This window comes from Melozone crissalis, unplaced genomic scaffold (assembly GCF_028551555.1).
Source record: "Melozone crissalis strain CALT ecotype California unplaced genomic scaffold, PUWL_Pcris_2 ptg000019l_1, whole genome shotgun sequence".
NCBI classification, from domain to species: domain Eukaryota; kingdom Metazoa; phylum Chordata; class Aves; order Passeriformes; family Passerellidae; genus Melozone; species Melozone crissalis.
Window position 1 is genome coordinate 16,683,492 of NW_026535797.1, and position 144,179 is coordinate 16,827,670.

The following is a 144,179-nucleotide window of genomic DNA, read 5'->3' on the forward strand; positions in this document are numbered from 1 at the left end:
CTCATGAGTAAATTAAAGTCTTAGGTCCCAAAATGTCTGTAGGGCTTGAATTCATGGTTGAAAAAGAACAAAAAATTCCTAATTAATTTCTTTTTTCACACTGCAGTTGGAACTAGAAAATACATTTAGATGTATCATGCTCAGAGTTAGTTTAGTGAAATGCAGGAGAAGAAAGTGTAGTGGCTAACCTTTTAAAGCTGTGTTTCTTTTCAATTTAAAAAAGTACTCTGCACTTCCCAAAGTCACGATCCTTAGCAGCAGCATGATTTGCACTAACAGGAATAAATATAGCCTCAACTCCATGTGTTTGCTGTTTCTTTTTTAATTTTAAGAGCAAAACCTTTTCCAAAAGTATGAATAAATTTATCACTGGGATTCTTTTGATGGGAAAAGACAACAAGACAGCCACACAAGACAGTATTATTTTGTGTTGGTTGAGACAAGATGCTGAGGATTTGGAGCTGATCTTTTGTTTCTGCTCAAAGACAAATGGTATAAAATTTATATGCATGCTTCTGTCCTGACAGCAAAGGGCTTCAGCACGACTCTTGCTGAGAGCAAATGGCTCTTGGGGATGCTGCTCTCTGAAGTCCCTGGGCGTGAAATGGTCTCTCGCAATTCATCTCCCGTTAATAGCAAGACTACAGCGTCTCTTTTTTTTAAAGTTCTTTTATCCCTGGCTGAAGCTGCCTGTGTTGCCATTGGAGCCATTGGGTGTGGTGTGATGGTTTTCTCCCCTCAGCAGACGTCGGGGCAAGCTGGAGGCCCTGTGGCAGACGGGGCCTGATGTCATCCTACCCAGCAGGGGCCAATGAACGCCTGCAGCCCCCGGCACACACGGACACACGGACACACGGACAGCATCTCAATGCCTCGGGCTCTGCGGAGCTCTGTGGGGCCCGGCAAATGGCAGCAGGAACCAACGGGACGGCTCCTTTCAATGGGCATCTCAGGGCCGGAACACTGTGGGGCCAGGGTCATGTAGGAAAACAGCAGCGGAAAACAAAAAGTAGTTTGGTTTAAGAAAGAAGGTATTATAGACTCAAGAGAGATAAAGCTTCTGTTTTCATTTCTGTGAGACGAGGTAACCCTGGGGTGGGGGCCAGCCATGTGCAGGGGGCACCTATGGGGAAAACAGGACTGGGACACCAAGAGGAGCCAGCTGGCCCTTTCTGCCAGCATCAGGCTGGTGGGGAGAGCCCAAATCACTGGCATTGGTTGCTTTCTTCTTTTTAATGTGCCCATGTGGTAAACTTAGCTTAGTAATAAATAACATCACAAAATGGTGAATATATGCCTGATGATACCCCAATATAATCAGCCACAGCTTGGTCTGCCTTTCACATGGCTCCTCCTCACCTGCAGTGGTTGTGCAGATGTTTCATTGCCTTCACACTCTTTGCTGCCTCAGGAGATCAGACTCTGATGCTCAGGTCTGTTTCCACCTCTGCAGTTCCTCTGCCCACAACCTGATGGAGTTGGGACTCTCAGCAGTGCTAGTTCCTTTCAAATTATTCAAACTAAGGTGCCAGTGTGGAGTAGGCTTCTTGTGGGAAATTTGGAGCTAACCCCTGAATGAGGTTAATGAAAATATTTCCATCACACATCAGTTGCAGTAGAAGTCATTTACACTTGAGAGGAAGTACCAGCTAATTTTAAATCGGTGAAAGTGTGAGTAAAAAATTGGCATAGGTAACTCAGAAGATAAGCCTGGAAAAGTCATAATTTCCTGAAAAATGATAGCTCATTTGTTTTTTTATTATTACAGTCTCGGTAAGGAGTAAGTACATATAAATATTCTTTGTAAGTTTAAAACGTGGTTTGTTGGATACCCTCTCTTTTCTAGGCACCTTAGGGATCCTGTTCAGCACAGGCTTGTGCTGTTAACCCAGTTATCCCACACGGGCACCCCAAGGCTGGGGAATATTGTGAGGGGTGTGTGGCCATTGTCACTCAACACACACAGCAAACTGAAGCCATCTCCAGTCTAGTGACAAGCACAAATAATATTTTACCAACACTGGATGATCACCATTTATAAATAAATATAAAATAAAAATAATTATGAAAAAAAAGTGGTCTACAGTCTTGCGTGGGGAGGGGGTGAAGGGACAGAGATTTAAGGCTAACAGAGTTTTCAGTTATGTTCCTACTGTAAATTAACCTTTCCAAAATCTTCAATAATTGCTTGAGGCCATAGAAAGGTAGCTTCTGTCATATCTTCTCTCTTTAACTCCTAGGGACAACTTTTGTGGACTCTGATAGAAATGCATTATCATTCAGCTTCGTGCGTGTGTCTGCATGAGCTCACCACAGGGAAGAGCATCCTTCCCTGAGCAAAACAGCTTTTACAGCTGCTGCTGCTGCTCTTGAGTTGCATTAAGGTTCTAGCTGGAAGAAGTCAGACCAAGCAATATGATTTCTGTTAGGTCTGTTAAACCAACACAGCCAGGGCACTGCCAGACTGACTGGAAGAGCAGTAGGATGTAAAGGGAGAAAGCCCCCGCTGCCTCCCAGTCTATTAAAATGAGCCACAAACACAATACTGATGTGGTAAGTCAGGCAATATGCAAATGGCTGCATGTCCCAGAAACCCTAATCCTATCAAGAATGCAGAAGATATTAATTTGGCCATCTTTCACAGCTCATAAATCTATGTGTAGCAAAGCCAGGCTGGCAGATGTCATCCCCTAGCACTTCTTTGAGGCTGGCAGTCTCGGCATAGATGCCCGATCATGCCTCAGTAAAGACCAATGAAGAGCATTGTTTGTGTGGCCTGGGGGCAGCTTCTCACATTTTGCTACAATAGAGGAAAACAGTGGGAAATGCGAATGACTGATTGGCAGAACTGGTGGTCTTGGTTGTCCTGCTTTCCACATAGGGAGCTACAGATTTCACATGCATTTTTCATCAGCAGCAAGCAGATTAGTCTACCTTGTTCTCAACAGTTAGTGGTGTGTATTCCCCAATTTAAGTTTTTAAATCCTAAACTATAAATACAAGCTGGACATAGTTCCTTTTCTCTCAAGCAGATACTCCTTACTTCAAACTACTTAAAAGAGCAAACAGCTTTATTATGATGTGATCTTACTCCTAAGATTTAACATCTAGGATACAAATATTCTATTCAAATATTCAAAGCAAGCAAAGGTCTGTAAATAAAATATCTCTATAACGATATATTAATTTTATCCTTCTCAAATACAACCTTTGAAATTACCAATATAGCTTCTTTAATACCAGCCAGAATTAATCTAATTTTTACAGTGAGGGTGATAAAAGCACAGGTTGCTCAGAGGGGTGGTGGAAATATCTATTTCCATCCCTGGAAATATTCAAGTTGGACAGGGCTCTGAGCAACCTGATGACATAGTTGAAGATGTCCCTGCTCATTGCAGGGGTTTGGACTAGAGGATTTTTAAGGGTCCCTTCCTACCCTACTATTCTAGGATTCTGTAATAATTTGCTTTTAAAAGATGTATATTGAAAATACCACAGCAGAACTTTTTGTGTGAAGTTACCTGGGACCAAGGTGGATGAACTTCACTTTTATGAACTGAAATGTCTTTCAGTTTCTCAATGGTTATTGTGACTATCACAGAACTCCATGTCAAATCACTTTATTACAGCACTGGGCTGAAAAAAGAAACGAGACAAAATTATAAAGAATGCTGTAGAGAAGCAGGGATTTCCAGCAATAAAAATGGCACGTGACTGTGTGCTATTACAGGTACAGACATCCCCATGGAAACTGCTGTTCATTTAGGATGTGTGCATTCCTGTCACAAGCCACCCACATCACTTCATTTTAGATCATGAAGCTGAAGCCCCACAGAACAGATTTCTCTGCTTGTTCAGAGGGTCTAGAGAGGGGCAGGCTCTAACTGAGAAGCTGAGCTGCTTAATGCTGGCAAATCCTTGCTCTCTGCAACAAGGGAGAAGGTGCAAAAGGCAGCCACAGTTAAATAATTCAGATGGGTCTAAAGAGACAGAATGCTGCAAAGAAGAAGAAACTCAAATGAAGTCAGTTTTAAAACCTAAGGACATAATGAATTTGCTTGGGAAATCCTGTTTGCATTTTACCATTAGAATTAGATATGACCGGGGAGAATGCATTGTGTCTGATGAGATGATATCTATTCCAACTCAATAACCTTAAATCACTATTGCTAAATTATGATATAATATAGTTCTGATTAATTTTCTGGACACTAACAGAATTAAGAGGCAAATGTGTGTTCACAGGTTTGAGATAATTCATTAAAACTAAAACTAGTAGGTCAGTGAGTCCATTATTTTAAGTAGGTTAAAGATGCTGAACCACAAACTCCAGCAAATAAGTACTACAAATTCTGTCCAGTGGAGGAGACATATTAAACATTATTTTGTAGTCTGTTTCTTTTTTTAAAGGAAAACATATTATTTATTGATATTGCAGTAAAACATCTGTAATACATAACAGTGGACCCTATCACACAATAATATCTAAGCTATTAATTGTACAAAGTCACACCATTTTTCTTTCTTCTTTATAAAATACTAAACACAGCTGAAACTTGATATATGAAATATTTAACTCATACATTTTGTTCAACTGCTTTACTGAACTAGCATTTCTGAGAGAGGGAAGTCTCAGAAGACATAGAGGAGGCATACCTAAACCCAAGAGTTTATGGACTATTTTTATATGACTCCTTGGCTTTTAAAATTTGCCACAAGGTTCTCGTATCTCTTGCAAAGTATTGCCATGATTTCAGTATTTCTGCTGGACTACATCCCTACAGCTGACACATGGCACTCACGTGAATAAAACTATCCAAAACTTTAAAGCATGTCCCTGAATAAATCTATTTACACTAAGTGTCAAATTTTCCTTCTAACTGAAACATTCCACTTAACTGCTCCAGGTCTGAAACTACTATTATTTCTTTCTGCATTTTATAAATATCTGTTCTTTTTATTAGTGTTTCCAAGTTTATAATTGACTAAGAAATCTTTAAATAATAGGTGGTATTTCAGAAGTGCTTTGGAATATGGTTTAATATACAATTACATAAAAAAGCAGGTTTCCATATTTGTCCAGTCCTATCCATAATGGGTTATTTCCATTAGAATTCCCCTGGGACTTATCTGCTCTGTGCTAATATTGAGAATTGCTTGAAATGAACTAGCTCATCATTCTGCCTCTCCACCTCATTTTGAGTCTGATTATACAAATGCCAAGAGGCTTTTAAAGCTGCCCAAAATGCTTACATGGCATATATATGTAGGATGTTGGATAGAAAGTTCACTGTAAGTTTTTTTTATTTCAGAAATTCAGCAATCTGACACACTGACAAAAAAGAGCAGCGTGTTTCTCTAATTTTTCCTCCTTATCAAGACACTTGGTGCCTTTCACTCTAATTTAGTGTGGATGATTTCCTTGACCTTGTGGTGTAACACTGACCTGATTTTCTCTGTTAATGTAGTTGCCACCACTCTGAGATGCTCAGTCAATTACACCCACAACCCTGCTCCCTTCCTCTTTTTTAAACCTCATTTTTTTCTTAAGGTCTGTTCTGCACCTTCAGACATCCATCTCTCTAGTAATGTGCTAAATGGCTCTCCATTCAGAGATTTACTCCCAATAGGAGAATGTTTTCTTAAAACCTATCATTTTGCAGTTTCTAGTGCATTTTCACATTCCTAATCTTTTGAAATAAGCTTTAACATTACCTCATTTAGTTTGAAGTCAGATTTATTTCACTGTCTGATTACCTGGTTTAGAATCTTTGCATTAAAAAACACCTTTGGCACAATGTGCTTCAGGGGCCTCATGTCATTACTGGAACTATGCTGCTGTCTATACAAATTGCACTTATTTATGTGGTTTTTAATTATTTCTAAATCTTGAAGTTTTAGTACCCAACTGCTAAGTGGTTTTTTTCCCTAAATACTGAATTAGACTTTGTTCAACAGAAACAAGTGCTCCAATGAATACTTATTATTCAAAGTAAACCTCTTTAATTTCAAATCTAATTAGTTTATCTCATGTTTGCTATGCTTCAGTAAAATACTTTCAAATAGGGAACCATGATCAGTCTTCATATGCAGGTTTATTTATTTAAAGATGACACTTTTGCACTGCTTAGTAGCTAACTCTATCATTAATTGAAACAGTACTTAATGTGACTGCTGTCAGCTTCTACTTTGACTAAAAAGCTATCAGATACAATATCCGCCTCAGCTGGGTCATAAATTTATATAGACTAATTGATTAACTGTTACTCATTTTTGCAACAAAATCAGTTTTTACCTTTCATAGAATCACAGAATCAGTAAGATTGGAAAAGCCCTCGAAGATTGAGTCCAAACTATTTGCTTAATTTATTTACCTGCTTAATTTACTTACCAGCTTCTTTATCAGGCTAGTAAGAAATCCTATTTCTGTACACATCTATTGATCTATGATGCCCACAGCCCCAGAAAATTGAATAGACTTCTTGTGAAAGAAATAAATATGAATTAATAAATTTATTGTGAAATAAGCTTCCAAATGCATTGCTGGCAAAGTTACCTTTTGAAGAGGAGCTGGACAGCACAAAGCCAGACGTTTCTGGCCCTGACAAAAACTAGTTCCCAATCCACTTCACAGGCTACTTCTATCAACTATTCAATATTAACCCTTCCCTACATGTACCACTCCAGTTCTGTACACAGTATTAGCAGGTGACACAAAGCTGCTTTTCCAACTATAAAAGGCCTCCATCACACATTCTTAGGCACTGGTGTATCTTCTTTTGCTCCTTAAACAATTCACATTTGTTTTACATGTTAAGGTCTGCAAATACTTCGTGGTCTTTTGAAAACTGCAAATGGTCCTACCTTAAAAACTCTGCACAGAAGTGTTGCCCTGGCTGTGTCACTGCACATGTCAGGAGCCACCCCAATCACCTTGGGTGCCACTCAGGAAGACCCCAGCTGAAGCACACTCATAAATGAAGCAGCTTTATCAACATTGCAGATGGAGACATGGATCTCACCTCCACTTCCTTCGAATTTCCTGGCTGCATTAAAATCCCCACCTTCCCAAATACATCCTACCACTATACAGAATCCAGGGAGTTTTCAGCTTGCCTCTGATAAATCAATGCTTCAAAACCAAAGTTTTGAAGATCTGTTGCGCAGGACACTTGCCTTTGGTATTCAAACTCTATTTCTTTTCTTGCACACAGTTCACCAGGTCTAACATTAATGTTTTGAATTGGTTGCAAATTTTCCCTTTCTAAAACATGTGTTCTTCTGAAAAGGAGCCTCATAATGTCCATACATCAGTGTTTGTTTGCTTTTTTTATGTCAAATGTAAATTGGGAACCTGATATACCATGACTACTTTGGCCATTCCCAACAATTATATTTGTTATTCCTAACACACCTTTTCAGGGTGTGTAGAATTTGCCTTTTTTTGCAGGTTACTATTTCTTCTATTCTCTCCTTTCTGTCTGTCTTCTCTCAGTTGCCATCCTTGCCCTTTTTAGGGCAGAACTTGTTATCTTCAAACCAATCACCTACATGCTTTTTCTTTTGTGTCCTGCTCTGGCTGCCTGTAGCTTTTTCTGATCTAGTGAGCCACAGGGAGAGGGAAGAAAGCCCTTGATACTCTCAGAAGCAGCACTGCTTATGCTTGCTGCACTGGGGCAGGAGGAGGGACACACCTCCCCTCATGCCCTCCACGGTAACACCACCACCTCAGCTCCTTCTGCAACTTAAGCACAGCTCCAAGAACCAGAGAGGGGCAGGCCTCAGCCAGCCTCACTGCCAGGTCACTGCAGGCAAGAAAGCAACCTTCAGCTCAATACCAATCAAGTCTCTATTTTTTAAACTGGAAGGCAGAAGGAAAGCCACCCATGGGGCTGTTTCCAGTGAAAGAGAAAACCCATTTTATTATATTAAGTTCAGGAGATGGGCCAAAGAAGGGGACATGGCTCCTAGGCTGCAGCACTCTCCCTGGCAATGATGTTCTGCAAGAAAAAACACCTTCAAAACTTCTTTTAAGTTTTTCTTTCAGAAACTGAGCAAGAGTATGTGTATGCACAGATACACATACATGGCTAATGAGCAAGTTCAGGGTAGAAAGGACAGTAGTGATTCCTTTATATACTCTGTCATTTGCATTCTAAATGAGTGCCAACATATCTCTGTAACATGCACTGTAGGGGCAATCAACTTTTTCAATTATATAAGAGTGTGGCTGAATTTTTTTTTGATTTCTAAGAACTAAAGTTTAACTTCTGAGTAAGTTTTTTAATAAAAGATCCTAATATTTCCAATTTGGTTAGTTGTATAATTTCTTTTTATACTAATTATTTAATTAAAAAAAACCAAATCTAATGCAAAATGGAAAGTTAATTTTTACAACCGAGATAGGTGGAATTTTCAAAAGCAATTTTATCAGAAGTTATGTTTCCAAGACCCTTTAAAGATTTTCATTACCCTTGATCTTAGAAAACATTTGCTGTCCTGCCCTCTAGTGCTCATGTCTATTTAAGTCTTATATACAAACCTGTTTTTGGAAACCTACCACCATATAAATGGTCCTATTGAAATAAAATTACTTACTTATTGCAATACTACCAGTGATCTAAACAGTTCCTTCTGTTGTTTCTCAGGTATGTATAACATCCATGCAGTTATCTGAAAGGTAAGACTCTTCAGGTTACTTTTCATTTTACCAAACCAATGTAAGCAAGTTTTCTTTCTCAGTTCTGGACCATATAATGGAGTTTGAAGTGCACAAATTGTAGCTGACTTCTGGATTTATTACTAAAACATTTTCACTACTAGCTAAAGCTGTTAGTTAGCCACATATAAAACTACAAGTTTTCACAGTATTTACAGGTTTTCATTCACATTAAAAGCTCTTCTACTTAATGCAATTAATTTTGCCTCCAGTGATGCAGTTTGTTATAGCATTGTGCATGCTTACATTTAAAACAATGGGTTAACATACTACATCTGTAATTACTCCCAAGCTACCAGAAAACCAGTGAATTAAATTTATTTAGTGTTAAATGGATATGGAATGTCATACAGTACATGTAAAGACACTTCAAGATGAGTAAAGCAGAACTAATTGCACAAGGGATTAAAGGTTCACCTCAACAGTCAGTATTATCAAATCATTACAGCTTCCATCTTCAGAGTGCAAGGTATGTCATGCAAAAAAACAGCTCAAAAAATCCCCAAACAGACAAAACCAACATTGTGGTACCACTTAAAATGCTATCATACCACAATATTTTACAAGACATTAGGTGATCATTCATATAGAATGAAGCATTTTAGCAATAACAAAAAAGTTTTAAACATAATTAACAGATTTTGCATGAACACAAATTCCAGCATTACTATACCTAAGGAACAGGCAACATGCTGGGAGAAAGTACCTAAAAATCAAAGCCTTTTTTATTCATAGCCAATATTACCTTCTGCAAGAATTCTGCAATCTTATTCAGTTTCCTTACATAACTGGGTAAGGTTCAATACATTTTTACATAGAGCATAATCACATAACCACCACATCAGCAAGAGGATTTCATTATCTTGATCAGTTACTACATTTAAAACCATGGTAAGATAACATGCCCTGCAAACAAATTGTCTTCTGGGACAGTGTTCTGTATGTAGAAATATTAAACAACTAAAATATACTCCTACCCACTTTAACCCCAAGTAACTTATAATTTGTATTTACATATTTTTGAAATATGTAGGTAAAAACTGCAGATGGCAGGAAAGCAGAACACACACAGAGCGCTATGACAGTGCTGACAGAGCGGGTGGTGCAGCCAGGAGCCCCCAGTGACACCTGGGCAGGGGCTGCACCTTCTGCACTCTTGCTCTGCCCAAGGGGCTCAGCAGGGCTACCAAAGGCAGCAGCTGCTGTGGCAGAGCTGCTCCTCCCCTCCCAGCTGGCTGAGCTGGGAGCAGAAGGTGCAGCCCCAGCAGTTCCACGCAGCTGAAAGCAGACAAACACACCCCTACACACCTGCTTCAACCACAGCTTCAATGTTAACATGGACGAGACACAGGAGATGAGAGGATGGCTTTTAACATTTCCACCTTGCAATGCTCTTATTCTGAGGGCACCAACAGGTAGATTAATCTACCAAAAAAAGCATACAAAAAAGGCCAAGTTGTTTGCCCTCATATTGGGAATAAACTAACTTCCTGGCTTAAAAGTAAGCAAGAGAAACTCAAGAAAGAACTTCTTGAGGTTAATTTTCCATCTATATTCAAAGAAAATAATTTACTAAAACTGTAACTTGCAAGGTCTACTAGCCTTGAAGTGAGGATACAGGTTAACTATACCTATAGTTAAATAAAAAACTTCAGAAGGCATTTTACAGAAATAAAATATGCAACTCTAGGAAGTAGGTGGAAAACCACTTTAGTATTTGTCTGGAACATTCTATTTTCATAGCCCATCATTCTCAGGAATGTATATTTCATAAATAAAAATACAGAACAAAAATTTGTGTATTCAATCTAAATAATGAATATTGGATATTTCTAAGCATCTTCAGATAAAATTTGCTTTCTCCCCCACAATTAAGTGATAAAACCTGAAAAAATTGACTTTTCAAATCTATCTTGCATGAGAAAACACAGATGAACAAACCAACATCTGGAAAGAACATTTTGTACAAGATTGCAGTTCTAAAACACTTATATTACAAAGCAATGTAAATAAATACCAGGCTAGTACAAAAGCTCTTATTTACAGTTTTACAAATGAAAATGTTTTCAGTGTAAATGCAGTGTTTTAAAGAACACAATATTAGTAAAATGAGTTCCTGTATAGACCATTACAATTTCTGCTAGGTTTGAATGCAGTATTGTATAAAATCATTGTTTCAAGTTAATTTTTGTTTATAATTTAGTACAGCCAAACCCCAGTTTATGCCTGGAATGGTATCTGTTAAAGTGCTGAAAAAGAGGACATTTCTGAAATTTTAGAAAAACATACTGTACATTATTAAAGCTTTATCAAGTCAAAACTGGTGTATTTTGTTCACATTTGCTACCACACCACCTGGGAATGGGAAGTTTTTCAACAAAAAGTTGTTATTTTTGGGATGGCAGCCATTGCTATCTTCGCATCCGAAGTTTGATGGTTTCCCACAAGTAACTCGTCTTAAGCTTCAGTGGTGGCTTCAGGTTTCATTATCTGGTAAGTAATCAAGTATTCTGGATAAGCCTGGAAAAGTGACAAACACATTGTTTATTACTATTTGATTCTCTGGATGAATTAATAATGTTTGTTAAGGAGGAGAAAAAATTAACACCAAAGGAAAAAACGGCAAAACGCCAAAGGTAAAAAACCCTGGATCATTCAGGAAACATGCATCCTTTCACCTGCAACCACAGCTGGAGTTTGTTTAAAAACAAAATCAAGCCCTAGCACCCACAAACCTAGGGAAAAAGCCCCCAGTGTATGACATGCCTTGGAAAAGACAAAAGAGAGTCTATAAAACCAACCCAAAAGCTCTTTACCTGCTCTCCTCTGTAAATGACGTATTCTGCCAACGCCAATCCGTTGACACTGGGCCGCCCGGTGACTGAGTGATGTCCTGGGGGAGAATGAGCCATTTTCATGGCACTGAACTGCAGGAAGGACTTGCCCAATGTTACACGACAGAACAGCAACTGCCTGTGTTGAAAGGGAAAAAGGACCATGAATGCACAATGCTTATGACTCTGAACCCTGAAGCCACTTTAGCTTTCATAGCTCATAAATTTCTAGATTCTGTTCTGCTGAACAGAAGTTGCACTCACTTTGGAAAGTTCTAGTCCAAGGAAAAGGTTGGTAGTAATATGGAAAAATGTTTATCTTAGTTACTGGAAACAGCATGTTTAACAATGTACTCAGAGACTGCCACCACCTTTTCTTTGTCTGTTACTTATTTTAAAATTTTGGGCTTTTTAGGAAAAAGTTTTTTATCCCCTCCCCCCATTACTTTTCCTGACAACATAATTCACAAGTGTTCTAATGTCAGATTTGTATCCAACAGCCAAGTCAACATCAAGGCCAAGGCAAACTCTAGGTCAATGCAAAACACCTCAGATTAGCATTTACCAGTTTGTAATGCTGTTTTCACTGTTAAAAGACTCAACAAAGGCTCTTATTTCTGTACACATGAACCTACTGCAATGACAATGGAATCCTGGCATTGTTATAGACCAAGGTTATGTGTCACCTCACTCTGCCAGAACTTTTGCTTTTCTCACTCTTTGCAGAAGACAAACTAAAAATCCCCTCTTATTCAAAACTTTAAAAAGCATGAAGAGACTCTGACATCCTCTGTAACTCTGGAAGAAGATCCTCATTATTTGAGAGTCCCAGAAAAGAGTAAGCAACATGAAAAGGGGGAGAGACTCAAAGGAGGATCCTGGAAGGATAACTTTATCCTTGTATACCAATGTAAAAGATGATGTACACAAACACTAAATATTCTTCTGGTTGAAATGACTGCCACCACCAAAACTGACTCCATGACCTAAGAGTTTATTCTGAACTGATGGTGTTGCTAACAGACGTTCTTGTTGAAAAGTGGATTCAAGAACTCAGTTAGTGGCAGCACCCACAAATCCACATCTCTAATTCAGAATGTGAAAAAGCAGTGATGTGAGGTGAGTGCTGATGGTTACAAAGTACATCCTCCTCAGAGAAATACTGCATCTGAATATCTCTGAATTTCTCCTTCCTCTGTAACAGACAAAAAACTAAACTGTCAAATTGCCTCTTTCACATAAGCATCTAGCAGATCCTCTTCATTCTCTGGCTTCCTAAGTCTGATTTGTACACTAAGTTAAGGGCAAAGATGTGGTTAAATGCACTTAAGATGGTCACAAGTTCTTTAGGACTTTGAAATGTCAAAGTTTTCTGAAAGTTTCTATTAGGCCCAGCATCCAGCACACAGAGAGTACTGAGAAAGTCTGGTTAGCAAGCAAACCTCTCTTCAGAGAGAGACTGCTGCATTGATAATCTAGGACACAATATGCAAAAGTAAAATCTTTCAAGAGACTTACCTTTGGCAAACATAGCAAGATCTATCTTTGTGGATTGGACATCCAGTGCCACCTCCAATTCCATACACATACTGATTGCTTTTGGAAGAATTTTCAGCAAAATAAATCCCAGCTCCAAACATGCCGCCTATATAGGCATGTCTCTCATCAAAGCCTTTGTGAATGATTGCATTCACAAATGGGGAGCCTAAGAGAAGGGAAGTAAAACACTGAAAACACAGTACACACGCTTTTGTATGTGTCACAACTCAATCACTGGTGCCCAGTGTGTTGGGAACCATGTAGCCCTCCTTGTGAACATGCACTGTGAACTTTGCTCACTAGGACAAACTCTGTATTTGTGTACAGGAAAGGCTTCAACTGGCTTTACCTTGCTAATGATAAGCTATCTTTGGAATGTTTAACAAAACTAAGTTATTAACTTATAAAACCAAGAAAACAAACAAAAAAAGTCCCACCCCAAAACAATCCTTAACAGAATAAAGTTTGACCTTTAATAATTTTGGTCATACAGCTGAAAAACAGACTCAAGGAGGTACACAACTCAACCTTCATTCATAATTACTGAAATGTTTTCACTTAGATCTTTGAAGTCTCCTTTGGGGAGAGACCAGGAGATGCAAATTTCAGAAGAACAGTACAGTGCATGCTATCATCCCTTGTGAAATACACAAACACTTGTTCATAAAAAACTCATGTCAAACCTAGAACCTACTTCCACTGAGGAAATTTACTTTGTTTGAGACAGTAGACACCCTTCAATAAAGAGTGGTGCTGATGAAATAAGTTCATAAAGTACATTTCAAATTCTCACCATGAAACAGCATCCTTTCATTGGCATGGTTATGGTTCTCTTCAGAGACCTCTTTCCTTCTGTGTGTGTATCTTTCCCAGAGTTTTTTGTTGCACACTTTCTGAATCTGAAACAGTCAAAATGACACCAAAAATCTCAGTTCACTTCACTGGACAGATAATCTATAGCCACTACAGTACAGCTACACTGCCACTGCAATGAGAATATTTTTCTTGGGACTCAATGAAACACAAATTGAGTTACCCTGCACAAACTGATTGTTGTTTTATGACAAGTAAGTAATAACTTTATATTTAAGAAACAATTCATTTTACAGAGCTCTGTGTTAATAATCCTTAAATTAAATATGCTCTAATTTAAATTTAACAGGTTCAGTCACAATTTTTCTTGATGCCAAATCACTAGTAAAAAGATCAATCAATAAATTAAGAAATGCCTTCCACGAAGATTTGTGAAGCACTTCTAAAAGGAACTAAATTACATACTCCCTGCAGAGGTATGCTGGGCATTGCAAAGTCTTGTGCATGCAGATATAGCACAGCAATTCCACTGTAACTTCAGTTAAGAATTAAACTTAGTAGTACTTACTTGAAAATCAAAATATTTATGATATTAATAAAAATTACCATTACTTCAGAGGGAAAGCCACATAAATACAAACCAAAATTCCATTAGATCATTTAAACTCATCTGCTGCCTGTTTTTTTACACTTCTTTGATGTTAAATCAAGCGAAAATAAGAGTTGACAAGTTTTACTTTTTCTTCTCTTTCTTTCCTGCCATTCTCCCCCAAAACACACCCTCTTCTGTTTCTTGTAAAACCTCCTGCCTTTTCCTTCAAAAATTCTCCGGTTTTCAGTGACATCTTTCTATGTCAATTTCTTCCTGATCATTAACCCATAAATAGCTTTTCTGTATAAATTAAGTCTTTGAATTTCCCTGGAAAGTGATTTTTATCCTCTGCATATCTCAAAATGGCACATCTCGTCACTTTATGGAACTCAAGTGTAGAACATTTTACAGATATGTTACTTTAAGACAAAGCTCCAAACGTGTAAAACCACTGGCCACAAAAAACTCAGGCACCTTTAAGATGTTGTATCTATTGAAGACTCCACCAGCATGTCCTCCATCCCTGTGCTCTCGGACAGTACTCTGCATCTGAAAATGGAGAATTTAAAGAGGATGACATTCCTGCAGAAGATCTTCAACACATTTCCTTTACACAAGTCAAGTAACGAAAATAATGAATCATGTATTAACACAATTAAAAATCGTAAGAGAAATTTTTAGGTGACTCGTTGTTAAGTAATGTCAGATTTTGTGAATGCACATGAATATGTTTAATGATTTAAAAAAAAACCAAAACAGTATTTTGACTGCTCCATGGTCTAGTCTTCAAACTGGAGAAGACTGTCACTTATCTCTTTAAAATTGTATTTGTTCAGAATTTTGCCTTGTGTGATTACGGCACGTTGAAAGGAAGTGATGTAAAACTGTCTATGACAAACAGGCAATCAATTGGTAGCACAGAATTTATGTTATATTGAAGATATTTGATATATAGTACAGGTTTTAAAAATACTACAAGCAATATTAATGTAAGAAAGAAAAATGTTACAGACATCATGACCACAGATTATAAGTGGTGCAGTCAAAGTTGGGGGTCTGAAGTATCCTTATGCAGGTTTTACTTAAACTTATGATGTTTACTGCACTGTTAAACTGTCCAGCAATGCTTCCTTATCTGCTTCTTTAGCAGCAATAGCAAAAATACTGAGAGACTACAAAGAATGGCATTTACCTCTTCTTCTACAGACTGAAATTCCTTGTCTTCGGTGGAAAGGTCTATGAGAATAGTTCCACTAGCAGAAGTATTTAGAGTCAGGTATGGGTTCAGTCCTGTGAATGCAATAAAACACAGCAAAATGTATGTGAATGTAATAAAACACAGTCTCAGAAATCACATCTGTTTTCTCTCATCTGTGGACACTGATCCTTCTCTCAGCAAGAATCATAATTTCAGATGCACTAACCCATTTATCCATGCTTAGCTCAGTATACTAGTACACACAACAGGGGAAATACTTGTAAACACTTGCTTACTTCAGGTCATTTTAACTCTAGGCAGTGACAGTGAGCAACCAGTCCCCTGTACAGAGTCCACAACTACTGGTGGCAGTGGCATCATGAATGGGAAGAGCAACCTGAAGCACTAATTTAGTAGGGGTGTTTTTCCCATGGTCATGCACAGAGAACTGACAAAGAACTAAGTCTGTCAATCCAACATGCTTGAGCCTGGTATTGAAAGCCTAAAAGATACTGAATGTTTAAAAAAAAACCTTCTCTATCTTTCCAAAATGAAAAAAAAATTGGAATTTTACACAGAATCCAATGTCAATTTGCATTGGATAAACTGCAATCACAACTGGCAAGTAATGGGAGTGTAATTACCGGATACAAGAATATGAAGACTGTGTATATCAAGTGTCTTTCCTGGCCATGGCCTTTCCAGACAACTAACAGGTGACCAGAATTAAACACTGGGTCTGCCATGAGCTCTTTAAAAGGAATAATCTGGGGAAAGTGGAAATTACAGGTCCATGCACAGTCCAGAGCCTCATGTTAGCAGTGTGCAACTGGAATAGTGCTCAGGAGAAACAAAGTGGCAAGAACCAAAATAAAGCTCATCCACTACTAACCTCAAAACAATGGTTATACTTCAGGAAGAGATGCCATATGTACAAATACACATATGTTCAAAAACACATCAGGCCTACTTAAAAGGCAAAGTATACAGTTAGTGGCTATGTAAACTTCAAACTCAAACAAAACACAAGGCTGAAATCACACCTTAAAACTAACTTTTGTCCAAATTACTCATGAGTCTGTCCAGAAAGACCTGACAATTATGAGAAAATTATGCAGATTCATTTAAATACTTCATTATCAGGAAAAGAATTATCTTAGGGTTGGTTCTTACTGTTTTAAGGAGCAAAAAGTAATTTAGAGCTTGGGATAGTGACTCATTACTGTGGAGTGAAAATTTTAGAATTAGATTTCACAAATGGTGAATCAGGAAGGGAGAAAATCCTACCAATTCTAATTTATTTCATTTCTGTGAAACATAGCAATACAACAGTAAGTGATATTTCAAGGAGTCAAAGAAGAAAAACAGATTTGGAGGGTTTTATTTGCCTTCTCTGCAGCCATAGTTAAATGAAGCATACTGAATGATGATGAATTCACAACTGCTGGGACTGTGCTGGTATCAAGAGTCCTGCACAACTAAAGAGGCTTTAGCAGTAATTTCAATGCAAACTAAAGCTGTTGAAAAAAGCAATTAGGTTAATTTTGGTTCACTGAAAGCACACCCACTCTTATTTTTAAAGAAAAGTGTAAGAATTTCAGCTCTGCTCTCTGAGTGAGCAGGCAGCATTCTGTGGCAGGACCCAACAAACAGGCCATAACAGGCCTGAACTTGTCAACAGAATGTGCTCTGCCCGTCAGAGTGCTCTGATGAAGATAAATATTCCCTGTGTCAAGGAGCTTATGAGCATTTTGCACTAAGTCAACACTCTACTTAAATAAACAAAAAAGAGTAACCACAGAGAAAAAAAATAAATCAGAGAACTGAAAGGCAAGATTCATAGTAATTCACAGCATAAATAAAAGTACCCAAGTTTCCAGTCAGAAGACATTCTTACCATTTAAAGTGCCATTTTCTAGATCAGGTTTTATTACCAACTCTTTTTTAATGAGATATAATTTGGAATAACATAAGTAATTAATAAAAATTGATTATGTAAAGGCAGTATTGAGATATAATTTGGAATAACATAGGTAATTAATAAAAATTGATTATGTAAAGGCAGTATTATGTGATAATTCAAAAGAAGCATATACCTTGTTGTCCAGAAATAAGTCTTTCAACTCCTTTGATGATTTTGTGCCTATGGCCATAAGCATTAATGCCAATTTCCTTCAATTCTTTGTGTCCCATTTCGACCAATACGTCCAATGTTATCTATAATGAAAGCAATACCATGTTTTTTGTACCAGAACAAATGCCAGTGACAGTGAAAATGTACCTCACAATAGCTGTGAGAAAAAGCAAGTGTGAAAAGAACAGGAACATTAGAGGCTTCAGTGTATTGTTTTTGTATTTTACTTTTACTCAACTGCTTTCTTCTAGCTTTTTGTCTTAAGTAAACATGCTACAAACTACAAACTGTAACTTGCATTGCTTGCAAGTGTTACGTATATGCTAGTATATACACATCTATTTTAAGATACATTTTTTAATATAGCAATTAAAAATCCAGTTACAGTCCTTTCCTTCACCCCACTCATTCTGACTGTCACACATTGAAAATCTGTCTTATTACATTATACTAACCAGTTACTGTTTATTCCATTGCTTTCTAGCCCAGACTATCAGGAAATAAATATAACCACTTACCTGCTCTCTCTCAAATATGTCAATTAGATGTTCAAGGCCAAGGTTCCGCACAAACTGATTAATGCTAAAATCTACACCTGAAACTGGGCAAGAAGAAAAACACAATGTACATTCATACCTGTATTGTAAAATAAGGCATACACATCTGTCTATGGCAACAACGAGAGAGGCAGAAATTCCTGGTCTTTTGCAGATGTAGGTTAAATATTAAATATCACTAATCAGTAGCAACTAATCTGCTCTTCTACCTCCCTAAGAGCAGTCTTTGCCACAGAACGAGGCAACCAGCTACCAGAAATGCACATTACTACAGAAAATGTATTGACAAGTAAAATGTCATAGAAGTAACCTTTTTAAGATACTTTGATCTAAGAACAGCCTCTTAAAAACAACATAAAGTTTGAAGTAAAATACTGCTTGGTATGCAGCCAAATTTCATTTGACTTCTCTTTTAAAACACAATTCACCATATTGGTTCTGTTGAGGAAAAAAAAAAAAATTAACAGCTTTGTAAGGGGAAAACAGTAAAATCTTATAGTGCAAGACCTTCAGACTTCTGTTCCTCATTAATGACATCATAAGGAATCTAACTATTGTGTATGCTATAATATCTCGATGAATGTATGGGAAACTTCACACCTTCGTGTTCTTTTCACCAGTTGTTAAGAAATGCTATTCCCTCCTGAGAAAGCCTCACCTTCTTTTTTCTCCAGAACAGTAGCTCCCTCTGCACAGTTTGTACCAACAACAGAGGGAAGTTCAGAAAAACTACCAGACAAGTTGTCAAGACTACTTGCAGCAGACAGACTGGATGGACTGGATGGAACAGAAGAGAGGGAATCAGCTGCAGAGCCTGTAGTCTGAGACACACTTATAACCTGAGGTTTGTAGCAAGTCGGTAAGGCAGAAGGAGGCATTGCTGCAGTCAGTAACGCACTGACATCGTCTGCCTAAAGAGCAGAAAACAACTCATTAAAACAGAGAAACACTTCTGCACAATGTTTTTTCCTAGAATGCACTATCATTATATGAGATTTCTTAAGTACACTGCAAAATAATACTGGGAAAATATGCATTTTACAGTATACATTTACATTTTACAATATACATTTTGCAGCTTACAAACGGCCTTTTCTGCCCAAAGCATAAATAAAATTGCAAAATACCTATATGTAAAAGCTGTAAAAAGGTAAAGACTTCAGTATTTCTAAAAACAAAATTTAAGGGCAGTTAAACAGAAATTAACTTGCTATGAAAGAAGCTTCTACTGGCAACCAGAATTTATGAAACAAAACAATTTCTCTAAGTGTAGTTTTGGATTACATTATAATACTTAGAAAGAACACCCCAAGAACTTAACAGACAGATAATTTCTTACATTTATGCTGCTACAAGGTTTACTTATATTTTATTGTCACAATTTTTGTATTAGTCAAACTGTAAGCCCTGAATTCAAAGCACCACATTACAACCATTAATCCATTTTGTTAGCATTCTGAGGTTTTTTCACCCCCAGTCCATACTGAAATAAGATGCCTAAAGCAAGAAATTATTTAAGGAGAGTTTATAAAGCTCTATTGACTTCTCTTGCCAGGCACATACAAACCCCACAGAAACCACAGTATTTTTGATTTTGCAGAAGGGGTTGCATTACTGTTTTTTTTAAAGGATAGTTTTAAATCAGGTGTCACACATAAATAAATATGGATTTCCCAAGCGCAGCCCCATCACTTACAGTGACCAGGTCCAGTGGTGTTTGTCCTTCTTGGTTTTTCAGAGTAGGATCAGCCCCATGTGCCAGTAACAAGGCACAGAGCTGAGTCCTTCCTTTCTGGGCTGCTTCATGAAGTGGTGTGAAAGCCCATTTGTCTGTAGCATTCACACATGCATTATATTTTATAAGTAAAGCTGCTACATCAACATGCTGGAAAAGTGAAAAACACCTGTTAAATTCCAAGGTACCACAGTGTACTAAAATAATTCAGAACTATTACTGCTATTTCTCTGTAATCAGAATAATTCTGAATTTTCTTAGAATGTATTTAATTATGATTTTAGAAAGTATTAAAGCAAGGTGTTTTCTTCCTCACCAATGACATATCAGCAAAAAGATAAGTAAGATTTGTTCCTTTGTGAAAAAAGGATAGAGTAAAATAAAATTCCAAATCCAGAGGAATCTGAAGGAAAAAAAGCCTGATTCTGAACTTCCAGTTTGGAAAGTTCTCCAACTGTTTTGGTTAAAGAGTTGATTCAAGGACAAAGATCCAGGAAGTTCACAAAAACAACTGCTGTCTCAACAGCATTCATATAAGTGAAAGTGAGATCTTCCTGATAAAATCTGACTGGCACAGGTAAGGAAAGGCATTTTATAGAACACCTTTCAGCCTGCTGGCTTTTTAGGCATTCATGGTTAGAAAACTCCATTCATGACAAGTTTATGAGTCTTTACCTACAACATAAGCTGTGATCTAATTATTCATTCTGTGTGTTACAAATAAGATTACACTATAGCTCAACAGCAAAAGCCTTCTACAGAGGCTCAAAATGCTGTCAATGAAATGTACCATTTTAAAAAAAATAAATAAAGTCTTGGAAAGTTTGAGCTATTTACCCCATAAGATGCTGCATTATGCAGAGGAATCAAGCCTCCTTTATCCTGTGCATTCACATCTGCTCCATGCTGCAACAGGTATTCTGCAACCTCCAAATTATTGTAACCAGCTGGAATTGCAGAAGGACAGAACGAATAGAATTACAACACCACCCCCAACAGGCTGTGGAGAAGTTAATTATTAACTTAAATTACTTGAAAGTAAATTAAATTGTCAGTCCCAGTGAAGACAGTGCAATACCTATTATGAAGGACAGCATTACCTTAAGAGTATTTGGTATTAAAACCTGTCAATAAACAATAAAAGACCCTCTCTGGCTAGACAGAACAGGAAAATAACTATAGAGTTTGAAAAGCAACCCAAAATGAATAAGCATAAGAATCTAATTTTTTTAAAGAAAAGGTACAGAATCCTCCAGCTTGAGGCTACACTATAACTTGTGTAGACATAGAAAGTTCAGGCACAGTAATTAGTAACCAATCAAACTAGATAATTAGAGCACTGACCTGCTAAATGTAGTGGTGTAGAATGCCGTCCTTGTGTGTCCCGACAGTTGACATTGTCAGGTGAACAGAGCTTTTTTACTCGGGCCAAACAACCTTTCTTGGCAGCATCTAGGAGAGCTGCATCTCCTCTAAGCAGGTCTTGAATATCAGTATCACCATCTTTAACAAGGTCTAGAGGAGTATTTCCGTCCCTGTTTTTCTTTGTAGGGTCAGCTCCATGCTGTGCACACCAAAACCAGGTGGTAAGTATATTAGTAGAATAAACATGATGCATCTTAGGCATCTAATGCCTTGTTGAGCAAGTATTCTGACACATATTGGAATCCTGCAGAGAGCCTTCCATTTACTGTGGGAAAAAGGCCAACACAGGTACTAACAGTATCCCTTTTACTAAAAACATTTAACTACAATAATTTAGAAACCACAAATCAATTTCTCAAACTTAAATGGACTTTGAAAGTGAACAAGAAAGAAAAGAAATGTACCTCCCTCCAGCATATGTAATACCTGTAACAGGAGTTTGCAAATCTCGTATTTTCCTTTTGCTGCAGCTTCATGCAAGGGAGTGAATTTCCACAAGTCAGCTACGTTGACAACGGCACCATGTTTAACCAACAGCTCTGCGACTTCATAGTGACCGTATGAGCAGGCGTTATGTAAAGGGACAAGTCCTCTGGAAACAATCAGAAGAGAAAAACTCTCTTTAAAAACAGGGTATTTTTTCAATAACAATATAAACTTAAAACACAATGCATCTTTGACCATATGAAATCTTAACAAATTATTTCCCTACCCCCCCAACAGTCTAATACAGTAGGAACATCTACTGCAGTAAAAACTTAATCAGCAGGGCACTAAAGAGAAGTAAAAGCACAAAGCCAGAGAAATTCTTGATGCTCTAATATTAAGTACTGCAAAATGCTTTTGGATATTCTTAACATCTTCATTCTAACAGAAGTTTCCACAAAAATAAAAATATGTCTTAAGAAAAATGGGATGGTTATCAGCTAGCAATATTCAAAAGCTGACAGATATGACCAATTACAATTGCCAAGAAAATATATATTCAAGCATTTACCCCTTATCTTTAGCATGTACATCAGCTCCATGCTGAAGAAGATACTCCACAACAGATACTCTGTTGTATCCAGCTGCAAAATGAAGTGGTGTAGACTGACGTCCTTCAATATCTCTGCAGTTCACACTCTGGACTGTACACAGCTTCTGTAAATTTCCCCAAACAAAACATGTCACTATATTAGTGTTGACACTTCTAATTTAGTCATAGAATATTGTTATACACATCTAATTTTGCATAACTGTTTTCAATAAAGAAACAGTATTTTTACAGTCTTTACTTTTTACAGATTTCATCCTGAGGAAAAAATCCACCTGCCCCCATATCCACACCTCTGACTTTAATTAATGCTTTTTATATAAGGCATCTGGAGGTGATGAATATTGTACTCTGCAATCTGTAGTAATTGTGCAATACAAAGGATTTAGGATTGATCATAATTCTAAAGCAGTCAGTGAAGGATTGTTTGATTGCTTGCTTTGAGAAATTATACACTGGCATATAATTCTGTGCTACTTTGGCTGGGGTGCAGTTAATTTTCTTCACAGTGGCTGGTATGGGGCTGTGTTTTGGATTTGTGCTGCACACAGGGCTGATAATAGAGGTGGTGTTGTGATTGCTGAGCAGGGCTCAGAGAGAGCCAAGGCCTTTTTGTGCTGCCACGCTGGCCAGGAGGCTGGGGGGAGACACAGCCAGGACAGGTGACCCCAACTGACCAAAGGGCTGCTCCAGAGCAGATGGCATCATGCTCAGTCCATAAGTGGGGGAACAAGGAGGAAAGGAGGAGACATTTGGAGTGATGGAGTTTGTATTCTGAAGTCACTGTTATCCAAGATGGGGCCCTGCTCTCCTGGGGATGGCTGAACACCTGCCTGCCCATGGGAAGTAGTGAACTCCTTGCTCTGCTTTGCTTGTGTGCGTGGCTTTTGTTTTCTCTATTAAGCTGCCTTAATCTCAGCCCATCAGTTTTCCAGCTTTTACCCTTCTGATTCTCTCCTGATCCTGCTGGGGGGAAATTGACCAAGCATCTGCATCTGTGTGGGGCTCGGTTGCTGGCTGAGGATAAACCATGACAAATTCCCTCTTCTTTTTAAGGAGACGTTTAAGCTTACTTTTACGGTATCCACATCTCCAGCCTTTGCAGCCTCCAGCAACTGTCGATCTGCATCAGAATTACCTAATGGGATACCTTCTGCAAAATAAAGGAGATTGCATGACAGGTAAGTGTAGGCAGTTGAAGAAATGTGTTAAGACAGGAAATAACTTGAGTTTTTTTAAAGGGAAATCCTTGAAATAAAGTTAACTAATTACTGACAAGTTTTGTCTCTGTTTACTATCTACAACTACAGCTGCTAGAGCTAATGGTGTTTAACCATCAGCTAATGGGAAGTTAACTTCAGCAGCAGGCTTCCTGTATGTTTTGGAATATTGTGGAACCAACAAAGCATTCTTATTTCTGTTTCAGAATTAGACCAGATCAAGTTTCCAGATCAAGTTTATGTATGTTGTATAATGTCCAAACCTTACTCTTGAAAATCCACCTACACTGTTGCCTCCACTCACAAATGCAAATCAAGCATTTTGTGTTTTAGAAGCTCATTTTCTACTTTCAAGATTCCCCCTACCCTATGTCAGGATTTTAATAAAATTATTCCAGGTGACTATACCCCAAATCTTCATATCTGATTATTCAGACAGTAAATGATACTGTTAAGTAGGAAGTAAAACATCATCTAGTACTGTCTTTCATAGAACATTTTTTTTTGTTGACTAGTCTTCACTATTATTTGGCAGCACTTGGAACAGCAAGTAAAACAAAGCACCTCAGTGGATGCTGAATAACTCAGCATACCTTGTAGTAGCTGTTGCACACTTTCAGTCCCCATTTGTAAGGCTGTAAAGCCCTGCAGAGACACGATGGAAGGATCACATCCAGAACTCAGCAGCAACCTGCATGTCTGAAGATGACCACAATGTGCTGCTCTATGAAGAGAGGTCTGGCCAAGATTATCTAATGCATTAACCTAAAAAATAACAAAGACAAAAAATACCACCATCAAGTTGGTATTAAGATGTTTTCATTGCTGACTGGGAACATTTCACAAGTAGCATCCTTACTCTAATAAAAAGAACATTTTTAGTATATTTCCCAAGGTGATGACATTTCAAACAAGAACAGTTCATAAAGTAGCCCCCTTTTAGAGGTATGGGAATAATGCACTGCATTTTTTACCACAAACAGGAGTAATTCACTATTTTGCTCCTTGCAGTACTAACTTCAATGCTAACATGTAGAACAGCTTCTACCTTGCATTGGCTTACTGTGGTTTCTCAGACTGAGGGCTTCCTATCTGTTGGCTCAAAGTGTATTCAACAATTTAAAACTCTGCACCTAAACCCTACTTTTATTCCCTACTCTTCCTCTGGTTTTGGAAAACTTCATACAGTCAGGCTACAATCAAATTTCTATGAGAGAGATTCAACTCAAATCTTGGGGGATTCAAGCACTACAGAGTCTTTTCTTTCTGTGGAAGTTTGAACTAAATATTGTATTATGAATTAACATTTTGCTTTAATTTTACTTTTTACTGCATACAACATCACGTAAAGTCTGCCACACAGTTCAGTTTAGCTTCCTCTGTTTATACACCCCCCACTTTTTTTTCTCATGTATTCCATTATTCCTGCTGGACAATGAAACACTGAATAAGACACTTTGAAAGTTTTCCATTCCCAGAGAGAACTATGTCCTCACTTCTTAAAAACAGGACCAAACCAATGATGATTTTGTAATGTACAGGCTGTACTCATGGATTGATGGCCTGTAGCTGAAGTCTCCAAATCCAGAACCTTCCAAAACAAATTATTTTACAAAAACTTCCACTCTCATGGTGTGAAAACCTGTATAGTACATGAATGTCAACAAAAGTATGATACTCATACCTTAGCTTCATGTTTCACAACTACTTCAACAACATCATTATGAGCTTTTTCTGATGCCACATGCAGAGGAGTCAAGAAGCTTAAAAAAAAAAAAAAGAATAATTCAGAATGTATTTTGCAAAATCTTCTAAACAAACAGTTAAGAGCATTCATTTGTAACCACTCACTCTTTTGTTTTTTCATTGATATTGGCTCCTTTCCTCAGCAGCAATTCACATACTTGTTTCCTCTTAGGATATGGAGATGCAGCAGCACAGTGCTGTAAACATGAAAAAGTTTACAATTAACAACCAGCCAGCAATACCCACGTTTTGCTGATCAGCAGGCAGTTAAGAGCTGGTGGTGTACAAAGACAACAGAAAAAATCCCCAAAACCTGCAGACACTTATTAATTTGGAAGATTCCACGTGGGCTTTTGGATTTACTCTGGTATTTTCAAGAACTCCCCTTTGTAATAACTGCTGGAAACCATCAAAACAAAGCTAGCACATATAGCTTGCTGTTGCTTAAGACAAGACTATTCTACAAAACCCAGTCATTTAGACAATCTAAACAGGCCTAAATAATTTATGTTAGTCATAGCATTAACTTTAAGAACAAAATATCAGTCAGTGTTATTTGCTTAGCTAGATACTGTGTATTCCAGGTTGGTCTGAATTACAGCACTTGACACTGCAGTATTTATTGCTAAACTATTACCTAGTGTGCTTAGGTTAGCCACAATATATACAAAGCCATTAATAAATCCTGAGTTATTACCAATGCTGTCTCATGTGTCTGAGGATGCTTGAAGTTCACTGTTTCCAAAGAAAGATGTTTCTTTATACGAGCTACATCTGATTCTCTTGCAGCCTGCAGCAGTGAGTGACCTTTGAATTCATCTTCAAAAACAAAGAAATACATAGCAGAGGGTTACACTCCTTGGCTCAAGAAGGAGCAAGAGAATTGCTTCTTTCAGTTGAAAAAAAGGAAATTAATTGTATTCAGCAGACCATGGAGCACACATTTCCAAGTCTGACTCAAGCTATTACATCAATTGACAGAATTTGTTAGTTAAGTCAAAACACTACACAACTTTGGCGTTGTTTCTAAACCAAAGCCAGACAAATCCAAACTGGCTGCACAAGATCTATTTCACTCACCTCTCTGTACGTTCTACTGTTCACACAGGTATTAACTCAGGCATATAAAAATCTCTACTTCTGACGTCTTTCTGGAAAATAATTTCTAGACGCTTTCATGAAGCCTAGTGTAGTATTTACTGACATTTTTTGCAAATACCCCAGAAAGTTATTGTTTCAACCACTCAAGGACAGAATCTGAGTTCGCTCTTTTCACTCTTCAAGTTTGTTGGACAAAAATCAATGCCCTTCATCAGTTATTTTCAACTTTCAGTGATTGTGGCACACTCAAATGTATTCAGCATTCTGAACAGTTACTCTTTTCTTCAAAGAAAAAACTGGAATAAAATTTAATATTTCAACACTCTTGATGCAATGACAGGAGCAAGTATAGCATATGAAAGTGCACTGGCAAGGTCATGAGGGAAAGCATTTAATAGGGGGAAGCTACAAAACCCATCACAACCACTTGACTAAAAAACTGACAGTAAAAATATTTTAAATGCTTTCATTCAGAAAATACAGCAGTTTCAAATTATAAACAGTGAAATATACTGTGTAACACTGCACAATTACTGTTAAAGCATAAGCATGTTCCAAATCTGATTTCTGGCAGGTCGCTGCCTAGGGAATCTAATGACACATTACAAGCTGTAACTGCAGAACTGATCCCACTTGATACTCACATGCTAATCGTTCTTTTAACTGGGGCGTTGGAGCCAAATCAATGGTGCTTTTGTTGTGACAGTTCAACAGTGTTGGGTCAGCACCATAACTTAACAAAAGAGAACATACTTCCACCCTGTTCTTAGAAGCTGCTTCATGCAGAGGGGTGAATTGCCACAGATCCATTGCATTCACACATGCTCCATGCTTGAAAGGGAAAGGGGTAAAAAAAGATGCAATCAAAACCAGGACGTTAGAAAAAGACCATGTTATTAGTTTTAATAACTGTTAAAATAAAAATCAATGCTTATATGCAAACTGTTTCCAAGACACTAATTTTCAATCTAACACAACATTTCAGCACATTGTGGTTTTTAAGCACCTGGTGTCCCACAGGTACAATCAAAGAATCCAAAGGCTAGCTAGTCTTTTCAGACTTTTTTCAGAAAGGAAAGGAGCTCTGCTACAGGTCAAATCAGAGAAAGAAATATTCACATTCTCCAAATCACCTGTGAACAAGCTCTGGTTCTTTGCAGCTCTAGAAAATGTCTAGAGTGACCACTAGACATAGTGGTCTAAGATAAATACATGCTCTGTGAATAACCCCCCAGATATGAATGCCACGGTATCTCAACTGAGATGGGCACTCAATTTTAATTCAAAACATTTAAGTACAAGATTCTACAAGTAATACTCCTGGATGAGTAATGTATGTGTAATTCTTCTCCAGTAACATTTGGATTGTACTTCAAGTTCAGTCTATAAGCAAGTACATGCTCTTTGCCACTGCTTTCTTAAAGATGTATAGCTTTGCAAAAAGTAATTGAGAATTTTCTAGAGCAGAAATCCAATATAGAACACAACTCCAGCTAAATCATTAAGACACAGTAGTGTATAGCCAAAAGCTCATTTGTAGGGCTGTGTCTAGGACCACCACTGTAAAAATTCACTTTACAACTGGCCCCTGAAGTAATAAAAATCATGACTATTTACTGCCATGTAAGTTTATTTCAATAGGTTCTTTTGCAAAATTTTTTGCTAAACAAGTAGAAAGATACACAGAATTAGTGGGGGACTGAAACACACATAGCAGAACAAGAGCTATTCTCTGAGCAGTCAAATGTCTGGAGTTAGACAACAGAATACTCTCAGTTGTTATAACAATCTTGATTTGCTGTGGCAGCTGAGAATAGGCACAGCTCAAAACTCCTTTGGTGGAGTACACATATCATGCTGCAGCCCACATCTTCAAGCCACTAGTTTAACGTGTATCATACCTATCTTCAAAACGAACATAAACCAGACACGCTGCTTCAGTTCCAAGAGTTCCCTTTTGTTAGGAAAACAGACAGGTTTCTCTTTCTTTGGAGTAAAGCCTACAATTCAGGGCCAGAACTGATGCTGTAAAGTTAATTTCCTGAAAAGACTGCTCTTTAGCTTTAAAACATTTACTATCTTTACCAGTATTCTTTTTAAACATCTCTTATTGCTTTGTCTTCTAAAATATTCTTCTACTGTCAAACTCAAAAAATGACTCAGCTTGTAGGAGGTTTTTTGGTGCTTCATTTTTTTTTTTGTTGGGAGTGTAGAAAGATTGAGATAAGCAGTACTTACTTGGTGGTATGAAAATATTCAACTTTGGAGCAGAGAGAGTTAAAAACAGAAAGCACATTTATAAAGAAAAAAGCTTCCTTGCAAGCAGAAGATTCTGTAGCTCCAGCTTAATAATCATAATCATGTAGAGCAAAAGCAATTTATTATTAAGTTTTGTAAATCTACGTACAAAATAAAAAAATATGCAACTTGTATGAGTCTATTATAAACTGTTCTTATTTAATAATATGCAATTTGATCTCTTCAAAGACCAACCTTGACTAGAAGCTCTGTTACTTCATAATGACCATAGGAACAGGCATTGTGAAGTGGTACCAGGTCTCTACAAAGAAGAAAAAGGAGAAGGATGATTAGTTTAGAATACACATATATTAATTTCAAATGCATCTAATACATTGCAACTGGTACTATGCTTCATATTGAACATTTTACAAAAATAATATGATAAATGTTCAAATGAAACTATGGGGAAATAAGAAGCTGAAGAAGAAACCAGAAAATCCTATCAGCATTTATCAGAACAGTGAGCACCTAAAATAATCAGAGATGAGAAGCGAATTGCATTGTCTCAGTGCAGATGAAATGGTTCCACTCAGACTTGGAACCCTAAGCAGGAAGAACTATCTGTAGGGGATGTTCAGGAGTGACCCTAATTATATCCTTTTTCACAAGAACAATGCTACAACATCACGTAAAGTCTTCTGTGAAAACGAATCAACGTAAAGTCTTCTCCTGTGAAAATGAATCAACTTGCATTTTGGTCACAACAGAAAGTTTAAAGGTTACAGAACAGTCTAAAGTTGGAAATTCTCTGTGGTTAAAACATTATTACTGCTCTTTACTTCACCTCCATTTTTAATGGATTCTGTTTATTCTGAAGAAAGGGAAAAAGGAACCTACCCTTTATCCTTAGCGTGCACATCAGCTCCATGCTGCAGTAAGAGCTGCACTATTTTCACACGGTTATACCCAGCTGCTAAATGCAATGGAGTAGACTGAAACAAGAGAATGCAGAATGAATCAGTAACACCAAGTCAAGGTTCAGTTTCTATTCATTTTTTCACAACTTGTTAACAGTACTAAATGATGAAGTCCTTCAAGACTTACAAGCTTAAAAAAATCCCGGAGTGCTTGAATCAGACATTTGGTAACTATGTTCATTGTTCACTGACTACTCTTGAAGTCAACATAAACACAAATCCCAAATTTACTCCATCACTAATACAAAGGCCACTTTTGGGTTTTTAGCCTACCATAGCTATAAATACTCTGCTGGCACAAACGATATCCTTGTGAAAGGGGAAGTAGGAAGACCATTAGCAACAATGACTGTTAAACTATGAAGAAGTCTCTCTGCCAATCAGTGAAGTAAGTTTGAAAATTATCAAGGGTGATTGTTATCCACGTTTGTGAATGCAGTGAGTGGGGTGTGGGGGAAAATTTCATCTCCTCTAAACTCTCACCCTCCAGAGAGCAGACAGATAACTAACTGCTCTGTGATCTTTTCTAGCAAATGCATTCAAGCATCAGCAGCACAAAAGACAGAGCTACAAATTAGTGAGTAGGAATCTTATCCTCTGCATTTACAAACCCATCTACTGAACCAGATTTCTACAGTTCCTAGAGGATGAGCCTCATAACCAGACGAGAAAACAGAGATGCATCAATGTTTTGGAGATCCCAAAGCTTCACAAAGGGGAAGTAACTAAATCAAAACTTGGGTGAATGAGTACAAATACTTCATGAGAATAATGATGCCAAAAAGTGATACTCAATAACCTGAACCTTCTGTAGGCTAGGGGCTGAAATCAGAAGACTCAGGATTTTTCAGAATGGAGATTCTGAACATTTTTATGTCTTTCTTTACCATTACTTACAGCAATGAGCAGCTTGCTCCTGCATCAGGAGCAGCAACTTGCCTAAGGGTGCATGTCAAATAGAGCACCTGTGTATTTCTCCCTGACAGGGACAAAAATCTGTGCAAAGGCCTCGCTTTTTTATCACTGCAGATATGAAGGTCAAGCAGAAGCTTCAACTGAGGAGTTTGTTTATTGATCCTATATAGAAATACTTGCTTAGTCCTTTTAAGATTAAAAAACAAAACAAAAAAACCCCACCAAAAACAAAAAACCCAAAAAATCAACCCCTCAGCTGGCTGCTAGAGAGGTGGAATCTCATTTTCCCATATACAGTGAAGAAAGTAGATTTTATGTTTAACATTTTTAAAATCTGATCAAACAGTAACTGGATCGTGTAAGAGATAACTACTTTTAAATCAGTTTTAAACAAAAATACCTTTCTGCCATCACTTGCATGACAGTTAACATTTAATGGTGTAAGAAGAGACATCATCTTCTCCTCATTTCCACTCCTGAAAAACAAGATGTGAAATGAGCAGAAATATTCTTATCCCAATTTTTAGTAGCTTATTCTGGTTTTAGATTTTTTACTGTGGTAACATTCAACAGATCTGACACAACACATTCTCCTCTGCATTGTCAGCATTAAAGAGAAAACAAAAATGCATTTACGCAACTACTTTTGTAGCTTCATTCACAGAAAACAGGCAAAACTTAGCATCTAGATGGAATGCAAGCTCCAAAGACTACATATCTATATATAAATTACACAAAATTCTGCAAATACAACTAATTCCAGTTATTTTCCAAACATACATACCTGGCACTTTCTAAGAGTTCATCTTTCTTGTATTCACCTAGAAGACAAAAGGGCTTTCTTTAGCTATCGAACAAATATCTGCATGTGAAATTTACTATTTATCCTCCTCTTCAAAAATTTTAGCGAACATAAGTGCTAGAGTACTAACAAATATTTTTTTCAGTTGTTAAAAAGAGCTTTTAAAGAAGAGGAAGGGTGAGTTTTTACACACGTGGGTATTGATAACACAAAGGGAAATGTGCTCAAACTGGAAGAGGAGAGATTTAGATTAAATGTTAGGAGGAAATTCTTTACCCAGAGAGTAGTGAGGCACTGGAATAGGATGCCCAGAGAAGCTGTAGATTCCCTGCCCCTGGATGCGCTTAAGGCCATGTTGGATGGGGTCTGGGCAGCCTGGTCTAGTCAATGTTCCTGCCCATGACAGGGGGTTGGAATTATGTGATCTTTAGGGTCCCTTCCAACCTAAGCCATTCTATGACTCTAAAAATTTGACAGTTCATTATTGAACTAGCATGATAAACTATCCAGAACACATGCCATGACTGAGATGATGAAAGCCTTATGGGAATTCTATTTAGAATTATAAACCAGAGACTAGTTAAAGTAGTATCAAAAAGACAAGCTCCAAACTACTGTGTTACATCACTTCAACTGTTACTAGTCATAAAGGAATCTAAAGATTATCACTTACCAGTCAGCACTGCTTTTGCAGACGGGTCTGCTAGATCCAAAGCTGTTCTTCCATCTGTGTTCCGGATGGTTGGTTCAGCACCGTGCTGCAACAGTACTGCAAAAATGCCAAAGTTTTCCATGAGAAAACAATTGTATAAGACAAGGTTTATGAGACATAACATTACTGTAATCTGCAAACAACAGAAGAAACATTCTAACTTCCTTTTTCAAATTTTTAATGTCAGCATTCTGCAATCTCATCTGTGACCAGTGTCTCTGATGAAACATGTCTAGACACATTTTAAGAGAAAAAAGCAGATCAGAAAGGGAACACAGACAGAACCACAGACTGACCAGAGACAATCTCTCTTGAAAGCTTGTGACTGACCCACCACAAAACTCAGCTATTTTCCATCAACTCCAGAGCATGCTGCCCCAAATCCTGTGCTAACCTGCAGACAGCAGTGACAGGCTGTGCATGCTGCACTCAGGCCAAACAGGCAATGTAATCTGTACAGCTCTCTTAAAGTAAATGGCAGCAAACCACACAATCAAGAAATGTGTCTCGACTATGTGTCTAACTTTCTATCACCTCCTTAAAGAGTTCCTCTTAAGAACTGTGTAGGTAAAACAGGTAGTCAATATAATTGAAGTTTTCCCATCCTTAACTAATTTAACACAGCTGCTACACATAAGACAGAATGAATCCATTATTAAGATCACTTTTGCTCTTCCCACTGCACTGGGATCCGAAGCAGAAGGCAGCATAAGAGTCTAGGCTGAAATAGAAGAGAATTTAGCTCCATCATGTCACTTTAAAGCACTTTCCCCATGATAAACCTTAATAGGTAGACAATTATAAAAAAAGATCCAAAAACCTGTATCTTATAACAGTGACATATGAATTGAAGTTTATGAAAGATGTTTACTTTTAACCCTTGTATCAGCCATAGCTCCATAGAGTTAAAGTGGTCTTAAAAGGGTTCTAGATTGTTCACAGTGAAAACAATTGAGTCAGTCACAGGAAGAGTGGGAGAAAATTACCAATGCAGACATCTGTCTTCCCCTTAATGGCAGCTTCATGAAGGGGAGTGTAATTCCAATTATCTCGAGCATTGGGATCTGCCCCGTGCCGCAGGAGCAGATTGACAACCTCAGCGTGGCCGAAGGAGCAGGCGTTGTGCAGAGGGATAAGGCCGCCATCGTCCCGCGCGTGCACATTGGCACCGCTCTGGAGTAAATACTCAACCACATCCTTCCGACCAAAACCTGCAAGAGGAAAGGGGAGAAAAGGCTTCAGGGTTGGGGAAGAGAAATTCCTGCCCCAGATGTGCAGATTAAACCAACAAACTTCAGTAACCACTCCTAAAAACAATCACAACTGGCATGGTTTGCTAAAGAAGCATTTACATATTAAGGATGTTTCTGAAATTCTTAAAAATTAAGATTGAATTCAGTAGAAAAGTAATATTAAAGATTACAGAAACAATTAATGCCTTGATAGGGTTCCCTCACGTTTCAGCTGTACCTGGCATACTTATACAATGGCAAATGAACTAGGACATCAAACTGTATCTATATTTGCTTTACTATCTCCATATGAGGCCAGAACCACAGACCCTACAGCAAATTCACTTTTGAGTCTCACCATGGCACTTACCCACCCTGCCTGTCCTAACAGAGAACAGAAGCTCAGAATACTTGGGATGAGAACTGGATCAGACACATGGTCCATGCAAAACCAATTTATCTGCACAGGCACAGTAACTCATATTCACTGCACACACAAGCATATGGTTCTGCTGCCAAAAAAAATCTTAGTGGCTATACCCATGCAGTCTTATTGTCTATATTCCATTATATGCATAATGTTTCTCATTTTTCAATATGTTCAGCTATTCTAAGTACCATAAATACTGTTATTTTTCTTAAATGTATCCTCACATTTTTCTTTTTTCCTCAAGCTTTCAAAAAATTCTGTTTATAGTTTGAATATATACTCAAAATGGACTAAATTATTTTGAGGAACTACTCAGAAGAGACCTTCACATGTGCAGGAGTCCTGCAAACACATAATCAAAACTGTTATTTGAGTACAAACTGCTTGGTATTTTCTTCTGAATACCAAAAAATGTTCACCAGGACTGCTGCAATTATGCTACAAAAGACTCTGATCAAATTCTTTACTACCTATCTGGCAGCTAAACCACTCATTCTTGTACAGAAGAATTCCCACCCCTCAAGGTGTTGATGTAAAGTCACATTTTTACAAAATTCCTCACCAGGAATCAACATCATAATTGATAATCAGCTGTAGTAAACCTTATTATAGGCATAGAGAATTCCCTCAGATCCCTCCATTTAATACAGAGGCTCAATCAGATACAATTCATGAGCAATCCACAGCTTCCCTCCCAGCAAAGCCTGCATCTATTCACGAAGTACCTTCAGTACAGCACCACCCCTGTAGCTAATTTAATGTCCATGAAATGACCTCATTTGTATCACACCAATTTTTGTAACTTCTGTCCAGCCCCCAGTGCACAGCAGGGATTCCTTACTTCCTTGGGGAAGCATCTGTACACCAGGGCACCATATATGGAAGGGGAATTATTTTCCCATTGCTTTCTAAAGGATGCATGAGTACAGAGGAAGTGGCCAAACTGCACAATGGTCTCTGCCTCTGCTCTTTCCTGAGCGTGGAAAGCAGGGCAGCCTTTGCTATCAGGGAAGGCAGTCACTGCCTACTCCAACAGCTCCTCTTCACCCTCAGCTGGCTGCAGGAAAAACTATTTCAACACTTTGAAAAACCCCAACACTGTAATTTTTAAGAGGTAGGTGTTTTCTTTAGCTCTTGGGCTTTTATCAAGAGACCACCTAGATGGGATCACACCTTTCAACTGTGCAAGGTAATGGTCTTATCATCATGAACTCTTTGTTTTAATTGCCAACAAGAAAGGCTGGCTACTCAGGACCCCGAGCTGATCATCTTCTATCACCTGTGACAGCTGAGCAGCTCACTGCACTTGTTCCCTGGAAAGTTACAAATTTTTAGCTGACAATTCACAATTATTAATCATAGATGAAATGTACAACTGCACATAATTAAAAAAAGGTATTTATTTACAATCACAGTGGGTTATAATTGACATTCAGCTACTTCTGATGGGATAAAAAGCTAACAGAAAGAACTCAGCTCAAATTCTTCTCCCCTGCCTTGGGTGTTCATATATTTTATGAAATTTAGATTGCAGGAAGGGCATTTTAGTACCTGCCAAGTCCTTAAATCCCTGTGATACTTTGACACACACTGTGATGAAAAAGACTGACTTGAGGAAGTAGATGCAGTTTATGATGGGAGAGGATGGAGCCTCTTTTATTATGAAGGCTGGTGGGCTCTGGACTAAACCTTCAGGATAACTTAACCATCACACACACAGTTGTGCACTACAAAACCCAAAGAGCAACCTCCAGCAAAACTCCAATATGTATTACTTCTGATAATGACACATTTCTAGGGAGAGCCTGAAGCTTTTTTTCTTTTACATATTTTACTTCAAAATCTGCCTTTACAAACTGACACATGAAAAAAGAGGAATTGGGTTTAATTTTTTTTTAAAAATTGTTAAGTAAGATCTGGGAAAAGACTTAAAAAATAGAACCCAAATTCAGACCCAGAATGCTACTAAAAAAGGAAAAAAGGGCAATACAAAACATGGTGACATTATGTATTCCAGCTCTAACTCCTCCATAAAAGAAATCTTGAAACTGAATGAAACTAGTCAGAGAAGTTCTGTAATGTATTTTCTAAGAACACCCAGACAACTAGGATAAACAAAGCCAGAATAAAACAGATTTTTGCTTTTACTTCCTGGAATGTGACTCTTTCAGAGGCAAAGACAAAAGAAGTGAGTATTATTCCAACTGTGAATAACAGGGGAAAGGCAAAACCAAACAAAACCAGTCAGGCCCAAGACGAAGAGCTACTTATGTCCACCTTTCACACAGAGCCTACTGCAGGTGGGCTGACAACAGCAGAGCTCAACCTGAGGGGTAAAGAGAGAAATCACACAATTCCTTTCTGTCCCATTGAACCAGAAACTCCCAGCATCTCCTACAGGCCGCTGAGAGGAGCAGTTCATTTCTCTGTAGCAAGCTGGAAGAAGATTCGGGATGACAACAGTGTCTCCCATTTACACACCAACATGTTCAACCTTAGAAATCTAACAATTACACGAACCTATGGCTACACATTTCAAAAGAAAAATCTTTCTACAGATCAGGAGTTATTTAAAGTCAAGACAGATCACCCCTGTTCAGAGAGATAAACCAGATCATTATAGTGAATGAGAAACATTTAGGCAAAAAACCCCCAAACTAACCAAAAGCACATAAATAAATAAAACCTACCCCTCACCTCTCCCAAATGCTCTAAAACATACACAGTTGTTTAGAAGTTCAGAGTTTATAAGTGGACAGGAAGGATTGCTGCATATAAAAAATTAGCTACAAAAATTTATTTTCCTCTGACAGGATATTTTAAGTTGTCTCCTGAGCTCTCTTGCCAATTAAGCTTCTTGAATTTATTACATACTGCTGTCCTGAGGAGACTTTCAAGAACCTAGACCTAAGTCTGAGTCAAGCTCTCTTAACATGAGGAAAGGACACCTGAAACCTTTACCAAAACAATCTAATAAAGAAATAAACATCTTTGTTACTATCCATATTGATTAGCTGAAAAGCAGCTGGTGTTTTCTGCAGCCTGTCAGCCCTGGAGTCCTACATCTAAGGCTGTAATTAAACCAAAACAACAAACATGAAAACAAGTCACAGTCAGGTCTTTGTCTCAAAAGGTGGGATACAATCTTCTGGCCAGCTGCCAGTGAAAGCAATGACGCCAGGCGTTTGCTTACTTACGTCCTGAATTAACAAAGTCCATTTGTCAAAGATAAGAACGCAAAAAGCTTAGAAACGGTGTTGTCTGACAAACACCTTCACGCGTTCACTTCTAAAAACGCACAGGCCCGCTGGAATCCATGAGAACTGTACGTGGGACGTGTCCCTGTCAGAGCTCACGTGTCACAATACGAACGGCAGAAACCCCACTCCAGATGCGTCCTCAAAGCCAGATGAGGTTTGTTTTTAAAAAAAAAGGAAAAATAAGAAAAATTAAATAAGCGAGCAGACACGGCTGTACCGCTCGCTGACCCCTCCGCGCGGGTGACGCCGGTTCGGCCCCAGGGCCGGGCAGGGCAGCGGGGCGGGGGCGATGCTCGGGGCCGGCGGAGCGCTCGGACCCCGGCGCTGCGCCCGGCCCGAGCGGCGAGGCCTGAGCGGCCCGGTGCTCCCGGCGCTGCCCCGCGGCCCAGCCCGGCGTCCCGTGGAGGCGGCGCTGCCGCCCGGCTCCCCCTGCCCCGGTACCTGCGGCGAAGTGCAGCGGGCTGGACTTCCTGCCCGCCGTGTCCCGGCTGTTCACGTTCTCGGGCCGCACCAGCCGCTTGACCCGCTCCACGTCCCCGTTCCTGCAGGCCTCGAACAGCTCCCGGGCCGGCTCGGCCGCCGCCGCGCCGCAGCCCGGCGCCTCGGCCAGGGCGGCCGCGCCTCCCGCGCACCTTCGCCCCGCCATGGCCGGGCCGGGCCCCGCGCAGCCCCCGCCCGCCGCCCCTCACGGCCCGGGGGCCTCCGCACGCGCTCCCGGGCGGGCGCTGCGCCCGGCGGAGGGATCCGGGCACCGCCGGCCTCGTGCGCAAGCGCGCGCGGCGGGAGCCTCCCAGCGCCGGGCCGCGGTGCTGCGGCCCAGGCCGGGAGCGGAGCCCAGCGCGGCCTCTCACGGGCTGCCCTCAGTGCCCCCTGCTCCCTCGGGAGGGATGGTGAGGGGCAGAAAATGAAAATAAATACAGCGCCAGCCATTCGTCCCAGATGAACAAATGTGCCTTAGGTGCTCTCAGTAATTAAATGTAGGGATTTTTCTGTTCAGGTATTTTTCCCCCCTGCAAGTGTGTAAGACTGCATTTTGGTGCCAATGGCTTCATGATCCTTGCACGGTTGCTTATATAGGAAAATACCGTGACTCCGAGGAAGTTCAGAACTTGCATAATAACTATGAAATGGAAATTATACAACTTAAATTACACAGTTCTCTTTATTAATCTCGAAACACAGATATTAAAAAACCTGTTAGTTGACTTTGCCAATTCAAAGTTTTGGAAGAGAATAGGAAGAGTTCTGTCCCTCCCTGCCCCTGCAGTTAGCTCATCGGCTTGATGGGGAAGCCTGAGCCCAGATGGGATTGACTGGAATAGAATTCAGTTGATCACTCTGAAACGTGGGGTTTTTTTATTCACACCATATTAAAACACTTTGGAAAAAAGTAGTTGAATAGGGTCAGTACCTTCCTGTTGCAAATGCAGAGATGAGTACCTCCAAAGTCAATTCACCTTGCAGACTTCTGTCACATTAGGAAATTAAATGACTTAAGTATGAGGAAAAAGATCAAGCACATTTGTACAGTCTAGTCACTTCCATTCTGTCAAACATCCCTGTCCCTGAAACAAGGAAGTTACATCCAAATTTTCTTTCCCTGGTCCATACTAATGCCTAAACTGCACTCAGGAATTTTTGGGGGGAGACTACAAGCTGTACCAGGCTGTCACCATGCTAGTGACAGAGCAAGGTCTGATGCTTGTATCAGTGTGTGTTCAGTTTGGTAATTTACACACAGCCACAGCAGCAGAGTGACAGAAGAATGCAGCCAGCGCAGGGCAGGAACCACATGCTTTGACAAACGTGATGCCTTGGTCATGTGTGTTTTCTGTAATCCCACTGGTTTATCTCTGTGTCTGCATTGAAATTTCAAGCTGTGCTCAGCAGGCAGGGAATGGCCAGAGTCCCACACGTACATAATTCATCCACTGCTTTGCATGGGGCCATGATGTTCCCAAATAAGCTGTCATCAGCTGTGGCTCATAGGCCCTCTCAGACCTTCCAACTTCTCCAAAGTGTGCATGATGAGAGCTTCCCTTCCTGCCTGCAGGCACCACAGACTGAAAACAAGACCTGCAATGCTGCCATTTGTATCTTTTATTATCACCATTAGCATAGCTTGGAAAATGATACAAGCTTTTGAGTTATCATAAACCCTTCTCTGCAGAAGCAGAGAAGCAGCAGATTGCACTAACAGCAGAAACAGCAAATGCATTAACTTGACTGCTTTCATTTCAAAATTAAAGAGGGGACTTTGTATCTAGAAATCTGTGGAAGTGCAAATACCCATGTAAACACAAACACACCCTGCTCCTCAGTCTTCTGAGTAATTTAAAATCCAGAACAATATTTTACTGTTCTGCTGGAGCATGATTATAAAGAGCATAGCCTGATATAAATTCTACATTCTCTCCACATCACTATACCCAAAAGGTACTACTATTCTAAATTATCTACAGCCTGATTTCCTTTCCCAGCATGTCTTTGTGATAGCTTGACTGTGAAACTACCGCAGGTTTTATGAATGGAAACAATTAAAAAATTACTCTGTAAGAGCAGGATTCAATTTGCCTTGAATTCAGGAGGCAAAGACTCTCAGCATATTTTGGTACTGGTGTGTTAATAGCATTCTCAGTGACTTTTGAGATTCACCATACACACCCCCCTTTTATATGTTATTTATATGTTTATTTATTTTATGAGAAAATAATCTGTAAAATTCAATATTTTTCTTCCTTCTTCTGTACAACAGCATGGTTAGGAAATCACAGCTGAAATATATGCCAAATCCCACTCAATACAGGTGGCAGGGACTTTTCTAGATGTAGCAGGGGGTTTGTAACCCACCTGTTACTAACCCAGCCTGAGAGGCTCAGCCATGAACAGCTCAGAAACATTTCACTGTTATTCCTTTTAGTGTAATTTGGGATATAACAATGGCCTCTGCCTTTGAAGTATATTTATTCTGGTGGCATAACCTCACAAAACAGAAACATGAAGTATTTTGGAAGTGTGCTCAGTTTGTTTAGGAACATGCTTGGTTGGTCACTAGAGGGCAGGAAAGGAAAGGAGATAAAAAGGAAGGAAAAAATAGAAAAAATGACGGGGAAAAAAGAAAAAGAAAAATAAATAGAGAAATATATAGAAAAAGAAAGGGAAAGAGGGATTGTTGGGCATGGAAAGACTAGAGCAGCCTTGCAGCCTTAAGAAGAAATTATTTTCCTTTCTGCTTAGGAGATTAAGGTTTACTTATGGGGAGAGACACTGTTCATGCCAATCTACAAGGCAGTCCATCAGGTTTAGGATTTTCAGCTGTCAGCCCTTCATGTTATGAGGATTTTCCAGCTTTTTCTAATTGGTCCCCGCAGTTCTTTGCCTTGCTCTTGGAAGCAAAGTAAAATGCTGGAATAAATAGAACATTTAAAGAGTTCAGAAATTTAGCTTATTCCAAAAGCAGAATGATTTAAAATTTATTCCATTTGAAGTATTTCCAGATGAGACTTGGGAAAAAAGCCCAAACCAGGGATAATTAATGTGTACATCAGGAAATAATAAAACATTCCTATAAAGAAAAGAGTTTATTTTGGAGAGAAACAGAAGTGATCTGTTGTTTATTACTACATTCTTATAAGTATAAATAGAAACTTTCTCAGTGCAAGCTTCTTTTTCTAATTTAAAAGATCAGTTTATGAATTATAGGCTCACTGCAAAATCAAAGCAGTACAGGCTGTACATCAGTGAGTATGTGTAATACTGGATCTTTACAGAAACTTTCTCCCTTCCCCTTCTTATCTCATCCATCAAGTACTTTGGGCATGTCTCTTAAACAAGCAGGAACTGGTTCTTTTTTTCTGCCAGTTACCCATGTGTAGTTAGTGGTGTTTTATATGCAACACCTATATTTAACCAGCAGTTGGGGGTAAAGTATAATAATCATAAAATGTTGTTCTGGAATAACAAAGGGATTTAAAAGAAAAAAAAAAAAGAGGAGACATGGAGATGGTGAAATGTTGAGAGACTGAGCTTTTCAGAGAGGAGCAAGCACAAAGCCAAGTGGTCCCTCTAGGAGATGGGGATATACTGTCAGTTGCTAACCAGCTGTAATGGGAGGCCATTTAGTTATCAAAATACTCTATTTGTGTATGCAGCAACCCAGATAATTGTTCAGCAGCTGCATGACCAGCTGTGGGGACAGCAGTTAGAGAAGATCCTTTTTAGTGCTAGGGAGAAGTTTGTGTTCTATAAGAGTTCATGGAAACTAGATTGCACAGAAAAAAGAAACCTTTGGTCCAGGATGCCCATGATTTGTTTAAAATTGTTGCAGTTTTCTGTCAAAAACTGCTAGACAGAAACATGTCTAGAGGGCTTAAATGGAGCTCTTGTTTGTTTTTCTGTAGTGCCTGGAACATTCTGGGGTGACAGAGAGCTTTTTTAAAAGCGTAGGCTCCTTACGTGCAAAGCAGAACTACACAGGGTGCCAGCATGAGAACATGGCAGAGGCCTGGGAAGTTGTGATTTTTTATTGGGAAGAAACCACAAGCAGCAGAGGAGCAGTAGGGCTAAAGATCAACATTGACTGGGGATGCCAGCAAAACAGATTCATCTGTACCTCAAGTGTTCATAATAATATGAACATGCTGAAAGCAATTGAAGGCAAACCCGAATATCTGTCCAGCCATGAAATTCATTTTTTCTGGAGCCAGTCAAAAGAAAAAAAAATAGTGGGCTAATTAGGTTAAAATCTGTCTAAATCTCAGAACTGACTGAGATAGTAATAGGGAAAGAGCAATTCTCTTGAAAAATCATCCTAAGGGGGAATATTTAGAAGGAGCAACCAACAAGTAACAAGAGACTCTCCATACATTTAAATGGCAATTCAAGTGACATTTTATTAACAAATTTTGGTACTTGTTTTCTGTCCCAATTAAAAGCAAAAAAAATATAAAAGGCTCTGTGGAGGTTCAGACATCTTCACAATCTGCCCTGGGCCTTTAACAGAAGTGCCCAGGTCCTCCAATAAATTAACAAAGCAGGCAGGTTTCTCAGTGTTTTACTCCTAATTGCCCTCTGAAGCATTGTTCCTCTTTCCACTGATGGCATAAGAAGCCTATACTTTTAATTTGGAGACCTGAATTGGTTGCCTATAGTATGTAAATACCATCCAGAGCAGGCAGTGTGAAGGAAGGCAAAGAAGAAACTAAATGTAATGTTTTTTTAAGGAAGTAGTAGTGTACCACTCCAAATAGTTGCACATAGATTGTCAAGTTGTTATTTCAGGCCAGATCTTTGAGAGGCAATTTCTCAACAATTCAAATGATGGCTTCTTGGAACAGCTAGTTCCACAGTCCAGGGAAAAAATAGGAGAATGAACAAGCTATTCTTGACTTCAGCCTAAGAAAAAGTTACTTAGTTTAAGAAGTTTTTACAGTTTCACCATGAAGTAATAATTGTCCAATCCAGTGAACAGTATTTATAATGGAAGGCTCCCGCTGAAAAGTAGTCCATGGCAGTGATTCAGAAGAGGAATTGTGGTGAAAAGAAGGAATGTCATTACAGTGATATTGAAATCAGACATTAAACCATTAAAATCCTAAGACTTACTGTGAACAATACATGCAGATTTTTAACTTAGTGACAGAAAGTAGGAAACGTTCAAATGGTTGTTGGTGTCACACTCTAATGGTCAGTAATCTTCAGTAAAAGCCTATAAAAATGAATACAATTTTTTATTTTTAAAAGGAGGATTATGGGAAGTGAACACAGTTATGTATATGTCCTACTAAGCATAAATTATCACAGAGCTAAACCAGCAGTACAGCTAGAAATTTCTCCTTTGGGAGGATTTTTCCCACACCTTAAAATTCATCATAACCAGTAATGTCTCAGAAAGGGTAGAGTATATTTTGTGAGGGATATTCTTTGAGGGAAAAAGTGCTCCATTAAGACAATTCTTATGTTCCTGCAAGCAAGGTTTAAAATCTTCATCCAAAGATATTTTTGTCTTTAACAGAAAAATTTCATAATACTCAGATATTTACCAGATAAAGATATTTGCTTTCCTACCTGAATGCAGACTAGACAGCCACTCTACAAATCAGGGGCTAATCCTCACTTAAGGGATGTATATTTCATTTATTTGTTCCCTGAGTCAGTTGAAGACAGAATCCCTTTATCAGATCTCTGAGATCAAAAAAAGCAGCAGAACTGCTGGTTACACCTTAAATTTATTGAAGGCTTGAGTCTAACAAAAGTTAGAAAAAATTGAGTAATCAGAAAGTTCTAAAATAACTATATACTTGAACAGTGTTGAAAGCAAATTAAATTGCAAAAATAAGTTAAAAGCCTTTAGCAAGAGAGAGAAAGTTTTAAGCACTTTATTCAGGCAGTTTATTCTATGATTATTTCTGTAATCTACTTTTTTAAATCTCTAATTATTATAAGCAACTGAGATTTCTTCTATATAGTTTATATGAAGCCTTATAGCAGTAATTTATGTCTTTGTTTGTCCATGGAAGATAATTTTTCCATTAAGTTTAGAAAATTACTGATTTTCTTCTTTTATCAAACATGCCTTGATTGTTGAAATGTTGCCTTATAGTGACTCTCAAGATCATGGGTACACAGTGATGTAATCTGACTGCCTCAAAATAATAAATGGTGCTAAATTTCACCCGGGAATGTGATTATTTAGCACAGCACTGTGTACTTGGCCAATACAGCCAATGCCTAATACCTGATAAATTCCTCTTTAAATGGCAATCATTTCAGTGTATAGGGAAATGATATGTAATGAAGATTTTAGCTATCTGGGGAGTATATTTTAAAATTTTCCTTTTTATATTTTAGAGTTACTGAATACATTTCTTTATAATTAAAAAGTAGGTCATTTTTACTTTGCATGATTACACAAATGCTAACTATTGCTGCTAAGGTGAAGTTACACAATATTTCATTTCAACAGCAAGGTCACTAAATATATCTTATGTTCTATCTCTCTGGAACGGTTCCAGGAACATGAATGGTCATCCTTCTCCCTTTCCTTTTCAATTCTTTGCCTCATCTGGTCAGGCCCTTTGGTCTTCAAGATGAGAAATACTTCACTGAGTCTCCTACCTCACTTCCCCAGAAAATACCCAATGGAAGCCTATTTTACTTCCAGATCTGTCTCATAACTTGAACAACTTCAAGACTGGAAACAGAACAGCTGAATGGAAGGTTAGACTGGTGTGGAGATCTTAAAACCTTAAGGACATTGGAAGTGTTATCTCTGCACACAATGTGTGTGCACACAAATCAAGGTCCCACAGGCATCTAACAGTGAAATAGCATTTTTCACATTGGGTTACCAACTGGTTTTCTTCAGAAAGAATTTTGCTGATGATCCTTTCTCTGCTGTCTGGACAGTTCATGGAGCAGAGCTACTGCTATATTCCTCAATACTGTCCTTGCGTGGAAACTATTCAGTGTGGGCCAGAATAGCCCTTGTAACCTAGATGACAGGACCCAGATGTTCTTGTGGCCTTCTTAGCTTGTAAACAGAAGTCCTCTGTGACAGATAAACATTGGATACAAGTTGGCCTAATTTGTATTTGATCCAAGATAAATGATATTCCAGGAAAAAATATATGGAATGCATGCTAGTTACTAGGGATCCTAAATGGTAGGCAAACAAATCATCATTTGAGCCAGTTTGACACAACCAGCAAAGTCTGCTGTGCATTCCAAGGGGCGCAGAGCACTGTAGAACTGATAAGAGCACATGCACAAATGGCTCAGGGGTTTTCTTCTCCATTCAGGCACCTTACACTGTAACAGTGTTTGATAATGCTATTAAGAATATCAGTTTCCCTTTTTATGGCTACATGGAGAGATCCAAAAGCAGTCTGTGCTGTAGCAAAAATGTGAGAAGCCACAGTGCAGATTTACCACAACTACTGATACATGCCTGTGTTAATTTTATTCAAGACAGAAAAACCACAGTAAGGAAACATCAGGAGGTATTGGGAATCCTCCAATTTAGCCAAAAGAGCTTTTAGCAAAACAAAAATGGAATAAAATAAAATTGTACTTTTCTGAGCAATTCTCACTTGGCATCTACTCAGGTAACAGAGAGAGAGGGAAGTTCTGAGAAGTTGGATTTACCTTATAGGGAGTGTGAAGTAGAAACTGTCTTTTGCATCTAACAACACAGTAACATCATCTTCTGGGGGAGAACTGGTCTGCTTTTAGCAGAGGTCTCACAGAGTCCTGTAGGTGTAGCCCACCTTGGCTAAGAGCTGAATTAGTTTTTTTTTTTTCCCCACATGGCCTAGTTCTGTCTAGCAAAATATTGGAATATTTGGAGTAGTCATATTGACTTACATAGAGAGCTTTGATAATTAAGCTGGTCAACTGCCAGTCCCTTTGGGATAGGAAAAGAATCTGAAAGCTTTGCCTCTGCACTAGCAGAAGAGTGGGAGAGAAAGAAATAAATCTACCATAGATTCCCTTAGCTAACATTCCCCAGCACCGTGTTATTTATTTCTGGACAGATTTATAATGTACTTTGATGCTGAGCTCATAACATTCTTAAAAGGAATATTTAATAAATCCCTGAAGAGAAGAACCAGAAATCAGAACATTATGCTTCAGTATAATAAGAAATGAAACAAGTATTCATGCTACTTACATTGTTCAAAAAAGCTATGGGAAACCGTAGTGGTTATATCTAAATTATGCATTAATGGCCGCCCTGAGACCACTCTCTACAACAACATCCTTGTCCAGCAGCTGCTGACTTGGAAGCTTGGGTTAAGACATGCTGTGAGCTGGCCCTTCCACTGCACAGGGCCACGAAGGCTGCAGGCTGCAAGGGGCTTGAGAGGCAGCAGGATGGATGGAGGATGGGCAGGGAGTGCAACACTGCTGTGTGGAGTGCGCACCACTTTGCCCTTCTTGCAAAGCAGCATTTGTACAGCTACCTTGTCTTTTTTATTGAGGTAATCACCCAGTTGGCATGGTAGAAGAGTTCACTGTAGGTGTGATAAGAGTTAATTCAAAAATGAAAAAGGGGTGAAGTAAAAGCAGATGTTCTGCAAAGTGATACTAAACCACCTAAATAGTTCTGTTGGCAGAATGAAGTAGTCATAGCCTTGCTATTATTATTAGTCTGATCAGGAGGGATGAAATTCAAGCTATGTTCCCACACAGGCCAAGCTCACAGAGTTGCTCAAGATTGATATCTGTATGTATGGATAGAAGTCAGCTTGGCACAGCACTGAAGCTCCTCCTTTAGGAAAGCAGCCTAAGGAATCAGATTTAACCTTTAGTTACTGACTTACTTTGGAAATATACTTTTTCTTGACAAGGAAACAAGGAATCCAAGATTGCGTGTTTGTATTTTGAAATTGCCTGGTTACTGATTCTTTTTAATTTCTAAGTTACACTTTGTCCAAATACTTTGGACAGAAGATTTATTGGCAGTTTGTTTTTTTTTTTTTTTACAGGCACACTGCCAGTGTCCTAGTTTAAACCCCTGCTTCTGCTCTAGCTGTTCCCAGCAAAAATGTGAAGGCTTAGGTGACATTATACTCTTTGGACAGGGGTTCCAAATTCAAACTGTGACAAGACTTAATATAGCCCCTCTGTGGGGCTATAATATATTGGGAGGAATTGTATAAAGCAGCTGGGCATGTGGTTACTGTGAGTAACGGCAAAGTCTGATGGTCTTTTTAATTCTGATGCCAAGCACCCTGATAAATCTTAGAACATGGTGCCATTTGGAAACCCTGCCTTCTGTCCATTGTTTAGGGAAAAAGAAGTTAAATGAAGAGAAACCACCATAAACATAATGTGAATTATGTGTCAAAAAGTTTCAAACCAGAAATTTAAAATCAGTAAAAGACCTTGATTTTTTAGGCCAAAATGGTATTTCTGTTATGCTAAAAACTGAATTAGAAACATGGCTAACAAATTAAATTGTGATTCTGCACACAGGATATTTTGTACCCACTTCTTTTGCAAAACACCACAGCACTTAAAATTACTAAATGGAACTATTTACATAAATGTTAACCAAGAACCCCAAACAATAAAAAAAAAATCTATATTAAAAAGTCTAAGATTTTTTTTACTTTTGGGAGGTGAGAGGGAAATATTTTCACGAATGATTGACAATTATCTGCTCTTTCTGGCTACTTAATAGGAAAAAATTTATTCCTTCTCTTGTAGGAAAAAATATGTTTACAAAAAAAGCCCCAAATAGCAACAGGCTTTCCAGGGACAGGTCCCAGAGAAGATCTTCCATAGTTCCTTGGTACCTTGACTGGTGTTCACTTCACATTCTGTCTTTCAACTCAGGGATCTCTAAACAACTTCTTAACTAGCAAATTTTCTGTCAGCTATTGGAAGGTTTTAAGTTATCAAGTGTTTAAGAAGGAAAAATATGAAAGAGATAGTGGAATTTGTTTTTCCGTTTGAAGCTCAGCTTGGACCAGTTTTGTTGTGCTGTGTACAAAAACAACTTCACATGGGCATGGACCCTCCAGGCTAAATTTGGAAGGAACTCAAAGCAGGCCACAGTGACCTGCAGGGATTTATTTGAATGTTCTTTTCCTTTGCTGTGTACCTTTTATTAACTTATGTCAGTCCTCCAAGTTTATCTATGTGAAACTAACACTCTCCTGTTTTTAAATTGCTTCTGCATAAGGTGCAGAGCCTTTCCTTTAAGATAAATGTGAATAGTTGTGCATTTGTGCTACCAAATTGGCACGTGTTGGCAGCAGACCCACTGACACACTAACCTTGTTTTTGCACCTGCTGTGTTAGCATATGGTTAGACTAATTCACTGGTTCTGTGAGGGATCACTTGGAGCTCACAGGCTGTGCACCTTGGAAGGTGCCTCAGCTGCAACTGAGAACAAGACTGCTCTTACCCATTTTTCAGGACAAAGGAGTTCATCTCAAGCCCTGCTCTGTCTTCAGCAAACACCAGACATGACCCTAAATTTCTTAGAAAGATTCATTTAATCAATTATTGACTGTCAATTGACTGACAATCAATTATTTTCTGTCAGCTACAAGTGGGAGGAGGCAAGGATGAATCTGATCCCTTCCCCTTGAGTCCTCTGGGCAAGAATGACACACTGAGTCCCTGTTACATTCCCTCCAGTAACTTGCTTTGCCCCAGTCCAGGGATGAATTTTCCACTGTGGAGAGTTTGTTGTGCAGATATGTGAGCCCAGCCCCAGGACTGGCACACAGAGCTGATAGACACTCATGACTAGCACAGCTCCTCTAACTGCAGGGATGAAAAAAAAGAGGTAGGAGGAGAAACTGGGTGTCAGGAAAACGTGCTTCTTAAAAGGTCACGTGTCATTTTAGCTGTCACCTTTTCTTAATTTTGTACTGCATCAATTGAGGCACAAGGTGAAGGAAACAGAGCAAAGGGAGGGCAGTGGTCAGCATCTCCTCTGAATTGGAGACCTTGTGCTTAGCACTGCTCAAAGACACTAAAAGATTTTGTTTTGTTTTGTTTTTTTTTAAGTAACATGCAAGACTGAATTTCTGTCAGAGTAATGATGTTCAGATAAACTCAAATGTGCCTACAAAACACTTACCTGCAGTGAAAATACAGAATTTATGAAGGCTTAACATTTCCCTTCATATTTAGACAATGTATCTAAATTATTTTTGCTTGGGTCTTTCTTAGCACATATTGCATTTAAATGATGACATTTGTGATAGAAGAAAAGGACTGTCATGAACTGGCAGCACTCCCTTCTGTGTCCTCTTTGAAGATAATGCATGACCCCATAAAAATAGGCCTCTGTCATAGCATCTACTTAGAGACACAAGAAAGCCTCTAGATACAGAGCCTCTAGGCCAATTTTTTTCCTGACACTCATTTTTTTTCCATCATGACTTCCTGCTGCTCTCTGCCGCCTACTCCAAGTTAAACCAAATTTAGCAGGCAATTCCAGATATTCCTATTCAAAAGTGTCCCCTGGCAGGAAATCAGTGCCCTGTTTTTCAGATTAAAAAAGAGCAAGCAAGCTAAGCATTTTCTCAGGATGTATGCTTTTATCTCTCTCACCCACTCTAAATCCATGCACATGCTTTTTGCATCAGCCATCCTATCATCAGCCCTCTGAGCCTGGCTACCAACAGCAAATTTAAGGTGGTTGAGTAGTCAATTATCTGCAGGAGTGAAGTCTCAGTGGGTAATTGAACTCATCTACTCAAAAGACTTAGAAAGGAAGAACAGTGGAATTAGATTTGGAAGGAATTAGATTTGATACTATATGTCAACAGTGGAGCCACAATACATGTTGGTAGTAGTTAAAATATCGTGTGACATAGGAGTACCTCAGAGATCTATGCTACTTTGGTTACAGGCTGTTGGAGTGTCTGGTTTGTCTGTAAGTCATGTTTCCTTCCTGCTATAAATTTTTGCTCTAATTCAAATCTTTGACTATCTAACTCTTTTGATAAGGCATGGAAACATCATCGTTCCAGTGTTAAACTTACACCAGTATGAATCTGCAGGGAAAGAAGGTGTGCTCATCTGGTCTGCTGAACCACTCCTTCTCCCATAAACAGACAATATAGACAGATGAAATAAATGTTAGGCAACACTTCATAAAACTGTAAGCTTTTCATGGCATTTCTTTTCAGCATTGCAGCAGATTTGAGTTGGTTTTTGCCATTTGATCTGTTTATAGCATACTGAAGTATAGAAACCCACAGATTCAAAGGAACCCCATGCTCTGTTAAATTTCTGCAAACTACTGTGGCTGTGGGAACGATGCACAGTGAAAGTGTAATTGTCCCTGAGCTTGGAACACACCCCACTGAATGTGTTTCTAAGCACCATCTTGCCCCATCAAGAAAAGCCTGGCAGGAGTTTCAGGTGGGGGTTCCCACCCTTGTTATTAGCTGCATTGTAAGGGTTACACACTGTGTGTGGTAACATTGCTCAGGGAAAGATCTTCAGGAGTATAATTACTCTTTCAAATTCATATGGATAAAGAATAGAAAAGATCCTGAGAACAGAGGACCTCAAAGACCCAGAAAAGCAAGAGACTGTATCTCTGTTGACTTGGCTGAGAAGGTATCATTAGCCAGAGAATCAGGGCAGGGACTTTTTATATTTACATGGTAGATGTTATTCATACTTCACACCAGTCTGATGTGCTTACACTGGAGTTGGTCTCATGCAGTTTCTTTAGGAACAGCTGTTTTTCATCAGCTTTGCATCCAGCTCTCATAGTTTATACAGTTTAAATGAAATAGAGATGAATGTCTTCTTTTGATAAAAATGGTAGAAAGAACATTTTGCTAGCTTCAGCAAACTGAAGTAAAAGTAAAAACCATAAATGTCAGAGTCCAGGAAGCTCCCTGTCTTGGACAGAATTACTTTTTCCTGCAAGAAGGATTAAGTTGCCTTTATTTTTGTATATGGTTATCATATAAAACAGAGCACAAACATAAGCCTGGAATAAAAAGCTGTAGTATACTATCAACTATATTATGTGTTTTTAAAGTTCCATATGCTGTTTGAAAACACAGAGGACAAAACAAGTACTATACAAGTACTGTATCACTTGCAAAACTTATAACAAGGGATAGTAGAAGTAGGATATACCAGAAGAGACATTAAATGCTACTGACTCTAAGGCTGATTGAAACCTTTTGATTTAGAACAAGATCAGTGACAGAAAGCATAGCCCATCTCCTTTGCACAGCATCTAGAAAGGTGATTTGACAATAGTCAAGAATACGTTTAGACTTGTGAAGCTTTAGGATGTAGTATGTGAATCAGCATTCTTGGTTTTTGGATGAACAGATAATGAATCATCACTTCTCTTCCTCTATCTGTACTTACACTGTGTTACATAAAAGGGCCACGTATACTATTTTATTTTCTGGTATTATACCTGCAGGGCATGCCTAACCTGATTTTGAAACTAGCAGCCCTGATAATAGGGTGTAATTTCTAAAACAGAGACATTCCATTGACCAACACCCCATCCTGCTTTCAACATTGTTGTGCTATGACTAGCAGAGAAGTTTCTCCTTAAATACCTTCTTTGTGGGATATTCAAACACAGAGTGTATAAATTATGAATATGGCTATTTTCTTGAGAAGCCAAATGTGTAATATATGACAGCAGTAACAAAATCAACGCATAATTTCTGTGCTACCTGTTTATACAGAACTACAGTTTATTTTCTTTCATGCTCACTGTCTTTATTATTGCCCTGAGAAAAAAAGCTACCAAGGGAGCAACTTCTTTTTCTTTTGGGGTAGAGAGAAATGAAAAAAGTTAGTAATTTAAATGGGATGGAAAAAGAGTTATTGTGTAAATATTTTACTTCCCTCCATTCCCCCACTTGCTCCCAAAGGACAGAAGCACAACTTCCTCTCCCATAATAGCCAGTTGATATGGCCAGGCCCTGGCTTGGTGACAGCCAGCTCCTGTCCTATGAATAGGCTGAAAACTGCTTTGGCTGGACTCCATCTCTCTGAGTCTCTCCTGTCAGAGCTTTGCATCTTTGCAAGCATAAATATACTGCAGACAAATATATGGGTGTATAAAAAAGGATCAAGTACTTCAGGATAGGGTGTCTTAACCTAGGAGAAGGACATGAATGCCATGCCACCAATGCCATGTGTTATTTTGTGTCCCATCTCATTCTCCACGGAGGGATCCTTGATAGAAATCTTTGCCAAAGGCAAAGAGAAAGGTCGGCTTTGTTGAGCTTTGTTTTTTAAATGTTATGTTTCCAAGAAGCACTCTGGATATTTATTTGGATATTTATTTCTTTAAACATCAGAACTTCATTAAAAAGAAAAATTTCTAACTACCTCTGGGTTAAGACAAGCTTTTTGTTTTCACCTAGTCTGGGAATAAAACCAGAATTCCTTTTCCCCCAAGGCACTCAGTGATTTCTCTTCAGATGGAAGCCCTCAATCCTCATACCCTTAAAGGGTACATTATGGCTAGGAAGTGCATGTCAGTGCCACCAAGAGGAGATCCATGCCTTTGCAGCAGTGTGAAGGGTAGATGAAGTTAGGGCATGAGCTGTGTTTTGCTCAATGAACCAAGTCCATCCCAGTGCACACGTGGATAAAAGAGCTAGCCAGGAAGGATGTGGGGGGTTAGGTCTGCCTTTGAGCATTAGGCTTGCACTAAGAGCAGTGGAAGGTCACCAGCATGGTTAGTGGCCTGGAATGTGCTGCAGAAGGTGAGACTGAGGGAGCTGACTTTGCTTAACTTGCAAAAGAAAAGCTAAGTTAGAGTGGGTCAGACTGCAGCCTCCCAGTACTGAGAGGAAATCAAGAGAAGATGGAGCCAGACTTTCCCTTGAGAAGCACAGCAAAAGGAGAAGAGGGAGTAGTCACATGTTGCAGAAAAGGAATTCCAGACAGATAAACAGAAAAAAATAATTGAGTTGTTAGCACCAGCACAGGTTGTCTAGAGAGGCTGCATCCTTGAAGTCATTAAAAGCTCAGCTGGAGGAGCAATCTGAGCAGCCAGATCTAACTTTGAAGCTATTCCTGCTTTGAGGAGGAGACTGGATTATGTGACCTCAAAAGGCCTCTTGCAACCTCCACTATTCTTGTGACTGCAATTCTCCAGAGAAGCATGCAAGATTATTCTCACTGATTAAAGCCATTTTAAATCTTGCAAAACTTACTGTAAGCATTATTGCATATATGGAGCAGCACATTTTGACAGTAAACCATCTGTGTTCTGGGAAGCAGCATCTAAGAATAACCCAAAGAAACCAATTTATTGCCAATATGTTATTTAGGCCACAATCTTTCTACGCTCAGGACCATAACTAGTTCCCCTTCCACTGCAGGATGAAAGAGGACTGATGATGTTACAGCACTTGGATTGAAGAGCTTCATTCTTTCCAGCAAATCTAAAAATGAAGTGAATGTCTGCATGAAATTTGACCTCCATGAAACTGGGGAAATATACATTCATATACATATGTATGCTGCGCCCTAAGAGGCATAACTAGGTCAGATCCTGGGAAACTCAAATTTTTAGTCTGAAGTGGTTAGAAATGAAACTAAATCTAGAAGAGAAAAGATTCATTCATTCATCTCTTATTATGCCATAGGGGAGTTTTTTCCCCGTGCAGAAAATCCAAGATAAACTTGGCACAGAATTTCACTGTACTGATTTCCAAGCCCCATTCTTCCCTTGTGATACACAAGACAAGAAGGACCTTGTAAGAAAACTGTAAGAAAACCTAAAATAGAGAAATGGATCATGTCTCTTGAGTGGCAGAATGAGAGAAGGAGTGTTACTCAGACCCTTCAAGGGCTTCTAAACACTCTGTGTGAACATCTTGCAGCTCTCAGTTGGGCTGCTGTCAGATATAGCAATGCTTATTCAGGATGAAGGTTTTAGTCAACATAAATTTTATGGGAATGGTAATCATATTAAATAATCACATGGCTCCTGCAAGTCTGCAGGGAATTGTACACATGTGCATAAAAAAATCACATTTTTCCTTGAGAGATTGCAAAGAACAAGAACACTGCCCACATAGCTGATGGATGCGTCTGCTGAACCAACATTTGCTTCTTCACACAACATTAAGCATAAACCAAATTGCACAAAGCAGCATTTCACTTACTGTTTTCTTTGGAAAAGAATATTCATCAGCAGAGGTAATTCCTTATCTGGGCCTAGGAGAAAAAAAGAGAGAATAGACATTGATTATCTATACACAGCAACATGATTTATATTTATAAAATGTTTGGCCACAGGTTATCAAGGTTCAACCATCTTAGGTGTGTGGTTAAAAATAAAACCCATAAAAAATGGAGAAAAAGAATGTTGTAGTATTGAAATCCTTCATTTATTTTAGACATCTAGGACAGCTTTTGCATTCTCAAAAGTGAATCTGGTCTGCACTTATAAGCCAGATTTATACTCATGTATAAAATATACATACATGTTTTGTTTTCTGCACTCTTGTAAGACACTTCATGGAAAGTTCAGGTTATTCCACGAATGAATACCTACATTTATGCTCCTCCTTCTTTTGGTTTTCTTTCCTTTTTCACTCTACATCACAGCAATTAATAAATAATGTGGCATTGGCTTTATTTCATCTTATGACATACTAGCAAAGACTTCAAAAAGACTGCATTTTGCATAAAATCAGTTTAAGGAATTTTGCTGAAAATATCCTGAATTTGATATAATCACATGACATTAAACATTTGAGCAACCTTAGACATGTTTTCTTGTTTTTCATATGTCACTTTTTTCAGAAAGCAACGCACATCTCTGCCACTATCCATTTTCAAAGTGATGACTCATCTACAATTGATTAATTTATCACTAATCAGCTTTAACAAGATTAGACATTTAAAATCAATTTCTAGTTTTTAATTCAGTCCAAAGTTTTCAGTTACAAGGAATTTAAATGTCTTTGAATTTAACCTTAGAGATTTCCAGGAGTGGCAAGAACTTGCACTATTGACTGAAATAGCATGAGACCTAGAACCCCTGTGAATGCCCAAAGAATTAGACCCATGTCCTGTTGCTGTAAGAAAACATAAACCCCATTTTTGCATGTGCATTTGGCTGCACGTTGCTTACCCTGCTCTCTAGGGGATGTGGCAGTATTGCAGTGAGGCAGTGCAATATTTTTTCCCAGACTTTCTCTGATTTGCCTATTAGCAAGTGATTACAAGGTAATTACTTACACTTTCTTACTTAAATTACAATTTACAGGTATTTCAGTGAGTGCTTCCCAACAGCTGTAGCATGTTGGATCTGGTTGACCCCAGGCCCTCCCACCAACCATGAGAAATGGGCTAATAAAAAATCTAAAAATATCAAATAAATATTTGTTTCTTCCTTGTATGGACTGTACCAACGCTGAAGAAATTCCTACAACAATAACAGTTTCTCAGGACTACTTTCCTTGGTATATATTTGCAACCATTAGTAATTTTCAAAGTTCATCAAAGGGCTCTGAGAAGCAAATAAAGAATATAGCCTTCTACTAAGACTTAATAAAACTTCTGCCTACTGTATTTCATCAGATAAACCATTCAAAGTAATTTTAAATTTTCAAAGTCTTACAGGCTTAAGTAACTTGCTATATGTCTGAAAAATCACTATTTGCCTTACAGTCACATTCATAGAAAACTGAAACCCAACTTCATAGATAATACACTTTACAAAGATTGGTCTTAGTAGCAGAGAACAAATATTGAACAGAAGAGCCCAAAACAAGGGAAAAAAAATGCTGCTGTAAACCTTGTGTGACAGAATTGTCCCTGTCTATTACCACAGGTGTTCTTTAAAGTCATTAAAGCTGTGTCTTTCACAGGTGTTGTGTGATGCTGCAGGAACGTGCCAGCCAATAAGGTGGACATACTCTGTTTTCTAATGACACCAGTATAGTTCCACTGGCCTAGCAATTTGTTTTAGCTTCAAGCCCAAAACCAAATCAAAAGCTCCCCTGCTCAATTGCATACTGTAACTGCATTAAGCTAGCATTGCTCTCCCTTGCAAACAACAAGGATTTCTCAAGAGATACTATGCAAGTGAAATGGACATATGTTTTTCTCTCTGGACTTTTTTACCTATAAATGCCGTCATGACTTTACTTTGCTCTGAGGAAATATTTGCCTATCTTTGTTTCAAAAGGCTTTAATTAAATGCTAATAGCTCCTCTACTCTTTCTATATCCTCCACTGCAATGTATTTCCTCTCTTCCCTCCCGAAGTTGTGGGGGAGGATAGCAAAGAAGCAGAGCAACCTGAAAGTAATAAAATCAGAGTAAACACAAAATCCTTGCTTAATTACTCAGTCTCAGAACAGAGGCTGAAAAAAAGCAATTCTTTCATTCTCATAAAATGACAAGAGCCAGCAAAGAGATTACCAGAGCAGCCCATTGCGGTGTGATAGCTGACAGGAAGGCACAATCACTCATTATCTGTTCCTAGAACTGCTGATTGAAAGGTCGTGGGTAGTTCAGGTGAGGTGCAGAATGGCAAGACCCGGAGGACTATCTGCATATAAAAGCATTCACTGTGGAGCTAATACCATAATTTGTCTTTGAACAGAACAGCGTGAATCCAATTGCCAGTTTGTCACTGAGCAACCTCAATGAACTCCTTGAAAGCGAGCCTGTGCCTTCCATTGCATCTGGACCATCTAGGCTGCAAAGCGTTTTTAAAAACATACATTTAATGTTTAGTGAAACTGTGGTAGCTATGATAAAATTGTGTTTTCAACAGCTAATATGTTGCAATTAACTTATTAGATCTAATGTGCCACTTTTTCAGGAAAAGACAGAGAACTAGTTTGGGTGATCGATTTGGGTTTCCTTCTTACAGAAGTGGTTGAAGGTACAACCCCCTATGAAGGGGCTTGACTTGATAATCAGCTGTGCTTTTTCCAGTTACATATTTCTGCCATTGTGCTGCTACAAATGTCAGAAAAGCTGATATGCCACAGAGTGCTGTCAAATGCACAGTAAGACAGTAGGTTTTTTTTCCTCTGCTGCTCCCATTTTAGCAGCACTATTTGAAAGGTAAGACAGACAGACAGATCTACATTTTAAAATGCCAAACCAAAGTATCTGGAAACCTGAGTCCTCTATAAAAAGCACAGCTAGGGAACCATCACTGACAGGACAAACTGGTGTGCTAACTCAGATAACCCTGTCAGTTTGCCTCAATGCAGGGACGCCTCACTGGGTGAGGAAAGAGTTACCCTGGCTCTGCACAATGCTCTCTGCTTGTATTGGCAACCAGGAACTGGGACACAAGTCCACGGCCATGAATGTGCTCCAGATTACCAATTAGGCACAAAGTTACCGTATCCAGTCTGTATTTACTGACTTGGGCAATGATCTGCCTGTGAAAGGCTCTGGATCTCACTACTGGCTTTTTGCTAAACATTATCACTTTAAACAATCTTTCAAGATGTTTTCCAAGTTGGGCAAAACAGGTATTTTACCCAGGAAGAGCAAAATATTTTATAGCACCAACAGGGCAATGAGCTACTACATAGCAACAGAAATATGTGTGGGAAAGCCTTGAGGCAACTCCTTTTTTACAGGAATCAAGTAGCTCTTATTTAGTGTCTGCAGATAGTGGGATAGAGCAGCCCAAGCTGCTGCACGTGATCCCTGATAACACAGCAGCCCAGCTAAGCTGTGTGTGGGGGAAGATCCATGGACAAAGATTCAAGTAGCACAGGCAAACAAACTTCAGGGTTATTTACTCATTTTTTATAATGAGTAAATAGAAGAGATTTGGTAAGTGCCAGCCATGTGTCCAGTCCTCCCTTATACCCTTATGGGTATGCTTGGCCTGGCTGACTGCAGGTGGAGGGCTGGGGCTGAAAGTCTTTGTAGCTCCTCCAAAAGAAAAATACATTTGCTACTAGTAAGGCTACTAGCAAGGCTTCCAAAACACAGATGCTGTTTTCTATCACTTTCTGTAGACAAACAACGAGAAAATATCATCTGCCTTTGATAGGGAGCCAGCAGTCACCAAAAGATAAAAGAAGGGAAAGGAGAGGAAGAGCAATGTGAGCAGCAGAGATGCAAGCTGAGAAGTGGAGGACCAGGGAAGGTTGTCCTGAGTAAGTGGCTCCAGGGAACGGAGCAGGACCTTCCAAAGCCTTGTCTGCATTGCCAGTTACTGTTTCAGACTTCGTCTGGGTGACACTTAATGTCACGTACTGTCACGAAAGGCAGGAACTTCAGTCACCAAGGGGCAGAACTAAGAAACTGAAGTGTTACTGTCTTATGAATACTCTCATTATTTGTGTAGAGGCAGATACTGATCCATGTGCTATGCATCTGTCAGCAGAAGCCTCCAGCCTTTCCTGTTTGCTCCCTCTGCTTATATGTAGCTTGAATCCAAGGTGAAAGTGTCCTTGTCATCATCTGGTATGCTCACACCCTATCTTCTAATGACTCCTCACACATAAGTAGTAGAGCTTTTAATTTCTTTTGCTCACAAATCAAGAACAGAAAAAGCCTTTACTGTTTGTTCATCACTGTAAGCCCCATTTGCTTCATTAGAACATAGGACTTCCTGCTGCTCATACAGATGTATGTGGTCTCATCTGCTGGTAAAAGCTGTGAACTCAGAAAAATCTCAGTTCACAGACTCCCTATCATATCTTGTAGGTTGATTGCAAGTCATCTATCACCCTTGGGAAAGAACAGCTGGGCAGCAAAAAGGCGGCAGTAGAACTGTTGATCCACAGAAGACTCAGGGAGAAACCAGCAACCAGGACATGGTCTTTGAAGAGCAGTAACTCAGTGATGAACCTTCTCTAGTAGGATTACTCAGCCTGCAGAAGGTTGGCTGTCCACAGCCTCTGCATGAGCTTGTCTGCCACGGAGCCTCTGGAAGACAGGACACCAGCAGTGCCACAGTGTTGCTATGGCTAATGCTGTGGGGCCTGCCTTCCACTAGATTTTGTCCCTTTCCTGTGGAAAAAGGCAGTACATAAAATGCGGAACCTGTCGCAAGGCCTGTCATCCTCAGATAGCATACAGATCACCAGGTGTGGGCTGTGAAAAGCTATCGGTGCCATTCACGCTAAAAGTTCAAAAGTGCTTTTTCACTGACGACAAAGGCAGTTAAGATTCCAGGATGATGGATTTCTGGCCCTGGGAACATCACCTTACACCTCAGAGTCTCAGCTCCTTTCCAACGGAGCAGAGAAGTCTATAATTTAACACGGGTTTAGTTCTACAGGGCAAGGTCGTTGAGCAGCGTCCCGAGCAGCCCCGCCGGGCACGGGTTCGCCCCGCCGCAGGGTACGGAGGGTCCCGCCCGCTCCCTGCACAGCCGCGTGCCGCACCAGCCCTGCCCGCCCTGCGTGCCCGCAGCTGCTGCCGCCCTTCCCGGAGCACGAGGGAGCGGGGGCAGCTCCGGGCACGGGCAGGGCGCCGGGGGCGCGTCGGGCCGGCAGTCCCCGGGCACGCGGCAGCCCCGGCCGGCAGCGGCGGCCGCGCCCCCCTCACGGCCCGGCCGGGGCCGCCCCTTGGCCGCGGGCCGCGCCCGGCCCCATAAAGGCGGCGGAGCGGCGGGCGCGGCCCCGAGCGGCGGTGGCGGCCCCAGCACTCAGCGCACCAGGTAAGCGCCGCCCGGGCCGCTGCCCGCCCGGCTGTGCCGGCGGTGCCCGGGTCCCGCTGCGCTCCGCGGCTCCCGCCGGGCGCTGCCCCCGCTGCTGCCCCTCCAGCACCCGGCAGCTGCTCCGGCCGTGGCGTGGGGTTTGCATGCTTGGCGCTTGTTTGCTATTTCCGTGTTGCGTGGGCTTTTTTCCTTTTCTGTTTCCCCTTTTTTTTTTTCCTTTTCCCTGACGCTGCAAAAGCTCGGGTCACCAAAGTTGCAGAGAGATTATTTCTGAAGCCTTAGTTCTATTCCTAATAAAGCAAAGCAAAAGTTGATTAATTTGATTCGAGTACTTTCCTCCTGCTGCTTGTTATGGTAAATACTCCACAATTAAAAAAGGCAAGAACAGACCAGTGCAGCTTCTGCTTTAGTTTTGGCAGGGCTCTGAAATACCAGTGAGAACCCTGGGAAGTAGAAAGCCATTTATTTAAGTGACAAAGCAAATGCCTTTCTGTGACTCAACAAAACTCTGCATTTCCTGCAAGGACTGCATCCATCTCAGCAGGGATGTTCTATGGTTGAAGCCCCTTTTTAGAAATATTAAAGCTATCTGGTATTGTATGGGCCATGGCCTTGCACAGTAATTTTGCTATCCATCATCCGTAACTCTTTACAAAAAAACCTGTAGTATTCTTTTTGAATCCTTGCAGTAGAGTTTCAGCATAGCCTTTATGGATTATCAAAAGTTGTTTTAAAGTCAATTCTTGAAGCCTAAGGAGGTGAAAAAATAGTATGTCCTTCTCTTTTCCCACTTTTTCCCCCTGCTTCACTCAGCAGTTGACATTAACAGTGCAAAGAGCCCTGTTACTTAGACCTGGGTTCACAGCTCAAAAATATTTCTAAAGGTGCTTTAGTATTTTTAACAAGTTCCTAAAAAGATCAACTGACAGTTGTTCAGAGCCACAGAATGATGGTTCTGCGTAAAGATATGTAGAATCCCATCTGATGCTCTGATGGGATAGGCAACTTGCTTAATATAGTGCTGTCTGTGCTCAGAGATGAAGCAGCTGATCCAGCTTGTTGGAATTTTAAGACCTCACTCGGGGCCTCTAAGAGGGAAGTTCAAATGGATGAGCACTTCTACTCTAACTGGATCTGTTTTACTCGCTACTAGAATGTTCTTTTCTGTATTTTCAAGAAAATATGTTCAATTGGTTTTCACTAACATCTGTTTTCCAGAGGTTTGGATAAAGAAAGGACAGTAGATTTGAATTGAAGAAGTTTAGGATTGGCAAGAAATTACTGACTAGTTTCACCCTGATTCTGTAGGTACGACTGTCAATTTTCATTTAGGCTGCATTGTTTAAAACTGTGCAGAGATGAGGCCATGAATAATTAAGAGAATGATGAAGTAAACACCATTCTTGAGAAGCTTCTTATCTGATGTAATAAATGGTGACATCGTGTGTTTCTTCTCCATTCAGAATGATACAGATCTTGGACCCGAGACCCTTGCCCAGCTCCAGCATGCCTGTGGATATGGCTGTGCGAATTTGCATAGCCCATTCTCCACCACTGAAGAGCTTTCTCAGCCCCCTTGAGGACTGCCAAAGAAACAGCTTTGTGAACAGAATCAAACCTCTCAGGCCGTGCCTTCATGTGAAGTGTGACTCAGAAGCTCAGAAGAGCGACTGGAGCCCCTCGGCAGCCCGAGCCAAGAAGCGCGTTGTGTTTGCCGACTCCAAGGGGCTGTCCCTGACAGTGATCCACACCTTCTCCGAGTTCCAGGAGCCCCCCGTGTGGGATCTGCCGTTTGACCTCTTAGGCATTGAGGACATAACATCTGACCTAAAACTCCATGAGGAGAAAAACTTGATTCTGGGTTTCCCTCAGCCCTCAGCTGACTACCTGGACTTCAGGAACCGTCTGCAGACGAACCTGGTCTGCCTGGAGACCTGCACCCTGCAAGAGAAGGTCCTGTCAGGCACTGTGAAAGTAAAAAATGTCAGCTTTGAAAAAAAGGTTCAGGTTCGTATTACTTTCGACACGTGGAAGACCTACAAAGATGTTGAGTGTGTGTACATGAACAATGTTTACAGTGATTCTGAAAATGATACCTTCTCATTTGCCATTGATTTTCCTCCTGCCATTTCCCCTGAAGAGAAGATAGAGTTTTGCATTTCTTACCAAAGTGGAGAACATACCTTCTGGGACAATAACGAGGGGCAGAACTACAAAATTGTACACGCAGAGTGGAAGCCTAATGGTGTTCAGATACCATCTGCCAAAGAAGGCTATGTAGATCTTCAGACTTCAAGGAGAGGACAAGAGAGAGAAGCTGATCAGCTGGGCAGTCCAAGGTTGTCCAGTGGCCTGTTTCCCCAGTGGCAGAGCTCGGGTCAGATTGAAAATTCATCACCATATTGGTGATCCAGACTGCTGGGGAAGAATCCTTCCATTTGGCAACAGAACAGTGCTAGATTTCTGGTTCACATGCTGCATCGTGAAGCCACCTGGCAGGTTTTGTTTGCTGCCTGAAAAAATCCAAGTTCATTAGACTGTGGGACTTGTTAAACCATATTATGCTCCTGAAGTTCTTAGCCAAACTTTATCCTTGGAAGAAAAGAAAACCAAGGTGCAACTCATGTGTATGTTACATACTATAGGAGTAGCTTGCCTGTATCTCAAATATATGCTGCTTTCTTCCTGCTGTCAGCTCTCCTGGGTCACTAGGGGAGAGACTTGCAAAGTGTATGGAAGGCAAGGGTGTCTCAGCAAGCTGTGGTAACTGTGTGAGTGTATGTGTGTGCACAGGGGTGCAAACAGAATGTCACAACTCCTTCTGCACCTATCAGGAGTGCAGTAGATGCTGTCAGGAGGCTTGCTGTGACCCTCTGTGTGCTTGCAGCAAAGGCAGGTAGGGGTGCATGGCAAAGATTTGTGGCTTCAATACATGTTAAGAAACTTGGAGAGGATAATGGACAAGTGGGAAAAGGGGAAGAGGTAGTATGTGCTACATAACTTGGAGATGTGCAATGTTCTGATTACTTCTTTCCAAAGCTGTTTTTCTAAATCTCAGAGAAAGATCTATGGGATAGAAAGAAGACTAAAGAAAATGATGCAAAGTGAATAGTAGAAGTGACCACTGCTTTAAGAAGTCTTCTCTGTCCTTACTGTCTTTGTGAAGCCTTGCATTTGATAACAAATGTAACCTTGACTTCACCATCTTACTTATTTAGCAGGCAAATGGTTGCCTTTCAATGTTAAAAGAAAAATGTGCCTTTGAAAAAATTTTAAAGCCACCCTAATATGATAAAAATAGGGTTAGGCAACAAAAGAAAGTGATTTTTGAATTTCCTACTCTGTAGTATCATTAGGTGATTCCACTCATCACCAGATCTAATCTTACAGCATCTGATGGTTGAGTATCTTGCTCCTAATTGCAATGTTAGCCATGACTTTTCACAAGTAACATAGGCAAGGTCCTTCATATTGAAGACAGTGAATTAGCTGCACTTTATGAGAGCTAATGTCTTTAAAAGAGCAGGGTTGTTACTAGTTTTTTCTAGACTGAATATAGGCTTGCACATAGAAAACTGTTCTGGTTTACCTCATTTTTATAAGCTTGATTTTAGAGTTTAGTAAACTAATATATATTTTGTATCTGTATGCTTATAATTTAGCTTTCTGAGCTGTCAAACTTTAAATGTTATCTGGGTTTCATGCAAGACTTGTGTGAGAAATTGTCCAGTACATGCTCAGCAGGTGTGAATGCTGGCACACTTTTTAACTATACTGAAATGGTGTTAACATCAAAAAATAAGTCACATTTTTGTCCACGGCTAAGAAGTACAATAGCCTGTGTGTGAAGCTACTTGCAGTGCAGCGAGATGTTAAGTACTAAGGTGAAATAAGCCTCCTCCACTAATTGCACTTTTCCTTATGTAACCTTTGCTGTTATGTGTAAACTAGCCATTTTAAGAATAAATTTTATTTTGATACATCTGGTTCTCACTGTGTCAGCTCAATCTGTCTATTTTCTCAGTTTCTGTAAAACAAACTTAGCTGTGATACAAAGTACAACCAGTTTGTTCTGTGCCATGGGATCTGCTAAAGCTGGCTGTGGTATGGCATCTCAGATCAGAAACTGGCACTACCCTGAAAATGAAACCCAACCCCTTCACTACATGAGAGTATTCACCTTGCAAGTTGTATCATTTTAAGAAACACTGTATCTCACTAAATTTACCTGGAATATTTTGGTTTGACAGATTTAGTCAAGGATTTTGCTATGCTGTGGGCAAGTCTGGCAGGAGCGTGTCTTAATCTGAGGGCCAGACTTACCTGCTGAGCTAGAGCATATGTGACGTGTGGATGGGTGAATCTACACAGCAGCACTTAATGTTTTCTGGCTTGGTTTCACCTGAACTCGGCTGGTTGTGCTGCCTCCTGCAGCTGTGCTGCTGTCCGGGGCAGTGGGGGGTTATACCCAGGAATCCAGGGAGCTGCCATCAGTCCCAAAGGACTTGCTGTGAAATAAAGGGTCTGCTGTGAAATAAAGAGAGTCTGCTGTGGGCCAGCCATGCACTGCTGAGGCTGCAGCCTGGCCTCACGGGCACTGAGAATGCAGAGAAAGGTGGGGGTGGTTTCCAAGGCTCCTCATCCTCTGGGCTGTGGGCAGAGGGCACCCCTACTCCCCTCCATGGCCAGCTGCACAGAGGATTTCTTAGTACATCAGCTCACTGACAAGATGCAGTTTAGTTCTGTCTGCTGCACACAAAGTCAAGGGTTTCCAGCAGGAAATCTAGCTTTAATTGTGAAAAAGCAATTCCCAAAAGGCAGAAGACATGAAGCTAACAGCAAGTTGCTGACCTGAGGAATTAATTTAGTGCTTCCCCATGGCTGGACACAGAGCCCACCTACCAATCCCAAACTCAATTACTAAGTACACTGGGTCTTAGTGGGCAGGAGCTCTTATACACTGGACCACCAGGTCCCTACTCTAGGAAAAAAAGTGAACTAAAGAAATAAGTGGCTTGAAGGCTGCTCTGCCTCAATGTGCAATTTGGCTTCAATTACCACAAAGCTACTGGGTAAAGCAGAAGCCCTCTAGCATGAGGAAAAGAAGCATTTCTTATCCTCCAGCCAGACTTTGAGACCAGCCAGCCCAACTGCCCTGCTCCTGACCGAGACATAAATCACTTAAAAATACCAGAAGACAGATTCCTTTGACCAAGCCTTGGCTTTAAGCCAGCTGCTTTGCAAAGATGCCTTGCAAGGCCCTAACTGCTCAGCAGAGAGTCAATGTGGTGCTGCAGTGTTGCTCAGCAGCTTCAAAGCCCTCCCTCAGCTGAAAGGGCAAAGGATTTCTCCTTTCTCCACTCCCTACCAAAGCAACACAGTTTCACTCTTTCCTCTTTTAAAACAGCTCATGTTCAACACTAAAGCTCACATCCATCAGAAAGGTAACAGGCTCCTAGAGAAAAGTGTTAGCAACACTCAGGTATATTAACTTAGAAAAATACTAGTCTTACAAATCTTTTTATCAAACACTCAAAAAAAATTACCATTGGAAAATTGTCTTAGCATCTTAGATGCTGCCCTTTCAGACATATCTGTTCCAAAACCTGAAGGTATAAAGCAGATGTGGTCCTTGGGGAAAAAAAGCTTGTAACCTGTGGCATTGTCTCATTCTCTTAGGAAGTCACTTTTTCAGCTGCACTGTAGGTCTGTATTTCCACCACTAATGTGACAGCAGTGAGTAACTGGATTCACTCCTATACCTTTGCAGTGTCTGACTTTCAGTTATAGTCTATGGATGGCACAGTGCTTACAGACTTTATTTTTCAAATATGACTGTTCCAAGTTGGGTTCCTAATAGCTGTGCTCACTTTTGAGAAGCTAGATCTAATTTTGCCATGCAAAATTAAATTAAAATTTGCTGGTGTTTTATATTAACAAAGATCTATCACCCTGGAAGATCAGTGTCTGAACATTTCCTGAGAACATAATTAGAATTTTCATGGGCAATTAGGGAATGTCTTTTTCTGTAGTTAAATATAGCTAAGCAAATCACCACAATTTATATGGTAAATCTGGTGTATTAATGGTAATGTGGTAGATTTTACAGTGTTAAATATGCATAAAGCAACAACTCCCATCTCTCTCAGACACTTCTGAGATTTAAAATGAAATGTAATTAAGAATAAAATATTTCCATGAGGCTAAAATAAAGGAAAGCAAGAATGTGCTAAATCCTCTTGAGAGGTCTCAGCTCCTGTTTCAAGAACCACCTGTACTTCAGCCTGTTCCGGCTGGCATTCCCTTCACCTATTCTTACAGCCCTTCAGCGGTTGTGGCTTCCAATTATTCTTTCCTCATTTTAAGAGTCTCTTCAGGTCCTAGCCTGATTAAAATGAAGCTCTTATCTTCTTGTTTCATTCTGCCTAGGCAAGAAGAAACATCTATTTCTTTTTACAATAGCCTGCAATGGCTTGAGAGCAAAGAACAGCTCTCTCCCCTCTCACCACATCTCTTCTCTAGGCTATGTAAAACTTCATTTCATTAAAATCAACATATAGACTTCCTATCCTTGTTTGGGAAGAACCTCTTGCAGCTCTGAATTTTCCTTAAAGCAGAAATATCACTCTTGACCAGTCTGGCAAAAGCCTCATGGTGTGGTCCTCAATACCACCAGTAGAAACTTAGCACAGCTCAGCTCAGCACCCATTTTTCATTGCTCAACTGGCTTCATGCATCTCATTCAGAAAGGCCTGGGGAATGTACAGCACATTTCAGTGCTCCAGAGCTGTCTGTGAAGATCATGACAGCTGGGCAGATTGAGTCACTGATGCACCTCACTGACCATTCATCCTAACAATGGCATTTCCTCCGTTAAAACCATTAGTCTTCTTCCTGGTCCTCCTTCCTATATGGCAAGGGTGCCAGACAAAGAAATTGGTCTACAATTTACTATACTATAAAAAGAAATAAATGGGGAAAAATCAAATAAAATTATTTGCCTCAAATATGTTATTGGGTAAAAACATCTGCTATCTCTTCATATTTCAGGTCATTGTGATATTTTATATGCTTCAATCCTTACTTTCAGGAACAACATTAAAGTGGCTATTGATACAGACTTGGTGGCAATTAGAGTGTAAGGGCAATTCCCCTTGCTTGCAAAAATGGGAAAACAAAACAAAAACCTTCACACAGCAAAACTCCTGCCCTAAACAGTCCCCTCATCCCTGAATCACACACAACAGTAGTTAACCATGAAGTCAAATCTGTGAAATTGTTATACCAAAAGCAACGATCTCAATATATTTTTCAAAAAATGTTCCTTACTGATAGCCCTTTGAGACAACAACATTTTAACAGATGAATTCAGAATATGCAGCAAGCATCATTACCTGAAATCAGCAGAAGGTCAGGGTGAGGGTTTTTTTTTTGTTTGTGTTCTTTTAGTTTTGTTTGTTTGCATTTTTAAGTGCTTTTCTTCACAAAGCTTTGTGGTTTTCTCCTGCCTTCCCACTCACAATTCCCCTCCACTTTTCCTTGCCTGGAGCTAAATCAATATTGAACCAGGAGACACATGAATTCTCAAAATATCCAGCCTTACTCTGGCCTAAAAGTGAATGGAATTTATAGAGATATACAACAGAACTTCTAGAGATATAAGAACCCTCAAATACAAACCCATACCAACAAAGCAAAACCTCAAATCCCCAGTTCTTGTTCTTAGTTTAAAGCTAATTACACACTACAGGTCTATCAGCTGAGGCACCAAGAATTATATGGTACAGCACACACATCTTTGACTTGGCTCGAAGCACCACAGCAAATTTACTGACCCAGGAAAACAGACCTGTCCATAAACTCAGAGCTCAGCCACAACCATTAGCAGCCACCTCTCTTCTACCCATCAGAAACCCAGGTCACACACTGATACAGCACAGAAACCCTCAGGGCCTGCAGACTTAAAGGCAATTTTTGTGTTCAGGTGACACAGTCATACGTCAAATATTGATATCCTCCCAACTCTTCACCTAACAAATGCAAGTAATGGAAGACCTCCTAATATTTTCTGCTCCACTTTTTTGTTTTCTTGGAACAGTCACATTCTTCCATAGCCCAAACCAGCCCACGGTCTCTGTGTCTGTAACTATCAGCTCAGCAGCTGCATCACCAAAAGCATTTCCCCTTGCTCTGCATTGGGAAATCAGGAAAAGTTAACTTCCAAACCACACTCCCCAGCCCTAGAGTTTCTTTACCTTGTTATCAGGCTGTAAAATCCTCCTTTTCTTACTGCTGTAATCTTCTGAAAGACCATGGTTGTCTGAATTTCTGGAAAATACCACTTTCAGAGGTCTGTCATCATCTTTGTTCAAGAGGGCCACCAGGCAGGATTTAATCCCAGTGCAAAGGAACTGTCTGCTGGTGCAAAGGCAACCCCAGCAACTGAGATAGGTCGAGTTAGAATCAGTCATAGCTCCAAAGGACAGGAACTGAACCACTTCCAGGGGCAGGAGCTGGAACTGATGCTTTAGGGATAGCTGCTATTGCTGAAGCCAATTTCCTGCAAGCTTGATGTCATCCTGGGCGTGGTGGGTGAGTGATGCATTGGCAGCACCTGGGAAAATGGGCATAACAGGTGCTGCTTGTATGGCACACATGGTGGTTATTTTCTAAACAACAGAATTACATTCCTCCCCCTCCAAATCAAACCTTTCTAATGCTCAAGAAAACAAAAAAGGCCCCTGTCTCTGTCTCTCTCCTAAGTGTACTGGGACCAGCTGCCCAACTTTGTGCATTGAATCATGGTGAAGTCAAGTCACCAACAAACACTGAATGCAGTGCAGACCCTGCTGCAGTAACAGCTGTGGTACAGAGCATCTCTACTCAGCTGCAAGAGAGCAACCAGGCACTACATTATATGATAAGACTCTGCTTCTCTATGGCAAAATCCATGAGCAACTGAATACTGAAGAACTCAACTCTGATATTTATTTTAGCTAGTAATTAGAAAAATATAGTATTTTTTATTTTGGTGAACGGCAAATGTCAGTTATTGTATTATTATTCTCAAGATCAGTTACATAAATAACACTGCATTTTATTCTATACAGTGAAAAATATACTACCTCAAATATAAAATGTCATACAAATGCTACAGGTGTACATCCTGGGCGTGTGCAAATTAAGGTGCCATGTAGCTACTCATGCATTGTACTATGTACTCTTTATTTTGTTTTGACCCAGGTAAAGCAAATGCTACAGCCTCAAGCAGCTGATTGGCAGAGAAGGTTGTGCTGTATTTCTCCCATCACACTTCAGTCATTATTCAGAAAAGGGGAAAAAAAAGAGGGATGAAAAGTGTTTCTGAGATCACATCCTGCCAGCTGTTTATTAGAACTCCCATCTTTACTCCTACCTACATCCAGGAGAATGCCCAGGGCAGGGTCATGGTGGCTGTGAAGTCATTCACCCTGCAGTCTTTCTTCTCTCTTGTGATAGTGTGGGAAGAGTTACTTTCTGTCCGCATGGCACTGAGGAAGGATCACAGAATCAAAGAGAGGTGATTCTGTCACCGAATCAGAAAGAGAAGTCTGTGAAGTCATTTTATATAGTCACTCACCTTTCCTGGACTAAAAGCTCCTTAGAGAAAGAAAATTTTACCCCTTAGGACCTACGGTTCAGGGGTGTGTACTAACGCCTTCTTCAGTCACTGGTGAACATATTGCTATGCCTTTACAAGGAATAATTAGGCAGAGACATATATTTAGAGTTAATTATCTTGTTAGGGCAGCAAGAGCAGAGTGAATTCCAAAATGCAAAATAAATGGCCCCCCTTCCTTTCCATATGGAATATATTAGCCCCTCTGGTGTTTGCTTATTCCTCTTGGGAGCCTTTTCAAAGTCTTCTCAGCTCTGAGATTTAATACCTGGCATTGCTGATGTGCAGAATTAAAAATGTAAAGTGCAATTGCTGCCTTCTGTTTTCAGATTAGCAATAGAGAAAATGGAACCTGACCTGCACATAAAGCCAGAAGGGCCCAAGGGACACAGCTGCAGTGTGAGCGGAGTGAGGAGAACAAAACCCATTGCAGGCAGCCTGGAGGGACAGAAGTCCCTCTGGAGCTACAGGAGGTACAGGAGAGGGAAGTTGTGGAGAAAAGCCCTATCAAATGTTCATTGCTGACATGGAGATCTGTTGAAGTGTTATTTCAGGAGACAAGAGAAGAGTGGTTTTGGCCAGGGAAAGGACTGCATCGCAGCTTTACTCATATCTGCAGTTAGTGATCAAGTGGTTTGAGGAAAGAGTAAAACCCCATGATTTTCACTGGATGTACAAAACTAAAAATCTTTAATTAAAAAAATAAAGAGAATAATAAAAGTGTTTTTTCCACTTTCAGTGGAACATTATTAACAGCTCTAGTGTTTGCTTTTTGAAGTGGCCTACAGATAGTTTCCAGACATCATTCTACCTATTTTCCCATTTGTCTTGTTTACGGAATATTTTTTAAACCCTGAAGGCATAACTATTAAATCAGTACTTACAAAATGTTTCTCACGACATTTTTGAAGGATTTTCTCAGAAAACAGGGTTACCACACCACCCTTACATGACTAGAAACTAGAATAAATTCCTAGTATTTTAACTCTATTTTTATACTGTTCTTTTGGTAAATAGAGCAGTGTCATTCACAGGTACATAACCTGAGACTTAGGTGCCACAGGCTTATTTGCCACAGGTTTAAACTAATCTTGGGACAGTGGTGGGTTTTTTTCATCTATGGTTTCAATTTTTGTCAGAGCAATTTTCTGCCTTTCCTGGTCTGAGTCACAAGTTTGTGAGAACAGAAAGCAGCTCCTGAAGTAAATTTACATAAGGGTTTATTTGTGCGCCTTTCTAGAGACAAATCTGCACAGTGCTTTGGGATGTATTCTTTCCCAGCTGAAGTTCTGGCCCCCTGCAAATAACCTTTCATGTTACTATGAATTTGCTGGGTTTGTGACTACCCTGGTGAGGGAGAAGTGTCAGTAGGGCAGTTCCTCTGAAACTCATGCCAGTCCTGCTGGAAGTGACTTTGGCTCCTTATGTTCAAGCACCTTTTGTTCTCCAAAGGGCATTCCTTTTCAACACCATGAGCCCACATGATTTCTTGGACAGTTTGGATTTTCCTTCACATAATGGTGCAAATTAAGTGCCTCTGGCCTTCAGTAGAATTGGGATATGTGTGACTGCCTCTCAAAGAGGCAAGAAGCACAAAAGTGAAGAAGGACAGCTCGTGGACTGAAGTCCCTGGATGTTTTCCACCATCCGGCCATAGCTCCTCACTTCCCACGCCGGCTGCCAAGCTGAGCCCCAGACACAGGGGGAAGGGGAAGGCTCAGCAGCTGAGGGCTGGGTTGCAGCTCAGTGCTTCTAGAGGAAATATTCCTCTGCTCTAAGAAGATGCTGAAATAGTTGTACTGCCAGCATCTGCTTCCTCTTAGACACCTATTCTACTCCTACATTTGACAGATGGACCAGTGAAGGGGAGATGAGTGCTGAGAGCCTCCTGCTAATTTCACTGATTTGGAAACAAAACTGAGAAATACATGTATTTTTATCTCTCACTTCTTTCAAAGGCCTTCTACTCCTTCATTCAGCAAGGCTAGAGCTACAAATCAAACGTGGATTTTGTTTAACAAGGAGTGGAGTAGAAGATGGAGGTGTGGGTGATCTAAACCATTTTACCTGTTTTTGTGTTTCTGAAGGCCTGAATATTTAAAACACAATTAAAAAATATATTCTTGGTGCTAAGACTCCTTCTTAAGTAGAAGGAGCTATTTTTCAATATCCAGCTGAATTTCCAACTCTATTCTGAACATGCAGTAAACAGTTAAGATTTTTCTTGGATAGCTCTCAGTTCTGTAGGTCAGGTGACACAATAATTCTATTGTGCTTGCCCCTGTTCTTGGGCTTCCTGCAGTTTTTCCTGTCATACACCCTCTATTCCCAAACTTGCTGTGGATCTATTCTTACCTCCTGCCCTGCCTGAAATTCACTGTATGTGCTAGAGTGAGTCAGCAGTAATTACGCTTCATCTGTAGGAAAGACAGTGGAAAAGGAGTTGGAGGTGATTCAGCAGAACACTTTATTGGCAATATCACTCTGGAAATCACTACACCTGAGTCCTCAGGTTGAGGGCTTCACAGTCATAGATCATTGTGTTACAGACAGCCATCCTAAAGGCTTTCTGCAGCAGTCTGAAATTTGCTATCCCATTATACTTAGGCTGCCAATCGAAGCACCATGGCAGGGCAGGGACAGTGCCTAAGTGCTGTGAGCAATTTCCCATTTGTTCTCTGTGTCAAACATTCTCTCAAGTCTCACAAAACACAGCCCTGGAGCTGGAAGTCATTTGAGTCTGATGAGTCAGAGCTCACAGCATTATTCTGGCACAATGGAGGCACTAGCAATTAAACTTTATTCTCCAGTTGTTCTGCCCTTTTAATCACTGCCAGTTTCTGGCTTATTGGTTGCTTTGAAGGAGATGGAGGCAGACAGCTGATCAGGTATCATAGAGATGTGCCATACTGATGTCAGTCTAACTGCAGAGTTAAAATCTACTGTCTGATCAAAAATGATTGGATTTATATAATGAACCCACCATGGGATTATGTTACCACATTCATTAAAACAAAAGCAAAACAGCACTGCATACCAATATTATAAAAGGAACCAGCAGTTAATTCTGTGATTGGCTTAGTTAATTTTTGTTATAAATACAGTAACTAGCTGTGTAAACCAAAGTAATTTCTTCCAAAATGTAACTATTTCTATTTTTTTTTAACACTTTATGGCTGGGAAAAGCTCGTTATGAGGCTGAGGGTGAACCCTCACTGGACTGGGCTGCACAGAGCAGGCTGTGGGACGTGTAAGTTTGCATGTTCCACGCCAGCCCTGCCAGCACTCTAACCCTGGGTGTGGTTCTTCCTTTCTGGTCTCCCCTTCCAACCAGAGCCTAGGAATTACATGATAATTTGTACAAGACAAATCAATAAAGAGTCAACACAAGAACAAGAAACTCCTAGTTTGCAGCTTAAGAAATGCAGTGCTTAGCATATTTTTCCTATAAGTATTTTGCAGCAATGACATGCTGTCCTTGCAGTGCTTTATAAGGCCAAGGCAAGATTATCTTTCCTTATCTCCTAAATATGTGTAATACCCTGAACAGCATTTGCAGATGCTAATAAAGACAGTGTATTTTATGGATGTTCTAATTTTACAAAACCACGTTTCATTATTTGCTTATTTAATATATTCTCCAAATATTCTCCTTAAGACTGGCAGTATTTTGAACACATGTCAGAAGTGAAGCACTGGGTGTTTAATGTCAACAAAAGAGACTGTGTGAAGGCCAAGTAGGGAAAGATGTGAGTGGAATGAGAGCACTGTGGCCATGCGGGGGGGGTCACATTCAAGAGCAGATGTGAAAGCTGCTAAGCCTATTACTGAATCTTAAACATGCAACAATTTTTCCTTAAATTCAGAACTGAGACTTCTCTTCCTAAGGGGAATAAAGGCATTTCAGGAATAATTCTGTAAAAGCCACAAAGTTATGGAAACTATTTAAGTTAGCCAATATGAAAGTCTTGCTCTTCTCAATAACTTACTTCACATTTTACTAAATTGTACTTCAAATATTTTCTCAATTCACTGTTGCCAAATGCTTTGATGCTTTTGGTTTTCCTCTTTTTCCTAAAAGCCTGAATTAAAACCTACCCATCTCCTTTCAAGATTCCCATTTCTGTCAAATAAAAGAAACAGAAAGATAGCAGAGAGAGACTAAGATTAATAAATAATCTTAGGGATGGGATATCTCCATCATGATAGCTCTATCATTTCCTCCCTCTTTACAGGCACTGAACCACAAACGAGTCCTTCTGCAAGCACGAGGCTACTGAGCTTCTGCTCAGCACTTTTCCTTCCTGCAGGACTCTGACAGCTCTGCAGGCACCCAGTGCTGTAAGGAGCATCCACAGGCACAGAGCCAGTCAACGCCCTCATCCCAGCTCAGTGCTGGCCCTTCACTGAGATCACACGGAATTCAGATGGCAATAATAATTCAGATGGCAAACCTGCCTCGTGGAGCACAGGCTCAGGGAGCTCCTGCAGCAACTGGTGTCCAACACCCTCATTTTTAGACTGTCATCAGCTACCTCAACACCAGCACACAACATCCAGTTTGATTCCATTTCAAATCTGAGAAAACTAATAAATATTTTCTAGAAGCATCTCCTGCTCACAAGTTAATGTTCCCTTTGGATCTAAGTGAAAATACTTGCAAACAGCATTTTCAGGATATTGGAATATGTGTTACAGTAAAAAACCTTCCTTGCATGCAATAAAAAAAAGAATATATCCTAACTAACTTATTTTAGTCTACTGTTTAAAGTATTAGCCTGGCTTACCCTGCCCTCTGAATACTTAAGTATTTTTAAATCGCCATTGGATAAAATGCACAAGCAATTCCTGAAGCTGTCCAGGGGAAATGTATTCCTTCCCTTATCCACAACAGGAGAAAAATGGTAGAATTCCTTTCTCAAATTCATACAGTATTTGCCTTTTCCAGAAAAAAAACAGACCAAATTTCTTTATATGGTTTTGTAGAGTTCATATACTGTTCTTAGCTGTGAAAAGTTACATTTTTTCCAAGTATGTATAGATTGAGCATTTAACAATGGCTAGAAACAGTCAACACTGAAGAATGTGTCTGAACTCTTGATAAATACCTTGTTTAAATGTAGTCAAGATATAAAATATTTTCCCTAATAGGAAATAAAACATAGTCATCAGTTCTAATTTCAGTGATGCTGATGTAGCAAAACATGTATTCATCAATTCACCTTATCAGAGTACCATAAGGACATGACTACCACATTTCCAAGGAGATCCCACAACAGATCACATTTAAACAATGTTTCAGCTTCATTTTCAATGAACAGGATTTTCTTTTTAACTTAAAAATGAGACATGATCTGAAATGTACATACCCTTACTCAAAGCTGTGGATTATTGAGGCCCTGTCAATAATAGCTGATGCCCCTGTTATGGACCTCATAAGAGAAAGTGTTTTATGCTCACCTCAAGCACAGCTTTGCCTACTTGTGGTTAAAGCTCTTCTTTTTAGAGAGCTGATGGCAAAGGTGAGCACACTCAGTATGTTCTTATAGCTTCATTTACATATTTTTTATATCACGATTCTCTATCTAGGTTATCCCACCTCACCCTTTTTCTGAATAATTGAGCAGTGAGTATACAGCAGAATTGGGTAACGAACAAGAAATATCTCAGGAAGAGACTGTACCCCCAGCAGCTTCCCAGGGACCTCCAGGGAGGCTGCAGGGAGCTCCAAGTGCACTAAGGCAGCTTTGCACCTTCTGCTTCTGGCCACAGGGTAAGAAGAGCTCAGCTCAGTGAGGAGCTGCTCTCACTCATCCTGGCTTTGAGCAGCAGGGTGGAATGCCCTAAGTTACAAGCTCTTGGTCCACAGAGCACTTTGGCCTGGTTACATTCCTGACTCTCCATCTTGTCCTCCAGACCTTTCCTGAGGTCAGTCTGACTCAGGGACTTACATGTGGCACTACAGGGGTGATGCAGACCGACAGACTCTTGGGCACCACAGCCACAAAAGTCTTCACAAACAGAGGAGGAAAAGGAGGTGTGCATCTTCTGCCAGGCCATTTTATTGCACAAAGACTACTAAATCCCAAAATTATGCAGGGTCAGGTTGTAGGTTTAAAAGCATAGATATGAAGAGTATGAGAAGGAGCCACAATTTTAACTTACTGCATAGTCAGAAGACAGATGTATTTATAGCCTTAAATCTCTGAAAAATGAGGCCTCATGTCTGCTCTCTGGACTCCATGTGCTTTTGGGATCTAACAGTCATAAAATACCTCTAAGAACCTGGAACTAAGTGAACCTTAAAAAAATACAAGAGCAATTTAAGAGGTGAGGAGAAATGCCACAAGTGTCAGTGGAAGGCATCCTATCCTACCCCCAGCCCACCAGCCATGCTCAGTGGGAGGTTTTCCTCGTTGGAGCTGCCTTAAAAACACTTTGTCCTGGATGTGATTTCTGTGAGAAGTATTCCACATGTCCATGCCAGAGCTTGGCCCCAAGCTGACATTCCTACTGTCAGAAGTACTCTTATGCTCAACACAACTTGATTTCAACCTGCAAACCACAGACAGTTTTAAACTAAAACAGGGTAGATTTAGGCTAAATATAAGGAAGAAGTTTTTATGATGAGAGGGGTGAAACACTGGATCAGGTTCCATAGAGGGGGTGGTTGTCACTGTCCCCAGAGGTATTAAAGTGTAGAGATGTTGTTAAGGGACATGGTTTAGTGGATGACTAGACAGTGTCATTGTTATGGTTGGACTCAATGACCTTAATGGCAATTTCCAACCTAAATTATTCTATGATTACTCCTGAAATCCATTGTGGACAGTGAGTCCTGATTGCTCCTTATGCTTCCCTCCCCTTCTAAAAAATTCCCCTGCATATAACCTCAGCTCAGTGCACACAAGTCCAAACTCTTCCTCCACTCCTCTGGATGCTACAAAACAAAGAAACAAAACCAGTATTTCTTTTAATAAGTGAGAGAGTTCATGTGAAGGCAATATGCTATGCTGTAGGAACTGATTTTCTCTACAGAAAATGAAGAAAGGACCAGTGAGACAGCAGCATTCAATAAGTGCTTTTTTACAACCCTCTGCTAGCCTCATTGCTTCCTGAGAAACATCTTTCTGGGTAGTTCTCTGAAGAATTCATTATTCCACCCAGTGACTTCAATTTATTCCATATAAAGCAGTTATATTTGGAAAAGTTGCAGTCAAAACCATATGATGCCATCACTGATTTATGTGCACAGCAGCAACAATGAGTAATAAAGTTAAAAAGCAATAAAAGAGGTCTAGCAGATGGGCAAAACATAAAAATAAACGTTCTGTTAAAAATGCAGATTCAGCAAACCACCAAACCCAGCAGATTCTTGGGAGTTTGGTTTTATTTGGGTTAACTAAGTAAATTTGCTCAGAATGTTGTTACACTATCATAATATTAAGGCACAGAGCATAGCCAAGGACAATGGAACATAATCTGGATATCAGAGGCTGAGGATATCAGAGAGAAAAGGCAGAACATACTGCAGCTCAGTTGCACTTTGCTCCCATCACATAAACTTATAAATCCTTCTAGAAGAGCTGCCCTTTCCCACAATCCATGCTACTAAAACTAGATGGAACAGTGGTATTTGTGTACACAAAGCCCTCAGCTACTGTTCCCCACATCCAGCCTTCCCATTTTGTATGAAATTGCTTTTATTTCAGGAAACTAGGCTCAAATTCAGGGAAATGCAAGTGTATAAAATACGGAACCTTCTTAATGGGACAGGTACATTTGGCAAATAAATTCTCACTAACAAGATTTTGGGTCAATTGGGTCCTGTTTCCTGCACCAGGATAGGAAATATTCGTTTAATAATATTTTTGTATTGGGGAATGTGGCTTCATTATCACTGGGGAATCCAGTGCCATTGCCAGTAGTGGCTTGGGAGAAGATTCTGAAACTCAGCAACTCCCTTATTTCCCATATGCAAGAGCTTTGAACCTGCTCACAGATGGGTGACCCCTCCTTTTGATCAGAAAATGACAGTCACAGGCTTTACTCTGTGATAATGAAAGATGATTTTTAAGTGGTCAGCCCTGCTGCACAATCAATTGCAATCGGGAAATGAACTGGAAAGATTATGAGCAGCATGGTTTTCTTGTATACACAGCTTCTGTACAGAACTAACATTTAATTATAACCTTTTATGCTAAAAAGATCTGAAAGTAGTTTCCAACTGCAATTATAACCTGTGGATGGCAGAACATATTTCCAGAGATAATCATCTGTTCTGGGCAGATAATGAGATTTACATGGCCTGAGACCAAGATAGAAGTGTAGAAACACTTAAGAGAAATAATTTCTAGCACGATGATTTCTCAACAACTCTAAATCAATCCAGCTGTAAAGTGCATTTGCCCTGCCATCCTCCACTGCCTTTATGTTTCCTGCCTTCTGCTGGGCCTGTGGAATCAGACAGTGACAGGAGCAGGACACTGTGAAACACAGCTGCAAACCAGGCTCTTTCTCAGCTGCATTCAGCAGCCCAACAGTTCTGGTTACAGCAGTGCTTTTGAGCCATGTACAATCCCAGCAGTTCTTTGCATGCTGTAAATGAATTACCTGGTTTGTGCTGCAGCAGCAGCAGCTCAGGAGGGTGGGAGCTGCAGTGTGCTCACCCCAGCCTCGAGTGGTCCCTGGTGCCCAGAGCTTGCAGCCTGGAGCCCTGCACCCACCAAGGGACCCCCAGCCTCGGGCAGAAACCCTCTGCAGGACTGGGAGCAGGGCTGGAGGACCTGCCTGCTTGCTGCCAGCTATAAGCTCTGGGCCTGAGCAAACCTTCTAACCTGAAAACTCATAATGAATAGAGCGTTATAAAAAAACATGGCATGAAACTCATTCAAGTAGGTTTAACCAGAAACAAAGGCTGAATACTGTCTGAGGAAATTTTGGTCACAGGAGACTGTAGAGCACTTTTCTCAAATATGCATTTGTTGGCTATGGCTGTCTCAGTCTATCAGTTCAACATTTTCTAAATTAGGAGGGATTTATATAAACAGAGCATGGTCTCTAAGGTGCTGTTTATGGTCTGTCTGGTATAAATATTTATGATCATTCTAAAATTAGTGATTTTTCTGAAGTGTGCTTTTGTTTAATACAGCTCCTGACAGTCCCTCTGGTAAATACGCAGTTTCTTTCTTATGAGAAAAACAGAGACAACAGAGAAACCCACTGAAAATATTGCTGCAAAGATAGCTGATCAATGGGGGGTCGTTCTCAGCTGTGAACTGCAGACTCTCTGCTGTCTGAGAAGAATTCCCTCCTACACACTTTTCCCCAGGGCATGCAATCCTTTTCCCACGTGCCATGCAAACCTACCCATGCCCCGCAGGAATATATATAGGAACAGGGGGCTGGGAGGAAGTGCTGGAGCTGCTGCCTCCTGCAATAGAACACGTGTGATCATACGGAGTGCATCTGCTTACTCAGATCTGGTGTCAGAATGATAATTCATGTCCTCTCTGCAGAAATAAAAATAAACTGGGTTCAGGCTGAGTTCAACAATCTAAGGTTGCATATTAGCAGTTACCAATCTTCCTGGGAGGTGAGGCATTTTTCAAGTTCCCACTAAGAGGAAAGAAACCAGATAAAAGCCTGGTGCATGATGAGAGGCATGGTGCTCGCAGTGACGTGACTCATACTCATTGGTCGTGACTTCAGTGGGCTTTTGTGAGCCATGACTACAGCATCTTTTAGCAGGATTTCCTTGAGTCACTGGCCTGTCTATTACAGATCTATAGATCTGTGGAACCTGAGCAAGCTTATAGAATAGACTGTTCCTGTTCGTGTACTGCATTATGAATTGTAAAGTGCAACTGTGGGTAGGCTATCAATTCATTTCTATCTTAATCTCTCTTTTGAATAACAAAGCTGCATTAAAAAATTGTAACTATCTCATTGCCAGATCTTGCAAGTCTGCTCTTAGTATAGAATCACCAAATAAGAATAATAAATGACTGAAAATTATTGTGAACTTCCAAGCCCCTCACCAAATTCAGTCATCCAAACTTCTTCTTCTGCCTCTTTCCATTCTCACTATTCTCCCTTGTTACACAGCTAGGAACATGGATTTCAGAACAAGAGTTAAGCAAGTTTGCTATGGTCCTCCACTTGAGCCACTTCAGCAAATCTCAAATACAGAAAAAATTTGAATTAATTTATGACAATTTACCAGGAAGATGGAAAACTGGCAAACTGTAAAGAGGACAATCCACTGCTTTAATTCAATCTGCACAAGCTGACAAGATTTAATTGATGTACGTTTGCAATGGCAATGAATTTGTCCAAACTCGGAGAAGCCAGGCAGTAGTCATTGAAAGGGAAAGAAATGGGTTTAAAAAAGAATTTGAGGTCACAGGGAATAATTAACTGAACAGTGTATTATTTTTGATAAATACCTGATAGCTGTGGTGAGAAGGAAAGAAGAATGAGTCAGACTCTTCTCTGCACCAACAGGATTGTGACAGGACCAGAGGCAATGAACAAAACCTGAAACATAGAAGAGAACACTTAAACATAAGAGAACACTTTTTCTCTGAGGTTTAGTGAAACACTGAAACAGGTTACCCAGAGAGATTATGGAGTATTCACCCTGGAAGATATTCTGGCTGAGCCCTGAGCACCAGCCCTGGCTGGAGCTGCTCTGAGCAGAGGACTTGGACTTGACAGCTTCCAGAGGTCCCTGCCAACATCCACCTCTTGTGATTCCTCAGTACTTACACAGAGATCAGAAATATCAGAATAGAAAGACCAGAAACTTATCCATGGGACAAGATTCAAGAAATAGAAGCTGATATAAATGCCTGAAGTTAATTGCATAGCTTTGACCATTTGACTTGCTGGAGCAATTTGCTAAGGACTATTGTGGACATTCCAACAATTCCAACTTTAAAATCAAATTAGATTTTATTCTAAATATAGTGATGGGACAAGGGGGAATGGCTTTAAACAGGAAGAGGGTCTTTTAGTTAATGGTTTATTCTATATAAAGTATATTCTTATACTTCATAAAACACATTCCTTAATGGGACCTATGTTCCAGTGAAATTAATTACCTTGGTGCATCTTTCAGGTCATGATTTTCATTACATTCTTTTGGCCTCAGAAAATGGAAAAAATGCAGAATATATTCTTTTGCATAGCATTGTCACCAGGTAGAAAAAAACCTCCAGTGAGAAGACCAGTGGATATGCTTTTTGAACACCATAAATATACTTTTAAGGAAATAAAAACATACTTGAAAAAGAAAATATAGCAAAAGAAAGACCTATACAAGCAGTATTTCTTCCTGGGTTGCCCTGCAGGATTGGTCTTTGCAAGGAGAAAGTATTGGTGTATCTCTTAGGCTGAGGTTTTAAAAAGTTTTTAAGAAAAAATCTCCCAAAGTACAGCTGTAACCGTGATGCCCAACTTTGGTAATACTTGTAAATTTGTGGAAGATATGCCTACTTCCTTCTGACTACAGAGGATGGTCAGGATGATGGGCACAGAACTGGAGCTCTTTGTATTCCAAGCTAGCTCAGAACATGGGAGCACGTGCACCTGAGCAGCACAATTTCTAGCTCGCTGTGTCACTGGGACAGCTGCCAGTGCATGCAGTGTGTGGCACATGAACAGAGTGCCTGAAGAGCCTGCCTCAGTTCATTTATCTTTAGATAGCTCCCTGACTGGGTCTGTGCAGCTTCTTTGTCCAGCCATAGAGTGCTGGAAATGTTCAGGTTACAGCACCCATTTTGCCGCATGTTCAGCTTCTGTGAAAAGCAGAGAATCCTTCCCATCCTTCCCTTTGACTGTGGCAATTTTCAGAAGTGAAGGTGGTGCAGCTTGGCAGTATCTTCTGTGGGATGGCTGGGTGGTGACAGCCTGGGCTCCACACTGGCCTGAGGCAGACCAAGAGAGAGCTGGGGGCTGCTTTTCACAGCCTTCTGTCAGGCAGCCAGACCAAATCCCTTTCGACACAAAGAGGGCATTTTTAGAATAACTAATGTTCAGACAGTGACAAGCTAGACAAAGTGAAGTGTTTCAGAAAATTGATGCTCAGGAAGGAAGATTGGAGATGCCAGGGAAGGAGGATTCTCAGCTTTACATAGCCATATTAAATATGTGCTAAATCTTTTCAAAGCTAAGAGAAGTAAAAGTAAGTTGGCTAAAACCACCAAGTATGTTTGACCTTTCTTTCCTATAAGCAAAATCTCAGAGTTGAGCTGAGGCCTCCCTCATATGAAAAGAAGAGATCTTGCTCCCTCTAGTATGTAACTCCTTTCTAGAAATGGGGAAGATGCCATTTGTAATCTATGTGATTCCAGCCTTTCACCCTAATCAAGAGACCTGTCCATGCTATGGGACTGCATGGCAGATCCACCTCCCCACAGAAAGCAAAGCTGTGGATTGCCAATGCCTTGGAGCACTGTGGGACAGACCTCTGAATCTGCAATAACCAGGGCTCAGAAATGCCCAAGGCATCTCACCAGCCTTCCCCTCTACCCTTCAAATCAATTTTGTTTAAAAGAAAACCCAAGATGTCACAGCCACACAAAGACAAGTATGAAGAATGTTTCTCACAGTTACAATTGCAGGGAGTCCCAGATCCTTCCCTCCCCAGCCCAGACTCCCCAGCCCCCAAGCAGAAGTGCCTGGAGAGGCTGCAGCAGCCCTGCAGCAAGAGTGCAGAAAGGGCACAGCTCGTTCTCTCATGTGAGCAAATATCTAAATACCCACTGTGAGTAAATTAAATACCAACATTATTTGCTGGGACTGGTGCTTTGTTTAAGTGATTCATCCACAGAGTTCATTTTGTAAAAGAAGTGCAGATAAGCACTGTCATTTCTTTTTTAATCTGAATCTGATGACGGGCAGAGTCTGTACCAGTTTCCTGGGCTGCTGAACAGTGGGTCGCCTGCCCAGCAGAGAGTTAAAAGAGCACCTCGCAACTTGTACAAAATGATTTTTGTTGGTGTTCTTTTAAAATTTTTCATTCCTTCAACCAGAGGAGAGAAGTGGAGATGAAAAATAATTGCTAACTTATAAGGTTTGCTCTTTTTTTTCAAAATGCACCAGCATCTTACAATTCAGTAAAGATGAAACCATTCAAATTTTGTACTAAAAAAGTTGCATTTAAGTCCTAGGGGAGATGAAATTTTTTGATCAGTCTTCATGTGTTTACTAATGTGCAGATGTCTAAAAATATGTATTTACCAATCAGAGGTTATCCAAGTTTAATAGATCAGACAGAAACTGTAATGTCTGTTAAAATTTAACAGTCTTCTTCTAGCTTGTGTGTGGCTGCAGACTCTGAAGCCATGGCCAGAATCAAGTAGGAGTTCTCTGGGACTCACCTGATTTGAGCACAGTTAGAGAGTAACCTTTGAAGGACTGCCAATACAAATGATCCTTCCTGATAACATCTGCCTTGAGCATGATGAAATGGCTCTTGGATCCAATTTGCTAAAAAATTCTGTCCTCTGAGCACATTTCAAGTTAAAAAAAAACCCCACAAAAATGATCAACAAAAATCCCATGGAATTTCAATGAAAAGTTTACTCTAATGATAGGTCTAGATTAGACCTAAAATGCGATTGCCAAAGCACTTTTCATGCTTTACTAAATAAAGATATTTACAATGATTCTAATAAATAAATGTCTGATGGGCTGATTTGGAGACTTCATGATGGGACAGAACAATCAACAGCAGTCTCTTCTCGTTTAGTTTGCAGGTGCTGCTGAAATCAGACCTCTGCCTCAGCTCTCCTAGGATGAATTTAGAGCAAAGAAGGTTTGTTTGCAAAAACAATTAGTTTTGCATGCTGGAGCTTGGATGTAAAGGCACTCATTCTCATTCCCTTTTCTCCCTCCTTTCCCCAATACAGTAGTACCATTTCTTAGAATGCAGCTTATGCTCAAAGTGCCACAGAGCCCAGATGTGGACAACCACAGCTATGCAATAGAGAATTTTAGTCCACACAGCTTCCAAAGTCTCTTTTCGGTAGTACTTTGACAAATGAGAGCCTGAATGTGCCCTGTACATACCTTGCTTTGCATCTGGAAAGGTGAAGGGAAACACTGGGTACATTTTTTTGGTCCGTTATTCTTATTCTTTCTTCCAATATGCAGATTTAAGAAGGTTTCATCTGGAAGCTCAGTAAAGCCATTTATGTTCAATTGTGGCAGGATTCCCTAGACTTCTGAAGGCTGATCCTCCTGCTTCAGAAAAAGGAGCAAGGTCAGGCACTTGGCAGTTCTCCTGTGTGCCCTGCATGCTTCCTCCCCATCCCCATCCTGACCTACTTTGGATAACCCTGAGGCACGTCACCATTGCCTTGGCCTTGTTTTTTCAAAAACATCACCTCAGACTGTCCTTCAAAAAATGACCCCCCTGACAGTTTCTCTTTAATGCCAGTATTTTAAGAGGTTACTTTTTGCACTGTGAATGTCAGTATTCACCCCATCTATACTTTGACACAGATCTATCCTGCTATCCTATTAGAAAAGTATTATCACATTTAAATCCAATTATCATTAATTCAAAAGACAGTCAGCAGTGAAAGCTCTTCTATGGTTTCAGAGGCTGCAAATAAGTGTCACTGGTTCAACTTTATGTTTATTTTTTTTATAATTAGGTGCTGACTCTATTCCCAGGACTGAGAGCATGAACTTCTCTAGCTCAGGCACAGGGTCCCTAGGCATCACCAAAATGTTACAGGGATCTCTGAAGCCCTGCAGCAAATTTCAGACTCTGTTAGAGATGCCATGGAGCAAACTTCCAGCAGAATGAAGAACCTCTGCCTCCAGTAAAATTAACAGCTACCATCAAATTGTGTTAGCACACACATAGTGCTTCAATTCCCCCTGCCTGGTTCAAAAGCACGTGTAAACTTGGATTTTAGCATATGACACTCAAAAAGCTGGTGTAGGCATGTAAGTAGGTGGTAATAAAGTTATAAGCCTTTGTTGTGACCTCTGCAACAGAAAGCAGAGACGACTTGTCTGGTTATGAGAGAAATAAAACTCCTGACAAAATCCTGTGCCATGTATGAACTGCATTAAATAGTTCTGAAATGTGAAAACCTTCTTTTTCTTAATGCATTTTAGAACACATTCTCCCACTAATATCTTCCATAAACACACAGGACAACTCTGCTGCAGCACAATAAATCATTTCTTGGCTCTGTGCTTTTTGTATTTCAATGCCCTTTCCTGGATTCTGCTCTCAGCTAAAAGAGATGGGTTTTTTCTGCATTTAGCAAACAAAAATGCAAGTACTCTGAAGTTTAATAAACTAAATTCATGCCATGAACTAGAGATCTTCTCTTCCTCTCCTGCCTCCCCAAGCAAGCTTTTCAACTGGCCTCTAAGCAAGTGTTTAAATTTCTTTAAAAGCAATACAGTGAAAAATTTTAATCAAAGTGGCTTTCACTCTCTCTTCATCCCTACTAGCTATTACATATGGAAATACCCTGGGACTAACTTTCTGACAGGCAGTCCTATTGTCATTTCAGTCCCTTAAGAAAATTTTAAGGTTTTTTTCAGTCTAAGAACAGTAAAGAAAACCCCAGAAACAGATTTTGTTTAGGAAAAATATTTGTATGTTGCTTAAAACATTCATAGCAAGTGTAGGAAAATAAACAATCCTCCCAGCTGATATATTAAAATTATTTTGCTATGAGCCAGGAGGTAAGGTGCTAGAGTTTTCCAGAGACCTGGTATGTGGAGCAGTAGATTCACTTTCTGGATAGAGAAAACACAAACTGCCCTGCAAACAGCTGGAGTGCTGCCTGGTGCTCGCTCACATGATGCAGCCCCACAGCTCTCCTCCACTGACACTGGAACCAAAACCAACGCCGGGTAGTTACACTAAATAAAACCACACTAAATAAAACTTTTCCATTATGTTCAAGCATTGACCATTTATATCCCAGAGCTACACAGCTGTGATATGAACTCAGACACAGAGAGGATCCACACCCCCACAAACATACACACTTAGAGTGATACTGCTCTAGTTCTGGCACTACTAAACCCTCCTTAGGGAATTCTGTGACTACAAAGAGAGAATTTCATGGTGTCAGTGTTCCTAGGAGCTGCGCTGGGGTCACAGCAAGTGGTGTGCCAAAAAGTGCAGACCTGACCACACCTCACCAGGTGAAGGGCTGCTGTGGTAAGGAAGTGGTGGCAGGCAAAAGGCAACTTGGTAAAAAGGAACAAGAACAGCACTCTATCACCCTGGCACTTTGCTTGCAACAGAAGTTGAGGCTGGCTGCAAGTTTGTGGTATTATTATGCTGTCTCTCACAGACTCAGGACCCTATTTGCCCTCTGCATGAAGAAACAAAACAGTCCTGAGATTATGTTGGTTGTAGCAAAAACAACTATCATATATAGAGACATGAGCTGCAGTTTCTTACTCTGCCAATGCAATGCTAATAGTCCTGGAGACTATTGTCCTGGGGAAAATTCTCTTTGGAAATATGAACACCCTTCTGCTTAAATATGGCGAAGATTTTGGTAAATAATGATTCCATGCATAAATGGAGTCTGATGTTTTAAAAATACTTTTAAAGAAGATGAATATGGATCAGTCTTGGGGGAAGGTGATCAAGAACATATTTCTTGTGAGGGAAAGTGGGCTGCTCTAATACTTATCAGCATAATTCTTAATTGATGCTATCAGCCTTCAACAACTGACTAGAAGTCGTGGGTTTAGCACCCCTCAAGCATGAAAGCATCAGTGCCACACTCTTTCAAGAAATTGCAAAGGATGCCCAGAAACACAAAGTTTGTTTCTTAGGCTGTGATGACGTTATTGGGAGTAGGCTGAACTAGATGCAGAGAAACATGAAACAACCATATAAAGGCAAGGAAAGTCTGTTGTAATCACTGGCTGAGTTAAATCTGTATTTGTAAGAAGCATGTCAACTCAGCCAACAGAAGCTGGCAGCTATGTGTGTGCAGCTAGTTTTTCCAAAGGAAGGCCAAAGCAAAACTAGAGTGTTTGTTCTGGCACCAAGACAGTCTCACCCCAGCTGAAATCTCAGCTATGTTTGTTCTAAGTTAAGCATTATCTTAATTCTACTCTATTCCTTTCAGATACACAGACATTCTTGAAAAAAATAATAATCTCCATCCAGAAGTAACATTTTTGGGGAAGGTAAGTTCTGGTGAGGTCACCTGACCAGTCAGCAAGCAAAAAGGCAGCCACAGTCTGCTGTCCTTCAGTATCAGGAGCTTTTATAAGACCTTGCACTGCTCTCACTTTTTTATATGGAAAAACTGAAGCATAGGGAGATCATCTGGTGTACTCTAGGGTAAATAACTACCAATATTGTTGCATCCTTATTTGAGAAAATTGACAGCATACCATAATTCCCACGTAAAGGCTATTGGTTTTCAAACCAGAGCAGTAACAAAGCACGCCAATGTTTGCAAATAATCATGTCACACACAAACTATGCAGCTCAGGGAATTAGTTGGCTGTACTAAATCCAAAAAGCAAAATAATCACATTCACCTTATCAGAGAGAGGTCTGTGGCTTCCTCCAGTTATGCAGGCATTGTCTGGAGGAGTTGTCTGGGACCTGCAATGAGAAGGGAAGAGCATCACTGGAGCCTTGGAGAGAGCTGTGGAGAGTGAGTGGAACATTGCTCTGGTTGGGCTGAGCTCCTGGGAAAGGGACAGAGCTAAAGGGACCCCCGAGCTCCACTGAAGCTGGGTGGGTGCTGCTGTGTGCAGGCTGCAGGTGGTGGTGGAGGTGACACCTGTGACACCTGCCCCAGGAGCTGTGGCTGTGCTCACCAGGCAAACAGCGGCTGGGCAGGCCTGTGGGACGCTGGTGCCTCTGCCTAAACCTGGGTGAGCATCAGCTGGGGTCACACCAGGAACAGCCCCAGGCCTGACCAGGACTGCTCCTGCAGGGACAGTGTGGAGCCAGCAAGCTCTGCCCAGAGCCAGGCTCCATGGCCAATGTGCCTTGTCTGCTCCCCATGCCCAGCTGCACCTGGGTGCCAGCTTCTGCCTGCCCTGGATCACACAAAAGCTCTGGTACAGAGCCAGGTGCCCTGCACAGAAGCACTTTCTAGATCTCTGGAGCTTCAGGCCGGTTCCTTCATCACAAAATCCCCTTCATTTTCCATCAAATCACTTGCACTTACTCTCCAAGGTGTATGACTGTCTGTGAGAAGAAAAAAAGAATAGGAAAAATATCAAAAGAAACCTAAAAATTGTAATTACATCATGGAAAAATCTCACAGAATACAAAAATGAAGCCTGAATTTTATAGAAAGAGTCCCACAGAAATTATAATGGGAAGTCTAAAGAATTTTATCAAGAATTATTACTTGTTCTTTTCATCTAAACCTGTATTCAGACTAGAGATTTCTGCAGCAAGCCTTAAAAGTCCACTTATAAAGCAATACATTATAATTTGGACCTTACATAACGATTTCCAGAGGAATCATTCCTTCTGCAAATCAGCAACTTCATATTTGAATGAGAGTTCACCTTGAACATTGATTATTGTTGCTCTAACTGAACAGTTTTACAAAACATTCTTTTGGTACCTTGCAAATGCACTTCAGTGAAGTGCAAGATAGGAAAGACAATTACCTTTGGATCTTTATATGGCTGCCCATTAAAGACACCTGCAATGGGAATGAACATTGTCATCTAAGTTCCCACAAACATATTTATGCCTCATAGCAGGAAATGAGTTACATTCAGAGCAAGATTTGTATCTTTATTCATAAAATGCCAGCTGTGATGAAAGTATTAGGGACATTAGTAACCAACTGCCAGTCCCAATATACCAGTGGATGTAACAGCCTACTATTCCTGGGTGGGAATTTAATGGCCTGCTAGGTTGACATAACCATGTAGAGTGTCTAGCTGCTGGAAAGAAGGACTTTGGTATCTCAGTGGTTCACAAGAGACTCATCTCCCAGAGGAGGCAGACACCCAAAATGTATCAGAGCCTGAATTTAAAATATAATTTTGTAAATTGTATTGTCCCGTTTTATCATGCATGTATCAGCTTTGAATTTAATCTCGCCATTAGCTGACTATTCCCCAAAGATACACCTTGCCAAGAAGATGTACTTTCATTACCTTCCTATTTGATTTTTATAATACTAATCCTGAGGCAAGCTTGAAAAAGCAGAACAGTGATTAAATCCCCATCTGGTTTTGCAGAAAATTTGTGGAGGTTGGAAAAGGGCTTAGGAAAGGATAATTTACAACAGATACATAGCTTTCAGATCAGATTTAGCAACATGACCAGCCTTAGGGAAACTGGACAGGCTTTGCTACTGAAATCCTTGCAGATTTATTGCTGTATTCATGACCTTACAACTGGCATGAGATACTGCCTCTTGCCATCAGCCGCTCAAGATGCTGATGCTCTGCCTCAGCAGCAAACAGGCACCAGAGGGGTGAGCAGGCTCCTATGACATGCTGTGGCTCATGTGGCAGATGAACCATTCCCCCCTGGTAGTTTTGGTGGGGCTTTTTGTTTGTTTGTTTTTTGTTTGCTTTTCATTTTCTTTTGTTTGTTTGTTTGTTTGGCTTTGTTTTGTTTCCTGGCACCAGATAGGTGAGTTGGCTTTTGAAATCTTCTGCATCCTGTGATCACTCGCTGTCTTACTGATCTGGTAACAACACAGGACTTGGGAATGCATGGGGGTAGAAAGGGGTACTTTACCTTGCCTGCCATTTCCCTTTTCATCTGCCTGCTCATGTTCGGAAGTCTGACTAGAGCAGAAGGAAGCGTGTGAGGAGTGGGCTCAGCCAAATACGCTTTGCTCATGGAGGCTCAGAGGCAGCTGCTGTCATAGACAAGGCCTAGTGCAAACCTAAATTCACAAAATCAGGGATTTTAGGTAAAAAGTACAAACTCTAGTTTCTTTTGCTTCATTCCCCATCTCTTTGCAAGCTGCTTGTGCTCACCTTTAAGAGAAGTGTCTGCAATGAGACATGACAGTGAGAGTATTGGACAGATGCTCAAGAATAGTTTGAAATAGTGGTTTTGCTTGCCTGAAGCATGCCTGTGATTGCCAAGTCATGCTAACACACTACTACTAACAAGAGCCTTGTTACTGAGAGGACAGGCTGATAGCCTTGGCACAAGAAGCTGTTCCCTCAGCTGCAAATCCAGTCCAGCTCACAAACAGGCTTTGGCTTCATCCTGGAGAAGCAATGTTGGGCTCCTCCCCTGTGGACTGTTACCAGAAGACTTGAAAGAGCATAAACAAGGGAAATTATCTCCTCAAAATCAGCAATTTCACCCTTGAAAAAGAGATAGCTCACCTTTAACAAAGCTAAATTAAATAAAGGTAAATTAAACTATAGTTCCATTTGAACAGTTTTGTGACACTGTAGGACTAGGACTGAAGGCAGAGCCCTTTGCCAGGAGAAAGCTCCTGCTGATGAACCAGACCACTGGTGGGGCCAGAGCCCACAAACCCAGCTTTAGAGAGCAAGTGCCAGACACCAGGTTACTCTGAGTAGTCTGATGTCCACAATGCACAAATCCCATGCACAAATCCCAGCATTAAGTGAAAGCTCTACTATGCTTTAAGAATGCATTATTGTATTTAAAAGGTAGAGGTAATTAGGTGGTGAATTGGAATTAGATAAAGAAAACATTTAACAATGGTTAAAAAATTTATAACACATGTCATATGTCCCTGCAAAGGAAATACTTTCAGGGTTTTAAAGAACAGGGTTTTTTTTTTAAATTTTTTTTTTTTACATCCTAAAGTCAAAAGTGTCAGCACTCTTTTGGGCAAACACTCCATCACACCGAAGTGAGGATTTATGTGGAGCTAAAGCCTTAGGGGCAGATTCCTGCCTAGTGTGAACTTGCACCTTTAGGATGGAGGATGGCTCTGCTTGTTTGAATAGATGTCATTCTGCAAATACTCTGAATCACAGCTTTTGGTGCTGACAATATACATGACTCCAGCAAGCTCTCCACATGAACTCTGTGCCAACCTATCAACAGCATTTCTTGCCTTGGAGTGACTCAAAGTTCTTCAACAGCTTTAGAGGACAACTGGCAAACACCTCATCTCTTATTGAAACAGAGGGAAAAACAGCAACAGATCAAGTGAGTAGGGGACAAACACCCAATTATTTCAGATAAATTAAAAAAAACAGTTAGACTGGAAGAGTATTCTTTTTTTGTTGTTGTCTTAGAAGTATTTCCAAAATGTGATTGCGATGAAGTTTAAGGTGATGAGTTATACAAACCCATGTTGAGACACCAACACAAACACCTACCTGCAGAAACTGCAAAGGTTAAACATTCTGGACAATGATTTACTTTATTCATTCACCCTCACCATTCCAAACTAAACATTCAAAAATGGTCAACAGTTTTGCAAGAGAGTGTTTGTAAGGAAGGCACTGCCTGCAGATCAGTGCCAGGTCTGTACCCCCTGCAGCAGCCACATCCTCAGGGCAACTGCACCCAGTGATGCAGAGTCCTGGAAGGGAATGGATGGTCAAATTCATCTCAGGCACAATTTCATCTAGACCAGGGGAGCTATACTGGAATGTGAGTAGGCACAGATGAGCCCAAACACAGAATCTGAGCAGCTAATTTATGGTACTATTAATTCTCAAATGAACAGGATGCATGTAAAAATGTTTAAATGTATGCTGCATAAATACCCATGGGAAACAGACACAAAAGTGCTCATGCTGTTTTTCTTTTTTCTTCATAGTCTATTCAGAACCACAGTGTTCCTGCAGCTGATTATGGTTTCTCCCACAGATTGGAGAATTATAAGCTCATTTCAATCTACTTTCCTCGTCTTGACAAAAATCAGTTCACTAAAGAATGAGAGGTTCCTTGAGAAATAGGCATAATATTCGGTGCAACAGTACTTCAAGGCAGAGGGGAAAACCTACAGGAATGCTATTTACCTGAAAACAAACACCACCTCCTCAATTAAAACTGAAAGTATTTGTGTTTCAAGGATTTATAAGAGGTAACTTAATAATAAGGCAATTTAGGAATATACAGAGGGGATAACAGCTTTCTGTGGTTTTGGTGTGCTCTGTGCTTTATATAAACATTTGCAAAATATCCAAGTTTGATAAAGGGGAGAAGTATTAGAAAATAAAGATTGAAATATGCCTTTTCATTGTGCAGATTGCAATTCTATGCACAAAGTTATGATTTCCATAAATAAGGAAAGAATCATGAAGTTGTTAAGTTTGGGGAACATATTTTGTAAACCACGGAGTATATAAATAGTTGTATTAAAGTCTTTGCAAATCAAGTTGTCAAACTGAAATTCCTACAGTCAAAACTTGAGTTCTGTAATGACAGCATTTTTACAAGTTGGCAAGTATGGGATTCATCCAAAGCTTTCTGAAATCAGTGAACATTTTCATGGGCTTGAATAAGTACTTTAACAGGATATGCTCCATAATGCAAATGACACAGCATTCTCAACACCTATCTCTGCAGAACTGCTCAAAGCTTTATAATAAAAATGGATTATTTTCAGCTTAGAATGTTTCAGCATATTAAAAATTCAAAGTCTTTTGAGGCTCCAAATGCATATTTTTCAAGATAGTATTTTTCAAAGCTTTCTGTATTTCAATTTACCCAGATGAAAAAGGCCCCAGTTAATGAGTGGAACAGAGAACCAAAAGTCATTAAATCCAGGTTGGGTTCAAATCTAAACATGATTTTGTGCAAAACAGTCAAAACAGCTCAGTGATGGAGTTACACAGTGCCATAGGCATGCTCTTCTCCAGAACTTGAAATTCAAAGATTTTCCTACTAACAAAATCTGCAAAAAACAATTAAACTTGTTTTTTCAATTATCTGCAACTCAATGGAGAGTTTTGCAGAAGAAATGGCCTAGAAAGCAGTAATACATTTTCACTGACTGGTATGGCTCTTGCAAATACCCACTAAAAAATCATACATAAAAATCCCCCCCACATGTTATAGAAGTGGAAATTTTAGGATGCCTTAAATATTGCTTGTTCACACAGAATTACTATGCAGCGTGGGATGTGGACTTGCATATTAAAAAGTAACAGTAAGAACTGGTGATAAGGCCTCTTTCTCTCACACAAGAAAGCAAATTGGCATGAGGAAATAAATCCCACACCTGATGTGAAGGGTGAATGAGTGTGGGATGCAGAGGTTCCCTGCCTGCTCCACTTAGTGGCTATTGAGCTCCCAGCCTGACCCAACACCGGAGCTCCCCAGAGAGAAGGCAGTTACTCCAGAGAAAAGAATCCTTTCAGTGCTTCAGAATCCAGCTTGGTCAGAGGTTTATGAAGGCTTGAAGGCTAAATCCAGCCCAGAGACTGTAGTGCTCATATAAGGATAAAAACACGCAATTTTCAGAGTTTGATAATAAAAAAAGAAGTTAGTTCTATGTAATAACTGGATAATTTTCCAGCATGGCTTTCACAGTATTCTCTGTATTTTCAGCCAATAAAGTATTCCTGGCTTGTTATTTTTGCACATTGCTCAGGAAAATTGCACACTGAGATACAAAGAAGAATGGTAATTCAGTTTTTAGACTAACCAGACTTCTCAGAATATTTACCCATTCTCAGCCCCTTTTGTCCAGGTTCACATCTGGCTTTTGAGTAGGAGCGAGGGTTTCAGGCATGACTGCTGAGCATGATAATATTTGGTTCAGCTAACAAATCATAAGATTTACAGGAAACAAAGATTATTATCAAATCATGCAATCATAGAATGGCTTTCGTTGAAAAGGACCTTAAAAATCATCTTGTTCCAAACTCCTTGACATGGGCAGGGACACCTTCCACTACACCAGGTTACTCATAGCCCCATTTAGCCCAGTCTTGGACACTTCCAGGGATGATGAGCCCACAACTTCTCTGGGCATCATATTCCAGTGTCTCACCACCTTCACAGTGAAGAATTTCTCCCCAATATGTAATCTAACCTCCCCTCCCACAGCTTAAGGCCAATTCCTCTTGTCCTACCACCTCAAACCTTTGTCAAAGGTCCCTCTCCAGCTGTCCTGTAGCCCCTCAGCTTGTCTTCATAGGAAAGGTGCTCCAGACTTGAGATCAACTCAGTGGCCCTTCTCTGGACTCACTCCAACAAGTCAAAGTCCTTCTTGTGTTGGGACCCTCACACCTGGACAAAGTACAGGTGGGGTCCCAAGACAAATCAAAACAAAAATGAAGTGGGGGCTATTTTATTTTCCTGAAGCGAGCAAGTAGAAGGCCACGATTCCCACTGAAGTAGAAATGAAGCTTTTATTCCACTTGGAGATGTTTCACAAGAGCAACTGCAGAAGTTAAAAGCTCATGCAGCACTCAACTCATGATGGTGGGAGAACCCTGTTCTCCCTGTGAGTGACTCAGTATGCTCACCTGGAGGAGGAGAGGACCAGCCTCCTTCTGCTGATTCAAACCACAGATTTAGGAACTCAAGGGTTACCAACAACAAAAATTCAACTCCTGCCTTCAGAATGCCAATTCCTCCACTCACTGGTAAATGCTCTGACCACCTGAGTGTTGAATGAGACAGATGGAAAAGCATGACACTTTCCTCACTTTGTAAATCAAAGATTTCTCCCCACAAAGCTCATCAGTCAAAACTAGCCATTAAATTTTATCAGCAATTGTGGATCAAATGAAAACCTCCAGTAGGGTCTGAATGCACAAGAGATAATTACAACAGGTTTGAATAGCTGCAAGTATGAATAAGCCTGTAGCTGTACTTTATGGATGCTCTATTTATAAAATGTAATTTCTGATGTACACTGTGTATATATCTGTATTTATCTTACTGCAAAATTCAGACATCTTTGCTAGAAAACTAAGTCATTGCTGAAAAAAGCACTTACACTACTGGCTAGATGCAATTGGGAAGGTCAGGAGCAGTTAGAAAGTAGAACATTGCCCTAGAGTTACCTCGGTGTTTTATTTCCTTCAGCCAAAGCCAGCCTGTGCCCTGCTTATGGGCAGTCTGGGAACCCCACCAATAAATCCACTGAAACAAAATCCAAAAAGCTCCCCTTACATACCTAAAAATGAACAAATCTTTTTCGTTATATCTAAGTTGCCAACATGTGGTTTGATATTTTCTGTGGTTCTGTCTTCACATTCTGCCTATGCTTAAATAATGAGGGAGATGGGAAAGGCTGTTACCCAGTTTTACAAGTTATAATGGACATATAATACCCAGCATGTTAAGAGAATATGAGGGTACTTTATTTAACTGCTTTGGTAATATTCAATAATTGTGACAAAACTCTGATCTTAACAATAAATTTCTCCCATCTTTTTATATCACTGCTTTTAGGTTTGATAAGCTATGTGAAAATTTCTTTGCTATTACCACTAAAAAGCTCCAAGATAGTGATTGGTGCAGATTTTTTGCCTTTTAATCTGGAATAACTGAGACAAATGAAGCAATGATATCAATGTTGCACATTTTCAAAATTGTCTTGATTTAAAAAAGTCAAGAAAAGTCACCAACCAATTGGTTGATAACTTGATAGTAGTACCTGATCCATCCAAAACACAAGCATCTCCTGCTTCCCGGTTTTCTCTAACCCTCGACTTGAAAAGAAACTGGGGTTCAAATTGAGTGAAGTAATAACAGTGATACCTGTATGCACCTAATTAGGGAAGAATGCCAATGGCAGAAATTTAGCACTCCAGGGTTTTGCATTTAGGGTATTTTACAGGACAGCTCTGTGGTCACATACTACAAAGCACAAGCAAATGAAACCTAAAAAAGGCAGATAGATGGTGGGTTTTTTTAATAATTATTTTCTTCAAAATAAATGGCTAGTATTTGATCTACTAATCCTATCAATTTAGTAACAAGCCTACATTTCAAATTTATTTGCTCACCTCCACTTATCAATTTCTAGCAAAAACTGTTTGTAAAAGATTGAGAAATCATCAATGGAATACAGAGCCAAGATAGCCAGTGAGCTTCAGCTATGATCTAGCCTTCCTTGACTGAGTGACACGAACAAGTGGCAATGACTTCAAAGTGAAAAACTGGGAAGCATTCAGAGCTGAAGGGAAGGGCTGAAGCTGGCTTGCTGCACTGCCAAACCCTGCTGCAGCCTCTCTGCTGGCTCAGCAAACAAGGTCTCCCACCAGCATTGATCAGGCTGGCTTAAAAATGGGTCCCTCTAGACAGACTTGAGGCAGATACTGGTAAACTCTTCAGCTTTCTACCTATTGTTGAAAAGGCTGGGATGTCATATGGTCCAAGACAAGCCTTGGCTTCTTTCTGACCTCCTAAGTGGGGCTCATTTGCTCAATTCTGACATTCAAAGCAGGAGAAACCCACTACTAATAGAAATTAGGTAAGCATGGGCTATGACAAGGTCAGTAGAGAAAAGAGCAAACATCCCCAAGGTAATTCAAATAATAAGCTAGTGGCAACAAAAATGAAGAGCAGATTGAGTTATAATGACTGATCTGAAGCTTGTAGAATTATCCCTCAGGGATTTTTGTTCCACAATATCTTCACTATGTAGTGTCGGTCTAGCTCCTCAAAAATGAGAGAACAGCACAGCAATTCTCTCCACTTCCCTCTGCCACCACCTTGAACCCACTATTTTTAATCTGCCTTTCTTTTTCTTTTTAAGAGGCAGAGACACATTTACAAGTTGCACCCTAGAGACAAAAGTCATTATCCTTTTGCAGCAGCTTTATCTATGTGTTCTTCCTCAATATTAGAATCTCTTTGATTTATGAAGATGTGCTGCAAAGAGAGATTGACATCACATCTAGCTAGGATAAGGACAGACAAGCCGAATAACTCATGAGTGCAAGTGACAATTCTGCTCTAAAATGCCTGTTAAATTCCCCTAAGTTACCCAGTGTTTTGAGAAAATACAAAATAAAATCCAATACCTAGTGAAGAAAAAACCAAAACCCTAGAAAAAATGTTCACAAATAGCCAGTGGGATGATTTTCTAATCTAGGAAAATTCAAAGTGAAAGCCTCTATTTCTTTATCATTCTACAATTACATATCTACCGCATTATGAATGACAGCAGATCTTGAACATGGTGAAAGGCAGCAGAACTATACAAAGAATGCAGATTGTTGCTATAAGCAATGACAGGAGAAATTAATCAAGGATTGGTTGTGCCGCATGAAAGTAGCAATTTCATCTTCCCAATACACCTACAAGTATGAAAATTCTAACTGAATGTATGATTAAGCATAGCAGCTGTGCTTATGTCACATAGAATTAATAAGCCCTACTAATAAAGCCAGCAACAAAAAAATTGAGAAGAAATTCAAGGGGAAAAGATGAAGTGAGACTACCTTTGCATCATAAAATAGAAAAGCCTTGATGTGTCAAGGTGCCCCGAAGAGGGAAGAGAAACACAGAAAGGTCAATTTTTCTTTTGAACAATGATGTGAAAAATGATGCAAGCAATTACACTTTCAGATCCCCAGCTGCAGTGTACCCACTGCCAACAGTTACAGGTGAAAGCCACCTGTAACAGCTACCACATGAGAATGCAAGCAAAGAGATAAAAAAATTCCAGTTCTATCACTTTCATGTAAAAACTTGAATTCCCCAGAAGACAACCAAAACCAAGATCCACATCTCCCATGTTTTTGTTACATGCCTACAGCAGTTGACACAAAAAACAACCAGGGAATGAGGAACAGAAGACACACCTGTTGATGTTGCCTCAACACCTTTGATTATAAGATGGTGTTTGATGTTTAAAATCTGGTATAGGAAAATAAAACAATTTCTAAACTAATTTCGTTGAGATTTTAGTTCTGAACCTGAGAGTTTTTGGCCAACATTATAGACTGCTGAAGAAACTGACTTCCCTTTTTGAAATGAAGAATGAATGGGTATTTAATTGTCAGTATAAGAAATACATTAAAGCACCCATTCAAACACCCTGGTTTGAAACCCATCACCAGCAGAAACTGGGCCAGCATGCTCTGGGAGACGATCAATAGAAGAAAGCAAACATCCCCGTGGTAATTCAAACACAGCTTGGTTGTAACACCCCAGGAGATTTCAACCCCTATCTGGCAAATAACAAAGCAATTAACTTTTAACAAAAACCAATTATTAACTTGGAATCCTTTTCACATATTTGCCGTAACTTCCAGTAGCATGAGCTACTGGAAAGAGAGTTTTCACCTTCCAGAATGTGCCATTTGATGTAACAGCTTAATGCATTTCAACCAATGTGCAGAAATATGATAATGAATAGATTCTGGATCCTAAAGCAAAACCACCCAAACCAAAATGCAATGAGCTTGTTTATATGCAACAGGAACAAATGTCTGTTTTCACTTCAAAACTTTCAGTTTGAATGAATACTGACTGCCTTCAATGTTTGGGAAAGCTTTTCTTTCACAAAAAAAATTGCCAGAAATGTTGGAATTTCAAAAGAAAAATGATGAACACTTCATTAATATCAGTACAATCAGACAATGCAATAAGCAATACAGAGAGGTACATGTAGGAAAATGTGTACTTTATCCAAATTTTAGCTTTATCTAACACAGTTATTGAATTAAAGAAAATATTTTCAGCTCTTAAGCACTCTAAGATATTCTACCCGAGAAAAATTTAGCCTCATCAGCTAAGGAAATAAAATTAGATTTCTCCAACTAAAAAGCAATTCCATCAAAATGCTAAGGAAGTAAATTTCTTCTATTCTGCTACTGTGCTCATCTCTATTTTACACAGGCCACATTTATCTGCTATGGTTAAATAAATTTTCTATTAATAAAGGAAAAAGAATTAATATGCATTTAATATACAAAAAATGTCTTGTCATAGTGTTCAAGTATCTGAGCAAGATACTTTCCATCTTGGAATCCAGAAAGAGCTGGGAAAAGATTCCTCTTTAGAGCAGTTGAGCAAGATGACAAAATTAAGTGCCTTCTCTGCTCAGTCTGGCACATTACCACTAATCGAGGCCAACTATTAAAAGCCCCAGGCAGTATAAAGTCTTTGGAAACCAAGAATGTGAGGTTCATAAATTCACCAGAAGACAACCAAAACCAAGATCTACATGTTTGAGTTTAAACCCCATGGCTTTCAAAAATGACTGCGCTCTACCTACTTTATATCCAGCTGGATTGATTTTTCCAGAGGACAAAACACAGTTCTTGACTTTCACAGTATTGCTACTGACACAAAACAACTAGCAAAAGAAATTCATGTTCTAGCTCTCTGCTAGAGCAGAGATTGAATGTACACTGAGTAAACTCAGCCCTTGACAAGATGTTTGAATTACATAATGTAGCTACAAATAGTTCTGTTCTGGCAATGCCAGTGGAGGCTGGATTGTTATTATCCATAGTATGGCAACAGCCAGAGATCCTGGTGAGAAGATAACTAACAACTCTCTGAGAACAGATTCATCTCTCCTGGTTAATAGAAATCATGCTAGAGAGTTAAAGCAGCAAATAAACAAGAAGTTCTTAAATTAAACCTGAACATCATGTATCTACAGAATCGAGAATGACTATCATGGGAAGAAAATACTGCATCAAAAAGTAAAAGTCTCACTCACTACAAGTACCAAATCATTAAATTGATGCCAAAAAGAAAAATAGTAAATGAAGCCTTGCTGTAGTAGAACACAAAACACACAAGACATTCATTGATATATCCTTTCATTATGCATATAGGTATTACTTAACTCTATTATTAACTCTAGTACTGCAGAAGAGTCCAGAACTGAACTTACTTTGCTCAACTTATCTGAACCTCTCCCACCTTTCCAGAGTTTAATGAGCAACTGCTTCACCAGATCATCAGAAAAAAAATCTCTCCATCTTCCTTGATCTGTTGTGTTTTACATAAAGGCATTGGGGTTCAAAGAATTCAGTAAAAATTTAATTAACAATTTGAAAGGTGCAGATCACTGGGGGCCATTTTTGCTCATTAATTTAACAACAAAACCTATTTCACTATTAATTAGAACATTTCTAACACAAGAGAAACAGCTGTGGCAGTCCAGGCCACCTCATTATTTTCTTATACACATGAATTTTTAAAAGTACAAGGAACTCCAACTACACATTGCCCAGTACAGACCCTCAAAAAACCCCAACCAATCAACCAAAAAAACCCCAACAAAACCCAAAAAACCAAACCAACCAAACAACAACAACAAAACCAACAACCCCCCCCAAAAAACAACGACAAAAAGCAAACCAAAAATCCCCAAAACCCCCAAAACCCAAACCAAAACTGCAAAAAAATTCTCCCAAAAAAGACTCAAAAATTACTTGACCCAAACAAATTCATTGGAAGAAAACCAGGGGCTCTAGAAGAAAAAAAAAAAATTATTATCTGACAGTCAGGAAATGAAACCAGAGGCTTTGAGGGACCTTTCAGATATTTTTGTTTTTTCAAGAAGGAGTTCTGAAGCTATGAAGATCAACAATGGGTAGGACATTTGCTTCTGGAGCAAGTCAACCAGTACCAACACCAACTGCTACTAGAGAGAAGGAATCTCACCACTTTTGGCCAAAAAATTGAAAGGAAATACAGCATTTCAATTTTAAGCCACAGCGCCAGCCTTCTGATCCCTAGCTGAAACAAGATAAGGCAAGCCAGGTGTTCTAACCTCTTTCCAAATATCAGTCTTGAGGCTATTGGCTGGTCAGAGATCAGGTATAACCAATCTCCTGTCTGAGGTTTTGGCAGAGTCTTTTATTGGTCCCAAACCACATTAGGAACTCCTAATGAAAAGAGAGGACACTTTGAAAACTCAGCACTAGACAAAAGAAGCTGCTTCTCCTTTCTCCATATTTGTTTGCCATAAGTCAATTTATATTTGTTGACTTTGCAAATTTGCTATTAATTGTGACATAAATTTTTAAGACACTATGTTTTTCTTCATTATGTGCATTTATAATATCTATTGTTAGCTAAGAGGAAAGTCTGACCTCTAATTAAATTGTTTCAATCTTCATCTTTGCTGCCATCTGTAGGTAACTTGAGTGGTACAAAGGTAACAGTTCTGTGACCAGGACCTGTGTCTGTGAGAAAGCACCACGTTCTTGTTACCTGTCCATCCTGACTTGTGTTCAAATTAGGCAGAAAAACATACAACAGCTTGTGGCTTTGCACCTCCAAGTCATCTTGCAACTGAGGTAGTTAAAAAGAAAAGGAAAATTAAGTTAGAATCACAGAATTATAGAATGCTTTGGGTAGGAAGGGGCCTTAGAGATGACATAGTTCCAACCCTCCCAGCCATCCACCAGATCAGGTTCCTCAGGGCTCCATTCAGCCTGGCCTTGGATACTTCCAGAGATGGGGCATCTACAACTTCCCTGGACAACCTGTTCCAGTGCCTCACCATCCTCTGAATAAAGAACTTCTTTCTAACATCTCACCTAAACCTGCCCTCTTTCAGTTTAAAACCATTTCTCCTTGTCCTGCTGCTATCTCCCCATATAAAAAGTCCCTCTCCCTCCTTTTTGTGAGCCCTCTTCAGGTACTGGAAGGCTGCAACTGCACGTCCCCAAAGCCTTCCCTTCTCCTCTTGGAACAACCCCAGCTGGATCCATGCTGAAGATCCATCCTATTTTACAGCATTATTACTGGGAGGCCCCAGAACACCTGTAATTTTGACTGTAAATACGAAATTTAAGTTTTGATGTATGTCTGGTTGTTGGAACTTAGTTTCTTCTCAGTGAGCTATGCAATGTTTTAGCAGAACTGTTACGGTAAAAAAAACTTCTCAAAAGAAAAATAAACCAAAACCAGAGAGGTTGATCATAATTTTATACCCATTATGACCAATTTTGGAAATCTGAAATTACACAAGTGAGGTCAGCATTTGAAATACTTGATTTAATGACTGGACAATTTTGATACATAAAAATAGATACTTAGTAGTGAACAAGTTTATACAAACAAGATTTCTTTTGTACAGTACAAAACAATGATGGAGATAAAAAAGATTTGCTGGGTTACAGGGCAAGACACAAGAACAACAAAACACCATTGAATAATTTTTTTTAAATTATCAGAGGCTTCTTTCATAAATACAGTGTAATGCTTTCATTTAACAAATACAAAATTTACTATTTAATTTATCAACATCAGGAAATATATAAAATTTCTTTGAATGACAATCTGATTTAAAAACTGATGCAAATACAATAGCATTTTTAGAATTCTGAGGTAATATTACACATTATCTCAAAAAAAGCTTCAATAAATAAAACTGAACAGAAGGCAAAGTGCAATTCAGTGAAAAGGAGAAAAGATAAAGCTCTTATTTTAACAATAGTAGATAAACAGTTATTAAAAGCAGGTTTAAGCCTTAAAAAAATATTTTGGCTAACTTGCCATGTTTTCAGATAAACTGTATAGCTATTTATTCATAAGCCAACCTTTGATGAATCCAATTCTACAAAGAGAGGAAAGGCTGTAGCTCCTTGTTTCCAGGCTTCCTACTTACATCCACATTCAGGTGTTAGAAATTTAACATTGCTTGCAGCTATCTAGTTCATTCAGTGCAACAGTGAAAGTTTAATTTATTTCTCAACATCTGAAATCCTTCAAGTTAAAATTAATTTTAAATTCTCCATTTGGGAGATACAATGAAAAAATGCAGAATTTTTCAGTGCTGCTTTTAGCACGCTTCATGCTAACCTAGCACAGTTCCAGGTTAAAGCCAATGGAAATTTTATTACTGGTTTCAATGACAGCACTACGAATACAGTGTCAAATATTCTAAAATATCCTAATATTTATCTCTGCCTTAATAAAACAGTAAAATCATCAGTAACTTTTTTAGGAGAAATAAAAAAATAAAATTTACACTTAGCTATTGAAGAATATCCAGAACAGCTTTGAAAGCATGAATTAGACAGATTAAATTGTTAATCCTTCATAAATCTGTTGATTGTATGTAAATAATACAGAGAAAGAAAGAAGACTAATATAGTATTTGAATACAGACACTACAAGATAGATATGCATCCATGCCCCAGCAGAAGTGAATGGGGAAAGCTGACAAATTAGATGCCAAAGTGTCTCAAATGATCTGGGCCTTATTCAGCTGAAAGAAAAATCTACAGAACACACAGTAGCTGTTCAAATTTAAAACTATACTGCATGCTGACAAAGTCTTTCCATTTAATGAATAAAACCCAGACTTACAATTATTTCAGTATTTTAGAACCATTTCTTCCCTAGCTGAGCTGCTAATTTACTAATTCAGAGCAGACATACCAAGAATTCTTTTCACAAAGTTTGTGCAGTGAAAAACACAAAACATTTTTAAATGCTGGTCTCAAAGTTAATGAAAGTTTCGACATTCTTCAGAAATGTTATTGTGTTCACTTTTGTCACAGCTTATTTAAGACTTTCAACAAAGTTGCTGCAAAAAAATGATACCATAGTACACTATATCAGTTTTCCACCAGTTGTGGATATAATTCTCTTCCTAAAGCATTTCACCAGAAATTTTTTTATTTATTTCAAATATTTAGTTTTGTTTACTATAATGCTACAGTAGATCTGGCTAGTTTGCTGTTAAGAATGGACATACAAATTCCTTAATACTTGTAACTTGAACTTGAATCCCCTCAAGCTGAAAAAATACCTTTTAACACTCTTGTACAGTCAAGTGTAAAAGCTGAATATACAACATCTAAAACCTCTTATTCATAAAAATAATTTTTAGCAGTAAATGGCACTATCAAAACCCTATTTCTTCACAGGCAGTTATTTACATACTTCTTAGACAGCTGGTTTCACAAAGCAGGAAAACCAGAATAATAAAACAACATACATTTTATAAAGACTAAAATTCCTATTTGCCTTTGTGAAAAAAAAAAAAAAAAGGCTACATGCTGATGTTATGTTTTTTTCTGCCACTGGGATTAACCAATAGAGAAATATTCTGTATATTTTCTCCCAGTGGGATACCTTGATGTAAAGGAATTATGATTAAAAATAAAGTGCTATTAAGAAAAACCTAACACTTGGGAATTGTCTTAGTTGGGTTTTGTTTATCAAACAGATGAGCTTTTTGTACAAAGAAAGCTACTTCCGTGACAAAGCAAGCAGCAAATGTATTGCCATTCAGGGAAAAAACATACACTTCATATTTAATTTAAAAAAATTATCTAAATGCGATAAAACTGGCACAGTATCAAGAGACATAACAATGAAAAGCTTAAAGGCACAATCAGAAGAGAGTGAATGCTACATAAAAATGCTGTTCTTGGAGTATTTTATCTTATTCCAGACCAAACCCCTCTGCATTTGAAATTCCAATTATTAACTTTTGCCTCAGTTCCTTCTTGTTCTTGTAAGGAGGGAGACAAAGCTGGTTGAAGCAGGTATGTGCCACAGGTAACCTAAAATAATTTAAAAAACACCCAGCAAAACACATTTAAGAATAATGCCATAGAACCAGAACACTGCCAATTGCCTACACATTTTCAGTTAAACATTTCTTAAATAAGAAATCCTATAAAAGGAACATTTATCCCAATGTTGGTTCAAGTTCTGTTGAACGCAAGTAACACCACTGCTGGTCAAAAGTACTTCAGATGAGTTTGTTTGCCTGCAATTCCCTCCTCCCTCTATTTTTTTTTTCAAGTTGGAAACATCTCCTTCCAGATTCTGGAAACTCCAGGTACCACACAACTTCTCTAAACACAGAATCTGGGTATAGTAAGAATCCACACCACGGAAAAGGAAGGTGGGCCCTGCAGTAGGTACAGCAGCACAGTTCTGTGTCTGTAAGGATACAGAACTCAGGGTTCAGCCTGGTAAAACAGGTCCTTACAGACCTCAGTGGGGAGCTCTGAGGAACTGACTGAAATGCTGGAAAAACAACAGTTCACAGATTCTGGTCTCAGCTATACCAACACTTCCAAGTTTCTTCTGAGAGAGAGCTTGAATAAATGTACTGCAGATATGGCTAAGGAATGCCTGACTGAAACACTGGAAACTTTGTTTCTCACTAGAACGGATTAACTTGATGAGCCACAGGTAATAAAAAGCTACAGGAACTTCTTGCCACTTAAATTGTCAAGTGACATGAAGGACACCTGAGGATATATACTTGTCCTACAGCTGATAACTTGGAGGGGAGACAGGAGAGAAAGGCAATGAGCTGCAGCTCAACTCGCCATTTGGAAAACACACTAAAAATGTATTACAGTTGGACACACATATTTTGTGACTCAAAAGCCCTCTAGGTATCTCTTAATTTCATCCCTCAGTCTTTTGAATGGCACCAACTTGGCCTTGGATCATTGGCAAACATGCTCAAAAGGGGATGGAACCCCCAGATCTGGAAATCCAAGTTACCTTTCCCCTCCCTGCCCTTTAAATGATCAGTGAAGATCTGTTAATTGGACTGGAGTCATCGCTTCAGAATTTGGAAAGTTGAGAAGCTTTTATTAAAATTGCCATTTTTTATTACTGTTACATTCTTTGATCCCATGGTGTGAGCAATGTGATGATGGTGTCTACATTTATCCCTGTGCAGGCAGTCAGACAGTAACAATTATCTTGCAAAACATGGACCTACAGCAGTTTAAATTCCACACTTATTCGAAACTCATTTTCTCATTTTTAAGAAAGAGAAAAATTTAAAGAAGGTACATAAAGAGTGATTCAATGTTGACTGATTTATCTTCATTTCTCATCTGATCTTCATGTTCCTTTAAATGTTACTGGAACCAGTTATTACCTCATTGAGAAAAGCATTAGAAATATCACAGTAATGAGATAAATTAAATTTAAAACAACCTCAAAATTTATTATGTTTATGTCTTTAGATCAGCTCTTCACAGAAAACCCAGCAAAATTCAGACTTTGAAAAATATAGTTCCATTTAAATATTTTGACTACTCTAAGTGTTTGAGAAATCTAGGTAAGGCCAGTAATTATTGCTTCACAGAGAGCTTCAGAGCAGCAAGTTTTTCTATTAGGCTTTCAAATTATTTAAACTGGCTTTCCCCAGTCTTAAAAATTAAAAAAATACTAACTGGCTTGCTATAAATAATGCCATCTAACTCAAAAAAATCAGAAAAATTCATGGTAGTTCAAGGTGTATTTTCATTAGATCAGCTGTCATGTTAGGAATGATAGAAATAAATAACTTATTTGAATTGAAAACATGTAAATAATCCCTATAAATAATTACCAGTCTCAAATGTAAACACTGACTGGAAAAACAATTTCCTTCTTTTTAAAATTCATGCAATCAATTAATGGGTATAACATTCTGAAGACAAATTAAAGGAGTTCTTGCAGTTTCTTCCTTGCACAATCATTTGCTCTTCTGTAAAAAGACATTCAAGAGCAATAAGGGCTCTTGCGAAAAAAAATAATGAAAAAAGTTTTAAAAATCCAAAACATTACTTACCAATTAGTGGATGTTTCACTCCTCGAAATCTTGAAATTCAGATCAGCCATTCCTCCCACAGGTACTCTATCACTTCCTGTAGCAAAATGTAGCAGCTTCTTTTGAAGATCCAGAGAAAATCCAAGTACTACATCCCAGAAGTATCTATGCTCAGGGCAGAGGGAGAAAAAAAAGATGCAATATCATAAAAAAGTAGTATGAAGACGATAATAAAACTACAAGTACTACATGGTGAATATCACTTACTGAGAGTTTAATTAATATAATCTATAGGATATCAGCAGTACTCCAGTATACAAGGGTAAATTCACAAGGAATTGACAAGTACAATATTCTATTAATTTCTGAATGATCTCTTGCCACATGATGCCCCAACCCACTTATCTATACAAATAAAAATGCCTTCTACTCACTAATATAAATGTCCTTAGTATCAAAGAGAATTGAGTAAAAAAAGTATTTTTGGAAGACTGGATAATGAAAATACGGACATTTCACATGCAGGATTTGGGGCTTTTCTTTTCAAACTATTCCACTTCAATGTGGTCATAATCTTTCAAGGACATTCAGTAAACACATACTATTAAGGTGCTAATTCTTCCTACTTATGACAATTTAGTAGTGTCTTTATCTTATTTAGAAATAGGTTTCTAAAACTTCAGTCATTCTCAGGTTATCCTTGAAGAGATTACTGCTGGAAGACTGACATTCCATGATATTTTAAACTCAGTAATTAGAATAAAACCCCAGGCCTACCGTATAGTCAGATCAGTTTTTTGGTAGCCCTCATATTGGGTACTCCTCTGTAAAGCAGACATGTCCAGTTCAGGACTGCCACAGACGAGAATTTCAACCTCCTCTGGACGAAGTAGCTGCCAAAAATCAAGGACAAAATATTTTTTAAAGATGAGAAATTATGCTATTAGATTTATTTTTTATTTTGTCATTACAGAAAAATTAACAGAATATCGTTCAACATAAGTCTCTAACTTTGATACATACTGATTATAGAAAAATTAATTGCTCAGCACTTTGAAGAATCTCTTACTGACATACATAGCAGAAAGGTAATTACAGGATAACACAATATTTCAGCATATTATGTTCTTCATTTCTTCATCATTCTTACATTTATTACACTGACTTGCCTATGATGTGATCACACTACAAATGAGTCAGGAAGTTTGTACATATGGAAATCTGAGAGAGGGTATTGATGTCAATTCTGATTTCAACTTCCATTTCATTTGCACTGCCAGTCCCAGCATGGGTAGCTGAGCAGCAGAGGCTGACAGAACTTGACTCTCACTTGTACACACTGCTGTGCAAAGCAAGTACTTTAACAATAAGCCATGTTTCATATCCACTAAACTTACACCTGCAGAACCCACTTATTCATTTACTCCAACATCATCACATTGTGTGGAAGTATGCCATGGCATTTCAATGGATTCTCATTGTCCTTCCAGAACCTTCCCTGTGGTTGGGCACACCTCACTTTGCTGCAAGGTGTCACAGCTCACCAATTTCACTGGAATTTAGAAAATCCCCGACAAATTGAAACTTTCTCTTCTTTCTCAGCGCAGAAGGGACATTGTAAATTTAAAAAAGCCATTCCAACAGCCAAACAGGACTGAAAATAGAAGAATGTTTAATCTCAACCTCACTGAGTGCTCTTCCTGCAAAAAGCAATATATGTTTTCAGAGGAGTCCATCAGGAGCACTCAGACACAGTTGTTCTGCAGTTCCTAAATCTGGGGAATACATAGAAACCTTGTAAATGTTCACTGGAGAGCCTGTGATGTGTCTGTGAATACATAGTGATAAACCTGTCTTCTGGAGCTTTATTTATGGCTTTTCAATGAAACACTACAGAAAACAGTTGATTAATTTCTGATTAATTTCTTCTACTTATGTTGGATTAATCAAGTCTATCGATCAATCAAGATTCTTTACAAATCTTAAAATCATCCACTGCAATTTAATTTAGATAACTCATTGTCAAATACTTGAAATAGAAGTGAAGAGTTATCTTTCACTTATTCTTACCAGTAATGCATATGAAGCACAGACACTATGAAATCCATAATAGAAAGCTGCAAATTGTTTGTAGATCGATCTATTGAGAAGAAAATCAACATAGAGCTGCACATATTCTAAAAAAAAAAAATTATTTTGTTACATTATAATAATTTTAATCAGTAACTTGTTCTGCCCTCTAAAATTGTAGTGAATATGAAAACCAAAAGCATTTAGTTTTAGATACCATTAAATTGGTAGGCATACCAGAAAGAACTACAGCCATTTCATTTTCACACTCTGTTTACGAAAGCATAGGTTTATAGAAAGGAGAAAAAGGACAAACTTAAATCTGCAAAGTATGTGTGGTTAATACATGTCAAATTACCTTTCCTATTCCTATTTGTGACTGGAATTTTATCTCCATTTGGCTTTAAGTTGTAAGATTTTATGACACCAAATTCTTCCTGAAAAACCTACAGAAAAAGAGGAGTCAAGGTGAGCACTGGAAAATAAATTAATATACTTACAGATGCAAAGATTATGTCATGTATTCCCTTCCTTTCTTCAGCACATGCTGTAATTCTGAGGGTTGTGAGGTTTTTACAAGTAAAATACTACAATTTTCAACAAATTGCTCAGAAAATTAGTATTCCAAGAACAAAAATTGACCCTGTTACATAGTGGCATGTCAAACTGACCTGCAGGCTCTGAAGCCATAGAGCTTTTCATACAAAAGAATAGCTCGGGAGCAGCAAATGCAATTAAGAAGGTATTTGCTCTGCTGTAGCTCACCTAGGAACTAAGTACCACCAATATGAAATTTCATTAACTTGTATGAGTGTTCTGAAACAATGAGTAACTGAAAAAGACTTTCCTGACTGAAATAGCAGTTACAACACACAGGTCAGGCAAAACTAAAAACCTGAACAGGCTATTGCTAAAGTGAGATTTCTTGGACAAAGTGAATACAAAAACCAAGTAAACCTTGACTATCTTCTGGGTTAGACAGAAAAGCAAAGAGCTGGAAATGCACCAGCAGCTGGCCAAGCGACCCTGGTGGGGAGCAGTGGGATCACCTGCCACTTAGAACTGTGCATTTAATGACCTGAAAGGTTGAGTAGAAATCCTCTTCAACATTGCCTTCATAGGATAGAAGTTCACTTAGTCCATGCGCCAATTCCTACAATATGAGTAAAAAACTTTTCAGTAAATCTACAAAATTAAGTGATGTACTTTGCGAGGATATGCCAGAAGCATTGTTTTACACAGAAAGCATCTTGGAAAAAGCTGTATTTTTAAAATGCATGCTATGCGAGAAAACACAGAGATTTTCTGTTTCCATCAGAGGACAACGTTATCAGCCTGTGCTGAAAAAAAGCTGTTTTCAAACAGTTCATAACTCTAGCATTAAATATGAATAAATCAGGTTTTATATCAGTAATTTTGCCTCTTAGAAAATGTAATACTTACAGGCATAATCTGAAACAGGTCATCTAATGTGACGCCACAGATGCCTACAAGTGCATTATGATCACAGGGAACAATGGGAGGACTCAACAATTTCTTGTAACAGCAAGGTGGGAAACGAATATCCAAGGTGATACTGTTATATACAGCAAGTCCCATAAGCTATATATGTCAAAAGTTAAGGGCAAATCTGACACATCCATATTATAGTATTTTTGCAGCTTGGAAAAAATATTTTAAGATTCATGCTCAACAAACAGAGGGAATGTGAATTATTTCATTGTTTCTGGGCTGACAATTTTAAATACAGTTTTTCATTACAATTAAGCAGTGGTTAGCATGGTCAAATGATGCACATTGACAGAATGCTTGAGAATCGTGCATATAGAAATGCTTCTATACAAGCATTTCTACAATAAATTTTCCAAAGCATTGTTAGGAAAAATAGAAAGATAAATATGTATTTTCTAGTGAGAGATCAATAAAGCAATGTTTCTTTTAAATTTAAAATGCTTTTAGATTTAAAGCATTAAGACATACCTGCACTGGTACTACAGCTCATCCATTAGCATATTTTAGTCCCATGAAACCAATTTGAAACGGTCCCAATTCAGTTTCTCACAAGAATAGAATAGATCTGTTAGAAAAGACCTACAACCACCATCTGATCCAACTGCAATCAGTTAATGGACACTATTAGATAATTTCAGTGGAGTTATGAGCATATACTCTCTTAAATTGTTTGACTGAGGTCTTCATTTATAAGCACAACAGAAAACCTAGAAAATAAACTAGTGCTCAAAATAGCATGTGGCTTCCATTTTGTAATAAAAAAGGCAAAAAGCCACATACTGCTCAATGGGGACTTGCATGAACTATTAATGGACACAGACACATTGATGTTTACTGAAAGAAACTCCAAGGCTTAAAATTACAACTTATAAACAAAAAAGTTGCATGTTTAATATTGACTTAGCATTTTCTGACTGTAAAATGTACCATGCACCCACACATCACCATTTTCTTCCTATTTCTAGTTGACTTGCTTGAATAATATTGAAAAAAATACATTTAAAATGGAACATAGATGTACACACAACCTTTGAAGGAGCTTGATCCAGTGCCTTATTTCACCCCCACACCATTCCCAGAATGTCGTTCGGAACATTCTAGCAGACATAAAAGGATACAGCTCCAACCAGCCGGAATTCTGAGTAATTGTCACACTTAAAGCTGCTGAACCAATGGCACTGCGAGTCCTTGTGGTAGGTGAACATGCCTGCAGAATGGCAACATGACCCTTAAAAAGGCACTGAGCTTTGTAAGAACTCGTACAAAGCCTCCTCTTTCTTACCCAGGCACCCCTGGAATGCTCCTGGGGCGCCCATGTCCCACGCTTGCTCTCAGGACCCTGTTCCCACCCACGGCAGGAGCCTGCAGGCTGGTGCTTGGGAAGGAGCACCAAGGGCAGTGCCAAGCCTCAAGCAGGCTCAAGCCCACCAGCCCTGCTTGGTACTGGTGCAACAGGTCCTCCAGGGCCTCCAGCTGTGGATATTTTACATTTTCCCTATGCAATCTGTTTCTTCATTGCACTCCAGCATCGGTACTGCCATAAATATTAACTGTCTAACTAAAAATTTTCTTCCTGCAATGTAAACTCACTTCCTCCTCTCTTTCTAGGTCAATAGCAGATGACAATCCAAAAAATGCTGGCATGAATCCCATGATACAAATACCATAAGTTTACCTTCTTAGAATAGAAAACTGTAAATGGTTTATGTTATACACACACTACCAGCAAAGGGATATGTTTCATATTTTCTGTCAAAAAATTATACCAGAAAAGTTAAAAAAGCCCCAAACCACACGTACCCTAAAAAAGCCACTCATGGGTCTAAATGACAAGCTAGATCCTGCTGAAATCATGAGTATAGATGAATTTGACTGCTATTTGCATCAGATACAGAACATTCTGTTTTAAAGAGTGACAGAAAGTAAAAACCTACATAATGAAAGCAGATTGTTATCTGTTAGCTCTAAAATGCCTAGGAAGTATTGCTCAGAGAAGTAAGACATACTCCACATAAGGGTGCTCTAATGCAGAAGTAAACTGGATAAAATGTGATGGTCTTTTTGAATTTGTTAGAATTGAATGGGCCAAGCTTATTATTGTTGCCAAGGTCTGTACAAACCAAAGCACTGACTAGTTCTAAGCACATCTTGTATGCAATAGCTCACTGTATCTCTGTTTGAAAACAAATTTGGTGAAAAATAATACTTAATTAAAAAAAACCAAACCAAACCAAACCAAAGTCCTTTTCATTAAAAAAAAGGAATGAAAATCCAACTTTTCTCAGGGACATCTAGTTCTTATGATAAATTACAGGCAAAAAGCTGCCTTCACATTTTTCCCCCCACTCTCCTGAACAATTTATCTTTTGAAGTCCTTTCTGAACTTATCACAAAACGTGACAGGCCCTGCCATTAGACATTGCCAGAAGCAACAGAACAGCTGCATGTAAGGCAGAGCAAAGCTCACATGCTAAAAGATGATAAGGAGGTTGGAACAAAATAGGTTTCAAATCGCATTTGTTAATTCTTCACACCAAGATAAAGAAAGCATTGCAAAACACACAGCTGAGTTAATTAAGAGTTTCTAAATTCCAGGAGTTAAACCTGAAGAATCAGTTAACCCTGGAAAGGGTAATAACAGTGATATTTTCCCTTCCAAGCTTCTGACATGTTATTTGCATCTTAAACATTACAGACAGTAGAGGATACAGTCCCTTTCCAAGGGACAAGAATATTTCTGAACTCCTCCCACACTTGGTTGATAGTCTTAACAATGAAAGAATTTGCACTTTAAAGTAAGGAAGTCTGCCAGAAATAGTGAAAAAATAAATTACTCTGACTGTTTCCAAACTCATCAGTTACCAAGCTCTGCTGACAGCTTTTTTACTAACGAAACTGTCAAACTTACAGAATGCTTTCTGCAGGATAAATTGTTTCCTATTAAGGTTGCTATCACCAATGTCATGTCTTCACAAAGACCTCATTTTAGTGGAAAAAGGGCTACAGGTAAATTATCTCAGCAGATATGACGACATATTTATGACTTAAAATTCTGTACCTTTAGAAGTAGTCCTAATAACAATAAAGGACCATGATTTTAAGGGACATGAACACTTCCAGGCAAAGACAGGCAAGCTCAATGACAATCAGGTGCTATGCTCAAGTCCCTGGAAATCAATTTAAAAGCCACCCTGGCAACACTTTGCACTATTGATGCACTAAGTCATCAGTAATGTATCCATGCACAGAGGAAAACTCATTAGAGTGGTGAATAAAACACACCGGGATCCAGCTACATCACTAAAAAATAAGAGGATAGAACTGCTTGCTTATGACTGCTCACTCACATCTTACAATCTCCTGTTTAATCAAAAAGCCTTACTTTTTTTTTCCCCTTGGGCATGAAATGCCCTTACAGGCTCACAAGTCCTGGTAACAGCAGAGCCAGGCTTTTTCATTCAGGCTCACACCTGCTATACTGTCTCTGCTCCTGACTGAAGGACCTTTCTTTTCTGAGATTACCCCAGACCCCTTTAAGAATACTGACTACACAGATATCACAAACAGAACGTATGACAACAAAGATTCAAGTAAAAACTAACCTCTACCTATCCTAGTCACAGAAACAGTACTACAATGTGCAAGGACTCTCAGTGCAACTACTAGCACCAAAAAAAATCTCCATTGACACATGGGAGACCAAGGCTGGCAGTTTGCCAGAACTGAGCATAGTAACAGCACCCAACTACAGTTGCTGACAAAACCCAGAAAAGCTCCCTCCCTAAACTAGCAATATGAAGACAACTGAGGGCAGAAAGAGAAAATGCAGCATGTGAAGAAATAGGGAAGGATGGTAAATGATAAACCAATACATTTGGCCTTATCTCCACTTGAGTATTTGCTAAACCACTGAGCTGTTTTAGGCTGAGATAATTTCCTTCATAACTAATAGCTAAGCTATTAGAAAGTTTATGCTTTGGATTTGTGCTAAAAAAAAGTGTTTATAATACAAAGACTTTTCTGTTATTGCTGAGTAGTGCTTACACAGAATCTGAACAAATTCTCACAATCTACTTAAAAATTATGAGGACTCACCATAATCTGGGTGAAAAATCTGCCGAATCAAAAGCAGAAACCATTCCTTTGTCAGGCCACCCATATCAAGACCAGCTTCTCCTACAAATGTGACTTTCAACTTCTTTTTCAGATCTGCCTTCTTCCTTGCTAGCTATTGTGAAATAGGTAAGGCAGAAGGAAAAGGACATTTAACATTATCACTACCACTAGCCATAGAGAACACATCTCAGCCTCTGCTCTACTGCTCTCGCTTCGATGAAACCATTAATTTGCATAATTTTCTACTAATAGGTCAAAACTATATTAAAACAATGACTGAACTGCAGAAGCAAGACAATTATGACTACTTGACATCATCAACTAGTTTGCACATGGTGTCACTCTCTGGGCTTGAAAAGAAATTAGGTGGTGTACAAAAAAGCTTAAAAGGTAATTAGATAAAATGAATTGAGTTTGTTTGGAATATTTCAGACCTACATAATTTTTTACCTTTTACTGTGCTACCAGAAGGAAATGACAAATTATAAAAGTACTTAGACATAATTTGGAAATATTTAGAAACAGGGAAGTAAGCTAACACTTTCAATATCTGGACACCATTTGGTTCTGTGTAAGATGCCTGCCAGCAAGTATCAGCTGCTTTTTAGAACTGTTTTTTTACACAATGGTAACAAGCACTTTTCATTGCTTTGCTCTAAGAGATAGCATTTCATGCAGGTACAAAAAAATCTGCAAAGAATTAGATGACAGCCTTTTACAATTAACAGTGATCTTTCAGACTGAGTCTCTATACAAGCTTCCTTTAAACCATTAATTACTGTCCAGCTCCAGAGAAAGCGTTTAAACCAGCCAAGAATATGCATGTGCTAAAATAATCTCCATGTTGTTAGTTGCTCAAGTAAATTCATATTACATAGATTTTATAACTATAAGTATTTGTGTTATTTGAAACAAGTTATTTATTAGCTGAAGTGATTTTCCTTTGCAAATTTTTTAAACTTGAAATACAAGTAAGATATCATCACTCTCCACCTGCCGTTCCACATAAATTTGAAAATATGAACATAATACATTTATACTCATCTCTGAGATGGGTAGAAGAAAACACTGGAAACAAACAGGAGAATATTTCAACTGTAAAAACTTTTGAATTTGCTCTTGGTTATTTTGGTGTGGTTAATCAAATGACAGTGCCTGAGAGAAAGCAATATTACCAATTATATTTCTTTTGTCTTAGGAGAAAAGGCCAAAAATAGACAAGTTTTAAGATAGAAAAATAAAATTTAAACTTACATTTTATGACATGATTAATCAGAATTTGTTTGATGCTGTTTTCACTACCTGGACTTATTTTTCAGTATCATCAGGCTCAATGTTGAGAAATCTCAATGTTGAGAAAGAGAGGGAACTAAATTTCACTAAATAATGTTAATTAGCAAGGTTCAGTGGATACTGAAGAATGGTCTACTTTAATGGACACATCTGTTTCATTTCTAAAAAAGGAAAACTTACATTGAAGAATGTGAGGAATTAGTTAAAAGAATTTAAGACTAGAAAGCCCAAAATTATTCTTATAGGATAGAGAAGGAAAATAATAAAAATATTCAAAGAATTAGAACAGAACAACTTCATTAGTGATTAGTCACATACTATTCATGCTGCTATCATGGAATCAAGTCCTACAGAAATTGATAATTCTGCACTCTATTTTTAACAGAAAAATTACAAATACAAATACAGACCATGTGCAAGCATGTATGTTTGTTATGGGTTTAGCTACAGAGCACTATGAGCACAGGAAATGAATTTCAAAATGTCTCACCCAATCTGTTCTGCAGCACTACAATTTTGACAGTAATTAAATTATCTTTATTTAGTATTATGTAGTTATATTCCCAATCTCTTAGTGCAAAAGATTTAAATATGACTTATCAAATTGAAATCTAACAATAGCTACTCTACAGCAACACACAATTTAATTTTATGTTTTTGTTACCTCATCAAGTGAATCACTAACAAGGTGTGTCCTCCTCACTTTGACATTTAGGAATAACATATTCATGTCAGGCTTCTGTCTGCGAGAGACTTTATCCACAAGGCTTTGCTATTTGAATGAAAAAGAAACATCACACATGCAGTATCTTCATTTCAAAAAAAGGTGTCACACTTGTTAACTGTAAAATGGTCTCAGTATGGTGTATTGAAGACATTGCCCTGACACGGTAACTGCTTCAGTCTCTTCCAGGAGATGAAGAGAAATTTCTTTCCTACTGCAGATACCTTCTATACTACATTTGAATTAATGTCTTGGGAGGTTTAACAAGAAGGTGGCACTTCCCAAATTGTTAGAAATAAACCCATAAGATTCTGGACACTGCTTATGCTTTAATTAGTTATTCACAAGGTATATCCTGCAAGACAGGAGTGGATAGGTGGTGGTGCTGCCACACAGGACACTCAGGAGAAGAGTATCACTTATCATCTGTCGAAAACTACAATTAGGGAGGCAGACAATGCCTCTTTCCACCCAGAAGAGGCTGCTCAGAAGCTGTACCTCTTCCACGACCTAAAAGGATACAGCTGAATCTTGGTCTTCCATGACAACACACCTCCATAGAATAAAAAACAAACCAGTTCAAGATTCTCATAGAATTTTTGTTCCTTAATCATCATGTTAATTTAACATGCTAGCATGTTATGCTGGTTTCTCAAAAGAGGAAGAAAAGTAAGTCAATACTAGAAGCTATTCTCTAAAACACTGCCCTCTATAAGGATCCTGACACTAAGTACACAAAAAGAAAAAAATACTCAGAGAACCCAGCATGGACATCTGTAGACTATTCACAGTAAAATGGTTAAAGTTCTTTTTCAGGGTAGTCAAAAATACTAGAAGTTGTAACAACAGGTGTAATATCAATCTAACAATTACTCATAAAGTACCAATGGATGAGACATAAACATTTACCATTGAGGGACTTACCCGTGCAATATTTATCATTTGTTGCTCTGAGTCCCTTTGAATAATAACTTTTTTTGCTGCTATAGAAATAATAAATGGGTATTGACAGAAAGAAAACCTAACAAGAGAAAAGAAGATTAAATATTTTCTTTCTAGAATACCATTTTCATTTTAAGAATATAGGAGTGAAATATCATTCAGTAAGTAATTTCTCCACAATAATTTGCAAATAGCTGCTGTTTTTTTCACTTTGTATATAGTGATACTTGACTCACTAGAACAAATTGTTATTTGAAAATACTGCTAGAAACTGAAATTAGTAATACTTATCTTTTCCTTTTCTCATTTGGGTTTTTTTGTGGTTTGTTTTGTTTAGTTGGTTTTTTCCCTTCTCCAGTAGAATATCAGGTATCAGACAGAAGAGCAGCCTGAAATACCTGATTTAGTGGAGCAAATTATGGTCTCCAAGTTTTCCCCAATTACTGCTGAAGGCAAGGAAAATGCCTATGAATGTACTGGAGGCTAAAATATGCCTGTAGTAAGACACAGTCAGAAGTCTATGCCAATAATTAATAAAATTACTTTATTATCATCCATATTTTACACATTTTCTCTAGTTTGCAAAGCAGAATGAGATTTATTTCAGACAATCTTTAACATGCAGTAGCAAATTAAGTAGTACCTATAATATGTTTTTACAATAAAATAATATTGTAATAATAAAATTAACAGTATTTAACGTGGATGTATACAGACATAAATGGCGTGCATATCATATACAGACACTATACATCCACTACATTTAATATACATAGCATAGACACAATGCTTTGAAGTACTACTCAACAAGAAACAACCAGTAATTCCTCTTACCTGTGAGAATTCCCATAGCATTGCCAGTTATGATATTCTTCCATAAGATCAATATGATCAAGTGTGGAATTATAGAAATCCGTATATGAAATAATGGGAGGGCTAATCAGACTATTTGCAGCATCTGCAAAGAAAACATAAAAGCCTTTTAATATAATGCCTAGGTTCAGCACATCTCGTTTCTTGGCATCATGAGCACCAGTGATCTCAAAAACTTTAAGCCAAGTCTAAAATAATACAAAAAAATTATAACTTTGTTAGAGAACTTAGCTCAGTCTTAGCTACAGAACTATAACTACAACATAACACTATACAACATCACATTAATTGCTGTAGAAAGCAGTAAATCCCTAGTCTAGCCCATTTATGATAAGGGAATCTCAGTTTTTGACTCTGGTTTCCTTACTGACACACACTAAATTAAGGTTTTATGGATGAACGGTACTATGTTCTGCTGAAATTGATGAAAAAGCAGTTTGATAAATGAAAGTGTTTAAGAAATCCATATAATTTCAAGCAGCTATGGCTAGAAAATTACTTTTTTTTCCAGTATACCATCTAGACCTGCACAAAAATTAAGTACTTGACAAAAGGAAGAAAGCTTAAATGTGAATTCTAACTCATTATATAATGGCATTCATAAAGTGTCAAAGTTAATAAGTTTTCTCCATTTACAATTCAGCATAATATAATTTTGGACAGTCAGACACAAAGTAGTGTATTTTGATTGACTAAATAGCTCTTTTCCCAGAATTAAAGAACAAGCAACTCTTTCATAGATGACTATAAACACATCTTCGGTTAGATACAGGTGCCTAACTCTGGACAGGCAGGACTGTGCATAAGACTTTTAAGTAGAAGTTTTAGGTTGACAGTGAAAACATCTTAATTCCAATTTTAATTTTTATTTGGTGGTTTACTCTTCTCCTAAAATGGAGAAAGTAAATACTCTACTCACCACTTGGCAGCAGTTAAGAAGGTTCACATTTGCAGTAGTCAAATTTGCTGTGCTCTATGTTGAACTGAGCAGGAATTCATTTTTTAAGCTGTAATTTTGGATGTAAGAGGCACATGCATTGCCTAACTTCCTTTAGATGCTAAATATTCTGTGGGGGTAGGTGAGTTACAGAAGAAATTCTGGCAGCTACAAGTTTAAGACAGTTTATTTTATAAATCTAAGGGAAACCTTAACCATGGGTTACTTCTGTGGATTTCTATTTGAACAATCTTCAGTTGCTGTCACGGGAAAACTCTGCATAACAATTATCCTCTACTGGAAAACAAGTAGGATGACTTACCAACAGAGGACTCTTGCTTACTACATTTTAGCATTTTATTGTAGTTTGTACTGTGCCACCATCATTATCAGTCTTCCCCAGAAGAGGAGCAGTAAAAACTATCCTCGCCCAATATGTGTGTGCATGTGTATAAAACAAATCCTATATACACACAAATATACATATAAAAACATATACATGCCCACACAGTTCAAGAAAAATACCTACTAAATAAAGACAGGACTTTTGTTGCTGATGGAATCCACCAGGTACATTTCACCATAGGTGGAAACTCTTCAGGTTTTGCAGGAAACAGCCGTAAAGAAATAAATTGCAGTAATCTGTCCACCACCTGCTTGAACCTCTTCTGTGAAATCCTAAAACAAACATGCTGCACTTACTCTCATGTGATCACTGTCTATACTAGAGTTTGTTATCAAATTTCAATGCTTTTAAAGAAACTCCCTCATTAAAATTTTTAAATTCAACTTGAATTGTTTAAATTATTTTTTTAAAATACTTTTGTCCTGTACATAAAAACAAAATTCTACATGTAAAGTTTGAAAAAGAATGCTTTTAAATATTGACACATGGTAATTCTCTTCAGTGCATCCCTAACTATGCTCTTTAAGTCTATGGAAAAACAAAACCAAGAGTAATAGAATAATTATCTGGTCTTGACTTTTAGTGAACAAAACAAAAATTCTTATCAATTTCACTCCACACTCTGAATTCTGAGGAATTCTGAATAATTTTAAGATACATGGTCCTTTCAAATAAAAAGTGGTATATGCTTCATATGCTAGTGCCATGTGCATATTTTAAATTATGCACTGCACCACTTCAATAATAGCACAACAATACAAATACATGTGTAGACATGTTAAAATAGCCTTTTCTAAACAAGAGCTCTCCTATTTTAATGGTTTCCATTTCTAACACATGCTTTAAGACCAAAAACATTGATATGTCTATTGCACCCTTAACTAAAAGTGGAAATCTCATTTGTAAATGCAGTTCCAATGAAGTAATATTTTACCACAATTTTAAGCAAATCTGGACATAAGGAGGGGAGGGAAATTGAATTACCATCCTTGCAGAGAAGAAAATCCTTAATTAAGATTTCCTAGAAGAACTGGAAATTGCAAATGTGGCCAAACTTTGTTTTTACCTCAAACAGAATTTTTGCTCAGTCAGTACATGGAAGGCAATCTGCACACAAACTTAGGAGCTGCTCTTTGGGCTGTTACCCCCATATGAATTCTTTTGTGAGGTGCCCTTAGAGTTCTTTCAATTAATTACAAATCTAATGCCCTAACCACACTCTCTCACCACCTCTATTGCACCAGGAAGCCAGGCCACTAGTTTGGTTGTGGTTTCTGTATATTACAGCAACATTACAGTATCTTTTGCAATTTACATGAGATTAAACTTTATTTAAACAAAGATCATAAAGATGTTTGTTTTAATAATACCATGTAAATATATAAATAAAATTTACACACAAGTTATTTTGCATATGTTATCAAAAAATAACTCTGATAAGTAATTTTGCGATGAAGGCTCTTCTGCAGAAGCATAATAATTTTTATACATTATGTACATTTTGCATCTATAAAACAGTATCACTTAGTGGACTATGTCCACATGTATTTGAAAGTAACAAAACCAATCTCTTTAGTCAATTAAATTAATTTTCATATAATTTATAAAACAGTCAACATCAATGGAAAGACAGAACAATTGTAATCCTAGAAATGGAATTTGTAATGTGGGGTTTTGGTTTTTTGTTTTACTTTTTAGACCAGTGCACTAGGAAATGATGGTCAGCTTCTGTTAAGGCTGCTATCTGTCTTAGCAAGTGAGCATAGATGACATAAGTAGAAGTGTTACTAAATTGAGGATTCTGAAAAAGATTAAAAAAAGTGTTAGGTTAATAAACTGCATAAAGGGAAAAAAGTCATTAGGATTTTTTTTCTTATGTTTGTTGTTGCCAGTACAATTACACAAGAAAGTAGTTCACCAAACAGCTGTGACAGAGGTAAAACTATGGGAAAAAACAACTCACAACTTCTGTATTGTAAAAATATGATTTTTTTTTCCCCCAAAAGAAAGCCCACAGGTAGCCCAAAAGCAGTAGTCAAAATTCTGGATCATTCTTGACATTGTAACACAAACTACACTCCTCTAAGTGATGTGGGTTTTGTATCAGTAATACAAATTCTTATAGCTCCTGTCTATACCATATCAATCCAAACTAATTTTCCCTCTATTCCATTTGTTCACATATTCCCTTATTTTAGCAGGAGACATTATTTTTAATACACAGCTTGCATATACCACCCCAGAGAAGAAAACAACTGTCTCAATGAATTAAATTGCCATTTGATATTCTCAAATAGCAGCAGAAACTGCTCTTTGTGTGCAGAGGTGTTAGGTACACTAGCAATATATAAAGGGGAAATCTGCTACAAATGCAAGCCAACTATAGCAGCAAAGGCAAGAGGTGACCACAGACAGAAATCAGACACTATAACCAGTCAGATAGACTGGAAAAATTCAGCCAGACAGAATGGATAAAATGCAACACTGGAAAAAGTCACAGCGATATCAGAAAGTGCATAAACTGAAACTTTCAGAGTTACAGCATCCTAATACAGCAAATCTGGGAATAAGGACAACATAAGAACAAATAAATAGGTAAAATATTTATTCTTCCAACCCAGAAAATAAAAGCAAACAATTACTTGTCTATCAGTGCATTTTTTTAGTCTATGCAACCTTTCCCTATCAACTGTCTTCCATTAAGATCCCATTCCCATCATGCATGACACTTTTTTACATACTTTAACACATTCTTACAACAGGAAATTGGATGTGAACTATCTCAGCTATATAAACTATCTTGTTTGCACAGTATACTGGTTTATAGATTGTAAGTTGACACATACTTACATAAAAATACTGTATTTTCCTTACCTGTAAAAGTATACAATATGCTCTAAGATCATCCTTTGTTCGTGGCCTATGAAGGAATGAAATTACAAACAGAACCATATGGATCCATAATTTACAGACATTAAGAGTCATGAAATCATGAATGATTTTATTTTGCTTTGCTAGTATGTATAAAATACCATATTAAAGAATCTTCACTGCACTCAAAAACTGAAAAGGTAATTTACAGATTCTGACAATTCTCTGAAAGTAGCAGGCCATTTATCATCCGTCTTTTTAAAACATGACGGAAGGCAAAAAGGGTCAGAATTGAAGAGTCAGAGGCGTACTAAAGAGGGAATTCAGCGTTATTGTCTATCTCAAGTGACACCATAAAGGAGTTTATTTGCTCCTCTTTGATATTTCCTGCAAGAATTCTCCGTACACTTCTACCACTGCAGCCTCTGTACTCCTTCATGTTTATCAAGGCTTTTATGTAACCACAAATACATGCAGCACCAGCACAAGAAGCAGTGTAAGTTGGAGAAAGGGGTTGCCAAGACCTGGGTCACACCGTCTCTTGCTATACCTTTTTATAAATTACACTATGCATTCTCACTTCTATTACTTCATGCTAAGATGCTGTCATTCTCCGAGAACCCTTCTGCTTTTTGGCCATCCCCTTCTGCAGCCTGTAATGCTCTTTCTGTGGTGCTGCCTCACACAAACAGCATTGTGAAGCAAACTGTGGATCAGGGAATTGTCCTGGTTGCTGTTGGGGGATAGACAATGAGAATAAGTTTTAACCTAGTTGACTTCTTAAATTCATCTCACAATTAAGAAGTCCAAAGAAATGCCCTGGCAGCAAGCAGCTGAGATTTGGTGACGGGATGCATGGCTGCATATGGATCTGTCTCTCAGAAGTTCAAGGCCAGCTTACAGAGCTCAAGATGTATTTCAGCAGATTTGCAAAAAGAATTACGTTCTTATGTATCAAATAAGTTGCATCACATTTTCTTTTTTTGCCTAAAACAATAAATATAAAACATATAGCAGATTTAAGTGCTGGTGCAGCACTGATGCAAACATTTATTATAATTACCCTGTCCATTCTTGCAGTAGACCATTAATTATTCCTTTTAGGACTGACTTCTGAACATCTTGAGGCTATGAAGAAAGGAGAGGAAAAATAATATCTGAAGTAATTACACATATTCAATACAAGGCATTGTACAAACAAGCAACTTTGCTATGCTTGTATTTCAAGACAGCTAAGAAATCTTTTGTGTTATGATGCTGATCTCCTAAATACCTTCTTCACAGATGTACTGAGCGAGTGTGGGGTTGTGCCAATGGTGCCTTTCAACACTTATATCCTATAAATATAATTTCTAAACTACTCCCGTCCTTTGTATACTAGGCCTATATTTTACTGTTCCCATCCTTACATTTTTTAAATTTCTCACCATGCAGTCCCATGACAGCCATGTAATATTTCTAAGATATGCAGTCTTTAAGAACTACCACAATACAAACTATGCTTTACTAGAAGGAAAATTTTCCTCCTCTTTTACTAGAGCAGCTGTCAGGATTCTATGACAATTCTCATGGGATCATCTGAAGTATGTTTTGAGAGATTCTTCAGAAATCATGCCTATCTGGGAAAAACTTTGGTATAAAATGGTATAAAGCATGAATTCTTTTTCTCTACTTACAGTATTTAATAAGGCATCATAGACAACATTCACAAAGTTTGCATCGATTCCAGAGTCCTCAATGGTATTAAATGGAGAATTGGTATCTTTCTGTAAGTTAGATAATACATGAAGCATTTTGAATATTTTATAGCTATCTTTAATATGTAAGTTTAACAGCAAGCTTAGGAAAACATGTTCATATATATTTCCTTAATCAAGACAAAAGTATAAGTTTCCTTAATTAGTATGCTAAAGACAGAGCAAAACAATAGTAATCCTACACATATTCATGTTGGGATTCTATTTTCAAAATGTAAAAGGGTTTCAAATAATGAATTACATTGAACTTTCATCTTTGTTGTTGATCCATTATCAGACAAAGGCAAGAAAATTTTAAGCATTCAATATTTATTAAATAACTAAAGGTCACAGGTTATTTCATCCAGACTCAGATCAATTTTAAATATCATAAGCACATTTTGCTCTATAATAGGGAGGAAATAATAATTTAGCATGAATTCAGAAAGACAAATATAACAGCTCCCAGGAAAACCAAGTATGCCATCATAATACATGAACAGCTACAAGAGAGCTGATATCACATAATTTTTTTAGGGATAGGGAATTTCTGTTTCCAGATTTGCCTGGGCCTCTGCATTAGCATGGATGTTTTAAAACTGTAATTTGTGTAGAAAGTACCTACACAGCCACACTGTCACAAACAAACTACATACTGGAATTTTAAAGGTCCACAAACTTGAAATAAAATTGCTTAACTGGAATCAATAAATCAATGCAGTAACAGATTGTCTACAAAAGGCAGGTGAGATCATGACAAAATTATCTGAGTGGCCCTGAATACCTGGCTGAAAGCCTTTAACAGATATTTTTGGAAACATTTTGAAGATACAAAGCACTGTAATTACTAAATAGTATTAGGAATTATCTTCTACCTTAAATGCAGCATTTATCTCCAAGAAAGAATCAAAAGTTGTAGAATAAAAATTATGTACAGCTTTCCAATCTCCCGATGCCTTCGACTTTTCCATATCATCCCTAGAGAAAATACATTCAAATACTGGTAATGGTTTGATCTTGCCAGCCACTTAGACCTTAAAATGCACTGTAACTTTAAGCTTTTCTCACTAAGCACACTTACAAGACAGACGAGTATAATATCTCTATCTTTCTAACCTCTTCCTTGTCATTTAAAGATCATGGTATTATAAGAGAACAAAAGCATAGTTTGTGTTTGATACACCTGAGTCTTTTATTCAAAATGTTAATTCACAATGTCACAGTTCAGTGTGTTAGGACAAATAATTAGCAGAACAGAATTAAGCTGCAGCTAGACTGACATGATAAAGTTTCTCAGAGTTAAGTATGATGGCTCTTAAACTACTCAAATTCACTAGAATTTCTCAAAGTTTTCTTTCTTCTAAATTTTTTCAAATAGAACTTAATCTTAGGCATCGGTGGTCAATCTAAGGTGGTTAATCTTAGACAAGGTGATCAATGGTGACAGTCAACGTGGTTTCACTAAGGGCAACTTGTGCCTGACAAATTTGGTGGCCTTCTACAGTAGGGTTACAGTGCTGGTGGATGATGGAAGAATGATGTCATCTACCTGGACCTGCGCAAGGCCTTCCTCTGGAAGCTGCTTCCTCTGACTGTGCTGCAGGCTGTGCAAGAAATCCTCAGCATAAGGAAATCCAAACCCAGCTCAGTGCTGGGAGCAGCTGCCAGATCCAACTGAGAAGGACCTAGCCCTGCCTGGAGGATGGCAACTATGGGAGAAGGCAAATGGAGAGGTGGTGGGGGCCGACAGCTGGGAATTCAAATGGACAGGACAAGGGCTAATGGCTTTAACCTACAGGAGGGCTGATTTAGATCAGATGTAAGGAAGAAGTTTTTTACAAACACTGCCACAGGTTGTCTAGAGGCAAATAGTCAATAGATACAAAAATCTGAATGTGGAAAAAAATTCAGCTCTTTGGATCACCTGAATACCAGGAAAAAAATCACCTCTTTGCAAATTTTCCTTTATAGCTCTTTTTCTTTCCAACCAAATACACACTGAATAATCAAAAATGGTCCCTTTTCCTCCCTGGAAGCACAAAATTTCAAACATGGAAGAGAGAAATAATTGCCAGTATAACCAAAACACCTAAGACTGCACAGGCTTTGCCAGCCTACAATAAACCATACATATTCTTTTCCAAAACTAAATGCTCCCTGCATTTCTAATTCTGAAGTGTATGTTTTGCCATTTTCTATGTGGTACAACACTTCAACCTAGAAAAAATATTTTGATGGTTTTCACAGCAACACAGTTATCAATCCCACCACCACAACCAGACTAATTCCTTGCCAGTCTTACTGAACCTGTTTCCTCATCTGAGATTAACAAAATCAAATGTTTGAATTAGGTCAAAATGAAAAGAATTCCAAAGAAAGGAAGAAAGCACATTTCTAGGAACACCAGTGTAACTTACTGAAAATCTTTCACAGTTTTGGTTCGAATTGGAAGGGAAGGTTCAGGAGGAATTGGTGCTTTCAGTTCCTGGGGTAATGTATCCATCGACATGCGCTTCTTTTGCCGTACATCCAGGCAAAGAGCTGGTAGGTCCCTCCCTTAAAAGAAAGGTAAAGAAGAGCAAATACAATGCATCTAACACAAATAAACTGGTACTAGGAAAAAAAATAAAACTTCAAGTGTTTGATTCTAACACTTTAAAAAAGTATTTTTCTTACCATGTGCACATGCAGATACGATGGAAAATTTGGCTAACTAACAAAAACAGCAGTGATGCCAATTATTGTATTTCCAATATAGATTGTAAATTTTCAATATACAAACTGCAACACTGGTGCTCCTTACAGCTAAGAAAAATCTCATGCACGACCACACCAAAGTCCAACTATCATATAAGGACAAGACATCAGTCCCTTTTTCTACACTGTGATATAGAATTTTAGCTACAGACGACGGTGAAACATCTACAGCTTCCATAGAGAATCTCTCCAGAAAACTAAATGGAAAAGGCAAATTTTTTTGTCTTACACAGAATTAGTGGTGAAAGAGAAGCATCTTTGAACACTTCTTTTTAATACATTTGGCTACCTATTCTAGTACAATTGGCAGTGCTTTGCCAAGGCCTTTCCATTCTACTCCTTCCTTTCTATTTGATCTGAGAATAGTTGATCAGATTAGCACAGCAAGACTTGGCAACAGCTACAGTGAGAGGAGAGACAAGGCTGCCTCTGTGTCCAACACAGCCACAAAACACACCCACCACAGGCCAAAGCTGAGCCCAGCAGTGACAATGGCATAGGACCCCTGTGACAATATATTTAGGAAAGGGTAAAAAAAAAAAAACTGCACAGCAGCTGACAGAGAGGAAGGATTTAAAAAAAAAGGAAGAAAAAAAAGAAAGAAACTACCCTACAGACACCCACATGAGTGGAAAAGAAGGAGAAGGAGGAGGTGAGTCAGGGTCTAGAGCAGAGGATCCTCTGCAGCCAGTGGAGAGCCAATGCCTGATCAGGCTGCTGGAAGAATTGGAGAGAATTTGAGAACAAGGGAAGGTGTGGTAAGCAGGGAAGGGGAAGGTTTTTGAGTTTTGTTTCTATTTAGTTTACCTGGCAATAAATTAATACCCTCAAGTCTGTTCCGCCTATGATGAAAATGGGAAAGTGTACTCCCAGCCTTTATCTCAATCCATGAGCTTTTTCATCTTATTTTCTCCCCATGTCCTGTTGAGGAGGGGAAGCCACAGAGCAGCTTGGTGGGTGTCTGGCAGTCAGCCAAGGTAAGCCCACCCAAAACATGAAAACATATTTCCACTGCATTTCCAACACTCATTTTGACAGTGTCTTCACAAACATCCTCAAACACTCTTACAGTCTGATTTATGCTGCTCATTTTTAAAAGCATTTACATGAATTGTGACATGTGTTTGGGATAAAAGACACAATATAAAATAAAAGTGTCCTCAAAAGTCATACATATTTAATGAAAATCCTCTATGAATTGTATAAGACCCCTCTAAGCCTTTTTAAAGATTTGGTTTTTTTTAATTAACTGAACATCAAAGTAGTACCACTACACTGCTGCCTACTCCATTTATCACAGCAAGGAAACAGATGCTATAAAAGTCCCATGAATCCAAAAGCAGATTTTTTTCTCTCATGCTCATGACAGAGTCATTGTCTGTGTGACTTAACTCAGCCACCATTCATGAGATAACAGATCAGAGGTGCCCTCAATCACCTGAGGATGCATCAGTTACTGATATGGAACCTTGTCCATTCTCACAGATGGAATTTTAACCATTTTAAGAAAAGAGCAGTAATTGAAAAAAACAGAGCAGACATATAGATAATAAATTAATCCAAGCCAAGGTGCCAAACCATTCCAACCATGCATATGTTCTGCTATTGAACACCATTCTTTGAAAGCAGGATGGACTGATTTTAAAGAATCTAAGAATTTGTCTTATTTTTATACTCTGAGAAAAACAAGGTTTTTTTTAACTTTCATTCTGTCTTCTCAATTTTAAATGGATTAAACATTGAGTTATAATCAGCTGAACACACTGAATGAGGAAAGCATTCCTTCTACATCTGTAGAAGAGACATCTGCTGGCAGACACTGCTTCTCAATTCAGTAAATTGAAGCTGCAGGTGCTAAGCTGGTAATTTGCACCCTGTCAGCAATGTCATCTTCTTTGAAATACATGCAGTTTAATTTACATATACTAAAATTGATTTTTAATAGTATCTTTAACACATATGGTCAACTTCAGTATGTTTTGTCATCATTCAAGTTTATTTGTACATAGATTTATTTGCTCTTCTGCCAGTAAAGAATACTAATTAAGATCCATCACTGGAGTTTCATTGAGCAGAAATGGGAAATTTTATGTATTGAGTTGATAAACAGCAATAACACAATATTACAAGACAAGAAAAAACAGTAATTTCTGGCTTCTTGCCCAGTTACATCAAGTAAAGATTCAGCTGTGCACGACTGCTTAAGAAATGATCAAAAACTTTGGTGAAGAAAATCTCCTTGATACAAAGCAGAAAGTTTTGCAGTACAGCTAATAAAATATTATTTTACTAAGAATCTAGTGCTGCAAGTTATAAACCACCTTTTTCTGTACAACTTTGAAACTGACAATACTTGTCAACAGTTTTGTTTCAAAGTTGCACTACTGAGATCTCTCAGTGCAGTCTCTTTCTTGCCTCAATTTCACTGAGTGCTGTAAAGACTTAGTGAACCACAGCACAATAAGCCTGAAGGGGACTTGCTCAGAGACACGATCAATACAAACCTGACAAATGCTTGTACAGTCTTTTATGAAAAGTCCCAAACTACTGAATTCCTAGCCCAAAAGTCAAATAAAAATTCCAGGTCTAACCACAACATCATCCCATCTAGGCTTCATTATTCTAGCCTACTATACCTAATACAGAGCTACACTTTCTATCTTTTCATCAAGTATTGTTACCTCATCACAGCACAACAACATTCCTTCTCACTTATAAAGCTATTCAGAACTCACTGTTTCCTGTGCATCTTACTTTTTGCCATCACTGGCCTTCATCTTCACTGAAAAACACCATCTCCCAGCAACTGCCTCCCTTATAAAAGTCCTATGCTTGCCTCATTCCCACCATCCTTCAGATGGCAATAAAATAATTATCTCCAAAGTTCTGAAAATTTCTAGAGACACTGCCTGATTGCAGCTAGACAAATATCTGCAGATAAACTGCTGAATCAGTACCTTTTCTTAAAATTTTAGATAGTTATTCCATCCTCCAGATCTATTTGTTTTCTCTTATCCAACTTGTGTCTATGACATAACCTCCGCTGAGGACAGGCTATCATATATCTCACTGCCTCTACATTGTACAACACAGCATAATTTAATGAAATCTAGATTTCCAGATTTTCTGGCACTACCAAAATACAAATACTGGCAGAAAACTGAGCACCTTCTAAACTTGGTAACTAAGTAACAGGTCTTTTTTCTCTTACCGTTTTTGATGTCGGGTATAACAAGTTGCGTAGGCGAATTTCTGTTTCCGATGCCTTCTTTCTTTTGGTTGATAGTTGTGATGAAATTGCTGAAAGTGGAAAACTGATTTTTGGCTCCTTCCTCCAACCCCTGTAATTAAGATGACAGTATGCTCTAAAGGGTTAATACATTACTGCTGTAGTAATCTTCCTAGTGAGGTTTTTACACAGAATTCTTTTAAATCAGACTGGTAATAACTGAATAAAACATAAATAGTGATTCTGCAAGTTTGTTTCAAATTGATTCAGGAGAGGTACCATAAAATTCCTTTCAATTACATTAAAAAACTCAAGTATTTACTTGCAAGATATGAAGATATCCCTGGATTTCTGTGAGGAACCTACTTTTATACTTCTCACTACATGCAGCTCAGTTTAAAGAGAAGAAAGTGTCACATATTCCTTTTTCCAAATAGCCCTAATATATTCAAGTAGTTTAGACAAATTTCCCTAGACTTAAAATGTAAGGCCAAAAAATTCTAACCTCTAAAAAAAGTTCAATACTGACTACCTGGCTAAAACTCCCTAATGATTCAAAATGGTCAGCATCTGCTGCCACTGAAGAAAGGCTTACCAACAAAACTCGGTTAACAAAGTGCTAAAAGACTTGAGCACCTGTACATGCTGTCACCAAGGAGCCTGCACAAGTCTCTGCTGGGAAGTGTTGAGCACTAATGTGTTTTAACAGCAAACAGAAGTGAAATCACACATCAGACTTCCAAAGGATTGTGCCAATTAGTCTGCTGGCTAATCAGCACGGGGTGCTATTAGATATAGTTATTCACTACAGAATTGCAAAGCATAGGTGGGGTTAAGAGGCTTGCCCAAGATGACAGAAATCTCATGATGAATATTTTAATTTTCTTCTCAATTCCAAGTCATCAATTGATATCAGGAGAAGGTAGATCAACTAAAAAAAAATATACATACACTTCCTGCACATCATGATTTTCAACCTCACAGTAACCTAAAGACTCATTTTCCTGATATCTGGCATCTGTGGTCTCAGTTAGAAAAATGTTTCCACACAAACCAAAACTTTAATTCTGCAAATGAGAATATAAGTTCTCATATAATATCCTACCAAAATTTTTGAACCAGTACATTTCCCTTTTCTCCTAACAGAAATACATTTAGACTAAGACATGCTGTCAGAGTTCTAAGAAAAGCATTTCACTTCCACCACAACATCCTGAAAAAACACCAAGGGTAATAATACAGCCCATAAACCTACCACACCAGAGTGTACGCAAGCTGGTACACTGCCAGAAATTTTAAATAACTGTGCCACATACAGCTATTTTTCCATGGCTCATAACTCACTAAATTGTAAATCTGAGCAATCATCAGGACTTCTGGCTTTAAAAATATAAAATTTCAATTTCTAAAATTTCTATTTTTACCAACTTTCAATTTCTAGTTTTAAATTCATTATATGCAACAAACATTCCAAAATAAAATGTAATTACCAGTGTAATTTTCAGATTAACATTTCTTTTTAGTCTATAACTTTTGAAATATCATTAAGATGATTCTTCAAAATCATCTGGAACATGACTAGAGTAAAACAGACCCTGGACAAACATTAGTGACTGAAAAAGAACTTTTAAACAACTCCAGATCTGAGGTTAATCCGCTTGATCACAAAACGTGTGCTCCACACAAAAAAGCTCTGAAGCACAGACTAGTCTAATTATGATTAATAAGGAATAGATGGCAGAGATAATGGAAAAAAGGAATTTTTGTTAAATAAATTATTGTGACAGCCTTTTTGACTGACTTAGCTTTCTAGGTTTTACTCTAGACACATCACTGAAATACTACAGGTGAACAGTTTCTTAAAAACTTTCTCCTTACTGCCACCTCCTTCAGCAGTGATCATAAAGAACAAAATCTGCATCCCCTCTTTAACTCCATCATCCTGTTTCAAGTACAATTCCAAGAATATTAGACAAACATATGGACTAAGGTTTTATTGGGAAGCCCTGGAAGGAAACCTCACACTGATTAATGAAAAACTCTGACAACCCTTGAGGGAGTAATCTAGGGCAAGTGCACATCACCATGTCACACTTAAAAATTTTGTAGGAGGTCACCGAGCTTTTAGAGCCTAAGACTCTACAAGCACACTGAACACCCACCATTCCCCTCCCACCCACCAAAAGGAATGAATAGGCTAGGAGGGAGTAAGAGGACCAAAGTAATCTTTAGTTTTGTTTTAAGACCATATCAATAACCCACAACTCTGCTGGCTTCTTAGTGGAAGTTTTCCAAAGCACTAAGCCCTTTATAAGACTGGAGAGTTACTAACATCATACTTTATAAAACTGTATTTTTCATTGTTGAAGTTAAATGAAATGTTGAAAACAAGTCAAAATGTTCCAAAGAGCACATACAGACTGATTTCTCAGAAGAGACAAAAGATCATCTAGAGGAGCTTCTGGAAAATCCTGTGTTAGCCCTAACATTCCTTACTCAAGACCCTTATGTATACGGCAAGCAAAGACCAGTGAGGACAAAAAGATTTTCTTCCCAGTGCAAGAAGATGTGGAGGACACTCAGATTTCCCAAAGGCATCTGAGAGTGCAACAGGCTGCACTAGAAGCAGGATTGTCCCTTCCATTCACAGCTTGAAAGGTGCAACTTCGGACTGTTTTTCCTTTACAGAAGTCTCTAATTGTTCCTTTTATTAAGGAGCAAATTACTTAGCTTTCCACAAGTTTCTTTCCAGAATGTGAATGCTGACACCCAAACTATCACCTCTTTGGTGACAGTCTATGACATCTCTCCACAAAACTCTCTCTCTATCCCCTCTGTAACACGCTACTGCGCCCCAAGTAAGGCTCTCGGTAAATTCAAACCCTGCCCTGCACCTGACACACAACCACACCCAGCCAGGTCAGAACTCCTCTGCAGGTCCCACTCAGACAGCTTCTGCCTGCGGCCAACACTCCAGAGGTACCTGACGGATGTCCAGCTACAAAGTTCTCCTGGTTCTTTAAAGGAGCTGGAATTCTACATGGCTACCCAGGGGCACACATTTTTCATTAGCTGAGCTAAGCCTGACACATTTTAGGCCAGCACTTCTATCTTTATTCTTTAGGCCAGCACTTCTATCTTTATTCTAATGAACTGGCTTTTACCATTCAAGGTCTAAGGCGGAGATATTGAAATGCAGGAAAAATTCCTGGGCACTCATCCATTAGAGACTTCTCCCACCAAATCGGTATTTGAATCACAAGAATAAACATATTCTTGCACATCCTGACAGATTTACAAAGCTGAAAGTCTTTCAGAAGATTGGAACATTTAGGCAAAACACAAAATTGGCAGAATTGCTCCAAGGAGTTTGCAGTTTGCATACAATTACTCAGTTTAACATCACGATTATTTCCTGACAGTCATAAATATTATATGTGCAATCTTTTAAATTCAAATTATGAATTTAAATAAATGATAATTTAAATGATAATAAGTCCAATGCCTATCAGAACTGCTGAACTAAAATCTCCTAAGTGTATTACTACAGGATTAGTAACATTTTTGTTCTGTTGTTGGACTGAAGTAACTTACCACAAGTTCCAGCTCATGTTGGGAATGGGAATTTTTGGGAAAATTTTATGTTCTGTAATATTGTATAGACAGCAGAAAGAAAAGCCCAACTCTGGTATAATTAAAAACCTGAAAAAAGGTTTCTGAAAGGAAGTTATTCTTGCAAATATCCTTCCACCATTTCTTTCTCTGCATTAATTCACTCATCATTTCATCAAAATGTTCTGTGATCTTTGCTTCAATGCAAAAAAAATTTGAAAGATTTTTAAAGAAAAAGTTAAAAATACAGAAGTATTCCCCAGCTACCTCTTTCTCCATCAAGTGTATTAGAGCTGAAACCCTCCACCCCCGAGAACCCTTAATGAACATTCACAATGCTGCAAACCCTCAGTCATGACTAACCCGACAGAGCAGACCGTTGTAAAATGTTAACTATAAGTGGATGGAGAATTTATAGCTTCATTATGTCATTGCTTACAGATGCACTTGTTATTTTTAAGAAACTTGAATGAAAGCCTCTCGACGGAAAGGAACATGAAAGAAAACGAAGACGATGATTCCCCCCTTCCCTTTCTCCTCCCAAATGAAGCGGCAAACACAGCCAACAAACACGGAGCGGCACAGGCGGGCCCGCGGGCGGCTGCCCGGGCGCCGACGGGACTTACCCCGGCAGCCGCGGTGGACGCCGACGGGATGGGCGGCAATTTCTCTCCCTCCTTTTCCTTTTCTTTTTCCTTTTCCTTCTCCCCTTCTCCTTCTTCTTCCTCCTCCTCGCCACCCTCCTCGGCTGACGGGGCCGCGGCGCTGCCCTGGCTCAGCTCCGCTCCCGGCGGATGCCCCTCGCCGGGGCCGGGGGGCAGCTCGGCGGCAGCCGGCGGGCTCTGCAGCGACATGGTCCCGCTCCCGGTCGCCTCTCGGTGCCGTTGGCACCCGCGACCCCGCGCCCTCCTCTTCTCCTCCCTCCGAGGAGCCCCCGCGGGCACCCTCAGCTCCGCCGCTCCGCTCGGCCGCCGCGGCACTGCAGCAGCCGTGCTGCTCCCGGGCGCCCAGACACCCCCGCACGGCGGGGCGGAGCGCAGCGCAGCGCAGCCCGGCCGCCCCCGCCGCGGCCCCGGCGAGCAGGGGGAGCGCGGGACGCGGCGCAGCGGAGGCGCCGCCGGAGCCGCTGCCCGGGAGCGCCCTCGGCCGCCGCGCCACCTACAGACCGCGGGCAGCAGGAGGGGCCGCCGCCGCCGCCATGCTGCTCGTGGGCGGCTCGTGGAAACGCGCCTGGCGGCCGGGGCGCGGCGCGGGGGGAGCGGAGGACACGGCGGCGGAAACTCCGCGGCGCAGGAACCGGCGCGGGGCTGCGGCTGGCCCGGCGCAGCCGCTCTGGCAAGGGGTGCCGGGCCGGGTGTGGGGCACTGACGGGACCCGGGAGTGGCGACGAGGAAATAGACGAGTAATAAACAAATATAAACATAAATATAAAAATATATAAATATACAGCTGGGTAAAGGGCCTTCGGGGCGGATACCGCTAGGCACGGCCGCGAGTCCGTCACGCCGGGTGATACCCGGTGCTGCTCTGCCGGCACAGGCCGTGCCAGTCGTGCCACCTCTCACAACCCCCCGAGGCCGTGCCAGTCGTGCCACCTCTCACAACCCCCCTGAGGCCGTGCTGGCAGTGCCTTCTCTCACACCGCGCTGGGCCGTGCTGGCAGTGGCACCTCTCACACCGCGCTGGGCCGTGCTGGCAGTAGCACCTCTCACACCCCCCTGAGGCCGTGCTGGCAGTGCCTTCTCTCACACCGTGCTGGGGCCGTGCTGGCAGTGCCACCTCTCACACTGTCCTGGGGCCGTGCTGGCAGTGGCACCTCTCACACCGCGCTGTCGCCCCACGGCACGTTCCTCGCCGCTTCGGGTCACTCTTCAGCGAGAAAATACAGAAATAGTCCAATCATTAAAGTTGAAAAAGCCCTTCGAGATTATCAAATCCAACCTTCGACCAAATAACACCGTGCCCACCATGCCGTATCGAGGAGTCGAAGCCTTATTGCGAAGGACTGCACCGCATCATGGGGAACGAACGTGTAACCGATCCTATCCCTGCTGGCAAAGCCAGAGCGGCGCCAGGGCTGTGCAGTGCTGGGTCCTGGGCAGGACCCGGGCAGCTGGAGGCGGTACGGCTGTCAGAGCCCCAGGGCAGCTCCCTGGCTGTGCTGGAGCCTTGCTGTAAGTGTGTGAAGAAATAGCATCTTCAGAAGAGGTGCTGTGTTGAACTGGTTGCAAGACAGCATCTAGACCAGATGTCACACGCACTGGCTTGGTACTGACCTGCCACTTGGCTTGGTATGTGAAGCTGCAGGAGCCCTGCTGCGTGAGAGGGGGACAATGTTTTGTACACCAACCTACATCCAGTTTAAGCTCTTCGAACCACTAGCTGCCGGACGAAACAAGTTTCCTTCAGACCACTCTAATTTTGTGTCTGAAGAAGAGTTTTTCTCCCAGCTTCAGGAACAGTGTGAATAGCATTACAGACCACATGAGACAAATCTTCAAAATTGTTTTTCAGGTGGAGGAAAACCATGTGATGGTTTTTCTGAGCATTGGCACTACATAAGTAGCTCCTGCAGGAGCTGTGGGAAATATTTCTGTAAGACTCATAAAAGCAATGGCACAATAGGTACTGCAGTGTTAATTTAACACATTGAAAAAGGCTTTTCCTTTCTGAAGGAACTGGCAGACCTGGAGGTTTTTTTAGGTTTCATTAAGAAATGGCTTTGTCTCCTTACCAAGTTAAATATGAGATCTAGTTTTCCTAGAAGTTCGCTCTCCTCACTGTGTTTACTTCCCAGTGGCTTTCAGCAGTTTGCATGAATAAGTGGCTCTTGTACTTAAAACAAAGCCCCCCAAACACTCACTCATCATTTTCCTTTCCATGCCAAGAAACAACATAATGATAGTAATTTCAACAGCTTCAGAACAAGCAGCTTTGCACCCAGTGGCAGTCCCCAGCTAGAAATAAATGGCACAACTGTTTTGTGGAGCTATGCCAGCTTGAAAAAATGGAAGGATTTGCTCCACTGAGCCTACAAAGAGAGTGAAATAAAGAAAAAAAATATATGTAGAAAGGCAAGTATAGAAACAAATTAATATTTCTTTAAGTTCCATTGAGCTATAAAGGCCTGATTTTTGTCAGTATCAAAACCACTGAAATAGTTTTCTACCAAGATTATTTCACAAAAAAGCTAATGCAACATCAAAGACATCAACTTCTGTTGCCCATGCTCTCCTGTGCTATTTGAAGCTCAAGTGCTCTTTTGCACTAAACTAATTCAGATGAATATTTTGACTCATGACAATTATGAAAATTGGCACAAAAATTTTTCCTATTTTTGTAAGAAAGCGAAATGACCATATACTGAACTAGCAAACACATTTTCTTACTTTTAACGAATGTAGCATACATCTGGTGCCCAGAGTTTGAAACTAAAAGTATTTCGATATCATTCATAGATCTACAAGGGAGTCAAAGATATAACCACAGCTGGGAAAGACATATCTAAGTAGGCTTTCAGTTTTCTAGCTTGGATGGATGCTAGCTGGGAGCAGCAGTGCTGCATGTAATGAGGTGATGCATGTAGACCCTGCAGTAATTTGTTGGCAAAGTGATGAACTGGGGTAGTGGGCAATAGATCAGTAAGAAAACATGATAAAGACATTCTAGCAGTAAGATTTGTGGGATATACCACATACACAATTTCCAAAACTAAACAGAAGTATGCAACTGCCATTCTACAGACTCCATGAATTTGTTGTCCAGGTGGCCTGGGAGCCTTGACAAAGGGCCAAACACACTCAATGCCTATATTTCAAAGGACACTTTCCTTGATTTTTTACATCGCTTGTAAGCTGCTTAAAAATCTTAAATCACATGGTGCCGGCTACTTCCCTGGATTTTTGGTGAAAGGGGCCAAGGTAAAGTTCAACTGAAAACTATTGCTCATGCCCAAGTACATGTTGGCTGTGTCTACAGTTCTTTCTGTTCCCGGAGCAGTTTGCAGCCTCACTCGACCCCATGCTGGCACACCATGCTGCTGGCTCAGATAAACATATGCACACTGCAGTATCACCCTGTGGGGGGACACAGGCAGCACGTGACCCTGAACAGATTTTCTTGTACTTAGGGAAGAACAGTCCTGCCGTAGCAGGATGTTGACCTTTTAAACTGGAATAAGACCTTCTTGACAACTTACTTTAAAATACTTCACAAATATATCTCTTCTATCCAATGAGTTAGAGTTGTCAGGAGGGGGGAAAAGCCACTGGCACATCTCTGTGCAATGACGTGGCCAGGCAGACCGCCACTAGGAATGACAGATGGAACCAGACCAAATGCTAACATTTGTTCACAAATGATTACTAAATGCTTACAAGTAATAGATACACTCACAGAGACTGGCATTTGGGAGAGAGACACAAATATAAAAAACAAAGAGTGCTAAATTCCCTAAATTGCCTAGTATCGTCATGACAAATACTGATGGGATCTCTCATTTTTCTCTGCAGTCAGAGGTCAAATTCACCTATAGCCAAAATAGCCCCTGGGTTAATTCAGGAACACTAGGGGATAGGTTTGGGCTGTTACAGGATTTTTCCTGTTTCTCAAGTGGTTTACAAGTGTTTGCCATCAAATGGTGTCAAACATCTCTGTGCAAACTGGTATTTCAGGAATTGAAATTACATGTGTCCTTCAGAAAAGGCTGGATTTTCCTATTCAGTTGCTGATGTACTCCCATCACACATCTGTACTGTGTCTCTCTTCTGGAGTAGTACTGTTTCCTTCTCTTTATACCTTTTGAAGATCTCATGCACTTCCCAGTACAAAATTTTTGGGCTAATTAAGAGATGTGTCCTTTGTGAGATGGACCTGAGTGGGCACAAGGGGAAGCACAGGGTGGCTGAAACATCAAAAGAGGAAGCAAAGGCTGGAGACAGCGCATTTCCTCTCCATGGGAGTAGGAGAGTAGGACATGGCTGGGAGTTTTCCAACACAACAGGTTTTCAGCAAAACATTCTGTTTCAACAGAAAGATCTGATTCATTGAAATGGAAATGTTTTACACAGAAGCATCTTTCTCGGTGACCTGTTGGCAGAACTCAGGCAAGATGCCACTGAAATTCCACCTGTTACTCTGCCAACTACAGTTAGAGAGCTCACCACACTTGCCATGTGAATCACAAAAATTAGAGACACTGTAGCTTCTTGACTCCCTGGCCTGCTAACTCCCAGGCTGTGGTACCCTCCTGTGCCACATGTCCATATCATCCTTCAGGGGAGATGGAAGCGCACGTCTGCTCAACAGTCATGACTGTTCTGAGACTGCACAGCCTCAGAGCTTGTAAGGGATGGCCCCAGTCTTGTCCAGCCTCCCCTTTTTGCAGCCACCTGTTTCTCCTGAAGTTGGACTTCTAGAGAAATTTGAAGAATTTTTCCCAAAACAGTCCAAATGATTGTGAATCTACCTGTCATTGCTAACAAGCTAGTCCATTTATATTTGTTATTCTTGCTGTAAATTTGAAAATATGTCAACCTTGAGCTTGGCTTACTGTTTTAGTCCCTGTATCACATGTCTTCATTTGCAAGAGAGAAAAGCTCCTTTTATTCCAGAAGCACATATGCAAGGTGCACTCAAACCCTCCTAAGCTAAGCCCATGTTATTTTCCTTATGACTAACATTAGACCAATCTATTGCTCTCACTTACCCTTTGGCTATCCCCCAGTACTTGAAAAGTCTCATTTAAAAAACTAAAATTATAAATGTTTATTAAAAAATGGTGCAAAGAACTTGGATAATCATCTGAGGCACTTACATGTAAGTTGGGTTGTCTTGGCAGACAATTATATCTCTTTGGCAAATGGTAAACGTTCGATTGCAGGTACATCACCAGCTGGGATGCATCCAGCTTGGGCATTCCTAGTACAGAGAAGGAAGAGGTAATCAGAAATTCTGTCTTATTGGCATCATTACATTTTCACTTTGAGTTCCTTGTCATCACTGACTGGTGGAGTATAACAGCTGTTCCAGCCAAATGAAAAAGGCTTATGGACTCTGGTGCCTAAGCTATATATTCTAGGTAAGTGATTAACTCACTTTTGTCTGCCTGAATAAGGTGAATATTATATTACCTCTTGCCATGGTAATATAATATTCTTTCAACCCAAAGGACAGGGCCTTTGGGTTGAAAGAAAATCATTAGCCTCTCTTTTAGAAATGCAATGGCTTTTTCAGAGGAAGCTTATCTGTGATAATGCAGTTTTGGCAAACATTGGTAGAAAGATATGGCAAGAGAAGAACTCACCAAGTGAAGAGCATTCACTTAGCGACCTCTCAGCTTTACTAAGGTTTCTATTTCTTCTCTCCAGAAAGCTGGTGTTGGTTATTCAATCCAAATTTCAGTTAATTTCAATTGTACAGAATGTAGCAGTAGCACGGTCCTCTCCAAGGTATAGTAAGGGACAGCTGTTAAGGCTGGGAGGTAGCCCACTACTTTTGTCACATCTGATCTGGAATTTATTCTGAATGAGATAGAGGCAGATGCTAGGCACAGAATTTTATCCAATTTCTATTCAAACTGGAAATAAGAAACAAATATGCCATGCTAAAGAAAGTTCAAATTAGGTGGCAGTAATAATGTTTAATTGAGAAAGTAGCTTCTGTACTTTTGTCATGTGACCTATAAAATTGTAAACCACTGTTAGAATTAACGTTTGTTTAGCATGGCTTTGTAAATCTCCTCTTACTTAGCGGTTAACAAACGAGTCTGATTTCTTTAAAAAGACAGCGTTCTTGAACTGAAGTGACAGCGAGAGATACAATTTCAATAATTCCAATTGCTCATCCTCTTAGCCGGGGAGGAGCCGGAGGGGCGGAGGGCGCTGGGGAGCGAGCGGAGCTGCGGCAGAGGCGGCGGTAGCCGGGGCTGCAGCTCCCTCCAGCGCCCGCTCGGCGGCTTCTCCGGGGCAGGGGCCTCGCTGGGAGAGCATGGAAATCACTTATTAGCTCGCAGACATGTCTGACAGGGTGGAGTTACCTAGATTTCGAGCTTTAAAGGTAATAAATATGGGATAAGATCATGCATACAGTGATTTGCGTGAGTGTCCTTGAAGCTGTTAGGGTAAATGGCATAGACAGTATTAACCCCATATGTTGGTCTGGGCAGGATTGAGAGCTGCATGCTTGCAGACTGTCAAGACTTTCACATTTTTAATGCAACCTGTGGTATTTCCTTTGCAATGTCTGAATGGGATGGGTACAGTGCCTGCTTCTTCCAGTGTCTTGGTTAGCTAACTCTAATTGCCTTTCCTATTAATGGCTAACTTCTACAAACAGGAGGGATGTCTGAATTTGTGGAGGTCTTGAGTCTCCCAAGGAAGAAAGGCCTCTGGCACACATGTGATGATGGTAGCTGGAATCAGAGGGCTGGGGAAGATGCTGCCCTGCCACTGAATGGTGCAGTCCTTGCTGATGAATCTGCAACCTTCCTGCCACACTTCTCAGGCTGGTCTGTAAGAGAAACCACCTCTGCTTTTCATCTGTGGCTACAACCCCAAGGAAATCCAAAGCAGAGGGTGAGCCTCTACAAGTGTTAGTGGTGCTGTTCCTGCAGCAGAGCAAGCCCTGAGGACAGCTGTCCCAAAATCTGGTTCCTCATGTGCAGCAGGAGCCTGGTTTGGATCCAGCTGCAGAATTGCAGCACAGGCACTCATGTGCCCCAGCTCAGGACCTGGCCAAGCAGAGCCTGTTGGGTGCTGTGCCAGCCTGGCTTTCCTAGGCTCAGCCTTCCCTCTTCCAGGACTGCTTCACTTTCCCATTTTCCCTGCTCAGGGCAAGTTGCTTGAGAAAGCCATTTTTTTTCTAAGTGTAAGAGGGCTTTCTCCCCTGTCTCCTGTAAACGCCATCAGTTTCAAACCCAACTCTTTCACCTTCCCAAGATTTTCTTAACTTTCCCCCACTGCTATTAGTTGCAAATTTCCCATTAGGCACTGCCATAGACCCAGTGGCTACTTTCCAGCAATTTTCCTGGAGTAGAGAGTAGAGACAAGGAACACCCTGCAGTGCTTTGCCATAGCCACAGACCAAAATCACAGAAGGGAGAGAAAAACTCCCAACAAGACCCCTCACTGTTCTGTGGTGTCACTACAGGCCCATCACACACACAGACTGAAATGTTCATACCTCTGACGAGCACACCTGAGCTTTCACAGCAGGTTTGGGCAGAAGCTGCAGCTTTAGGACATTTCTTCAGGCAGTGTGGGTTCAGACACCAGAAGCTCCCTGTGTGTGCCAGCAAGAGGCAGCAAGTGACACAACTCATGATTTTCCAGAAGCACCAGAAGTGCTCACAGGTGGGTGCTGTGCAATGTGGGTGCCACTCAAACACCCTGCACCACTGGCACATGGCTACAGGCAGTGCTCAGTGCGTGTTGCATGAGTGCATTCACCAAGGGCCTTAAAAAAAAGCACAAACGTAAGTAAATAAGATCAAGATGTGTTTTATGGCTTATTTTACATAAACACTTGTACTCACTCAAAACTTGCTCCTTCTTAAACAGCATCTATTCTAGTAAAACCTCCTTGGTCTGCCAAAAAGCACAAAAAATTCTCCATGGTTTGTGTGGGATAAAAGGAGCAATGCAAACACTACTAATGTAATGGTGACTAAATTTACCTAACAAATGAACAAATAACACTGTTTTGCTTCTCTCACCTTTAGAGGAAATGTGCACCAAGTGGTTCATAATCCATCTTCTGTCCTTACCCCACAAAGTATTCCTGTATTAAGAAAACTCCACCACAGTGCTTGACTGTAGGGGCAGAAACATAAAAGCAAATAATTGGTCTAGATAATGGGGCTAATATATCTGACTTTCTCCTTGAATCTTTCAAGAAATCTTTTCCCTTAAAAATTTCCCTGCACTTATTCTCCTTAAAACATAAATATCTTGATATTTCTTCCAAAAGCCTTCACCTTCAGTGGAGTTCCTGAGCACACACAATAGGGCAGTAGAGAATCCTGGAGTTACAAAATAAAATATATAAACAAGAGATAATAAACAGCTGTACCAGTTCTCTGTATAAATTATAATACTTGTTGAAAATACACTGGAGCAGGAGAAGGACTCCTCTCTCTGAGAAGCAGCAGAAACAATGTGTGATGAACTGACCATAACTCCCATACCCTGACTCCCCTGCTTCACTGCTGGGGAGGGGGTGGAGCTGGGACGGAGGGAGGGGTGGGGGAGGGTGTTTGGAAGGTCTTATTTTATTTCTCGTTATCCTGATTCTGTTAGTAATAAATTCAATTAATATCTCTAATTTGCATCTGTTTTGCCCATGATGGCATTTGATGAGTGATCTCTCTCTATCCTTATCCTCAACCCATGACCCCTTTCTTGTATTTTCTCTCCCCTGTCCAGCTGTGGAGGGGAGTGATAGAGAGGCTTTGGTGGGTGTCTGGCATCCAGCCAGGTTCAATTCAATGCACACAGTCTCCCACATTTTCAGCTGATATTGCAGGATTTACTCTTACTGGGTATAAAGGTGCCTGATTTGCTGGAGAGCATTGCAGGAGTACAGGCTCCTTCCCAAGACAGTGATACCAAATTATGTCATTTGTATTTATCCAAGTAGTTCTATTTATAATAACCTTTCAGGTGACCCAATTGTACACTTGGAAAAGCATGTCTAAAGAAGATTAGTTTCTATCTTTCAGAGTATGAAGTAGTGTACTATATAAATACTGCAGCTTAGCTACTGTCTGTTTTGAATGTCAGTTAGGATCAGGTAGTGTTTATGTGCTCTTGAGATTTAGCAGTTTTTACTCAGGATTTCTCAAATTTGCATCAAGCTGAAACTTGGCATGTAAGCTGTCAGCACAGATGCTAGTTTTATTCCAAAAATAGAGTAAGTTGAAGCTTTTAAAGGTGTCAAGTGGCTTATTTATGCAGTCGTTGCAGATCCTTTAGTTTTCTGTCTCTTTCAACTATACAGAAGCTTACTCTGTAACCTTCTTCCAGCATTACTGCATTCTCCAGCATTACAGTCCTGAGCAGTGAGGAATAAGAAGATAAGTGATCACACTAGAGTGATAATCCAAGGATGGTGTGCCCTGGAAACAAGTGTAAATAATGGTAATTTTTGGTGAAACAGAACTACCTTCACAGAGTCACCATAAACAAAAGTAACTGAGAAAACATCTGAAACGCTGCCCAAAATGCTGACATACTGCTTGATAGCACAGTGAAAGGACAGGCAAAATCCCCAGCACTGGGAAGGTTTCCTAACACTCCCATTTAGACAAGGAAGGACCTTCTTTCAGTGATCACTGAAATCTCCCTCTCCAGGAATCATTGCTGGGTACAGCTCTACCTCCACCATGGTATTTATTGAGTATGTGTATTAAGGTCTAAGGCATAATGACTCAGAAAATTTGTCGTAGTGTGGATCACTTATGTTCAGTAATCTACAGCGCAGTTTGAGGGTAACAAACTGCCCCTCATAGAATAAATAAACCTAAATATGTATAACCACAAGTGGGTTCCTTTGCTCTATTTTGTGCAGCCAAAGAAATGCCCTCTGCCATAACCTAAGCTCTGGTAGATTAGAAAACAAAACTAGGAGATTGTAAAAGACATGAGCTTCCTTGCAGAGTGTCCTGCCAACAGCTGCAGGAGAGGGCAGGTCAATGTAAACATGACATACACCCTGTCCTCTTTCCTTTCTAAGAACCCTGAAAGACAGGAAGAGGAAGGTAAAGCCAGGGAGGACCTGCCTAGTCAGAGATCTGTCTGCAGCTTGAGTTTCCATCTGTAACAAGTGGAGGCAATATCAAATTATTTGCAATAATATTGATATATAAATAAATAAATATGTAGGTTTTTGTTAATTTTGTCAGTTTTAAGAATACTTACAGGTTGCAAGTACTGTGATCATGTTTCAACTGAACTTAGTTTTTTAACACAACCTTCCAATTCAGAGCTGTAATTTTTTCCAGTGAGAAATTGACTCTTCATAAAAGCACTTGTGCCAGTACAAGTCAGCGTGCATGACTTCTTTATTGTACTCTTCTTGGGGAGGCATCCCCCATCTGTTTAAGAAGCAAAGAGAAGTTGACACAGTGGTAGCAGAAAAATATTTTTAAGTTAAGATCCTGTCATTCTACTGAACCAAACTAGATCCAAATACAAATAAAGACAAATAACAAGATTATAAGCTTGAAGCATTGCTCACATATAATACACATTCAATGCTCAATAATTTTATATTCTCTGAGGAATGGTAGAATTTCAACACTTACTGGCTATACCTCTTTCTGGGGTCTTCAGCAGTAATTTCTCTCCTATAATCTACTCCATAAAATGTTCAGCTGTATCAAAACAATAGATGAGACCACATCAAGCTCTATTTACTGGCCAAGATTTACACATCTACAATGCTCATGGCATGCAAACATTTTAGTCTTTCCTATCAGAATGCAGCAATGTGAAACACCTGTGCTAATTTATTTGGGCTTTGAACAGCTGTGGATGGGAACTAGTTTCTGGTCAGGATTTGAAATCATGCCAGCAGGAACTTACTCTTAAACAGATGCCCCAGAATTTTATAAGGAGAGTCACATATCTCATGTCATCATTTGATGGGTACCTGGTCAGAAGTCTCTTCCCTTCCTGCTACAGCTGTC

General features: G+C 39.4%; 3 protein-coding genes across 4 annotated transcripts; 1 reads left to right on the forward strand and 2 right to left on the reverse strand.

Moving 5' to 3' along the window:
* Positions 1 to 9,012: 9,012 nt before the first annotated feature.
* On the reverse strand, positions 9,013 to 37,864 carry TNKS2 (tankyrase 2). The gene is made up of 27 exons (XM_054276700.1): positions 37,660 to 37,864; positions 33,283 to 33,507; positions 32,258 to 32,353; positions 31,567 to 31,603; positions 31,183 to 31,258; positions 29,788 to 29,882; positions 29,143 to 29,209; positions 27,294 to 27,480; positions 26,246 to 26,367; positions 25,654 to 25,745; positions 25,487 to 25,565; positions 24,396 to 24,567; positions 23,656 to 23,735; positions 22,544 to 22,689; positions 21,973 to 22,138; positions 21,466 to 21,685; positions 20,959 to 21,068; positions 20,083 to 20,271; positions 19,045 to 19,297; positions 18,348 to 18,430; positions 17,792 to 17,912; positions 15,690 to 15,787; positions 14,972 to 15,046; positions 13,886 to 13,991; positions 13,072 to 13,258; positions 11,536 to 11,692; positions 9,013 to 11,239 (listed from the first exon to the last, which is right to left on the reverse strand). Exons 1-27 carry the CDS (start codon positions 37,862 to 37,864, stop codon positions 11,177 to 11,179), a joined length of 3,507 nt encoding a protein of 1,168 aa, XP_054132675.1. The 3' UTR covers positions 9,013 to 11,176.
* A 21,455-nt stretch (positions 37,865 to 59,319) lies between these two features.
* On the forward strand, positions 59,320 to 63,332 carry PPP1R3C (protein phosphatase 1 regulatory subunit 3C). Its single transcript, XM_054276986.1, has 2 exons — positions 59,320 to 59,350; positions 60,814 to 63,332. Exon 2 carries the CDS (start codon positions 60,815 to 60,817, stop codon positions 61,757 to 61,759), a length of 945 nt encoding a protein of 314 aa, XP_054132961.1. The 5' UTR covers positions 59,320 to 59,350; position 60,814; the 3' UTR covers positions 61,760 to 63,332.
* A 37,537-nt stretch (positions 63,333 to 100,869) lies between these two features.
* On the reverse strand, positions 100,870 to 133,500 carry HECTD2 (HECT domain E3 ubiquitin protein ligase 2). Of its 2 annotated transcripts, XM_054276740.1 has the most exons (21): positions 133,120 to 133,500; positions 128,864 to 128,993; positions 125,313 to 125,451; positions 123,771 to 123,873; positions 122,836 to 122,925; positions 122,223 to 122,287; positions 121,163 to 121,208; positions 119,980 to 120,089; positions 118,412 to 118,560; positions 116,907 to 117,030; positions 116,055 to 116,151; positions 115,071 to 115,178; positions 113,093 to 113,225; positions 110,116 to 110,204; positions 108,929 to 109,087; positions 108,564 to 108,638; positions 107,844 to 107,931; positions 107,486 to 107,592; positions 106,193 to 106,308; positions 105,437 to 105,580; positions 100,870 to 103,412 (listed from the first exon to the last, which is right to left on the reverse strand). In XM_054276740.1, exons 1-21 carry the CDS (start codon positions 133,345 to 133,347, stop codon positions 103,292 to 103,294), a joined length of 2,421 nt encoding a protein of 806 aa, XP_054132715.1. In that variant the 5' UTR covers positions 133,348 to 133,500; the 3' UTR covers positions 100,870 to 103,291. The 2 variants fall into 2 exon arrangements, with proteins under 2 accessions (XP_054132715.1, XP_054132716.1); XM_054276741.1 differs by lacking the exon at positions 100,870 to 103,412 and having other exon boundaries at positions 105,490 to 105,580; positions 107,486 to 107,555.
* Positions 133,501 to 144,179: the final 10,679 nt, after the last annotated feature.

What these genes read in the sequence shown, in the direction of transcription:
- PPP1R3C (XM_054276986.1), top strand. Translation starts at nt 60,815, where the DNA reads ATGATACAGATCTTGGACCCGAGACCCTTGCCCAGCTCCAGCATGCCT.
- HECTD2 (XM_054276740.1), bottom strand. Translation starts at nt 133,347, where the DNA reads ATGTCGCTGCAGAGCCCGCCGGCTGCCGCCGAGCTGCCCCCCGGCCCC. An exon ending in AAAAGTCCTGTCTTTATTTA is followed by an intron (nt 117,031 to 118,411) that starts GTAGGTATTTTT and finishes TTTTCTTTGCAG; the next exon opens with ATGCTGCAAATAGTCTGATT. An exon ending in CACAAATAGGAATAGGAAAG is followed by an intron (nt 107,593 to 107,843) that starts GTAATTTGACAT and finishes TTTTTTTTTTAG; the next exon opens with AATATGTGCAGCTCTATGTT.
- TNKS2 (XM_054276700.1), bottom strand. Translation starts at nt 37,864, where the DNA reads ATGGCGGGGCGAAGGTGCGCGGGAGGCGCGGCCGCCCTGGCCGAGGCG. An exon ending in AGACACATGAGACAGCATTG is followed by an intron (nt 25,746 to 26,245) that starts GTAATAACTCAG and finishes TCATGTTTACAG; the next exon opens with CACTGTGCTGCTGCATCTCC. An exon ending in TCATTTACAGAGGAGAGCAG is followed by an intron (nt 11,240 to 11,535) that starts GTAAAGAGCTTT and finishes TCACTTTTCCAG; the next exon opens with GCTTATCCAGAATACTTGAT.